We start from the raw sequence: 144,179 nt of genomic DNA on the forward strand, positions 1-144,179 counted from the left end.
ATTGAACTCCAAAAAACCAGCCTACAATAGAAACAATTTTGTTTTGCTGTGTTTTGTTTCATCAAATTCAGGTCTTAAAAGAACTAGAGTTTTGATGCCCTCTTTGCCCAAGGGCAAAATTTATTATCTAAGTGAGAACGTACCATATGGCATTCAGAGAATTTCCCTCAAATATAGATATTTGCAACTAGGTTTTTGATAAGAATTGACTAAAAGATAGTTAAAAATTATGTTCTCAAACTAGGATCCAGGGTGCAGATGTGCAGCGCAATAGAATACGGCAGAGAAGATTGAAAAACTACCAAAGGCAAACACCAAAAAACCTTTAGAAAGAACTTATATCTTGCTTTCCATAAATTTCTGAATTCATTTCCAGACATGAATAAATGTGAAATTAAGGTACTAGACCACACTAATTTTTCATGGGAATTTTTTCAAAATAGATATTATTAGTCATTCACTGTGGCTCAAAAAAAATCAACAACTCAGTGAAATACCAAATAGACACTTAATTTCAGTAATATTGCTTTCTAGTGAATCCTTCAAGGTAAATTGGTTTCAATATTTTCCTAAGGGGCTGGAGTTGTGGCTCAACAATAGAGTGCTCGCCTTGCACGTGTGAGGCCCTGGGTTCAATCCTCAGCACCATATAAAAATAAATAAACAAAATAAAGATATTGTGCCCGTGTATAACTAAAAAAAGTTTTTAAAAATATTTTCCTAAGATAACTTGCTGAATGGAAACGTTGAACACAAAATAAACAGATCTTGGAACCCTCTTGCCAAAAAGTATGAGTGGGGTTTTAGAGTAGGTGTGGTGAATTGGCTGTTTTATTGCCCTCAGTTTTCGTATTGATGATGCTGTCATCCATCGTGGACTCCGGGCTTTGTCATGTGACATATTCTAGCCAATGAGATGGAAGTAAATTTGACAAAATATCTGCAGTTGCTGCTTGTTTTGTTTCTTTGAGAATAAGCCCAGGCAGCCTGCTGGAGGATGAAACCATGTGAAACAAAGCTGAATTGTCCCTTGCCACAGATCCCTCATCTCTGCTGTCAGCTGCAGTCATTAATTCAGAAACCAGACAAGGAGTGATAAGGGTAAAGAAAAAACAAACAGATACACATAGAGAGAAGAAGGTAGGGCCAGGTGGCAGCCAAACTCTGATGGAGTTTGACTGACCCAGAGCTAGCTTAGCACATTTATTATATAGGTTTGATCAAAAGGTTATTTGTGGGAAAGTTTCAGCAAAGCCGGCAACCTGAAGGACATAGGACTGGTGAGACATTAGTGTCATCTTGTTATGCTCAGAATCCTCTATCCCTGGGAGTTGGTGTCTGAACTCAAGGTCCAGACTGATAACAGCTAGGTGCCTTTGCATAGTAGCCTTCTCTAGCCAGCATCACCATAGCAACTGGGCTACCTTGACCTGCACCTTTGCACAGGAAGTTCCTAGGGCAATGCAGGCATGAGGGAGTCAAACCATGATTCAAATCATCACTCTCCACAGTCCCAGACAAGATCTCCTGACCTGCCAACTCCCACCCTAGCCTACCCCCTAGCTTGGTGAAGATCCCTGCCCTACTCAGCAAAGCCTAGCAGATCAATCAAAGTATCTCACCAGACTTAGGCATATGAAAGTACAAAGTGGCTGTTGTTTTAAGTCACTGAGTTTTACAGTGATTTGTTGCATAGTAGTAGCTAGCTAATACAGTGCCTGAATTTTAGCCATTCTTTATGTCATATTAGAAAACAGGATAAAGAGCTTCTAAAGTCATTTTTAGAATTTGACAATATTAACAGATAATAAATATCACTTTTACTCTTCATGTGAGGAGGGTGGTATTCAATTAATTTATCCAAAAGTAATGTTAAATATTGCAAAACAAGTTAAAACAAACAGTGTGGTCAAACATCTCTGTTCACTGATTTTTAAACAATCATTCAATTAACTAGGAGACTTTCATAGAAAATTCAGATGGAAATTCTACATAAGAACCAGGACTTCGGTTCAATATTACATATATATGGTCTAACCTACACCTGGTTCCTGTGCACAGAGTAGATCACTGAGTAAAGATAAATAAAAGCTGCAGTCTTATCTTGTTTTAGAAATATTCCTGCATAAAATATATAAAGGAAAAGTAATTTTCTTGCCAAAAGGCTGCTCTTTACACAGAATATTGGCCTGAGAAACATAGACTGCAATTTGTCATGAGAAACTGGCTCAAATATAATAGAGAAAAACTAATAAACTGATACATTTATAATTGAAACAAAGAGTTGAATATTTATCTTTTTTTAAAAAAGGGGAGGGGTGGGTAGTGGGAATATACTTTATGTTGATTCATACCAAACAAAGTTGGAAAGGCCAGTTAACAACAAATCATAAACAATTAATAATATAAAATATTCACCAGGTAAGGTATTTAATTTGGTCTTTTTAATCTGCAAGACTATAAATTGAAATGTTTCTTGCATTAGTACAGCATGCAATTTATTTCAAAGTATACATCTGAGAAAAGGGGCCCCCTTGTATTGCTTAATATTGGGATTTCTCTAAATTTTTAACAAGTTTATTTAAAAATATTTCCTGACACTCAGTTCTCACTGCTAAATATATGCCAAGAATCAATATTTAAAATTAAAAAAAAATCAGAAGTAAAAATTATATTTGGTAAGATCCTGAATGGCTTCTGGATCTCATTTCAGATTAAATTAAATTTAAAGTTAAATTTAAATCAAGACTTGCCATGGTGTTTTAGCTTCTTAACAATCACAAACACAGGAATTTTGTCAATCAGTAACCCATGTAAAAACAAAAATCCTTCCAGATCTGATAAGCAAAAGAGTTTAAATACAGGAATCGGATGCTTCAAAAATCCATGATGCTAACATGATCCTCCAGGAATCAATCCCAGATGTTATAGAACTGACCATCTTTGTGAATAATCAGAAAGCCGGGGAATCAGGAAATGACTCAGGGCTGACTGAGATCGAGAGCATAACCACGACACCTGTGGCCCAGAGAAGGCAAGATGAAGAAGCTGTCACCATCCCCATGGCTGCTCCTCCACACCTGAAAGACTGGAGAGCAAATACCAGGATAGTGATATCAAAACACAACATCTCAGGACTCTGTTTGCTAGGAGAAAAGCCCAGGTAGCATAGAAATAGACTGTTTCCCTACCACCTTCCAATCCTCACTCACTTGTATTCAGAACCATGACTATAAGGGGTTCTGGTAGATACAGCCTCAGCTTTCACACAGTGTAGGATCTCACACTTGTGACAATCTAGTATGTCCACCCAGGAACAGCAACTCCTAATTTTACTAAAAGAGGAAATGAGAAGCCCCGTTTTAGTTTACCAACAGTCCATTCAGAAAACCTCAAGGAAAACTTCTCTCTAAAGTCACTTGACATAGAGATTCCATCCATCTCCAGATATCTAAGATGTCACCAATAGAATTTCAATGTGTCTTACTCTATTTCACCCCTCTCATCCACACAGGGTAGCCAGCTTAATCACAGATCGTCATAAATAGGCACCAGAGCAACCAAGCCAACATTTAAAGTAAGCGAAAAAAAATCAAAGCTTTCATCCAATCCAAGATCTTGGAAAGATAATACACAGGAAGTGATTAACTATGATACATTTCATTTCTTTTCACCTAGCCTGATCCAGAAAGACTTTAGGGAGTTTACTCTAGCACAGCCTAGGATAGACTGACTAAACTGTTCTTAAACTCTGAATGTGCGCTATACACAAAGTACTCTTTGAAACAAAGCAACCACAGAATGACACTCACGCTAAGGTTACAGTCACCTAGCCCCTGGTCACCAGTGAGTACACCTGGAATTCTTGGTTAAGCCAAATTATCCATGAAGGCTTGTAGTGTCCCCTGAGGTAGTTGGACACAAGAATTCAGAAGAACCTGGGGCTTTTTGTTGGAGACTGAATCATTCATATCCTCTCTCTTGGATATTGGAACACACAATACACAGAGACCCACCTACAGAGGCAAGTGGAGGGTGGGGAAGTTGAAAGGCCCCAGAGAAAAGCAAGCAAGCTGAAGCTAAGAAGCAGAGAAGAGAACAGGAGGTCAGCAGTTTCTCAAAGTGAAGAGAAGCAGATGTCACTGTAGTAGAAGCCATTGAGGTAGCGACAAGCTAGGTATAAGAATGGTAAGTCAAAGACACTTCACCAATGGTAGCATATTTGAAAGTTACCTGACTTCTAGGAGAGTTTTTTTTTCTTAATGTTTTTGTAATTATTCATAAACTCCACCTAAAGTTATGATCTCGGCATATAGTTTACCTGTCCTCGAAACCTTGAAGAGCCTAACTCATATACCACTGCCCCCAGGATGGAGGGGAAATTACTTCTCCAAGTTTATCCCATTTGGTATCCATCAGCGTGAACAAACTATATGCAAATGAAGTAGGTGAGAAATTTACCATCCAACTTTTCCCTATGGTCCCCATAGAAGTAACTAATGGCAAATCTCTCTCTCTCTCTCTCTCTCTCTCTCTCTCTCTCTCTCTGGGTTCAGAAAGGTCTTCACCAGTTTTTGATAAACTGAGTATTTAAATGGCTCTTTCTTTTATGGAGTGAGTCCATAGAATAAAGGAAAGTCCTAAGATTCCAGAAACATGGCCCAACATCCAAGCAGTTTGTGGGTAGTCTGATATCAGCAATATATGCATCAGGGCAAATCTCATCAGATATAACAGAGAAATTAATCAGGACCAAAAACAACAATTCCTATGAGATTTGAGCATAATACTCTATGTTATAGCTTGAATTGTGTTTCTCCAATGTGATTATACATGGAGGTGGGGCTATAAATGGGCAATTAAGGTTAAATGAAGTCATAAGGGTGGGATCCTGGTACCATGGGATCAGTGTCTTTGTAAGAACCAACACCAGAGAGATTGCTCTATTTCTGTTCTCATACACACTCAGAGAGAGGAGGTCATGTGAGCACACAGAAAGGTGGTGGTCACCTATAAGCCAAAAGAAAACTCAGGCAGACACCTTGACATCCATAGCATAAGGGAGGTAATAGTTGGGTAGGACCTGTAACAATTCCCCCTCCTACCCCAATAAAACCGAACTCACAAAGAAGTGAGTTGTGCTCTCCTCTTTGCGTCCACCTGTCTTCTCCTTTGGGGGTGACTTTTTCCTAATAAACTTTGCTATAGTTTGTGTCTTGCTCAAAATCTTCTCTTGCAAGAACACAAGAACTGTGAACTCAACACAAATCTCCATGAATATTGATCATCTTGTGTTCCAGGAAACAAAGCATTCTGCTAAGACTAAGATTAGTTGGGCACAAGGCGTGGACTTCCCAGCCTCCAGAACTATAAGAAAATAAGCTCTTGTTTAAGCGACTCAGCCTATGGTCTTGTGTTTTGGCACCCCGAGTTGATGAAGACAGAGTCAAGTAGGCATCACCTCCCTGCTCCCTACAAATTGTGGGTAAAAATTGAGCATAACTAGCTCATCCTTATCCCTGTGAAAGATTCGTCTCCCGTGCCCCTATGATAACTAGGAAAGTAATCTAAAGCCTTGGATTTAAGGGTTCCTGCAGCCAAAGGATTACTACAGCCAGAATAGACTTAGTAACTTTGTTTCTTAAATAAGATAGCGTGTGAACCTTATCTTAGGGTCCCAAATATGCTGTATTCCAGAAGAGGAATCTTATTTGTTGGAAGAGAAACAACCCTCAGCTAAATAACAAGAAATAAGAGAGAATAAACATTGGTCACAGCACAGGGATCGATATCAGCAAATGGTGAATCTGTCTCTATGTACCAACCATCTCTCTCTTCTGAACCCAAACATGCTCCCTACCACCAGCATTTGAAGCAAAGGAAATGTACAAGCTATCTAAACCAAGATGCCAGCCCTGACGCTGAGCTCACAGGAGATTCAATCACCTGGAAAAGATCCTCTTTCATTGTCACCACAGAAAATATCTGGTGTGGCAACTGAAACCATCTACACCCACACAGCTTGTCATCCTCATTAGCATGATTTTGCTCTTCCAATGCCTTTATCAACATGAAGACAGAAATTTCTTTATTTCCAAAAACATTGGCCCAGGAAGATTAAAGCTGAAAATAATTTTATTATTAACTCTAGAAACTTCCTGAAAGATCTACCACCTCTGCAATAGAAAGCATCAAATGATGGTTTACACACCAAAAACTCTTCAAAACTCTATCCTCAAAATCCTTACCTCACAGTACCCATCATTCTTGTATCATGTTCCATATTCAAACCTACCCAAGCCCCTTTATTGAAAGACCTGTCTTAACTAGAGTTTAAAAATTCATAAATGTCCCAACTTTGCTGCCTGCCACCACTGAGATGCTCCTAAGATTCTGTCAAGGTGCTAATCCTGACTGCAGTAAGAATAAACTTAGGGGCTGGAGTTGTAGCTCAGTGACAGAGCGCTTGCCTAGCACATGTGAGGTACTGGGTTTGATCCTCAGCACCACATAAAAAAATAAATAAAGGCACTATGTCCATATACAACTTTAAAAATATTTTTTTAAAAAGAATAAACTGGGCTGGGGTTATGGCTCAGCAGTAGAGCACTTGCCTAGCACGTGCGAAGCACTGGGCTCGATCCTCAGCACCACATAAAAATAAATAAATAAAATAAGTTAAAAGAATAAACTTAGTTTTGTATCCTCAATATATTGACTCCATGATGTTTTAGGGAGTCAGCATTTTAGAGATGTCAGGAAATAACTGAGAGTGCCGAAAATGTTTAAGATGTTTGCAGGATGAAGCAAGAGAAGTGTTACTTCAGACGAATGGACAGGAAGTGTAAGCATCCAAGCAGTGATATGGCAAGATGGGCCTCACTGAGGCCAAAAGTCATCACTATGACTGGAGGGAATGTCTCTGCTATGGAGCCAGAATGTCTTTGTGTGAATGCAAAGGCCATGCAGACAAAGCCTTGTGCCAAACTAATCTTAGTCTTAGCAGAATGCTTTGTTTCCTGGAACACAAGATGATTCACGTATTCACGGAGATTTGTGTTGTGTTCACAGTTCTTGTGTTCTTGCAAGAGAAGATTTTAAGCAAGACACAAACTATAACAAAGTCTATTAGGAAAAAAATCACCCCCAAAGGAGAAGACAGGTGAACTCAAAAAGGAGAGCAACAACTCACTTCTTTGTGAGTTCGGTTTTATTGGGGTAGGAGGGGGAGTTGTTACAGGTCCCACCCAACTATCACCTCCCTCATGGTTATGGATTGACAGACTACATTAACTAACAGCATAAGGGCAACTCTCAGTCATCTTGGCCCAGCTCACAGGTTCTTTTTTTTATTATTTTTTATTTGTTTTAATTAATTACACATGACAGTACAATGACCTTGACATATCATACATTTGAATCCGATGGGATATAATTTCTCATTTTTCTGAGTGTACAGGTTGCAGAATCACATTGGTCATGCAGTCACATATATACACAGAGCAATAATAATGTCTATTTCATTCTACTATCCTTCCTTTCCCCCCATCCCCTCCTCTCCCCTCCCATCACTTCTCTACCCAATCTAAGGTAACACTATTCTCTCTCTTTTTTTTTTTGTTTCTCACATCTTCATACATGTATTTTGTATAACGATGAGGGCCTCTTTCCATCTTCCATACGATTCCCCTTCTCCCTCCCTTTCCCTCCCACCTTGGAAAGCTGGGAATGGAACCACCATTTGACCCAGCTATCCCTCTTCTCGGTCTATACCCAAAGGACCTAAAAACAGCATACTACAGGGACACAGCCACATTATAGCAGCACAATTCACAATAGCTAGACTGTGAAGCCAACCTAGATGCCCTTCAATGGATGAATGGATAAAAAAAGTGGCATTTATACCCAATGGAATATTACTCAGCACACACACAAAAAAAAAGATCACAGGTTCTAATTGGAACTTGTCTTACAGGATTTATTATTAGTGGGCTCTGGTCTTAATCATCCTGCTTTGATGGTCTGGGAATCTCTGGTCTGTGTTGTTTGTTCAGGGTCTTGCTTATGATGTTTTAGTAACAGAGCCCTTGTGAGTAACCACACCTTAACCTTTTGGTTTATACCTCCTGAGTTTATCTATCTCCCTTCTATTGTAAAAAGGAATAAATTATAGAGCTCAGACAAAACCGAGGTCCTGAACTAGTTGTCTTGTCAGATCTTGTGACACCATTAAGGCAAGGCTGTTGATTAACTGATTTATTCTACCCTAAATATTTTCTGAAACCTCTGATCCACTGCTCAGAGTAACCACTACCTAACAATGGGATGTCTGCAAAGAACTTTTCTGAGGCCATCTCCCTCTCACCTCCCTATCTCCCCTGGGGCTCTGTCAAGAGGCAATTGCTCATCACCTTCAACCTTACTGATGCAGTATGGGTCTTCTTACACAACCCCTTCACACCATAATAGCAGAACACAAAACCCCTTAGCTGCAGTCTAGAGTTAGATCCTCAGCAACCCTGTAACATGCATTACAACTTCCTGATCCCTTTGGTTACAGAATCATTCTTTATGATGGGTTAGACCTTGACCTCAACAAGCTGCCATCTTTGGTTAATCTTCGCTATCTATCTTATTATATCTATATTATTATATCTTTAACCAACAATCAGGACTTGACCTTGGCCTTGCCTTGTCTCATGTGGTGCTGGACAGAAACTGTAAGATGGACATGCTTGTCCGAAGCCCAGCATCCTCTGAACTTCAGCCCACCCCATAGAGATAAGGTAAGGAGGGGGAGGTTTACAGGCAGATTAAGATGTAAAAATAACAATTATATTGGGAGCAGAGCACTTAGTATTGTTCCTCCCAACTGCCTTAGCCTCGTTTTTCCCCACATTTTTTATTGGCATATTATGGTTGTATGTAATGGTGGGATCTGCCGTTACATATTCACACATGCACACAACATAAGGATAGAACTTGGCCAGTATCATTCCCCAATGTTTCCCCTTTCTCTCCCTTACTCCCTCCTCCCCCTGGTCCCTTTCCTCTACTCTACTAATCTCCCTTTGATTTTCATGAGATTCCACCCACTTTTCTTTACCTTTTTTTTTCTCTCTGGTTTCCATATATAAGAGAAAATGTACAACTCTTGACCTCCTGAATTTGGCTTATTTCACTTCACATAATGTTTTCAAGTTCTATCCATTTTCCTGAAAATGACATAATTTCATTTTTCTTTATGGTTGCATAAAACTCCATTGTGTATGTGTACCATATTTATCTATTCATCCATGGATGGACACACCTAGGCTGATTCCATAGTTTGGCTACTGTGAACTATAAACATGGGTATGCATGTGATGCAGCAGTATGATAACTTTAATTCTTTAGGATTAATACTTTAGAATGGCATAGCTGGGTCACATGGGGTTCCATTCCTAGTCTTTTCAGGAATCTCCATACTGATTTCCATAGTGGTTGTACTAATATGCAATTACATCAACCATGTAAAGATGTTCCCTTTTCTTCACATCCTCTCCAATATTTATTCTTGTTTGTACTCGTGAAGGCTGCCATTCTGACTGGTGTGAGATGAACTCTCAGTGTAGTTTTTATGTGTAGGTTCCTAACTGCTAACCAAATTGAACATTTTTTTCATGTGTTTGTTGGTGGCTTCCTTATTTACTCCTTTTCCTCATCATTGGAAATAGTTGGTACATTACTGAAATGGAGCCAAAGATAATCCATCAAAAAGAATACCATTCTTTTTTCTGCTTTTCCACTCCAATTCAGTGCCAGCAGTGACATAAATAAGTCTGTGTTTTCACATTAAGCCATATTCTCAATAGTCCTAGGATACTCTGAGTTCTAGATGCCTGACTCCCACCTCTATTTTCTTGATTGTTTCCAAACTGGGAAAAGGAACAGGGATATAAATTATTGGGCCCCCATTAAACTCAGAGAAATGTGATTAAAACAGAAAAAAAATGTAAATTTATAAAGGAACATTAAGAGCGTTTTAAAAAAAGAAACTGAAGTAAAATAACAAGTCAACATAAAACAAGTCATAAAATCAAAAGCCAAAGAGAATGAATTAAAGTTTAATGGAAAACAAGATAATCTAGTAAAGTGAAATAAATAATACAAAAGGAGAACAAGAAAAGCCAAACAGCTGAAGATTTTTTGGAGTTGATAAAAATAAATATGAAAGCCAAAAAAAATTAAACCATGTAGATAATGCAAAAACATTACAATACTAGAGATTAAAATTTTAAGGCAAATAGTCAGGTACAGTAGCAGACACCTGTAGTCTCGTTGCTTGGGAGATTGAGACAGGAGAATCACTTGAGCTCAGGGGTTCAAGTCAGCCTGAGCAACATAAAGAAAGAAAGAGGCAAACAAAAGAAAGATGAAAACAAATGATGAACTCAGTCCTTATTAGAGCTGAGTCAGATTAGACATCCCCAAGCCCCAGGTGGAGCTGCTCCTAAATGGGGTGTTAGGAGGAGTCAGCTCTCTCTCAGGGGCTGAAAGCCATATTTTCAGTTGGCACCTAACGTGATGGTTCCAGGCTCTTAGATGAAAATATCAGAAACCTAGAATTTCTTTGACCTTTTTACAAACTCCCAGACAAATCTTGATTGTCTTGTTTGTTCTTGGGTTTGTCTGCACACATGCCTACATGGGAAGAATAGAGACCACCCCTATTGTGTCTTAGTCTGTTTGGGATGCTATATCAAAACAACACAGACTGGGTAGCTTATAAACAACAAAAATTAATTTCTAACAGTTCTGAAGGCTGGAAAGTCCAAGTTTAAGGTGTAGACTCACAGATGATGCTTTCCAGCTGTGTCTTCACATGGTGGGAGGGCAAACATACTCCTTGGTCTCTCTCTCTCATAAAGCCACTAATCCCAGTAATCACCTTCTTAAAGACTATAGAGGGGATTATTATTCTAACATTTGGAATTTGGGGGGGACACAAACATTAGCCTTCTAATTCTTTGGTCTTTTCCTCTGGACACCCATTTGTTTGTCCATTAGCTCATTTGACAACCATTTATTGAGACCATATTCCATACAATATCTAGTTGTTAGTACTGGTGATACAATCTACCTATGGTTGAGAAACATTATAAATAATGTTTGTCATTACAAGTGAGGTAAATACTCTGAAGGAGAAGCACAGAACCCATCACAATGACAAGCAGGGCATGTCTGGGAGTCATCAAAATTTTTCTAAGGAAAGTGTTTGCTTAGAACCAACTAAGCCAAAGGGAGAGGAAGAACATTGTAGCTAAAGAGAACAGCAGGACTGAAGACTCCAGGGCAGAAGGGACAAGCTGAACAATTGTGACCAGAAGACCTGCAGAAAGGCCAAGAAGAAGAAGAAGAAGATGCGGATGAAATAAGCAGAAGCCAGAAGCTAGATCCTAAAACCACAATAAAGATTTGCATTTTCTTTTTTCTATTTTCTTTTCAAGTGAGGAATATTTGACCCACTATTTGAATCTAGTGGATATGTTGCCCTCGATGTTTTGATTCTGTAGTTATTAATATAGTTCAACCTAAAATTAACAAGTTTTTTAATATAGTTAATATAGTTAAACCAAAAATTAACAAGTTTTCATTCAAAAAACATGCTTCTTGAAATTAAATAATTTTAATTCCTTGATAAATTACCATACATATTTACCTCGATTTCAATTTTCCCCATTTCCTGTTAATAACGTTAATGTAAGATAAATTTTTATTGTAAACTTTCAAAGAAAATGTGTTTCATCAATTGTTTTGCCCTCAAGTTTAATTTTCAAGGATCTGGTTATAAATTTTCTAAAGGTTTGATTTCTCATAGTGATTTTTTTAATTAATCAGATTTTATTAGATATCATTTAGCCCCTTTCAGTATTATTTTGTGTCAGTTATGTTTGTAAGTAATATTTTGAGTTAGAGAAATGTGTTTTTATTTACTTTTTAGCTAATCCATGATATAATCTTGAATTATTCTATTGTTTCTGGCTGATCTATTTAAAGTAGTTCTCACACTTGGCAGTCTCAGAATTCCTCTAGCCTCTTACAAATGTTGAGATTCTCAAAAACCTTTTGTTTTTGTGGGTTATAGCTATCAATCGTTGCTGAATTACGAATTAATCTGGTGCCTTTAAGCATTCTTTTTTAAAATTACAATAAAATCACATATTCACACATGTGTTTATTAAATAGAACTATTTTTCAAAACAAAAGAAAATGAGAAGAGTGGCATTGTTTTACATTTCTGCAAATCTTTTATATGTGGCTTAATATAGGACAACTGGTTTCTCTTTCAAATTGTTGTAGTATCACACATCACGTGGGACTCTAGAAAATTCCGTACCAGAAGAATAAGAGAGAAAGTACCTCACTGTTAGGATGAAAATATTTTTGTACTAATGGATCCTGAAAAGGTCTTGAAGAACCTCGAAGTCTTTAGACCACACTTCTGAGATCTGCTGATCTCTGGCAACGTTTCCCAATGTATTTGAGGGACAAGGAAACATTCTTTTCATAATTATATATTTTAAATGCTTATTAGAAAAAAAATGTAACTCATGATACACTTGACACATGCGATTATTTTTTAAGGCGCACTAAGTGTGTTCCAGTTTAATTTATACGCATCCAAGTCAAGAAACCCACCGAAAACGTTTTTGTTTTCTACAGGAAGAATGGATTGCTTCCACTGGGAAACTATTTTCTTTGAAATCAGCTGTGTGTTGATGTAGAAAGACACAGCAGTCAGCTTTGGAAAAGGTTTTGGGACAGTAAAAGGGTTTATATTTCCAGGAAGTAAAAAAGAGGAGCATAGATAATGGTTACGAATGTGCACGTTGCAATCCGGGTGATCTAGGTAGAAATCATCTGCTCTGTGGTCTTCAGTATGATATTTACTATTTGTGAGTTTCCGTTTCTCTTCTATAAAATGGAGATGATAATATTTTTAATTTGTAAGCTGGATCATTAGCAAAGATACTGCAGGTAAAGCAAAGCACACGGAACCTGGCACCTGTGAGCACTCGACAGGCAGCACACCTTATTAGTGATTTTGATTGGCACCTTCACATTCCCAGTGCCTCCTTCAGTTCCCAGCACAGAACTGACACCCATCGATAGTTTTGGGAGGGATGAAGACAGGGGCACCATTTCAGGACTAAGGGCACACCGTCCTGACACGCTGATGTCAGGGTCTGGAAAATTACAAGTTTGGGAAGTGTGGTTTACTGGTCAGAAACCGCAAACACGCTGCGAATCTGCCCTGGATCTCCATGCGCATGCGTCAGCCCAAAAGCCCGACCGCGCTCAAGGCGCTCGGCAGGATCGTTCGACCTGATCGAGGATCGTCAGGTCGGCTCTAGCTGCTGGAGCTACTCTAGTTCTCGCGAGGCTTCAAGACAGGCGGTCGGCTGGGGAGAAAGGAGGGACGGGAGGCGGTAGCACGCAGCGTCCCCAGAAGGCTGTGCGTGCCTCCCGCTTCCTCCCCTTCTTCCGATCGAGCGCGTGAACGGCTCTGTGCAGGCTGGCCATGGCGCTCCACGTCCCCAAGGCCCCGGGCTTTGCCCAGATGCTCAAGGAGGGAGCGAAAGTAAGGGGTGGAACTAGAGGGTGAGGTGGGAGAGCCCGCATGGGGTTGCGGTGGCTGTAGAGAAGGAGAAGGGCCTAGTAACGGGCCGGGCATGCTACCTCTAGCACAGCGACCGGGGGAGAAGATTCCAGAAAGGGAGGAGTACTCGAGAGACTCGGCCGCCAAACCCCGAGTCTTTTTTATTCTCTCTCTGCTGTCGAGATCTGAGGCAGCGGTATTGACGATCCACACAGTCTAGCTGGGCGAGCGTCCTGCTGCTCCTGCGTTTTCCCCTCCAGTACAGCGGGACTCATTAGACTCTCCTCCTCAAAGGGATTTGTAAGAGTGGAGTTGAGGAGATGAAATTGCTTTGGGAACTGTGAGGCCGATTAGCACACAATTCATGGATTACAGGCTGGGGAGGGAGAAGGAGCAGGCGATCTAGACCTGAGGGCATAGGAACAAGAGCCAGCCAGTTCTTGGTTGTCTCTTTCCGAGTGAGAAATTGTGTGGTTAGTAGGACAGTCCAAATGGATTCTGGTCCCAGCTCATTGTAGCCAAGTTGACATAAAACGTGCCTCTCAGCGTCCTGTTTTCCTCATCTCTTTTTTAAATTGAGGAAATTGGAGCAAAATGTGGTATCTCTGAGTTCCGAGTGCCTTATTTACCTGTGTAGCCCACAGGATAAATGACACTTTGGTCCAAATACTACTTAGTATTATGATCTTGAATGTGATTTCTGGAGCATAGTTTTTAAAAAATGTATCTTAACTGCACACTGAAAATGTTGTCTTTTGGATTGTCCAAGTTGTCAAATAGTGGTGTTCTTTTTTTTTTTTTTTTTTTTATCTCCCACGTTTATGTGCTTCATTGAAGAAATAGATTAGTGTGGTTGAATATAAGGTTTTATGGGAGGTGGAAGGAGCTAGGTTCTTGGTTATAGGATGCACTTTGGAGGTAATTTGTATACCAAATAGATGTCAGGGTATGATGTATGTGTTGGGTTTTCTTTTTGAAAATAGTTTTGATTGCTCTAAAAATGTCAGGCTGAAATCTTAGCTTTGAATTTGGTATTGATAACTCTTGAAAAGATAATTTACTTGAAATAGTTTATCTCCTTTCTCTAATTGGACTTAGTTTTCCTCCTGTCCTCTTCACTACACAAAAAAAATTAAAAGCCTATGTTTTCATGTGTAAGTAGATCTCTGTAGTCCCTAAAAAGCATACTGCTTTATTCATTTCAACTAATGAGGAAATTGTGTGGAGAATTTTATAAATATCAAGCAACACCATTTACATGTGTAAATCTTGAATGATTAACTCAACAATCCTGTGAGGTGGATACTATTATTATTGCCCAGATTTGCAAGTGAAAAAATTGCCCAAGGTCTTGTAAATTAGCCAGAAAGCTGAGATTGGTGACCATGGTTGGTTTTATGGGAGGTGGTGTTCAGACTCTGAACACCAAGTATGGAATACTTACACAATACTTGATTTTTATTAAAAGAAAAGCAAAGATATCTTGTGCTGGGAAATTCTTGTTTATTGTCTTATTTTATTTTACAGCATTTTTCAGGATTAGAAGAGGCTGTGTTTAGAAACATACAAGCTTGCAAAGAACTTGCGCAAACTACACGTACAGCATATGGACCAAATGGTAATTTCCAAATTCATGTTTTAAAAATAGAGTAATGGAATCCTTTTTATTTTTCTTTCAAACTTGTTCTGAGGATTATATTTACAGTATTGCTTTGAAAGTTTATTTCATTATTCAGTAATACCAGTACATTCTTATTTGTTTATTTATTCATTTATTTATTGGTACCAGGAATTGAACTCAGGGGCACTCCACTGCTGAGCCACATCCCCAGTCCTATTTTTTATTTTATTTAGAGACAGGGTCTCACTGAGTTGCTTAGCTCCTCACCTTTCCATTGCTGAGCCTGGCTTTGAACTCGAGATTCTCCTGTCTCAGCCTCCCAAGCCACTAGGGTTACAGGCGTAAGCCACTGCACCTGGCATATTTCTGATTTTTAATCAGCAACTTAGAGCTCCAGAAAAATAGCGATCAAAATGTTACTTTTAACATATTGAAAGGATGTAAAAATTACAGCACATCCACTTCCCACCCCTCCCTCCCTTTTTTGAGACAGTATCTCCCTTAGTTGCCCAGGCTGCCCTTGAACTTGTGATCTTCTTGCCTCAACCTCCTGAGTTACAGGCCTGTGCCCCTGTGCCTGGCTCTTGAACCAATACTTTATAAAAAGTGACATTATGCTATGTGCACACCTGTAATCCCACCAACTCAGGAGGCTGAGACAAGAAGATTGCAAGTTCAGAGCCAGCCTCAGCAACTTAGCAAGTCCCTAGGCAACTTGAGGAGACTCTGTCTCAAAATTTTAAAAAGGGCTAGGAAGGTGGCTCAGTGGTTAAGCACCCCTGGGTTCAGTTCCCAGTACCAAAATTAAAATTTAAAAAAAAAATGGAAAGGGGACATAAGATTTTTCTACTCTTGCCTTCACCAGTTGAAATAAAGATGCAGATCTGTGAAATAAGAATTAAAATAAATATAAGTAGATTATTTTGGTTTTTATACATGTTAACATAATTTACATTTATGGAACACTTTTTGCATGCCAAACATGTTGTAAACAACATGGAAGTCCCGTGTAAGATTTGGCATACTTGGTAAATATAGGAAATTAGGGGGGAAAATATGGGCCCATGGGTTCTGAGATAGAATGGAATATAGATTTTTTTATAACATTGTTTTAAGAAGTAAATACAAATTTTGTTTCTTGACTATGTTTTTCTGGGTATTTGGGAAAATATTTGAGTAATAATGGATTTTTTTCTTTTTTTAACTATTATTTTTGAGGAATGAACAAAATGGTCATCAACCACATGGAGAAGTTGTTTGTGACAAATGATGCAGCCACTATTTTAAGAGAGTTAGAAGTAAGTTATTTCTTTTTCAAACAACCAAGAAATGTTTTGATGAAATCAAAAATATATTTTATCATAGAAGGAAATTTCTTCAGATTAAATAATAAAGGGCTACTTTTTTCCAACTTGAAATTTTATTATGCAGGTGTATAAACAGCTCTAGGTTTAATGTTTTAAAGTCTTATTTTAAAAATCTATTATGTTATTAATGTTTGGAGGAATTAATTATGATAAGGTACATTTGCTAATAATGTCAAATTGATTTTAGAGTGACAATGAAATGAATTATTCTATAATATAGAAACAGCTAATGAGCAAAACATTTTTAGTCAAACAATTTGGTTTTATGAAAATAAAAGTAATCCAGACACTAAACACAAATTGGAATTTTGCTTTATTCAGCAGCAGTTTTGATGTTATAGCCTATAGAACAAATACTTCTTGCAGGGTTATAAGAAAAGTCTGGCACCTAAATGCATATAGCCATTTCTCTGTAGCTGCCTTGTAATTGAAGGATATGTTCGACTTCAGGAAATTTTCCTGATGGTTAGCCTGTAAAGAACTCAATCTTGTGTTTTAAATGAAACTGCAGATAATTCAACATCTTAACAGTATTTTCAAGGACATATTTAACTCCACAGATTATTTGTGGAAGAACCCATTGTAAGTGTTGATTTTTATACACTGTGATGTTCTCAGAAGTTATTAAAGTATAATAAGGATATTATTAGGGTAATACCACAATATTAAGTATATTTTTTATGGTTGTCAATAGTTATTACTTGTTTCTATACAAATATCTAAAATTGACTCCTAAGAACAAAATTATGTAAATTTTTTGTAGCCTTTTAAGAAAATTTTTACCTTTCTTTTTATAAACCAGAAGTGATAGCCCTTATGGCGGGAACATACAATGAAATTAATATTGAGGTTCTTAACCAAGTCAAGTGATGTCTGGTTTTGTTCCTCTGAAGATATTTTAATGTCTAGATCTAGTGGTTGGAGTTGCTTTATTTTTTAATTTAGCACATAATAATGTGCTGAACCTTATGAGTTGTATGTAATGGATGATGCCCATCAAAAGAAGATGTATTGTGAAATTGTTTTCATTTATAGTTACATATTTGTGTTGATAGACCTAGAGGGACTTGGATTTTCTTGTGACCACACTTTTTATAGCATTTAATGATCAAATGGAATTACCTGGCATATAGGGAAATTAAAGTCTATTTAAGAAATGGAAATTGATGATTTTATGTTACTCTAAGGATCAAAAATTTTCGCTTGATATTTCTTATACCAGGTACAGCATCCTGCTGCAAAAATGATTGTAATGGCTTCCCATATGCAAGAGCAAGAGGTTGGAGATGGCACAAACTTTGTTCTGGTATTTGCTGGAGCTCTTCTGGAATTAGCTGAAGAACTTCTGAGGATTGGCCTGTCAGTTTCAGAGGCAAGTGCTCATTTTATAACTTATCCCTATTTAATTTTTGTCTGTATATACACTACTGTTTAAATTTAAGATTGTTATTAAAGGAATAGCTAACATTGAGCTCTTTACTCTGTGCCAGGAAATATAGTACATGTGCTTCACATGCAGTGCCATTTTATCATGAGAAGAATCCTGTTAGTCCAGTTAAACCCATTTTATTTTAAATGAGGACAGTGAGACTTAGTTAGAAAAATATTGCATAAGATTCTATACCTTGTAAGTGGAGGAGTTGAAATTCAAATCTGGGTTGTCTCCAAAACCTATTCTCTCTCATAACTAGTAGGCTCTGCCATATATTAGTCTGTAAGTATAATAATTTTATATCAAAAATACCATATTCTTGGGGTTACAAAAAAGAATTACTTTAAGTCATGTGAAAATTATGTGTTTGAAAGAAGTACTTTTGTTCTTTACTTTTTAGGTCATAGAAGGTTATGAAATAGCCTGCAGAAAAGCCCATGAAATTCTTCCTGAATTGGTATGTTGTTCTGCAAAAAACCTTAGAGATGTTGATGAAGTGTCATCTCTACTTCGTACCTCCATAATGAGTAAACAGTATGGAAATGAAGCATTTCTAGCCAAGCTTATTGCTCAGGCATGTGGTAAGTACTAGTAAATGAAAGGATTCAAAATTAAAATATCTAATATGACTATAATGTTTTCTGTTATCTCAAAAAAAATTTTTTTTTCTTTTTGTCTTATTTTCCTAACAGTGTCCATTTTTCCTGATTCTGGCCATTTCAATGTTGATAACATCAGGGTTTGTAAAATTCTGGTAAGTTTAGAAAATTTATCGACATTCTCTAAAAAAAATTTTTTTTTTTTTTTTTTACAAAAAAAATTGATCCAAACTTATATTTAATCTCATGTTTTAGACAATTAGTACTTAATTATCTTTTGGGGCATTATTTTACAACATTTAGTATTAATAGGTTATAATGTTATCACCGATTAAGTTTAAGTGTATTGACGTGTTGTTTCCTGTTGTCAATCTTCCTTGCCATTCTTTTGGATTAAGAATAGTGTACAAAACAAAATACTAATTTCTTTGCCTTCTTTGTATATGCTGAATTATAACAGTAAATTTGGACAATTTTGAGTGGGGTGAAATCTGATTTTTGCTCTACATTAATAAAATTCACAATGTAAAGATAACATCAAAACATTGAAATATGTTTTTGATAAAATTTTTTTATGTACTTTATAGTAGAAATGGTTTAGCACATTGGCATACTGATTATGTGGTTGAATTTAGCTTATGTGGTATGTATGCTCTGTGTGTATTTGTACACGTGCTATGTATTTTCTGTCTGGGGTGCACCTTGCTCATTAAATTGCGAGACTATTAGAGCATAATCTTTAGCCTCGCACATTCCTGTAATATCAGCTACTCAGGAATCTGAGGTAGGAGGATCACAAGTTCAACACAAACCTGGATAACTTAGTGAAAATATCTCAACACTCTCATAATAAAAAAGGCTGAGGATATAATTCAGTGCTGGAGCACTTAGCAAAAGTTCCTGGCTTCAGTTCCCAATACCACCACTAAGAAGAAGAGCAGATTTTTGTTCTCTATTCAATCTATAGTACTAATAGCTGTTCCTGGTTTATTGGCAACAAATACTTTGGTGAATGGATGAATAAATGGTTAGAGCAGTTTTCTACCTTTGGTTCTTAGTACACTGAAGGACAACCTCCCCTTCATAAGTGGCTCATTCCTGTGGTGATTCCCACCTTGAGCAGAATGATCTGCTTTATGCCTACCATCCCCTTTTATAGCCTTGGGTCTCTGTCTTGGTGTATTGCTTCATTTTAGAAAAGGCTGTATTTGATAACATACAGAATCAACAATTTGGCATTAATGATGATCTTGGTATTCAATTTCTTAGGGCTCTGGTATCTATTCTTCTTCAGTATTGCATGGTATGGTTTTTAAGAAGGAAACTGAAGGTGACGTAACATCTGTAAAAGATGCAAAAATAGCAGTATACTCTTGCCCTTTTGATGGCATGATAACAGAAACTAAGGTATGTAAACTTCAAACCTTCTTGAAATTAAAGTGAAAATTTGGGTTACCTTTTCATGTTACCATTTTAAGTTTTGATATAGAATTTGCTTTTAAATTAATAAATACCTCATAATTACTGAAAATTGCAGGATCACATTTATTTTTTAAGCCAGATTTTATATTCTTTGATATAAAATTCAGTTACTAAAAATTCTAAATTTGAAACATTAGATGGCACCAGGTTGGTTCATAGTCTATCATACAGCTGTTGGCATTTCAGCAAGTAAAATAAGGTGAGCACTCTGTGTGTTCTTTGAAAATAGTTTAAATGTCAACATTTGGTAAAATCTGAAAAAAAAAAAATGCTAATATAATTTGAAATTTTTAATTGTTTTTAAAAATATATGTAAACTTTTAAAGTTTGTATTTAGCTGGACTCATCCCTGCTATTCTTGAAATTTAAAGTATTGCTTTTGAAGGGTTTAGCTGGATTAGGGGAGAGGAGTGTCCATTTAGGAATGATCACAAAATTTAGGAAGAATTTGAGAATCATATCCTTTCTAGTTTTTGTTAAACTGTTTGATTTTCATAAAAGACAAAAAAGGACACCTGCCCAGCATAGCTAAAATTAAAGTATTTCTCCAATTTTTCCACTGAAGTACCTGTTGAGGACCATACACATCTATTTTGGGAGTGAAGAGGAACAAGCTGAGTGTTTATTAATATCATGTATTCTGCTTCATAGTACATGCATGTTTATTTTCATGTTTTCTCCCAAATTCTTAGGTTATTTCTTAAGTTAAATCTCATCCTATACATTTGAACACCAAAGTAGTGAAGTGGTTTTAAAGAGAATACTTAACTTGTTTTGCCAGGGAACAGTATTGATAAAGACTGCTGAAGAATTGATGAATTTTAGTAAGGGAGAAGAAAATCTCATGGATGCACAAGTCAAGGCTATTGCTGATACTGGTGCCAATGTCATAGTAACAGGTGGCAAAGTGGCAGACATGGCTCTTCATTATGCAAACAAATACAATATCATGTTGGTGAGGTAAGAGCTGGATTCTGTTAACCAAATTATAAATGATTTTTAGGTGTTGAAACACTGAATAAGTTCAGCAATTCTATGAAGGTAGTTAATAAAGGGAAATAACTTACAAGATCAGATAAATTATTAGATCAAATAGCAAAAGAATTTAGAGGGATATCAATAAGTAGAAGAGGAAACGGAAAAGGCATTCTGGGTAAAAGGAATAGCTTGAGACAATACACAAGCCTAGAACTTTGTAAGCCAGAGTGTGGAATAAGGAGTGTGCCTTGTAGTCAATGAACACATCTATAGAGAACACTATAAAACTTATCCATTCCCATCTACTACCATTCTTAACACCTAATCAAACGTGCAGAGTGAATCACTGTACTCTTCCTTATATGTGCGGTAGAACACAGCAAAGCAAAAGTTTTATGTGTACATACATACCAGGTCCCTGGTGTTTTAGAACTATAAACCTCTGATTTCCTAAAGTGCTGATGGGAATAGGAAAGGTAGTAGAATGAATTGGACATAATTTTCCCTTGTTCATATATGAATAGACAATCAGTGAAATTCCACATCATGTACAATCACAAGAATGGGATCCTAATTAGAATTAAGTTATACTCCATTTATATATGTCAAAATACTCTACTGTCATATATATCTAATAAATAAATAAAAATATCAGCAGAACTGGGTAAGCCAAATATGCAGGAAAGTAGGATTTAATTGTGCTCAAAACACTCAGAGGTAAATAATAGTTTCATGCTAGTTTATACATGACAACTCACATATCCAAGACTTGGTGTCTCTTTATATCTTTAAGTACTATATAGTTGGAATTAAATGTTGTATTAAGGTCTTTTTTTTTTTTTTTTAAGGCTGAACTCAAAATGGGATCTCAGAAGACTGTGTAAAACAGTTGGTGCTACAGCTCTTCCTAGATTGGTACGTATTTTGAGAAACAATCAAAGATAGTTGCATCTATTTGAATTTTATTATAACAATCTCTTTTTTACAGACTCCACCTGTCCTTGAAGAAATGGGACATTGTGACAATGTTTACCTCTCAGAAGTTGGAGACACACAGGTGGTTGTTTTTAAGCATGGTATGTAGTAATGGCAAACTATGTTTGTGCAAATGTAAGTTGTTTGTTTTCTTTTACTTAATCCCTGAATATGTTTATTGACAGAAAAAGAAGATGGTGCCATTTCTACCATAGTACTTCGCGGTTCTACAGACAATCTGATGGATGATGTAGAAAGGGCAGTAGATGATGGTGTCAATACTTTCAAAGTTCTCACAAGGGTCAGTATTAACAAGAAGCTTCTTTAGTAATCTCTAATGTCTTAAAAACGTAGTTGGTGCTTCTTCAAAATGAGTGGTTTAGCCAGGCATGGTGGTACTTGCCTATAATCTCAGCTACTGTGGAGGCTGAGACAGGTGGATTTTTACCAACGATTTACCTTTCAATTGCTGAAGAATACGATAGTTTCTCAAAATGATCATATGAAGGACTTAATAGCAAAGCAAGGCTATTTCTTCACCGTTAAATAGTTTGTGGTTTTTTGTTTTAATGTACTAACTTCAGTTGCTAAAGCATTGTTGTCAGTGCCTAGAATGCAGATAAAAAAGAGCTGTCCCCTTTCTTCACTTTGGTCTTCCTTTTTCATGTACTAGATACTGCAGAAAGAAAATTTGTCTGATCGTTCATTTTTACCAAGTTTATAAGTAGATTTTGAATAACAATGACTGGTTGAAAACTAGTCTGATGGAGTATTGGAATCTGAAAAGATTAGTGAAACTACCTTTTTAATGTTTTTGTTTTTTGTTTTTTTGGCTTTTTGGACAACTTACAGGATAAACGTCTTGTACCTGGAGGTGGAGCAACAGAAATTGAATTAGCCAAACAAATCACATCATATGGAGAGGTATGGCTTTTACTGTATAACTTTCTTCCCATTGCTTGAATAAAAAGCAATAATAAACACATTTTGTTTTAGACATGTCCTGGACTTGAGCAGTATGCTATTAAGAAGTTTGCCGAGGCATTTGAAGCTATTCCCCGGGCACTGGCAGAGAACTCTGGAGTTAAGGCCAATGAAGTTATCTCTAAACTTTATGCAGTTCACCAAGAAGGAAATAAAAATGTTGGACTAGACATTGAGGTATTTGATTAAAAAACATGAACTTAAATTGCTTTGTGAATGCACAACCTAAAAATAGAAACAGTACATATAAGGGGAAAATCAGAAATAGTGAACTGATTTATGAACAATTTGCTTTCTTAAAAATTAGTTTTCAGGGGAAGGAAAATAGCATGGATGGTGAAAGGAGACCCTCATCATTATATAAAATACATGTATGAAGATGTGAATTTGGTGTCAACATACCTTATATATAGTCAGAAATATGATAAATTATTGTATAATGGTGTATTAAGAATTGTAATTTAAAATTTTTAAAAATTAGTTTTCATTTTATCTGATAGAAGAAATTTTTAGTTTTCCTTTTATTGATACTCTTATAGTGTGTATGGAATAGTATTTACACATGGTTACTTGTCTGGTACTTAGGAGTCACACATGCAGGTTTTTGGTTTTGAATATAAGCACTTTCACTGAAAAGAATTTAAAATGAAAGGATGGAAACTGTTTTGTGTTGACAGGCTGAAGTTCCTGCTGTAAAGGACATGTTGGAAGCTGGTATTCTAGATACATATCTGGGAAAATATTGGGCTATAAAATTGGCTACTAATGCTGCGGTTACTGTACTTAGAGTGGATCAGGTAAGCAAAAGTGAAACTTTGGTATCTAAAAATGGTAGTTTCAATATGGTTCAACAAGTATGTTTTCACAGAACTAGAATATAGCATAGTTCTTTGTTTTCGAAGGAGTGTTTCCTTCCCCTCATACCTTAGATGTTCAAATCCCATCCCCCATTTTAAAAATTTTTTCTTCTCCTGTAGTTTTAAATTATACTGAAAAATAGAGTAATCTTAAATCCATTTGCCACAAAATTCTCAAAGTAATTATTAACCACTGAACTATTTATAAATACTTTATAGTTGTACTATATAAAGTTGTATTTGTTAGGGACACAGAATATATACAGTAAGTAAAAAATCATGTGAAATTAAACTTAGAAGAAATCCTAGGTGAATATTAATAGACAACTAGACTTATTTCTAAGCACAGTATGGACAGTTAATAATTATAACAAAATTTAAAATATATATATATATTTAAATAAGGACTCTTTCATAACTGGAGGATGAGCAAAAATGGAACTGGGTATCCACTTTCACCTTATTAGAAATAAGTAGAAGGGCTAGGAATATAGCCCAGCAGTAAAACACTTGTCTAACAGTCCCCAGTACCAAGCAAAAACTGTTTTGTTGTGCCAGATTTGTTAATAAGAGGATTCTGAATCTGCTTATCAGGGAGGTAGTTTTCAGTAAAGAATATGATTGGTTTTTCAGTCAAGTTGAGGGAAGCCTAAGGAATTGTTTATTCTAGAAATGATGTGTTAAAAGGAGAACCCAAAGTAGAAGGGGACAGGAACAGATTAAGTAGACTAAGATATGTGGTGAAAAGAAATCCTGATAGTGGAAGTTCCTTAACTGAGGAACTTTTCTGAATGCCAGGTAAGACTATAAACTTTTATCACAAAGTAATTTCCTAAATTTTGATAGTAGGGATGTTATTGGTATGTGCCCTTGGTTTTTGCACTCTGCACATAAAGATATATGAAGAACCCATCCACCTGTGTTAGCCAAGCTGGGATTAGAATAATTACCATCTTTAAAAGTCAGTTGTGCTTGATTTTATGCAGTATATATTCTCGAAAGAGACTTTATTATGAGCAGTAGTTGATGTAATAGGAGCTGGATTGATCTTTTTTCAAATATCTCTTTCAACTTATGTTCAAAGGAAGTATAGTACCCAAATAGATAACATCAACATCACCTAAGGTCTTGCTAATAATTCTCAGACCTTACTCCAGACCCACTGAATCAGAAACTCTGAAGGAGGTCTAACATGCAGCTTTAATAAGTTCTTCATGTAATGGTGATGCCTAATAAAATTTTGGGAACTACTGTTATTTTTATGTTGTTGGGGTTCAAACCAAGAGCCACTTGGTAGGCAAGCACCCTCCACACTTAGCCACATCCCCAGCTCCCTTAGGTTTAGACTTCTCATAGAGGCTTCTGAAAACAGGTGTGAAATCTACTGGAGTTGTGGTAAAGATGTTTCATGTTCATGTTGCTTAAAATAGAAGTCAAACCCCTTAATGTTGTACAGGATGATTTCTTCATATAAATTGGGAAAGCAATGAATATTAGTTCAGCTTAATAGTTTATTTTAGCTTCCCCCAAACTTATTTGAGCCCACAGCCACTGCCACCATTTTTGTTTTTAAATAAAATCTTTAGATATGAAATCATTATACTGTACTTGGGTAAAATGTTGGTTTAGCACATTTTTTTTTAGATAAGCTGAAGAAAGGCTTGTGGCTTATTTTTTTTAGTTACCAGCGAACTGGTGCTTGGATTTGTTTATGAACAGACACTTGTTACTATTTGGTTCTCATTAGGAGAAAGTTTCATTGTTAAACTTTTATCTATCAACTACTTCAGATTATAATGGCAAAACTGGCAGGTGGACCTAAAGCTCCTAAACCACAAGGAGATTGGGATAAAGATGGTTGGCAAGACGAACCTCATATATAAATAACAAATCAGGTGCCACACTGACTGGTTTATTCCAGGGATGCATGCAAAAACTTTCACGTTTGCTTAAGTTATCAAAGTGCTTGTTTTGGAATGTCCTTTACTAATCTGTGTGAGGTTTTTTTTTTGCTGTTTTTACCCACAAAAGTAGGAAGCTTTCTCACTGCCGAAAGTTCACTATAATTTTTAACAAGGAAGCTAGAAAACTTTGTGCTGTGGTGTTTCATATGCAATATAGATAATTGATTGCTTATATTAAGAGGATTGCTCCATCTTATAATTGGCCAATAGAAAAATATTCTTAATTTGTGAAGTTTGAATTTATAAGCACTTTTGTGTTTTACAGATCATCATGGCAAAACCAGCTGGTGGGCCCAAGCCTCCAAGTGGAAAGAAAGACTGGGATGATGACCAAAATGACTGAATAGCCTAATTTTTACTATAGGTGAAGGTTGTATTTGAAGTAGTTCACTAGGAATTGCCTAATGGTTTTCTTATTCTCCTTAAATTAAGAAGTGTTTTGTGTTTGTATCCTTGGCTGAATGATAAAATAAATGTGTTTTACTGTAAAAGCCTGTCTGGTGACCAGCTACTGAATTTTTTTCAATCTTGTAAACCCCAGCAATTCTACAATGAAATTGATTGACACAGGTGCATTAAAATAGATTGGAGATCATAATCTAGAACTTATGTGTTTCTTGTATTTTTATAAACTGAGAAATACATATTCAAACCCTTTCATCATTTGCCTATTTTCTCAAAAGAAATATAAAACAGTATTTTCAAACATTACCATTATATTTGTTACTCAACTTAATGGAGTTATCACATTAGCTGTGGGACTTAAGTCACTTAATGTGTGTAGTGACCAACTGCCCTTGCATGGCCTGCTGCCTGGTTTTTTAAATTTCAGTACAGCCACGCCTATGCAGTCACATGTTGTCAGATGCCACTTTCCACAAAGGAATGGCAGAGTTGAGTACTTGTGAGAGACCAAATGAGCCCCAAAATCATAGAGTTTAACTATCAGGCCCTTGATGGGAAAAGTCCGCCAATTCCATAGTAAGCAAGTGGATTTTCTTAAAGCAGGTCCTCTAAGATCAGTAAGGAATGTTGAAAAAACAAAGACCATGTACAAAAAGATTTCATTTATTTTTATAGGATATGTGCTATTACATGTATTGGTGACATCAGCCCTTGATTAATAGTTCAGAATTATATTGTTTTTGGTATTTCAAAGGATTTTTGCTTTTTTTGGTACTGGGAATTGAACCCAGTGGTGCTTTACCACTTAGCCTCGTCCCCAGCCCTTTTTATATTTTGAGACAGGGTCTCCCTAAGTTGCTGAGGCTAGCCTTGAATTTGTGGTCCTCCTGCCTCAGCTTCGAGTTACTGGAATTACAGACCTAAGCCACTGCACCCAGCTCAAAGGTATTTATTTTAGAAAACAGTTTGGTTGACTGGTTTTTACATAAACTCATCAGAGTTAGGAATGATGCAAAGTTTTCTTATTCATAAAATTCTAAAATGTTGAACTATACAAGAAGTTCTGGCAGGCTTGATGTTCTAAACCTGGTTGTAACTAACCTGGTATTGGCTAACTTGGGTAAAAAAGGAATTTTTTTTTTTTTTCACGTCAGACGGGTAATGTGCCAATGTCGTAACAAGGTTTAGAGGGAGGCACATCTCACACAAGAGCGTGAATACCCAATCATCACGCTTATGAACCGAAGGATCAAAAAAGGAATTTTTTAGAAGGACAATTTGTAGACTTTCTCTGACATGCTGGCATAAAAGAGGATTTGGTACCAAACTACAGTCTAAGTTTGTCCTATGTTATACTTTGATAACAGCAAATATTTAATGTTATCTAGTGCAGTCAATGTAACTTAAAAATCTAAGTAATAAAACAAGTTTTGGAGGAAGTCAGTTTATTAATGGGTCATGATCCACCACCCAAACATTAAGCACAGAGGAATTAAATAATTCAAATTTACTTTTCAGAAATGAAGCAAAAAAAAACCACTATGACAATACAAAAAAAAAAAATTCACTGAATTTTTAAGTGCTTTCCCTTTGATACTTAAATAAACATGATTTCTTCTGTCAGGTATTTAGTATTAAGTGAACATGATTTGTAGTCTTTAATTTTTTATCGTTACTAATAACAGCCATTAAAAAAAAGCCACAAATGCATTTCCAAAGAAAGCACTTTTTTGTTGTTACAATATTCTCTCATAGAATAAGAGGTATGCTTGTGAGTTTAGAACTTTAGCTGTAGGCACAGCTTGCACATGTGTGTCGCTGATGTGAAACCACTGCCCTTTGGTTGTTTCCATTTCAAAATCTGTCAAGAAGAAAATATAAAGTTAAATATAAATGGGAAAATTCAAATTGATTATTTTCTGATTTTGCCATAATCTGCTTAATGCCTACATTTTCCAGGACAACTTACCTTGTGGAATATCTCCATGAAGAATGAGATTAGAGAGATGACTATTTGCAGTTCTTGCCTTGGCATAGGCAGTGTAATGCCCCGACCTCATGGTACCACTGTGTTCAACAACTCCATATAATGAATATAGTACTCTTGTGTTTTCTTCTGCAACATTCTTTAAAAATGAACAGAATCCAAAAGTTAGTTCTAGTTCCATTTGTATAGGTGTCATTGGCAAGGTAAGTTTACACTAGTCATCCTTTCAGAGTGTAGAAATTATTCATGAGTCTGAATTATTTTCTCCCTTACTTCTTCTTAGCCTACAGATACTTCTGGGATTTTTTTTGTTTGCTTTGTTGTTGTGCGTTCCCACCCACCACCCACCCCCCCAGAAAGTTGGCACTTCTGTTTCCCTCCTGTAGAAACCATAAGCCATGAGCTGCAAGTCCTTAACAAAACAGCAATGTCATTTGTGTACCAAAAACCAACTCACATTTTTAGATGCCCTCTAGGGACAGAAGCACAAACTCTCAAGTACTCACTTTCCTTTTTCTTTAAAGAACACATATGCTATAGGGCTAACAATAAGGACAAGCATTCTTCAAGACAAGGGCCAATTACAGGTTACTCTCAAAAATCCTTAGAGTATCACAATCACTACATTCATCTTTATGCCTCCATATTCACCGAAGAACTTTTTACTTCATTCTAAATCCTGTCAGCTTTCTAGATATTTCTGTGTTCACTGGAACCCTCACAGAATTTTCATTACCATTCCATTTTAGCTACTCATCATGGTCAGAACTAGATTCTGGGCTTTGGTCGTCACTCAAAACTGTTCAACTTCAGAATCTTACTAATCTAGTCTCAGTCCATAATTCTATTCAACTCTCACCTCAGGTACTCTGTACTATTTAATCTAACAAGATCATCTAGTCCTCCTCTTATTCTGGCCTGTGAGACTTCTTTTGTCATCATTGTCATCATCACCATTTGCAGTATACACTTTGCTATTCAAGATGTGTGTGAAACAGCAAAAGCGGGCACCACCTGAGAATTTATTAGAAATACCATCTGGAGATGGTATTTCTCCACTCCAGCCGTACAAAATCACTTTGTAGGTCGGATTCCCAGGTGATTTCCTATGCACATTTAAAGTGTGAGAACTCTGACCATGTGTGAGCTACCTGATTCTTCCATGGATGCCCTCTACAGCTATGGTCCCAACTATTCACTTCCTTATCTCTAATCTTTTATTCTCTTACTATCCTCACCTCCCACTTCAGAAAAACTGAGACACAGCATACCCAACTCCAAGTTGTCCATTCTCAGGAAACAATCCTCTCCCTTACGTTCAAAGACCAAACTCCAACCCTCAGCCCTCCTAGCTTCCTCTGATATCTTCAACTTCTAGATTTTCCTCTAGGCTTACAAACCTACTTAAGTCTTAGAGATTTTTAGAAATAATCTTCAATGGTCCACCACTTTTCCTTTTCAATAAAGCTTCCAATAATATATACATACTTGATCTCCATAACCCACGGAAGTTCCAATGCTATTCTTAAAAATTCATAGCATGACCTCTATGCTGTCTAGTTGTTAGTTTTTAGTCCCTTTCTCTGATATTCTTGACACTGAGTTCACACTTAGTCTTTCCTTGAAACCTGAGCACATGGCAATGGTATTTTCGGCAAAAGATGGATTCCTGGTGACCTTGTATTCAAAAGTAATGAGAGGTATTTCCACTTACCAGCTAAAGTAACCTAGCCTTGTGGTGATAACAATAATAATTACAATTTACTCACCCACTCTGAAATCACACCTTAAAGAATTTTAATTGGGAGGGAGGAAAGTAAATTCTCATCATTTTAAAATTCACACAGAAAGTATCCTCTCCTACCTTTGTCCTGTTCACTCAGATGTTCAGAAGCTCTGCCCTTGGCTACCTGATCTTTTTCTTGAGGCTCTATATAGTACACAAGTGATCCCATCTTACTACTATTTTTTTTTAATGTTTTAAATTTGTTCTAATTAGTTACACATGACAATAGAATGCATTTTGGCACATCATACATAAATGGAGTATATAACTTCTCATTCTTCTGGTTGTCCATGATGTAGAGTTACACAGGTCGTGTAATCATACACACACACATAGGGTAATAGTGTCCATTTCATTCTACTATCATTCCTAACCCCATACTCTCTCCCTTTCCTTCAGTCCCACTGTCTAATCCGAAGTATCTCTATTCCCCCTTTCCTTACTGTGAATTAGCATCCACATATCAGAGAATCCATCTCACTTCTAATCACTGCCTACATGATTTCCAAACCTATATCTCCAGCCCTAAACTCTCTGCCCTTGGGCTTCAGATATGTTTCCTAGACATTAACCTCATGAATATTTCAAAGATATCTGATACTCACTGTATCCAAAACTGAACTCATTGTCCTTTCTCCACTTTCTAACCTGTTGTTCTTGTATTTCCTAACTCAATTTATAGCATTCTGTCTGCCTGTTCATACAGGCTACAGTAGTCACCGTCAACTGCTTCTGTGCCACACCAGCATCCAGGTAAAGGCCTCTGTCTCACCTTGCAGCACCAAGCAATTCTCAGTGGTTAATGTTGCTGTATCCTGAAATATTCACCTTCTCCTTCCCCTGCTCTACTTTATAAGCCTCATTACTTACTAACTCAATAATCCAACTTACTACCTCTAGAATTTCTCTCCTAAAACCCAGTCTTCATATATCAGCACATAACCTATGTTTTATGTATATATATATATATATATAAAACCTCATCACCCCATTGCTTTAAACTCCTCAGGGTCTCCTTGCATTACTAAGAAGTTCCTCATCATGAAACTCTTCATTACTATCTCACCTCTCAGGCTTCATTTCCCTACTTCCCTATACCTTCTATAAGCTAGTCTAGAACTGCTAACATTGCCAGTCCCTGCACACTATTCTACACTGTTATGCATTTGTTCCTGTTGTTCTTTGTGCCTGAAGTACTCATGTCATTTTGACTCATCTTACTAACTTTTACTTTAAATATTAGTTGATGCGTGGTCTACTTTGCAGGGCTTTCCGAGAATCACTAACATGTTGGATTAAGTTCACATCTATTCTATGTATAATAATCTGAACACTCGACCATATTTATCTGATTTCTCTTTAAAGAATTTGCTTTAAAATAAGACCACTCTCACCTACCTTACATTTAAGGGTACAAAAAGGAGCCAAATCTAAGATTTCCGGAAACTTTATGTGTTTGTTAACTTTGCGTAGGTTAAAACCAGCCTAAAAGAGAAGGACAAACAAATTCAATTCTTACCCTAGAAAGGTGTACATGTTAAGTAGTACCCGCCTCCAATATCCAAACATGAGCATCTAGTCCTGGTTCAGTCTTGGAGATTTGTTTTTGATCCACTTTGCTAATTGCATGTATCTCTCCCTTTCATTCTCACACCACACCCCAGAACATTAAGAAAGCTGGGCCAGGCATAATGGCTGCAAGCCTGAAATCTTAGCAACCAGGGAAGCTGTGGCAGGATCATTACAACTTCCAGGTTGAATGTTTCTACCTCAGTCACCCAGAAAAATCAGATTAGAAGTTTAGAACAGAATTTGAAAGTCACACTGCTATTGCAAGAAAAGACTGGGTCACCAAAATGATGCAAGTCCAAAGCATCAATATCTTTTTATCAAGAGTCAGTAAAAATAAAATGTCATACACAAAACAGAAAAATAACTATAAATTCCTGAGTGTGAGATTTAAGTATTACACTGCCTTTTTTAAGTCTGGAATTAAGGTTAAAATAAGGTACTATAAAAAGAGCAGCATGAGTTCTAAGAAAAGTGAGGAAGAACTATACCTAAATGCCGCCTCTTCCTCTCTGACAAGCACTTGCTCATATATATGTGTGTGTGTGTGTGTGTGTGTGTATACACACACACACACACACTTATTTTTTTGAAGACAGAATTAAAGAAAACCAAAGAAACATATTAATATATTAAAACAATAACACAGTAAATATTATATACTTAAAACAAATCTGGGATAACAAATGGTACCTGCTGAAATCTCTTTAAATGAAGAGTGAGAACAGGAGGAGCAAGAGAAATTAGCATCTGCTTTTTGGCATTGGTATAAACATGTTTTCTTTCACCTAGAGAAAAGGAGAAATTTTAGCAAATGAAAGATTATTTTTGACTTCTGAAGTATTCAGTTTGCTATAAAATCAGATATCTAAAGCAAGGATCAGCAAACTGTAAAGGAAAAGATATTAAATATTTTACGCTTTTGGATCAAGGGGCAAATATCCAAGGATGTTTTCTAGATATTTTATATAGAAAACAAATTTCCCATAAATTTTTATGGATGAAATGAAAATTTAATAAATTAAGTCTTGAATGCACTCTACTAAAGAGAAGAACAAAACTACTTTAGATGACATATAACATTTTGGTTTGTTAGGGTTTGAAATGGCTGTTCCCTTTCATCAAAAAATTTACAAATATTCGCTTATAAAAAACATTTTTGAGGGCTACAGGTATAGCTTAATGGTGGGGGGGCCTGCGTAGCATACATGAGACCCTGGGTTCAATCCCAGCAAATGCTTGTTCTCACAAATTTTTTTTTAAGTGGAACATCATCAAATTGGTTGACTAGAAGTGCCTCATGCATTTCCCTCCACAAAAAAAAAAAGCCAAATTAAAAAAAAAAACAAACTATGTTTTAGCTCAGATACCACAAAAACACAGGTAGATGCTAAAATTTGGCCTATGGACCTTAGTTTGCCACTGCCTTCTCCAAATCAAATAATTCTATATGGAAAAAAAAATTTCCCACAAAAGCAATATGTTTCCTTTTTATATCTACATGTCAATAAATTAAAAACTAGGATTTTAAAACACTTCAACCACTTTTAGTAAAAGTCCTCAGGAATTTGTAGCCCTTTCCTATCTCACTTACCCAACTTAAAAAAATAAAAAAGGGAAAGGGAGGAAAAGAAGAGGAACTGTCAATGTCTGTTTCTTATTTGATGGAAACTGTACAAAAGGATGGTCACTCTAGTCCTTTGCAATAGACACATCCCATAAGTACGCTAAAAAGTTCAAGCATGACTTCCTGGATGCAAGGGAAACAAAAGATGATCACAAATGCCGACAGGGAGCTATGGATGCAAGGAAACACTATCTGTCAGGAAGCTGTGGTGACTGCATTCCAGTGAGATAATCTACCTTTGAGAAAGGTGATGGACAGTACACTGTCCCACTTAACCTACTGCTGCTGTGATGTCACAGAATATTAGTCACCTCAATAAAATTCTTCTTTCATTCTTCCATTGAAACATTTACCTACAAGAAGGCACTTATTCATGCTATCCAAATCCTGATAAGATCACAACAGAAGACTACTCCATCTCTACAGTGCAAAATGTACCCCTTCATATTAATTTTATTTACAGTAAGAAAATCTAAATACCTTTTGTATTTGCCTTTGGTCCATTATATTGCCTCCGTGTGCATACTTCACAAAGCAGTTTATTTGCATCTCGAAGTTTCTCATTACGGGTGAACTGATATAAACAATGTTGAACTGAACACTCATCAGTGTTCAAAGTGTCTCTATTTGCAAGAGTACAGAAAGCAGTTTCTGGATCTTCATTTACAACCTCATATACTTTTGTCCCAGAAGTATGACTGTCATTCAGAATCTCTATATCTATTTCATCAGGTTGAAGAACAGCATTTAAGTTAAGGTTTTTGAAACCACTGGAAATGTCCACCTCTCCATTACTCCCTTCTTTCAGAAAGGTACCATTTAAATTCCTAATACATTCAGAGGGAGATGATGCCAATTCCTCCAGGTCATTATCCATATCGATATTTTTAATATCTATTTCCTCTATGGACTTTTGATTGTCAGTTATATTTTCTATCATTTTTTCTTGTCCATTCAAATCTTTCTGATTAACACAAAATTCTTTATGTGTAACTTCCTCTTGTGAAATATGGTTGGATTTAATTTCTACTTCTTCCTGAAGTGACATTTCAGCCTCACATTCATTGTCTTCAGGATGGTCAATGGTACAGATATCATTCAAATGAAGAACTTTTCCTTGAATTTTTTGTTGCCTTCGTTGGTTCTGTGTAAAAGGAATATAAAACATTACAAAGGCGGGGATGGGGTGGAAGGGGACAAAAAAATGGAGACACAGGAATAGAGCACATGTACCACATCAAATTTTGCTATTTACTGATCAAAAATAATTTCATAAGGAGGAGTTCACTATCAGAATCTCATTATAAAAGTTCCTTGGCTATCAGGGTTCAAATAAATTATGAAGAAAAAGTCTTAATATGAAATCAGAAACAATCAAAAAATTGTTGCACTGGGGAAATAGAAATATGCAAGGCAGGCATAAACCCTTTTTTTAAGAGAAGTGATCTAGACAGAGTACTTCAACTATTAAACCCAAGCAGCCAAGAATTACACAATGTGGTAGATTTTATTGTATTCTCAACAAAAGATGTATCCATATAACTTATGATTATGATTATTTGGTCAATGTTTCACTAAGATAAAGAATAAACTGGGCTGGGGATGTGGCTCAAGCAGTAGTGCGTTCACCTGGCATGTGCGGGGCGCTGGGTTCGCTCCTCAGCACCACATAAAAATAAAATAAAGATGTTGTGTCCACCGAAAACTAAAAAAATATATTAAAAAATTCTCTCTGTCTCTCTCTCTCTCTTTAAAAAAAAAAAGAATAAACTGAAAAGACGCGTAAGTACAGGACTGCTCTGGACAGAAGGATGGATGACAAAGTTAATAAAAAAGCACAGAGGTCACCTGGACACATGTACAGAGGACAATCAAGGATTTTCCCCCTAAAAATCATCCTTTTCTCTCTTTTTTTTGCCTCTGTAGCCTATTTCCTCTTGAGGAAAAGCAAAGCTATTTTATCAAAATTCCTGTTTTCTGAGTACCTAAAGACCCAAAGGTGTTGGCATTTTTGGCTGTAATTCAAAGGATAGTCTCTGTGAGGCTAATCTATAATACCAAAAAGATGAAGAATAACACAAGATGACACCAAAAACTCTAACATGTGACAGTAAAAATAGAGGAACAAATAAAAAATGGAAGAATAATTCAAAAAAAGGAAAGTTAAATAAAATGGCTCTGAAACATGAAAATATGCTTAACCTCATTTATACTAAAACAAATGCAAAATAAAATTGCATTGAGATAGTATTTTCCACCTACTAGACTAGAAGAAAAGATTGCTATCACCCTGCTATCAAGATCAGAAGAAACAAGTGGTGGTGTGAATATAAACTGGTACCTTTGTGGAAGACAACTAGAAAATATCTATTGAAACTACAAATGTAATCCTTCTTCTCAAAATTTACCCTAAAGGTGATATAAGTACAGGGTTATTCACTACAGCAATGACCAAAATAGCAAATACTAAAAACAACCAAAATCAACAGAGAAACAGCTAAATGAATTATAGTACATCCATGAAACAACTATAATGCAGCAGGGAAAAAAAATGAAGACACTTTCTATCCTGAAATGAAATGGCATCCAAAAATCTAAGTAGGTATATAAGCAAACAAAAAACAGGATCAGAACAGTGTTTTTAGTAAAAAAAAAAAAATAAAGTTTCTAATATATTTGTATTTCCTTATATTTTCCAAAACAAATTCCAGAAGAGTACATGGAAAACTAAATACAGTAGTTATCTATGTCATAAAATGATAGTAGGTGACTTAAGTTACTGTATATCTTTATATATTTTTAAATTTGTAAATGTCAAGTGTTAACAACTCAAAAAACTAAGTTGAAAATGAACTAAGTTTATTAAAAACAGTTATCACACATGATGCCAGATTAAAAAAAGAAACGCAACTTTTCTTCACATACACTCAAAGCAATTTCCCTGCAGATAATACTAAATGAGCTAATTCTATAATTGTCAAATTCAGACAACTCAATAGTTCAGAATGTAAAATAAGAAAAGCATGCTTTTTCCAGTTACACACCTTGGCTTGCTTTTTGGCTTGCTTCTTTGCTTTTTTCTGTAAGTGCTTACTTGTTCCAGAAGGAATATCATGCCTCTCTTTTATGTAACTGTCATTATCTTTTTCTTCCTCGCTGTCTTTATCTTCATCCTCCATTGTCTTTTTCAGATTTTTATCATTTATACTTTTCTTACCACTCTTAAAATACGGAGAAAATATTGGTTAATACCAAAACTTTATATCCACCTGGTGGTTGAAAGAAAATTCATATTACCCAAAATTTTTTTACTTCTATTTTATATTAGTTTTACTTCCACAATATTTGAAAACATGCCTAGGACAAAATGCATTCATCTTACTTACTAGAAAGCAATCTTCACATACTGAGAAAGAAAGCAAATAAAACAGCAAAAAAGGAACTTCACATCTAAGTGTAATAGAAAGGAATACAATGGATGTTACTAACTACATGCTGTATCACATTGTAAATGAGTCCATTTCTAAATGTCTTTTCTATTCATAAATGATTTATGTATCAAACTGCAGGTACTTCTTTTAATTCTTTTCTTTCCTTGTATGTAAATGATAGTTTTACAGAAAAAGAGAATAAAGTAAGTGTGGTGTGACTTTAACCACTAAGTAATGAGGCAAGGGATCCCTACTTCACAGGAAGTTGAACGATTTATCCCACATTCATGAAATGTGTCCTTTTCCCTACAACCACTTAAAGGAAGCCAAACTAATAAGGCTTAAAATTGAGATAATATCATCTATTTAATATTTATGTACATAAGACTGCAATGGATCTGTGGTTAGCCTTAAATAATAAATAATAATTTTAATGGGAGGAAAATACTTCTCTATGGGTAAAGCAATCAAGTTAATTACCTATGAAGAATTATATACATATCACCCTTTCTTTCTTAAAAGAAAAATATATCCCATTCTTGATTCAAATCTGAAAATTTATTCTATTGCAAGTAAATTTAAGAAAAACTTCTTCATGGACTAGTAATAATAAATTTGAAAAAGGTGACAAGGTTTTTTTCCCCATAAAAAATCTAACAGAAACAAAAAAAAAATCTACTTCAACAAAATAAATTTCATAGTCTTACCTGATCATCTAAAACTGGGAGAGACAAATCAAGGAAAGATTCATGAACCAAAGAAACCTTAACCAAACAAAAAAGAAAATGTAAAAGGAAGGAAGAAATTCACATTAAACATTACATATTAAGATCCTCCCCATTTGGGTGAAGAGGAAGTAGGTTTTAATAAAGGGTTATGAAAATTTGAAATGAAAAAAATACACAATTTTGAGGACTTCAGATTAGGGTAAATAAATTGAAAGATTAAAGCAACTTCAAATTTTAGAAGTGCTAAAATTTTCCAGCAAAAAACCATACACATATGGATAGTTCAACAAAGAATATTCTATGAAGTTAGATATTTCCTTTTTTGAAGGGAACAATAAACTGTTTTCAGGAAACATTAATGAATACATGCAGCCCACACTATATCCACTTACAGTGCTGCACTCATCACACATGATTGTACTAGTCAGTTCACCACCAAAGATACGGTCCACAAAACTTGGTATTGATTTTTTCTTTTCATAATCTGTAGGAAAAAAGTTTATAATTACTTTATGTAATTACTTGAATAAGAAAAGGTAAAACTATTTACTTACCTAACTCTAAAATTTTTCATTTCTTATCCAATAATTTTTCTCCATTCATAATTAGCATTATTTATCTTTATACTACAGAAGTCAGCAGCTACATATACTCTGCCTCTAGACATAACACAACTGAACACAATCACCTTTTATGAATTAAGAAAAGAAATGTTCTTATCGATGATCTCTTAGTGTGAACCAAATAGTGCAAGTCGTGAGACTTTCTATATACTAATACCTCCTCCAATAGTAAAATGAGCAGATCAGAGGAGGATGAATGTCTAGCTCTAACATTCACTGATTTTCTAATAAAGACACTGGTACCAAACTTGGAGACAAAATGCATGTAACTTACTCTGTAAACTCTAAAACTACTTTTATAATTAAAAATAAAAAACTCAGGAAAATATTTCAGATGAAATCTTCCTTTTGATTTTTCTAAGTTCCCAGAAAGAATCTTGACACGCTTAATGTAAGGTGACATAATTTTATTACCTAATCACTCATTTTCCAAATATATAAAATTTATATGTATTATTCAAATGATAAGTTTCCACTGATATAAAAACATCCTTTTATAATAAATGGACACAGGAGCCACAATTCTCTACTACTGGCCAGGCTCTCTAGGGTACCAAAAAGGTAGAATTATCAACAGTTGATTGGAACCACAACTTTATAATACGGTACCCCTTAGTCACTTTTGGCCATTTAAATTTAATTAAAACTAAATATCAATTCAGTTCTTCAGTTTCACCATTCAGATTTCAAGAGCTCCAGAGCCACACGTGGCTAGCAGCATCTACACAGGACAGCATGTGGAAGAGTTCCATCACCACAGTAAGATCTACTGGACATATCTGTCCTAAATCTTTATATGTCACCCAACAATAAAATCTAAGTTGGCTCTATGATTAATAATCAGCTACTGACAACTCATATTAGTGTGATTCATTATTTACTGTTAATTATATTTCTAAGTTTTTTAAAAACAAGACTGTGACATCATCTTAGTTCAATCTTTATAAATTTCACTATAATAATGCATACAGAATAAACCAGAAGTTAATTTTTTTAAATATTCACCTATGGAGTACTAAATAATTTTTAAAAATCAACAGTGATGTAGAGAAATTATACGTTAATAATTGAGGATTTGAAATACAAGTGCTGGCAATCTTGTCCTAAGGTACAGAGGAATTCAACTAAAGTGTTTTAGTTCAAAAAATTAGACATTACCTTTAACTTTATTTTTTAGTTCTTCATCCAATTTTTCAGTAGAATTACCAAATGCTTTAAGAATTCCTTTACTCACTCTCTAAAAGTAATAAAATGGATATATATATACTATTAAATTTTAAAGTTCATTTCCTTAGAAAATATGTAATCAAGAAAGGATCAAGATGTAGCTCCCCAGATTTACTGAAATAAAAATTAATACTTCCAAAATCACATTTTCAAAATTAATTCAAGGAGCTAAAAAGAATTATGACTCTAACACAATCAATAACCAGAAAAAAGGTACTATCTTATCATTTCAAGATCTTAAATCTATGTAAACCAAAGCTTTTCAAAGCATGCCCACTTCCTTAGGAAACACATTGAAATGTCTTATCCTCGAAAAAGAGTGTTTGCATGAGAGCTATAGGAACTGACTCCAGAACTAGATGTTCAGCTCTGCCATTACAGGCTGAGACCTTGAACTAAGTACCAAACTTCTCTATACACTAGATTCAGTATTATGGAATGAGAAAATAGTAAGAGGACCTACTCCACCGATTGGTTGTGAGAACTACAGACAACAGTGCTCCACTAAGTGTAGCTCTAGTATTAGTTGCTATTATGGTTACTATCACCATTGTGATATTTTATTAATTATATTCACATCACCAAATACATTATTTTACATCCTGGAAACAGACAAAATTTTCTAAATGCAACAAATGTTCCTTAAGTTTTATAAAATGAAAATGCTTCTTACATTCAAAAAACTGCTCTAAATCACACTCGGAAAAAGAAGAAAGATATGCTGCAACTGGGAACTGGTTGGGAAAAATATCAGTTGGTAGAGGCTAGTAAAATAGGACCCTTAAAGAACAATGTTGCTGTAAACCAAATCAGGTAAACTAAAGCATTATGAAAAGGAGAATCATTTCTAATTCTCTTGATCTATTGTAATGAAGAAAACATTAGTTGAAAAAGGCCAGTACAGAAAAAAAATTTAAAAGTACAATAGCTTCAATGACTAGCTTCCACTGCTTAATAACATTTAAATAGCAAATAGCAGACAAGCTCATGAGATGGGATTATAAAATATGGTGGTAATAATATGCTAACTTGGTGTTCTTCTGCTCGCATCCCATCCAGTAAATAGCGAAGTAGCTCCTGGCTGTCTTGCTGCTGGTAGCCCTTAAACCGCACTGCTCTACAGAAAAAGAAAAAAGAAGAAAGAAAAAGAAAAGCAACAATGAGTCAATTAAAACATGAAGCTATTTTTAAGAGACCTTAGGATCCTATCTTAATATTAGGGTGTCCCAGTTTTCTCAAAATTCCTGTTTAGTCTAATAATGCCCTTGGCAGATGTAATTATCACATTAAGTACAATTCTTTAAATACAAATGAAATAAATTATACTTAGTATATATATTTACTGAGTTGACTCTAACACCATTAACTTTTTAAATTATTTCTCAGCATTTTACTGATGCATTAAAGGCACAATCAAGTGGATACTCACTTTTTACAGACCTGAGCAAAGAGTTCTTTAGGTGTCACAATTCCCTTTTTGGTCTCTTGCATCTCATTAAGAAACTGGCTCATGGCTAAAGTTAGAGGACCTGGAGGCTCAAGGTTTACTTCTAAGGGTTCCTAAATATGGAAATAAAAATTACATTTTTCAGTCAAATTTTGGAATCACTTACTTTACCCAAATGTAACTAGTTAACATATATTACCAATGTTCCTGATAGAGCTGCCCTATTTAAGTTTGAAAATTATATAAAAAGATACAGAAACATGCCAGGTACAGTGGTACATGCCTGTAATTCGAGAGACTCAGAAAACTAAGGCAGAAAGACTGCAAGTTTGAGGCCAACCTAGGCGACTTAAGGAGACCCTGACTCAAAATGAAAAATAAAAGGGATGGGGATTTCACTCAATGATAGAGTGCTCCGAGGTTCAATCCCCACTAACTAACACACACACACACACATACACACACACACACACACACACACACACACACCCCACACACAAAGATAAAATAAACTCTATGGTAAAAGACTATCTTATGAAGAATTCAGCTCTATTTTAGTTTTAGACTATCAGGAAGTTACTACCAAGGAACTGAAAAAGCTAAAGCAAAATGTAAATAATAAAAATGAATTCATTTGGCTACAAGTCACTTTAAAAGATGTTAAAAACAAGGGCTGGAGGTATAGTTCAGTGGAAAAAAATCTGTCTAGCATGTGTGAGGCTCTGGGTTTGAGTCCTAGTACCAAGAGGGGGTAGGATAAAAAAAGACATTAAGAACAAAAATGCAGGCCTAGAGTTTCACAAATATCAACATTGCCAAAAGTGAAGCAGAGCACTAGCTCACAAAGCAAACAAATGTAAAGGCTCCTCATAAATTCCATTAGCCTGTTCATGTTTAATTTAGTAGTATAAAATAAAAACAAAAGGGCTGGGGATGTTGCTCAGTGGCAGCATGTGCAAGGCCCTAGGTTCAATTCCCAGTACCATGGAAAAAAAAAAAAAAAGTACAAAATTTTAAAAAAGCAAAAACAAAGAAGTAATGTAGAAAACTGTTTTCTTTGAAAACAGTTCAGAATATAGATATTCACAGAGGAAATTTATATAAAAGTTTTTTTAAAGTACATACTGTTAGTGCTAAATCAGGTGGTTCAATTTTTACAATTGTTCCAGACATTTTCACTTCTTTCAGTAACTCTCTAAGCACTGGTGTTTGTGACAAATTCTAGAATGAAGGATGGAAAAGGGAAATTACATAAAGGCAAATTAATTCATTCAAAATTTCTTAAGTGTGCATTCTACCAAAACATGAAATCAAAACCAATACTGAAATAAAAAGTCATGACCTGTTCTTTCCCCGACTCTGGCTAAAACCCAATTCTGAGCTTCTTCATCACTTCAGAGGGACATTCTCCTTCATCACCTGGTTAGAAGTACCTATCCTACACTACCATCACAATTTTCTCACCACCACTTTTAATTACATTTTTGTTTTTGTAGAAATTATCCTGGGCTTCCCTGACCAAATGCAAGCTCCAATAGGCAGAAGCCATAATTGCTTTAAAACCCCATCACTCCCAGTGCTCACTACTATGGTTTACTCACATGCAATAAACAATTACTTGAGTTATGTTGAATGCATAGAAATAAATTTCATGGGGAAAAAGTTGATACTATAAGTAACAGACCCTATATTTCAAAAGGGCAGGGTGGGGGGGTATGACACTGTCACCTGCATAACTGCATTGAAGAAACATGTATTTCCCAAATTACTGAGTCCTTTCACGGTTATTTGGGAAGAATTCATGGGTGGATTTTCTTTAGTCATGTTTTCCTTCTTTTCTCTTTCTTGTTCATTTTTACTCTCTTTTTCTAATTTTTTGTTTTCAAGTTCAATGTTTCCATTATCCCTGTCTGCTTAAAAAAAAAAAAAAAAAGAAGCAAAAAAATAAGGCAAAATATGTAATATCCATATCACATTCAAAGTTATACTTGAAACAGAGCATTAGAATTGGTGACTTTTACCTAATGCCATTGTCACCAATTTTAAAATTTTATTTTATGTCTACATTCTTTACTTGTTTGTTTTTTATTGTAATTTCACAGGTAAGAAATGTTCATTTGTAGAGAATTCTTATGTAATAAAAAGGAGAAAGTTTATATGAAAATGTATATTGTTTGGTTTCATTTATCAAACAAATGCTTATATCTCTTCTGAAATTTGTTTATTCATTCTTCTTTTTAGGGTAATTTACCTAGATTTATTAGTTAATGCTTAAAATCAAACAATTCCGGGGGCCAAAAATCAATTTTCAAAAACAATTCTCTATCCTTGTCTAGATCTGACAAAAAAATTTGTGACCACAACTATCAAAAACATAAGCCTAAAGTAAATGCTGTATATCAAATCATTTAATTATCATGAAGAACTGAGAAGTATATGACCATTAGAAGGAGTTACAAGTCTTTATTTCAGGACCCACTATAACTTTGTTAAAAGTATACCACCTAAATACAGATCAATAGTAACCCCACAGTCAAAGTCTCCATCTAGACTGTCATCACATATAACTACTCATTTCTCACAACACTATAATGCTTCTCATTCTAATACCTCATAATGGCATAATTTTTCAACATTTTACATTCTATATCAAAAATAGTTTCAGAGTTTTAAAGTCAATCACAACCAACCATTATTCAGCTGCATGTAATACCAGGTAGCATAATAAATAAGTCTAAATATCAGCAGATATATAAATCAACATTATAGTATCTATTAAGAAACAAATTATTTTACCTGGCTTGGGAGTTACAGTACCAGCTTGTTTTCTAACATAATCAACCACTTGGCCCAATCGGTTTGAACTACTATACTGGACTTCATTATCACAGAGGTAACACCTGTGTCCAAAAAGATTACAGAAGAAAAATGATAAATTGACAAGCAAAAAAAGGAGAGCCAGATGACAATTCCTGAAACCCAAAATATGTAATGTCAAATTATTCTATTAAAACAACTGAAAACAAAAATTCTGTTTTCTAAGCTGGGTTTGGTGGCACAAGGGACTTGGGAGGCAGACGCAAGAGGATCCCCAAGTTCAAGGGCATCTAGTGAGACCCTATCTCAAAATAAAATTTAAGAAAAAGTGGCTGAGAATGGAGGTCAGTGATAGAGTACCCACGGTTTGCTCTCTAGTACTACATACACATAAATGCATAAAATCTTTTCCTGAAGACTATAAAGACCATGCATGTGTCTGTGTGGCGCTGAGAATTGAACTTAGGGTGCTCTACCACTATGCCACACCTCCAGCCCTATTTTGAGACAGGGTTTCACTAAATTCTGAGGCTGGCCTTGAGCTCGTAATCCTCTTGCCTCAGTCTCCCAAACTGTTGGGATTACAGACCTGTGCCATTGTGCCCAATGAAAACTATGCATATTATATATGTAGCATAGTTCTAGCTAACTAGTAATAAGATTTCTTTTAATAGTTAGCTAAAACTATGCTACATATACATACTGTTAAAAACTCCAGACATTTTACTGGACTGGTTATCATATTAAAGTCAAGTCATTTCTACACATAATGTAAATACACATTATTTATTTTTTTTAATATTGTTTAGTTGTAGTTGGACACAATGCCTTTGTTTTATTTATGTATTTATTTATGTATTTATGTGTTTATTTATAGTTTTGATTGTAGATGGACACGATATTTATCTATTTATTTATTTATTTAATTTGGTGCTGGGATCAAACCCAGTGCCTCACATTTGCGAGGCAAGTTGATCTATCACTGAGCCACAATCCCAGCCCTATTTTAGTTATTTTTATGTGGTGCGGAAGATAGAATCCAGTGCCTTACACGTGTTAGGTGAGCACTCTACAACTGAACCACAACCCTAGCCCCACATAATTTAATTGATACACATAATTTAAACTACAGACCTACACCAACAAAATAAATTTTACAACTGACAAATGATGCTCACTGAACACTGTTGTGAAAATAGTTTTAAGTAAAAATCTGTTTTAATGATGTAAAAACACAGAAAAATACATGCCAGTCTGACATTTATTTTCATACAACTCATGGTCAAACTTTTACTTTATTCTCATTTATCTGAAATTTGTTCTTAGCACTGTAACCTTTAAACTAAAGACAACCCACCATATATTTTATAATCTCATGAGCAAGAAATCAAAAGAACAAAGATCTCTATATTTTCTATATGCTGCAATTTTATGTGTATACAAAAGTAGCAAAAGCGTCTCATAACATCACATCACCTTCTCTAGCCTTCTGTGATGGTAAATACTGCAAGAAGTTTACCTTTCATGCTCCTTAAACATCTTCAAACAATTTCATTTTCCAGTATTTCACATACTAGGCATAGGAACTAACACTCACCACACACTCCAGTTGTCCAAACTGAGAACCAGACAGTGTGGCTCTGATCTTGGTATCATATAGTGCTTCAAAGCATGCTGTTCCTGAGAATTTCTGCCACAGCCCTAGAGAAACAAAATCATAAACCTCAAAGTTACAAAAATTCATGAAAAGAGAAGAATTCATAATTGATCATGAATACAGAAGTGTCTCAAGAACTTATATCATTTTTACAATTTTGAAAATAAAATGTTAAGCTCTAGAAATCTGAATTTTGTTAAAAATTAAATATCCATAAGCAACTTAGGACATTTACGGAAATGGTATCTAGAAAACCATGCATTAAAAGTACTCTTCCTCTCTAATTTGTCTTTCCTGTTGCAAATAAACCACACTAACACAAATCGTCATATCTGGTTTAGACCCTTAAGAGTCTCCCAAATATTCTCTTCACTTTAGTATCCCTCATAACATACTTAATTTTTTCAGTTCAATGTTCCTAAAACAAAGCTCCATTCATAAACAATTCAATGATTACAAATTGCTCTCTTAATCTCCTAAGGAACTGATAACCCTCTGACCCCAACCTATTTTTCCAATGTTAATTCCCACAATCTCCTGTTTACATATCAGCTATCAGCTAAAATCACAGTAGTTTTATAAAATTTATCTGTGGGAGAAATTGGCAAAATGCTTAATAATATCTATTATTTCTTATGATTATATGTGAATCAGTAAATATTTCAATGGGAAATTTTCAACTTATAAAATATGGAAAAGCAAATTGGCTCTCTGCCCCATCTTTACCTTCCTGACAAGTCTGCCTAGTAGTCCAAATTCCTATACACATAACCTGCCATCACTAAGGACTGACTGGTAGCCAGATGTTTAGTACCACGACAACAGATGTGAGCAGGTGTAACAGACAGTCATGCACCAGGCAGTCACATACACACCTTCAAGACCAAAGTATTCATTCCCCCAGCTGCCTGGAATGTGGCCTGATGAGAACTCACAGCAAAGTCCATCTAACCCAAGGATTATCCTCAACAAAAGGGAGTGAACCTGCCCATGATACTCTCTAGGGACAAGCCACCAGTAATGAAGGTCTCTGTATGGGTATAAAGGCTCCTTGCCTTAATTTAGGATATTGCTCAAAGGCCAGAGTTCACTATATAATCAGCGGAGGACCTGTTGCAACAGTTTAATTTAACTTTTCCCTCTGCTTATTCCTGCTTCCTAACTCTTTTAATAGTGTGATACTTGAGAATACTAACCAGTAAACTGCCAACATACAAATCTTACTCTCAAAATCATTTCCCTGAGAGTATGCGTCTATCCTAGTTAGCCATAACAGTACTTTTAGATGATACCTTCTAAAACAAGTTTGAAGAGTTTTCTAAAATCCCAAATTGATAAAATCTAAGCATTACCTGATGGCCACATTTAAGACATAGCCAAACTGACGGATTTTCTTCTGTTTCTTCTTCAGATTTATCTTTTACTTTGTTGTCTGTCTTACAGTCTTGACAAATATTCCATTCCACATTGACTAAAGCCTTTTTCAAATTACCTTGTTCCAATCCTTTTCTAATGTGTCTACATATAGGTTCTATTAAAACAAATAATTAAAAAATGAGGCCAAAAATAGATTTTTATTAATGTCAAAACTTAATTTTTCATTCAAACTTCAAAACTGAATTAACCCTATAAACAATCAAATACCCTAAAATCTTGCTTGATATTTGGCTATTATGATAATTACATGACTTTTTCTTTTTTTTCCTTTTTTCTTTTTGGTGGTCATGCTGGGAAGCGAACTTAGGGTCTCGTGCCTAGACAAGTGTTCTACCCCCAAGCATCCAAGAAAGAGATCTTATTCAAATTTGAAATTTTCATTTTTAAAGTTCTAAATATAATCACTACCATCCCCAAAAATTCACTTCAATTTATCTATTTTCTTTAAAGGAAGGTCCTTTAAATATTTGTTTTCTTTATATTAAAGAAGTTGGAGAGAAAGTCCCTCATTCAGTCAACACTACACCTACTTCAGGCCAGGCACTACACTAGATACTAGGCAACCTAAAAGCAAGCAAGCCACACCTCTTCTCTTTTGAATAGGTCACACTCTGGTAGGAGCAGAAGCTAAATAAATTAATCTGTAAGAATTTCTAAAACATCCTATAGCATCACAAGAGGAGGCAGCTAAAGACTCCAAATTTTTCACAAGGGAGATAACATATACATTCCTGGACTATATTAATAGTAATAAAAAAATCTCCAATATTGATTAACACATCCTATAAGCTGTGTTAATAATATATGCTAAGTGTTTTACATATAATACTTCCTTAATCCTCACAATCACCCAGAAAGAGCACATTAGTATTTCCAATGACAAATGAAAAACTAATATTTAGAATCCAAGGTCATATAACTACTGACAGGCTATGCCAGAACTTGGAAGAAAGTTTCTGACTTCACAGTTCACACTTCAAACTATGACCTCAGGGAGTAAAGGGCAATCTGAGAACAATCCTATGAATAAGAACCTGCAAATGTTCATGCTGTCTCCCTGAATGGCAGGGTCTCAGAAGGTACAAAAATAAGCAACTGGACCCTGAAACTAAAAACTATATTGGGGTCAAGTGAATAAAGGGCTTTACAAGCCATTCTAAAGGGTTTTCATTGTTTCAGGAACACTGAAGTTTTAGAAATTACTTAAGTAGCACAACTGGCTTTATGCTCAATGAATGTGCACCAAGAGAAAAGTAAAAACAAATGAGATCATGCAAGACAACTGCTGAATCCCAATAGTCAAATTAAAAAAAAAAAAAAAAAAAAAAAAAAAAAGCTACCCTTTTGAACTATCAAATTAGCAAAGATTTTTACAAATAATCATAACCAACACTGGTGAAGGTTCAAGTAAATGGGCACTTGATTATGCTGCTAGGGGGCCTATAAATTAGTAAAACATTTCTGAATAGCAATTTAGCAACCCAATCAAAAGAGCCTTGAAAATCATTATACCCTTTGATTCAAAACAGTTCTACTTAAGAAAATAATTGGATGTGCACAGATATTTAACAACAAAGATGTTCATTATTATCCCATTCTTAACACTAAAAAGTGAAAATTTACCTAAGTCTGTAACAGTAGAGAATTAGCTAAGTTAATGAAATACGCACTTGTGACCCTTTACATCAATGGAATTATACACTACTAAAATGCCATAGAAGACTAGTAAATTACATACAAATGTAAACATTAAAATGCAGATTACATAACAATAATATACATTTGATCCTACTTTTATATGTTAAAATCCTTTTAGGAAAACAAATATCCTTTTAGGAATATAAATGTTAAAGATTCAATTAGTGCAATATACCTGAAGATTCAGAGGAATCATCAGTTGGAACAGTTTTTCCCTTTGTCCGTTTCTTTCCCATGCTGGCACTTTACGGATTATTTACTGACACAAAATAACAATCTAGAAAACAAGATACAGTTAGATTGACCAAGAAAAAAAATGTTTTATATTGCTCTAGGAAAAGGAAATACAGCTAAGCCATATATAATTTCTTGCATGTCTATCACATTTTATAATTTACAAAGACTATTGACATATATCATCTAATTTTTTTTAATTGCTTTTTTTTAATCATCTAATTTTTAATAAGAACTTGAGGTAGATGGGATAGTACTTCCCTGTCTTCATACCTTGGGAAAATGATTCTTAGCAAAGAAAGGTAAGAGGCTTTCAATAAATCTAAATATCAGGGGAGAGCCTCAGTCTTCATACACAGATCTTGAAAAGTCTCAACACTTGACACTAAGAGAAATCAAACTCCTTACCACATCAATTAAAAACTCTGAACTGGGCATGACAGTGCACACCTGTAATCCCAACCACTCAGGAGGCTTAGACAAGAGGATCACAAGTTCAAGGGCAGCCTGCTAAGTGAGACCATATCTCAGAAATAAAAAGGGTTTGGGATGGAGCTCAGTGGTAGAACACTTGCCTAGCATGCAGGAGGTCCTCGGTTCAATCCTTGGTACAGCAAAAATATAAAAATTTCCTTAAAAAGTAATTCTGAAAGCAACTTCCTAAATAGTTAGAAATTTTACAAAATAATTTCAAACCTACATATAAAAAGTGATGCATTTTTCTTCACCAGAATTTCCAATAGTATCAGCTAACAAAAAATTGATTACAACTTCGTTATCAACTATTTATATTACTATAGTATTGCCAAAATCACTTTGGAATACAAATATGACTGTACATCAAATCTTCACTATTTTAATCAACAATTCAAAATTAGAAAACAGGAAAAATGCTGAAAAAATACATATCTAACTTTAAAACTATTAATAATTTTGAAAAGCCATTTTTTGTGCATTAGAATAATTTGTCAGTGACAAATCCTTAAATGATTATAAGGTATTGTACCTGAAATGTTCATTAAAATTCTGATTGTGTAAGTGGAGATTAGGGCAAATTAGGGCCTAGAGAAAACACTGTTACTGTGTGTGTGTGTGTGTGTGTGTGTGTGCGCGCGCGCGCAAAAACCCAGAGTCTAATACATGCAAAGCAGGTGCTCTAACTGTCTTAGTGTCTTAGAAATATTCCCCTTTTTGGCTTTGGTGCCTTAGTGTAACTGGAGGTAATTCAAAGAGATTTATATAAAAACTGAAAGTACAATTGATAATTATCTTTTCCAAGTATAACTTAAAATGCTTAGAAAATAAATAAATGAACAAAGGAACACAAAAGTATACGAAGATCATACAAAGGAGGAATATTTTATGTACTTTTCCTTACCTTAAAGATAAACATTTAATTGTAGATCTTAGAAAAAAATAGTACCCAAGTTCTGGCCTCCAATCCAACTCCCTCTAATCTGTGCTACATTCCAGTACCAGATTCGTTTTCCAATAATGCCATTTTTAATCACATCACTCTCTTCACTGAAAGCCTTTAATAATTTCCAAGTCCATATTCCTCAACTTTACCATCACAGTCCTTCATAGTTTGGCCCAAATGCTTTGGCAATACTGACTCTCATTACTCTTTCACCAAAAAAAAAAATAAAATAAAAAACTACTTGAAGTAATAATTACATGGTGCCTTTGATTTTCCAAGTCTCAAAGTACTTCATAAATATTTTTACATATGATTTCACAACCCTTTAAATGGGTTTCACTAAAGGAAGAAACTCAGAAACAAAATAGTGAAAGAACACAGGGTTACAGAAATGTAACTAAAACACAGATGTTTGGGTTCTAAGATCACCATTCTTTCCCTTCCAATCAAATCCAACTCTTCAGTAGCCTCTACTCCAAATACCTTGTCCCGGCCTCTGTGCCTTTGATTTCTGAGTTTTCTCCATCCATCCAAAATCTCCAAGCTTTCCTTTTCAATAAAGTCTTAGTCAACACTTCCACTTTAAATAAACCTCTCCACTAAACTTCCCCACTATTTTAGTGTGCACTATTCATCTTGTCCCTTTATCAGATACTTATCGTGGGCTGTTTCTTAAATCTTTAACCTGAACATGTCATTTTTCTCTCAGCAATAAGAAATTGTAGGAAAAAACGGTTCTAGGCATTATTTCTGAGTTGCCTGTAGCATCTACCACCAGTGCTAGTATACAGCAGTTCCTCGTAAAATACTTCTTTTTGTTAAAATGGAAAAACAAGAGTACCTGAGGCATAAAGGATGATTACAATGTGCAAAAGGTAGGTACAAAAGAATGGAGCAAACAAGTTCTGGTGAAAAAGAAAAGGAAGAAGAACGAAGAAGTCAGAAGTCTGCAGTAGTGAAGACAGCACTAGTAAATCTGGTTGCAGTAGCTCACACTCCAAAGGAACACTTGAAAGGCGAATCCTAATTGCTGCAGGTAAAGAACATAGGAGGTCACTAAAGAGGTCCAGTAAAGTTTTGACACTTACAAAGGCAACTAAAGAGACATGAAAAGTAAGTACTGTATCATCAGCTATAAAACAACAATAAAGCTACTAGATGTTTTCAGTTGAGTCTCAGGATAAGAATTAGCATCTTAGTCAACTTACTCTTTACAGAACCGCATGAAAATTTTAAATCAGCACTAGCTCTACCACATCTCATATTGATCCAATTCCCTTCTTCTGCCCTCCCAGTCTTCCCCTGCCTACTCGCTTCCATTACAAATGTGTGTGGAAACCCCTGTCAGCAGATCTTTCTTAAACGTGGCTTTCAAGTTTTGCCTAAACTAGTCCTGCCCTGGGAATACGCATCTGGTTTGGAGACAGATCCTATTCTTACTAAGCACAAGGACGCAGCTACAAACCCAACCCCACTCATCGGGCGCTCCCGGTAGCTAGCCAGCCGCCCACCGACATTCCCAGAGGCCGCCACGCCTCCTTCCCTTCCCATCCCACCCTTTCCAACAGTTCCGCACCCACCGGGAATCTTGGGGTCCGGGGTCGAGAAGGACGCCAACACCGAGAATTCATTGGCCAGCTCCTGGGACTGACAGGACATCAAGCCAATGAGAACGTGGCACCGGAAAGGTTAGAGTAACACGCTTAGAAGGGGCCCTTCCAGGGAGAACACGGTTGGGGCGGAAAAATTCGTGCTCTACGAGCGCAGGAGCTCAGAAGAGTGGTGATCGCAAGTCTGTGAAAGCAGAACTTACCCACGGTGACAGCTCCCATAACTGCATCCCCTAATGGGCCTTTGGGCTAGGCGGCCGGCTCCGTCTTCCTCCCGGTGACGAATAGAGAGCAACAGAGCCGAATCCACCGTGCCCCTTAGAAAGCCGGAATTTCCGGGACGCGGCATTATGGGAAGCCACTCGGCCCAGGGTCGGCCCCGCAGACGCTGATTGACGCGCGCCTCTGTGTAATCCACGCCGGAAGCTGGCGCACAGTAGTGCGGAGATGTCGCGAATGAAGTCTTTCCTGGGTGGGTTATCTATGAAGTAAATTAAATCTTTCTGAAAGCGTGGGTAACTGGTGGTGGTCTGTGATTGGGAGCCTTCTGAACGGTAAAAACGAAATTTATGTCGTTGGATCAACGTGTTGCACAGCCCAGGTTGTGGGTTTCTGGGCCGAGTCACAGGTCTGGGCATGAAGGTAGTTGATTAGATTCCATTCTCCAGCCTGAGGAAAGTCAGAAGCTCTGTTTCAACTGGACCACTTGCATCTCGGAGGTTTCTGGAAAACCCATGTGTTTGTACCTGGAAAACTAAACAACCACAACCAAAAGAAACTACCTATACACACAAGAACATGGATGTATCTTTATGATACTTAAAGTATACACAAAATTACCTACTGTATGATTGAACTAGCTTAAGTTCTAGACCAGACAAAACTAATTATGGTAGGGGAATATGAGCGTGGCCTTTGGCTTGATCCTAAGCCACTCCATTTTAAGAACTCCTGTTTGAAACCTGCAGTCTCACCAGGCATGCCTACTGGAGCGTCCTGTATAGCCCTCAGGCACAAACAAGTCATTTCTCACCACCCTGATTAGCTCAGAGTGAAGCCTCAGGCAAGCTGTCCTCCACCTTTTAGAGGAAAAGGTGCCCAATAAGAGGGAAAGGCGAAAAGATTAGGGTGGGGACCACCAGACCAGCTGTTTGAACCCCACAGTAAATGTCATTGAGAAATCCAGTGGCAGCTGTTAAGGACTGAAAGGGGGCGGGGGTCAAAAGCCTCAAAATTTAGTATAAAAGAGCAAATGAATAGACATTCAGCCAGCCAAAACTGATGCCATTACGCTGAGAGTCTGATGAGGACTTGCACTGACATCCCAACACTTCTCATCGTTTGCTGATCCTCTGCATCTTCCTCACTGCTCTCAAATTCTACAGCCACATCTTGACCCTGGTGAGAGCCTCAACTTCTCCTTAGGGCCATCTCCTCAACTGGCGGTCAGCTTCACCTAAGGAGAAGCCTGTCTTGGTTCCTGACCTGATCAACACTGAGTGAGTGTGCATCTGCTGGACTTAAAACCTAAGGCTTGAGACTTTTGATCTAACACTTGAACTTAGCACGCAGAGGAAATGTCTGTCATAAGCCTGTCATGATTAAGTGTGTTTTCAGTGCTTAGAATTAATTAATCTAGAATTGTTCGCTGTGAATTTATCTAGAATTGTTTGCTATGAATTGATTTTGTCTATTGCAGTGCCTAGCATTAAGGATTGTCATTTTTCTTGACTAAGAATCTATAGAGTGAAATTGTATTGAATGATTTGAGTGAAAAAAGCATTGAAAATGGCAGAGCCATGTGGACATTCTTTATTTCTCCTTGACTTAGCACCTTTTGCCCATCGAGACTGGGACAAAACATCACAACAGTGGTTGCCTTTGTGGGAAGTTGAGCATGAACTGACTAGGAAAAAGCTTGAAGGAACTTTTCTGAAGTGGTAGTAATGTGCTATATCTTAGTAGGAGTTGAGTTACATAAGTATGCTGAGGCTGGCTTTGAACTCAGGATCCTCCTATCTCAGCCTCCCCAGCAGCTGGGATTACAGGTGTGTGCCACTGCGCCTGGCAACCTTATCAACCTTATCTTTGCTTTAAAAGAATATCATCTGAATGGCAAGAAGTTGATTAACTTTCATTGTCTTTACATAGGAGATTCCAGTAGCATCTTTCCAGCTGTGATAACCCAAAATGTCTTCAGAATTGCTAAGTGAACAAGGGGAATCCTTTCTTGAGAATTGCACTGCAAAATTTTCACTGTAAAATTCTCTTTGTTTATGCTTAGAATTTTACATAATAAAAGTTAGAAGTAGATTATATAATGGCATGAAAAATGCCCAATCAAAACACCAAGTAAAAAAAAAGATATAATTATGAATACCTGTGTATTATCATTTTTTTAAAAAAAGTTGTTAAAGTTAGCAGTTATATCTAAATTGAATGTTCTCAAATCTTCACATTCATAAAATTATAAAACATCATAAAAGTGTAGTGCACGTAGTTGGACAGGGAAGACAAAAACGTTTCTAACTATTCTCGTGTTGGGAGTCTCCTTCAAACGGTCCTTCCATTAACAGGGACAAATCTGTGGATGGATATGGTTCCTCCTACCTTGATTACGGGACAAGAACACTTAAGGTTGCCACGCCAACATCTATCCCCTCTCCAATCTCCCTATTGTCTTGCTACTCTGGTTCAGGATCAAGGGAATAGATTAGAAACGCACAATCTGGGATTCCTCTCCCAATATCACCTACCTAATCCCGACCTGACGTTGTTCGCGTTTGAGGAGCTTTACTTTAAAGGACCAATCCTGGCCCTACTAAATGCTGCCCGGGTCACTCCGACAGTGACAGCAACTGGGAAATGACAATGAGGTTAAATGAGGAGAAATACAAGACTGAAAACTGCGACACAGAAGCACCTGCGGGGTCAAAGAACTATGCAGTTCCAAGCGCAGAGGAGAAAACACGCGGCCGCATTCCGGACCAAAAGGTCAGGACAGTTATGACTTCCGGGACTCGAAGCCTCGCGCGCGTTGGCGTTAGTCCGGAGAGCGCTGTCCCATTTTTCCCAGGCCGCCCCGCAGGACCGGCTGAAGCTTCAGTCGCCCAGTCCTGGAACTTTGTCTCCCGAGGGGATATGTAAGCCAGGAAATCCGGGCTTACAGCAGCGATGGAGCCACGGTTCCAGGTGAGTGTCTCGGCGGGAGCACTGGTAAAGGGGACTGAGAGTCTTCCCAGCGGAGAGGTCACACCAACTTCCTGGAACTTAGTACGTGATAAGACCGCCTTCCCTCGCTCTGCGAGTCCACTCATTGGTCCAAACCCACATCGCCGTTTCCTAGTCCCGCCTATAGCCTCTCAGAAGACCCAATCAGGAGCGACGGCGTCTGCCAGCTGCGCAGTTACTGGGAAACGTCTCGACTTGATCAATCAGAGCCCTGTCTATGCTTTGAAAAGCTAAGCTGCTAGGAGAGCTGGTTCCACTCCGGAGGTTCGTGTTTCGTTATACATTTTAACAGCAATTACTGAAATCTTGGGTAAGAGAGTTCTTTGGGGGGTTTTCTCGTCAAAGAAAATAAGTTGTCAACTAAGTGTCTTAACCTGTGACCTCAGTCCCCTGCTTGACCCACGGGTGGTTGTGTGCTTCTTTGCTAATTTCAGTTTGTCTTCCCCAAACTCATGAGATCCTCTCCAAACTTCACTCCCTCCTGGCTGACTTTAAACAAATACATAGCTTGAAATAAGTGTAGGTAGCTGGATGTGGTTGGTGCACTCCTGTAATTCCAGCGACTCAGGAGGCTGAGGCAGGAGGGTTGCAAGTTCGAAGCCAGTCTCTGCAATTTAGCGAGCCCCTATCTTTAAAAAAATAAAAAGGGCTGAGGATTTAGCTCACCAGAGGATTGAGCACCCCAGAGTTAAATCCTCAGTACCAAAAAAAAAGATTTTTTAAAAAATTAGCCTTGACTTCCAAAATTACACCTCAGCTAAATCTCTAATAAACTCCAAAATCATATATCTACCTGCCTGTTGGACATCTCTATTTAAAGGTATCTTAATAGACTTATTACTTGATTTGTTGAAAACCAAGCTTCAGTTTCCATAATCTTCCCCATCCAAGTAAATAGAAAATCTTACCATCCATTAGCTTAAATCACAGAGTCATTTTTATGTAGCTCATGTAATTCATCAGTAAATCCTGTTGGCACTCTCGCAATGCCCTGTACATTGCTCACCTCCCTGAGCACCTCCCCTAATTCAAACCACCGTCATCTCTCCCCAGGTTATTTCAGAGCTTATCTGCTCTTCCTGCTTACCTCTTCCTACCTTGTAGCGCGTGTGAGCCTCTTCATAAGTTAAGCCCCTCTGGTGGTCTTCTGTACCAGGGAGGATAAAATCCAAAGTCCTGGATGGCCCTGTAAGTCCCAACATAAACTTCCCAGTTTATCTCCACTAACCTCCTCTTCTTTCCCTCTGGTCCCAGTTCACTCTACTTTAGCAAGCTAGTCTAGCACCCTCCTGCCTTCTAACTTTTGAATATGCTCCTTCTCGTTGGTAGGTGCATGGCTTTCTTTTTCAATTCCTTTGTCTTGCCTGCCATCACTTTTCCTGACAACCCTGTGTACAAACACTTTTGTCTCCCTGTTGTTCTGTGTCCTTGTTGTCATTTTCAATCTTTATAACAGTTATCCCTTGGGCATACATATTTGTTTTTTCATGTCATGGTCTCTCACTAGATTTAATCTCTATGACAATTGAGATGTTTGTTCCTTTTATTCGTTGTTATAGTGCCAATGACAATGTTTGACACATAAAAACTACTTGAGAAACATTTGTTGAAAGAATGACAAATAATCATTATAGCAAGAAGTCATATAACTCTACTCTGTTACCAGTCATTCCTTTAAGCACTTTTCACACACTTGCTTAATCTTCACAGCACCATTATCATTCCTATTTTGGAGATGGGGAAACTGAGACTCAGGTACATCAAACGACTTGCCCAAAGTCACACAGTTAGTGGCAAAGCTGGGAGTTGTACCTTGTACAACTGAAATCTGATAAAGAGTCCATACTTTAGCCAGTTGTGGTGGTTTACACCTGTAATCCCAGCTGCTCGGGAAGCTAAGACAGGAGGATTAAGAGTTCAAACCCAGCCTCAGCAAAAAGCAAGGCACTACGCAACTCAGTGAGACTCTGTCTCTAAATAAAATTCAAAATAGGGCTTGGGATGTGGCTTAGTGGCTGAGTGCCCCTGAGTTCAATCTCTGGTACCCACCTCCCAAAAAAGAGTCTGTACTATAAACTATCACAATTTTTTTTAAAAAAAGGTGAATTCGGGGCTGGGGTTGTGGCTCGGGTAGAGTGCTCGCCTAGCACATGTGAGGCACTAGATTGGATCCTCAGAACCACATAAAAATGAAATAAAGATTAAAAAAAAGGTAAATTCATTTTCTCTAATAATTATCAAGTGAATTGTTTTCTAGCATTATTCAATTTCAAAAAAGACTAGAGAAGATGTTTATGGAATTACAATAAATCTGGGAATTTTAAATAGTTATGAGAAAATTTTAAATAATAGCAAATGCTTAAACTATGTTAAGTGAAAATAGTAGGATATAAAATTATATGAAGTTTGGTTACTAAAGAAAGCATTGTGATTGAAGGATGGAAGAACACATTGTTCTATTTATTTTTATACTAGGAATTGAACCCAGGGGCACTGTACACTGGGCTACATCTCCAGCCCTTTTTATTTTTTATTTTAAGACAGGGTCTCGCTAGGTGCAGAAGTTTGCCTAGAACTTGCAATCCTCCTGCCTCAGCCTCTGAGTTGCTGGGATTACAGTTGCATGTGCTACTGTACCCAGCCTCTAATGGTTAGTTGAAAAAGACTCAAAGGTGGTGAGTAATCATGATAATATTTAAACTACAGAAGTCTGGATGACTAGGTGGCATCTTCTGCTCTTCTGTGGTAAAAAGAGCTAAATCAATTAGCCAGGAAAAGAATGTCCTAAAGTAAGATAGGTTTGGGGTAGACAGCATACTAAATTGACCTCTTAAAAAGTCATTGCACTGTTGGAATCTACCAATAAGGATTCTGAAAAAGCACATATAAAATGTGTACAGGCTAATCAGTACCCAAGGTCACCCTAAAACACCCTGTTGAACTTTGTTTTGTTCACTCTATCTCAAGAGCTTCTCCTAGCACCAAATGCCTTCTGTGATTCCTCTCCCCCCACCCCCAGCATGGCATTGACACTGTAGTAATCAGTGTCTTAAGGAAATCAGTTGAAGATTCACTGGGATTGGGAATTATATGGTGTTGACATTGATTTATACTCTAATCTGTGGAGACAGTCCAATGTGTTCAAGAGTGCTTCGTATTTTCTTGATTTATGTCGAGTTAACTCTAATGAATGCAGCACCCTGCCAACTTTCACTTTTAGTCATTCCCATAATGCTTAATGGGTTTTTGGCAGGACATACCTATAATTTTATTTTTTTTAAGTAGAACTTTTTTTACTCTTCAGAAGTACTATATAATAAGTTAGCTAAATCATTGAAAAAAATACCATTTCCTGGTATTGAAGAATAAAACTAGGGGTTGAGGCTGTAGCTCAGTGGTAGAGTTCCTGCCTCACACACGTGAGGCACTGAGTTTGATCCTCAGCACCACATACAAATAAATAAATAAATATATTGTGGCCATCTACAACTAGAAAATATTTTTCAAAAAAGAATATAACTATATTGGATGAAATAAAGTAGACTTGAACAAAGAGAAAGACATGTTCCTAAAGAACTTGATAATACTTTATCCAAGGCAGCCTTTGTGAATTGGATCCATTTTCAGTGAGCTAGCATTTTGTGCTACCAGATCTATAAAACAGTCTTATCATGAACAGTGGATAAGTTCACTGCACAAGGTAACTTTTTAAGAGTGTTCAGCTGGCCTTCCATGGCCTCTAAGCTGCCCCACCCCTTGTTCTCAGTACTGGTGCCCAGCCAACCACTATGTGAATCTCTTCCTAAAAGTCCATGCTTTCTTGCCTGCCTCCTTGGAGCCCTGCCTAGAAACTGCATATGATCATCATCATCATAATAACAGTGTGCAGTGTGAGTTGATAGACATTAGAGGCAACGTGCAAGATTCTCCCCGGAAATAGACACTTTGAAGAGACTCTTTAATAAAGGGGCCTTTTCCAAAGGTGTGGCCAAGTTCAAAGGAACAATTACACTCCCCAAGTGCAAAAGCCTGCTGGAGCCAGGGACAAAAGGAATGCCTGAAGAAACTGTGGTCTTCAAGAGCTTCAACCATGGTCAGAATCCTACCAAAGCAAAGAAGGAAGAATGAAAAAATACCCTGGCCTCTTTCTCGTCCCATTCTCCCATGTCCTGTGAGCACATAGACTGAACCCAACCACAAAAGGCAGAGGGATAAGATGCTTTCAGGCTATGGAGGTCAGCTGTCTAGAGTTCAGGGCAGAGATAAGGACTAAGAATGGATTTAGAGGACAAGCAAAAAGAAAATAATCATAACAATGAGCCCCTGAATTAGATCTTGGTAGTTGGGATTGTGAGGAAGGCATAAGTTCAGGTGTGTACAGTCATCCCTCCATATCTGTGGGTTCCATGTCCATGGAACCAGTTATAGATTGAAACCAATTATAGATTAAAAATATCCAGGAAAAAAAGTTATGCCTGTATGAACAGATTCTTTTAGACTTTTTTGTCATTATTCCCTAAACAACAGCTATTCACACGGCCTTTGCATTGTATGGAGTGTTATAAATGATCTAGAGATGATTTAGAGCATATAGGAGGATTGTGTAGGTTATATGGAAGTGCCATACCATTTTATACTTTGCTGAGAGTCGGAATTGTCCCTGGCATTTTACCAGAAGTATGGTTGAGAGGCGAGCCATTAAGATGATGTTGGATTGAAACAGGTTGTGTATTCAATTGTATATTAGACCTTTACTGTCGGATAATAGGATGGCTCTTGCTGCCTCGGGCGCCCGCTACTTTGGAGTTCCCTTTGAGTTCTCGCCGGTTCCAAGAGTGGGTCCGCTTGGTGTGTGGTGTGTTCCTGGAGGAGCGTGGGTGGCGTTCGGGAGAGTTCCCGGGGAGTGTGTGCGTGGAATGCTGTGGGAGTTCGGAAATAAAGTTTGTTCCTGCTTGAGTGGCTCGTGATTTGGTGCCCAGCCAGACTGCAGCAATACTTGAGAATCCCTGGAATGTAATATTTAAACATCAATGCCTACATTATAATTAGTGGCTTTTAAATATATTTTGAATATATCTGAGTGAAGCTATTAGACAAAGGAATTATTGATAAACAGGAATAAATGAAAAGTAAATAGATATTTAAAAGGAAAACAAAAATAGTTATATAAAATATCAAAAGCTTAGTGAACAAAATTGGGAATTTTTAGGTAATTTTTTTGTTAAGTAAATAAATATAAATTAAAAAAAAAAAAGAATCCCTGGAGTATAGAGTATAGTATCTGCAGGGCATCCTGGAACCAACCCCCCATGAGTACCAAGATAACTGTACTGTTTTACTTGTGCTTGGGGAGGCTACAACCTTCATCACTTAGCTGTGCTGCTTTCCCACCTCAAAGACTAGCCTTGAACCTATGATCCTAACTTTAAAAATGTTAACAGGGATTACTTGATTACTTACTTCCAGAAGCTCTCCTCCATATGCCTTCTTCACCTATCTGTGTCTTACACTTTCATGAAGGTTCAGCTCAGATCCTGCCTTCTTCCTCAAATCTTACCCTTTTTTTGGCCCATTTCATTGATTATGTGCTCATGTTATTCCTATGATAATACCTATGTCATTTAATGCAACCTTTTTGTTGTTACTTTTGTATCCTATTAGATGTGTATCCTGATCTTCAAACTAAGTAATGCCAGGAAGACATGAAGGTCAAAGCTTTACATATAATAGCTGCTTGATAAACTTTTACCAAAGATGAACAAGAATGATGTGAAGACACCACTGATTTAAATAATGATGTTTGATTTCACAAAATAAAATCTTTTAAAGAAGGTAAGCCAAGTTTTCCTGTGTAGCAATGAGGTGTTTTTTCAAAAGAGTAATCATTCTTTTTCTCTGCTCAATTTAGAGGTAGTACATGCTAATGACAAAATTTCCTTCTTCCTTCAACCCCTTTCAACCAACACTAATTGGTGAATTCATTTCTAACTCTTTTCCATGCATATACAATTATGAAATAATAATATAGCATGAGGCCCTGGGTTGGATCCCTAGCAATGAAAGGAAAAAAATATATATGTGTATGTGTGTGTGTGTGTGTGTGTGTATACACACACACACACACACAATATGTGACTATAATAATATATATAAAATATATATGTGAATACTGTGGGATATATATAGATATAGATATATGTACACACATTGTTCTAGCTACTGTTTTTTAAGGTAACCGTATGTCATGAACATCAATGACAATAGACATTTTTAATGACCTCATAATATTTTCTTGTTTGCATGTATATTTATTAAATTAGTGTCCTATTGTTGAACATTTGAGTCATTTCTGATTATTTTTCTTATTCTATGCAATGATTTAATTAACATCTTTAGTTTTCTGATATGAAACATCAAAACTCTGCTTTGGTGTAGACTTAGGGAAAGATAGAGGCCACCTGCAGAAGGCTTTATCTTCGTGTTTTAATTTTCTTCTGTCATTTGAATTTGTACTTTGTACTTTGTGTTGGTGGAGATACTGGGGGTTTAACCCAGGAGCACTTTACCACTGAGCTATATCCCAACCCTGGTTTTTTGTTGTGTTTTTGTTTTTTTGGTTGGGGAGAGATACCTGGGATTGAACTCAGGGGCACTTACCCACTGAGCCACATCTCCAACCCTATTTTATATTTTATTTAGAGACAAGGTCTTACTGAGTTGGTTAGCGCCTCACCATTGCTGAGGATGGCTTTGAACTCATGATCCTCCTGCCTCAGCCTCTCAAGCCACTAAGATTATAGGCATGTACCACTGTGCCAGGCATGCTTTTGATTTTTTTACTCTGAGACAGGGTCTCACTGCTAAGTTGCTGAACCTTCTATCCTAACTTTAAAAATGTTAACAGGGATTACTTGAGCTGTGGGATGATTAGCCATTACTTGCTCTTCTTTATTTTCTAAAAAGAAGTTAACCATACACATAACTAAATTCTCTTACTCATTTATTCATCCTAGGTTTCCTCTCTTCTGGATATATAATTGGTATAGCTTTTTGACTGTAATTTGTTTACTTCAATGAAGTTGGTCATTGTGGTAGCTGAAAATATCAGATGTACTATATAGATAATAGGAAGAACAAAGGAATTTAGTTATTATTAGAATAGTATGTCTCTCACTGGATTGCCCCCACATTTTTGGTCTTGAGCATAGTACATCTGAAAGTAGAATAAGGAGGGGAAAGATTGATTAAATTTCATATTTTATGAAAAATCAAGTACCTTTTGGTAAGTACCCATGTTAATCTATTGAGTTCTCTCAAGATTGTTTATGTAAATTGTCTCTCTTATTCTTACCTCCTTAGAAACTTACAGATGTCCAAAAATGATTGAGATAGAGCAAGCAGAGGCCCAGCTCTCTGAGTTAGACCTGCTGGCCAGTATGTTTCCTGGGGAGAATGAGCTCATAGTGAATGACCAACTGGCTTTAGCAGAACTGAAAGATTGTATTGAAAAGAAGACTATGGAGGAGCGATCTTCAAAAGTTTACTATACCATCAATATGAACCTAGACATATCTGAGAAATCAATGGTAATTCAACTTTGTTTTGGTAAGAATTAGAACATGCCAAGACTTACAGTAACACTTACGGCATTCTTTTCCCTCTTTTCCTTTGTCTTTCTTCTTGCTCTTCTCAGGAGATATTTTCTCTGGCCTGCATTCTTCCCTTTAAGTACCCTGAAGTTCTGCCTGAAATTACTGTCAGGTATGTTACACTAATTTTAGAAGTCAAAAGTCATCAGAATAAAAGCAGTTCTTGAGTTTTCTCTTCCAAGAAAATTGATTTAATTTTTCCCCCTTCTTTTCCATCAGATCAGTATTATTAAGTAGATCCCAGCAGACCCAGCTGAACACAGATCTGACTGCATACCTACAGGAGAATTGTCAAGGAGATGTCTGTATATTGAATGCCACTGAATGGGTTAGAGAACACGCCTCAGGCTATGTCAGCAAAGATGTCCCATCTTTCCCCACCACAGAAAGTGCAGTCCAGCCAGTTGATCCCATTCTTACAAGACTTTGGATCTACAGCCATCACATCTACAACAAATGTAAAAGAAAGAATATTCTAGAGTGGGCCAAGGAGCTTTCCCTGTCTGGATTTAGTATGCCTGGAAAACCTGGTGTTGTTTGTGTGGAAGGTCCACAAAGTGCCTGTGAAGAATTCTGGTCAAGGTTTGCTTTCACATAGTTTATATATCACGTCAATAACAGCAGTAAATGAGGTTTTGGTTAGGATCACAACCAGAATCATAGCTGATTAAAATAAACACCAATGAGATAAAAGTAAACTTAAGTAAGAAAAAAAAAAGATATCTTTGCTTATAAGATAGGACATTTGCTAAACTGTTTTATAACTTCTGTTTTTAATGCTATAGAATATTCAACACAATTTTGAAAATTTCCACTTTGAAAATTTCTTTTCAGACTCAGAAAATTAAACTGGAAGAGAATCTTAATTCGCCATAGAGAAGACATTCCTTTTGATGGTACAAATGATGAAATGGAAAGACAAAGGAGATTTTCCATTTTTGAAGAAAAAGTATTCAGTGTTAATGGAGCCAGAGGAAACCACATGGATTTTGGTCAGCTGTATCAGTTCTTAAATGCCAAAGGATGTGGGGATGTTTTCCAGATGTTTTTTGGTGTAGAAGGACAGTAACTAAGGAGAAGAGTATTTTGTATTTTGTCACTGTTGACTTTTTGTTTTTTCCCACTCTTTTTTGAGAGATGAAGTAGTTTTATGTTGAGTGCAGTGGCACACACCTATATTCCCAGTGACTAAGGAAGCTGAGGCAGGAGGATCACAAGTTCCAAGCTATAAACTAAAAAGGGGCTGGGGGTGTAGCTTTCTGTTGGAGCACTTGCATGTTAGGGTCAAAATAAAGCAAGAAAAGGAAGTGTAGTTGATGAAAATGTCATGATTTAAAGAACTGCATTTCAATTTTTAATCTTTAAATTATCAACAGAAATTTCTTGACATAAAAACTACTGATTTTGAAAAAGAAATAATTTATATAATGACAAGTTATTACAAGTTGGTAGCCCAACTTGTCAGCCATTCCCAACATCCCCTTTTCCTTTATCTGCTATCAATAAAGAAGTTTGGAAAGCTTAACTGCTCACCTTCGCAGCCTCTGTTGCAGCTACAGGTAGCTTTGGGACACATTTGCAGGATTTCTGAGAAAGATTTGCTTCTCAAATAGAAGTGATAAAAGTGGCTAAGCCATCTTTTTCCCTATTTTTGAAACAAATACTGAAGTTATGGAAGAAGCTGGAATGGTCCTTTCAAATGAGAAAGGAAAGATCATGGGAACCAAAGAGATACCAGTGCTCATCATGTCGGTCTGCTGATCCAGTACCATCCTCTGACTATCTGTAGATATCTTATTATGAAATAAAACCAGTTTTATTTAAATTTCTATTAATTTTGTTTCTTGTTACTAGCAGCTGAAAGCTAGTTTGCGAATAGATTTTGATTTCTTCAAAGCTTTAGATCAGTGTCTACCCCTACCACTTGACATACTGATTGTGAAGTTTTTCTTAGTTGTTTTGCAGTTCGTCTTCAGTTTAGTATACTTATGGTCTGCCCCTGCTCCTGGGCTTGCCTCACAGAAGGCTGAGGTGTAAATAGAGCTTGTACTTTTCAACTGATCGTATCAAATTGGTAATTTAGAGAATTTTGGCAATTTGAATTTTGACAAATATTTTTATTCTAGAAGTGACTTTCTGGAAATTAATTTTTGGCAAATTGACCTAGAGTCAAATAAACACACTGCCTGATGTTTGAGTCCTCTGTAAATCAGTTCCAGAAGTATTTATTAAATACTTGTTAATTGCTAATTGGTAACCATATGTTGAATATTCCTTGAAGAGTCAGACTTGGTTAGGGTTGGAGTAAGATATAAAGCATTGTTTACCTTTGTTGGAGGCAGTATATGTGTCCATCACTGAGTGAATCAGTAGATAAAATATATATAAAATATATATAATATGTTAATATGTAAAAGTTAGAATGAATAAGAGATCAAGGCAATGTGGACATATCTTAAATGTAAAGATGGCTAAACACAGATGGGAATCAGAATGGCATTAAAACACAGTGCTGCTGGGCGCGGTAGTGCAACCTGTAATCCCGGTAGCTTGGGAGGCTGAGACAGGAGGATTGTGAGTTCAAAGCCAGCTTCAGCAAAATTGAGGCGCTGAGCAACTCAGTAAGACCCTGTCTCTAAATAAAATACAAAATAGGGCTAGGGATATGGTTCAGTGGGTAAGCGCCCCTGAGTTCAACACCTAGTACCCCCCCACCAAAAAAAAAAATAGTGCCCATTTTCATGTCTTCTGTACCTCCTTATTGTCTCCTTGCTCCACACCTCCTGATAACCCTGTCATTCACCCTAGAAATACCATTTCTTACAGCCATACCAACCATCTGTGTGTCTAGAGTTTTGACTCTTCTAGCCACTACCAAATTTGGATAAAATTTGATATCCCTAGAGACCACCAAAGGGGCCAAATTATGTATGTATTACTTTTAACAGAATTAGTCACTGCATATTATCTTTAAAAATACAATGTTATGTACAAATAAACATCAAAAGTAATAAAAACAGGCTGGGATTGTGGCTCAGTGGCAGAGCACTTGCCTAGCATGTGTGAGGCAAGGAGTTCAATCCTCAGCACCACATAAAAAATAAATAAAGGTATTATGTTCATCTATAACTAAAAATATTTTTAAAGAAAATAACAAAAACATAGACTACAAGAAAAAGATTTGTAAATTCTCTTCCCCAATACAGACCGCCTGTCAAATTTACATATTATGATATAAACAACAAGAGAAGTACAGATTTTCCAATCTCATGAATAACAAATTCCTTTGAAAATAGAAAAAAAAGTATTGCAATCATCAAAAGAAAAAAAGCAAGTTAGGTGATCCTGCCTATCTTATACATTGTAAGAGACACAAAAAAAGCTATAAGAGGGCTGGGGATGTGGCTCAAGCGGTAGCGTGTGTGGCACGTGTGCGGCCCGGGTTCAATCTTCAGCACCACATACAAACAGAGATGTTGTGTCCCCCGAAAGCTAAAAAATAAATATTAAAAAATTCTCTGTCTCTTTAAAAAATAAATAAATAAATAAATAAAAGCTATAAGAATCTGAAATTAAATGTTAAAGGCAATAGCTCTTATGTCCTCTGAAACAAAAACAGAAATCTAAGATTAGTTCCACAAATCTAAATTAATTGAGAAACAAAGCCACACTGATTCCAACTGCATAATTTTAAGCACATTTGCTTCTGTTCAGGACTACAGCTTTTCAGCACTTAAAAACTATTACACACTCAACTATTATGCAACTTTTTTTTTAAATAAAGATGTTTATCAGGGAAACCCAACAAAAATCATCGGGGAAATTCCATAAAAACTGCAAGGCAGCTGACAAGTCCACAGCCCAATTGTGCCAGGGCAGTGTGGGTAGATTGCAGGAAAAGCCACAGCAAATGCCTGGAGATAGCATGGAAGACATGATTTACTGGAGAAAACTTCCCTGTGTATATGTGATTGCTCCAAGAAAAGTATAGTGGCGAAGTGCTGAACCAGTAGCACCTCTAGCCCTCGAGGTGCATAGCCAAACAGCACCCTCCTCCCCCTCATGGTGTTTGGTCGGTCCATTGGCCAAGGGCTGGAACCCTGACAGGCATCCTTTCCACAGTGCTTTCAGCTCCGAGCCAGTCTCCTTTCAGATAGCGGTTTTTTATCTTATGCTGCAGAAGCAGTGACATCAACAGCGTTCTCTTGTTTATACGCGGAGCACTGGACAGAGCAACTGTCCTGGCGTACCTGCAAGAGAGTAGCTTTCTACTAATAACACTAACCTTTACTAGTTCCCAAAGTGCACAAGGGTCCTTAAAGATAATATCTAGCTGGACTTCCCAGTTCGATCTGCTCCCATTTCCCTTAGCTGGGCTAGGTTTGGGGAAACAGAAAGGAAGCTTTCAGGGACATGATAATCTGTCCCCCTTTGCTTTAGGGATGATACGCCAATCTGATGTCACTAAATTTGGGGAAGGGTTGTAGGCTTTAATGTTCTTCATTATCTCTAAAACGTGAGCGGCGGGGCCTGGCGAGCGAAGAGCCAGGTCCTTCGGGCTCCTTGTATTCTGGGGCGGTAGCTCACAGCAGCTGTCTCTGAGCCCCTACCGGCCACCACCGCGCGCCCAGGCGCAGCTTCAGCGCTCTGGGAGGATGCGCTACACCCTTCACGCGTGCGGCCATCCTGTGAGGCGTGTCCCTGAAGCACTAGCTGGTGGGCTGCCAGTCACCTGAGCGCGGGGACTTCTGGAGAAGTTGCGTCACCTGCCGCAGGCGCTGCGGCTTGTGACCTAAGCTGAGTCCTAAGGGGCAGACTTATCCTTTCGCCCTGGGTACTGGCATAGCGCAGCCACCCAGGTGCTGCTCTGGTACTGAGATGGCTGGCTGTTTGCTTGTTGGTGCTTACTATCTTTTGGAAAAAGAAGCCTCCATCCGGGTTCCACGTTCTTGGGAAATTTCCTACACGTTACTGCAACAGAGAGAATTTGAGGAATGATGTGCCTTGGGACCCGGGTGACACCTTCAAGGTCTACGGAATCCCCGATTTTACCCATAGCATTTCTGAAATAGAGGTTCAGTTTTTCCCCGGTGGGACTTTTCGGATTTTGTAAACCTACTCCTGCCACTTCCAAAACTATCTTTCTCTATCTATACATCTATAAATCTATCATCTATCTATATATAGGTGTGTGTGTGTGTGTATATATAACCTTTTTGCATACACGTATGTTTTCTTTTTCAAATACTGTACATGCTGCCTTGTTTTGCCTTCTATGATTAAACAAATTATAAACGTTTCATGACATTCAATATTTTTCAAAAACATGTTAAAATACTTGTCTGAGTGTTTTGCAGTTGGTTTGAGCAGTTCACTGTTTTGATTATGAAGTCATAACATTTTCCAGGGTTTGGTTGTTTTTTTTTTTTCCCATCAGCAAAGTAACTGTGAGCATTCATTATTGTCTCTCCAGATTGCATTTGTAGAAGTGGAAATTCACAGTGAAGTCTGTATTTTAATCTCCAAGTTCCCCTTGTGAAAATTTGAGAAATTAAAATTAAAATGCTTCTGAAATTTTCTTTTTCCCAGATTATTATCAAATTGGGTTGTTATTTTGCTAATATAACAGATGAAAAAGTACATATTGTCCCTATGTTCTCTTCATTTAACTTTTAAAGTGGTTTTAATTTTTTCATATGTATAATGGTCAATTACATTTTTTTTTGCCATGAATTGTCTGTTTATGCCTTATTTTTATTGTAGAAGTATCCTTAAAATATTAGTAGTTTAATACTAATATTAAAATAGTAAGCACACCTGTAATCTGAGTGGCTCGGGAGTCTGAGACAGGAGGATCGCGAGTTAAAATACATATATTTATGGTTTTCTGCCTTTGAAGCGTTGGCTGGGAAAAAATTCCCTGCCCCAGAACAATTTGAATAAGTACCTATACAATCTTTTTTTTTTTTTTAAAGAGAGAGTGAGAATTTTTAATATTTATTTTTTTTTTAGTTATCGGCGGACACAACATCTTTGTTTGTATGTGGTGCTGAGGATCGAACCCGGGCCGCACGCATGCCAGGTGAGCGCGCTACCGCTTGAGCCACATCGCCAGCCCCCTATACAATCTTATAATACTTTAATTTTTGTTTTAAAATAACTTATCGTGGGGCTGGGGATGTGGCTCAAGAGGTAGCGTGCTTGCCTGGCATGTGCGGGGCACTGGGTTCTATCCTCAACACCACATAAAAATAAAAAATAAAGATATTGTGTCCATCTAAAAAAAAACCTAAAAAATAAATATTTTAAAATATTTTAAATATCTTATTGTGAAATAGATATGTAACATTCATCCTATTTACTTTACTATGATATATTCACCTTGCACAAAAAGGTTAAAAAAAAAATTAAAAAGCAAAACAATGAGTAACAACATTCTTACCATCCATTTAAAAAATGAAACTTCACATTGTAGTTGAAGTCCATTTGTGTACTTTTGTTGTTTGCAATCCTGTTTCTTGGTGGTCCTAACCCGTAACATAAATGTGTAACATTCCCATAAATATCTGTGTATACTTTTATGACATGTATCTCTGCACAGCATTTGTGGCTTCACTTTTTTTTTTTTTTTAGAGAGAGAGAGAGAGAGAGAGAGAGAGAATTTTAATATTTATTTTTTAGTTTTCGGCAGACACAACATCTTTCTTTGTATGTGGTACTGAGGATTGAAGGCGGGCCACAGGCATGCCAAGTGAGCGCGCTACCGCTTGAGCCACATCCCCAGCCCCTGTGGCTTCACTTTTAATAGTCATTTTAGAGTATGACATGAAATAGGTATTTAAATTATTTTCTCAAAAGGAAACCGTTGTTTCAGTGAAGTTTACTGGATAATCCTAGTTCTTCAGAGATTTAAGATACCTCTTTTTTCAGAAGCTGGATATGATTTCTGGATTTGTCACATGATTTCATTCCTTATTCCTTGACAAACTTTTAGGACAGTTATGGCATTGTTTCACATTTTAAATCTTGGTGGGATGAATCATTGTTACCCTTGCTATTCAAAGTATTTTACTTATTCTTTCATGCATATTTATTTAGATGACTTTTCAGAATAGATTTGTGGTATCTAAAAACCAAAATTTACTGAGAATTCAGTTGGAAGTACATACCTTTTATCTCTATTGTGACCTTTTTTTTTTCTTTTTTTTTTTTGGGGGGGGGGGACCTTTAACCACAAGCCTTGCCACTTTAGTCAAAGTTAGAATAAATGTTTGTAGGCTTCTTCTTGTAGGTACCTTCTATGTTGTTATAATTTTTAGGTTCTTTGTATTTAATAATTATCTTTAGATCTTTTATTTTAGACCTGTTTTATTAACCTCAAATATAGAGTTTTCCAATTGGACAAATTTAGTGTCTTTTACAAAAATATTCATTTGATCCTCCCTTTTTTTAGTCATTTATTTTTTATGTGGAGCCAGGGATTGAACCCAATGCCTCACATGTGCTAGGCAAATGCTCTACCAGTAAACCACAACCACAGCCCCCTCCCTTATTTTTATTCTTGCAGATAAACTTTTAAATCATCTTTTCAAAGCTCATTAAGACTTTGTTTTACATTAAAGTTATGGGTATTTTGATTTGAACTGACATAATACTAACAGCTAATATCCGTTAAATGCTTTCTATCCTTATACAAAATTCTTTTAAGGGACTCTCATTTATCTTTACCATGGTTTTGGTTTGTTTGTTTGTTTGGTGGTGCTGGGATGGTTCTACAATTGATCTACAACCCAGCATCTTTATTTTTCTTATAAGACACAGTGTTTCACTAAATGATCTCTTATTTTAAAATGGTATTTAGAGAACAATCTGTGTATTGTGGGTGCTCATTACCACTGTGTTTTTCATTATTTCTAGGTCAATTCAAAAAACAGATTTTGGAAGTACTATTTTTAAAGATCTATATGTGTCCACGTACACAATGAGTTCATGCTGAAACTTCCACTTAAAATGTATACATTAATTTTTAAACCCCTTTGATTTTATATTTGTATTTCCTTTCCTTTATACCTCAAAATATTAACATAATTACAAACTAGTGACTTCTGCTATAGTTTTGATGAGCATCCCCAAAGGTAGACATGTGAAGGCCTGATTCCCAGGTTGGTCCTCTTACAATGGGTATGGAACCTCGAGAGGCAGAGTCTAGTGGGTGGGCCTTAGGTCATTCGGGGGTGTTTGCTCAAAGGGGATTTTGGGACCTCAGTTTCTCATTCTCTCCTTCCCCCCCCCCCCGTGTGTGTGTGTGTGTGTGTGTGTGTGTGTGTGTTGCTGGGGATTGAACCCAGGGCCTTGTGCATGCAAAACAAGCGTTCCACCAGCTGAGCTATATCCCCAACCCCTCAGTCTCTCATTCTCTATCTGCTTTCTGGCTCTGAATAAGTGGAGTTTTCTCCAACAGGTACTTCCTGACATTATCATCCAAGACCCCCACCAGAGGCCCAAAGCAAATGAGGCTTCTCAGTCTTGAACTGGAACCTACTATGAACTGTGAACTAAATAGACTTGATCTCTTTAAAAGTGATTACCTCAGGGTTTTGTGATCATAACACAAACCTGACTAAATCAGCCTCCAAATCCATGCATTCAACTATTTTAACACAACAAAAATATTTACAATATGATTGTATCTACAACTAAACATGTACAAGCTTTTTGGGTCATTATTCCATAAAAGATGCAGTATGGCAACTATTTATATAACATTTACATTGGATTAGGTATTATAAGCAATCTTAACTCTCTCCAGGAATCTTAACTCTACCCAAGAATGATATGGCATCCTCAAAACACTAAACACAGAACTATCATATGCTCCAGCAATCCCACTATTTGCTAAGAGCCATAGCCAAGTAGTATGATGCATGGCATTTTTTGTTGAATGGTGACTCCAGCAAGCCATTGAGATGATATGATTATGTTAAGATCTGCATTCTTATGGATATTAGACCCCTGCTGTCCACCTTGGCCTGCTAAGGGACTCCTGGAGAGTTCCCATTGGTTGGGGAAGTGTGGTAGGAGGGAATTCCAGAGGAGGGACTTCCTGTTGGGGTCCAGGAGAACTCCATGTGTGTGTGTGTGTGTGTGTGTGTGTGTGTGTGTCAGTCAGCAGTTTTTTTCCCCAGGAGCATACGGGGCATTGGTGGCAGTTTCAAAAATAAAGTTTGTTCCTGCTTGAGTGGCTCGTGATTTTGTGCCCAGCCAGACTGTGGCAATTGGTGGCCCCTGCGGGGGACGCCTGAAGCTTCGAGGTAAGCAAAATTGCTTGCCCCTGAGGGAAGGCGAGAGAATGGGTGACCATTTCAAAAAACAATGTGTTCTTGTTTTGACTTATTTTGTTTTTGTTTCAAGCTGCCTATCCCTAGAACTTTCTCAGGCAAACTGGGAAAAATGGTTGGCTCAAGGTTTGAAGTTGTTCGGCCCTGAGAAAGAGAAAATTGATACAACGATTTTTTGTTCCGTTTTTGTTTCATTCTGTTTCGGTTTTGTTTTATGTTATCTTATTGGGTTGCGTTACCTTTATAGATTAGAAATTAGTAAAAAACAAACCGAAAGACTGTTAAGTAAATTGTTAGAGGTCCAGACTATGGTAGAAAACATGTTAGGTCAAGCAAAAGAGAAGGTCTCTCGAGCTAGTCAGACAGAGGGAAAATTTAAAGGAAGAAAGCTTAGAGAAAAACAACCATCAGGGGGGGAGCTACAACAGGAGGCTGCTACTAACTCCGTTCTATCACCAGAGGGTATAATTCAACCAACAGCTCCATCTACAGCTGAGTGGCCCTCAACCCCCCGTAGTTGATAGACGGAATCCTGAGGCAGGACCTCAAAGATTAGCATGCCCTGTACTTGAGCAGGCAGGAGGGCAACGAATTCACCATGCTTTAGATTTCAAAACAGTGAAGCAATTAAAGGAGGCTGTAACAACCTATGGTCCTCAAGCACCCTTCACCATAAGCATGGTCGAATCCATTACCAACTTGGACATGACGCCAGCAGATTGGGCTAACATGTGTAAATCTGTGCTAAATGGAGGACAATATTTGTTATGGAAGGTTGCCAGTGAGGAATTTTGCACGGAGACAGCTAGGCGAAATGCAGCAGCCGGTTACCCTCAAAGAAATCTAGATATGTTGTTAGGAAAAGGACCTTATGAGGGTCAACGGCAACAAATTGAATATGATCCTAGCGTATATGCACAAATTGCTGTAGATGCGTTTAGGGCATGGAAAACTTTACAGGGGCATGGAGATTTACAAGGACAATTATCTAAGGTAATACAAGGAACTAATGAACCTTACACTGAATTTGTAGATAGGCTTATTCAAACAGCTTCCAGAATTTTTGGAGATACAGAACAAGTAATGCCATTCATAAAACAACTGGCTATGACCAAGCAAATCATTACTGCAGAGAGGTCATTAGACCATGGAGACATGAAGATTTAAACACATATATTAAATTATGTAGAGACATTAATGAACAAGGGCAAGTCTTGACAGCTGCAGTACAACAGGCTTTAGATGCCAGGCCAAAAACATGCTACAATTGTGAACAAACAGGACATTTTAAAAGGAGTTGCCCCATAGGAGGAGGGTTTAACAAAGCTAGGTATCAAAGGAATAGAATACCGGGTATTTGCCCATGATGCCGTAGAGGGAGACATTGGGCTAATGAATGCCATTCTCAAACCACCATAGAGGGTATTCCGTTATCAAAAAATGGACAAGGACCAAGTGTTTACCCACGATATCGTGGAGAAAGGCATCAGGCTCCATTGCCAAAAAACGGATGGGGGGCCCAATGCTCCGGGTCCCACAACCACAAATATACGGGGCAATGGAGGAACCCAGCAACACCATCAGGGTAGTGCCCAGGACACATTATCCATTAAATCCCTCATCAGACAAACCCGAGGGAGCGCAGGGTTGGACATCTGCGCCTCCGCCAGAGCAGTACTAACTCCAGAGATGGGAATTCAAATCATTCCCACAGGAGTAAAAGGACCTCTTCCCCAAGGAACAGTAGGATTATTATTGGGACGCAGTTCTTCTACACTAAAAGAACTTATGATAAGTCCTGGGGTAATTGATCCCGATTATGAAGGTGAAATAAAAATTATAGCTAGTTCTCCAACAGGTATATCAGTAATTTCATCAGGAGATAGAATAGCACAATTATTAATAATACCCAGCCTGCATGATAAATTTTCCAGTCAACTGTAGAAAGAGGTTCCAGGGGATTAGGCTCCACAGGTGTAGATTGGGCTATGCTTTCTTTAAATTTAGAATCTCGCCCAACGCTAAAACTAAATATTCAAGGACATGAATTTAATGGACTACTGGATACAGGTGCAGACCTTAGCATCATATCTCGTCAAGAATGGCCAAAACATTGGCCATTACAACAAGCCACTCAAACGCTTCGAGGCCTAGGAGTGGCAACTAATCCCCATAGAAGTGCAATGGTATTAGATTGGAAGGATCCTGAAGGATGTGAAGGAACTATACAGCCATATGTACTAGATCATCTTCCTATAAATTTATGGGGACGAGATGTCCTAGATCAATTAGGTTTGACTTTAACAAATAACATCAATCCTAATGCACCCAGTACTAGGGCTAGACAAGGCTTTAGGAAAAAAAAAGATTAAGAGAACAAGAACAAGGTATAACAGCACCAATTCAAATAGATCAAGAAATAAATAGACATGGATTGGGTTTTCAGAAAGGGCCACTGTGACAATCAAAATTACTTGGAAATCAAAAAGACCAGTGTGAGTTCCTCAGTGGCCCCTGACTAAAGAAAAGATACAAGTATCCCATGACCTGGTCAAACAACAATTAGCGGAGGGACATATACAACCTTCCATATCTCCCCATAATACTCCCATTTTTGTCATTAAAAAGAAATCTGGTAGATGGAGATTATTGCAAGATTTAAGAGCCATTAATAATGAGATGGTTATTATGGGACCTGCTCAATCAGGGATTCCCCAATTGTCTGCTTTGCCAAAAACCTGGTATGTTTTAGCTATAGATATTAAAGATTGTTTTTTTTTTCAATTCCAATTCATCCTGAGGATAGTCCACGTTTTGCATTTACTATCCCTGCACTGAATCATGAAGGTCCTGATCAGAGATATGAATGGAAAGTACTCCCTCAAGGGATGGCTAATAGTCCAACTATGTGTCAAATTTATGTTAACAAAGCAATCCAGTCATTTAGAAATCAAAATCCTGAACTACAAATATTTCACTATATGGATGATGTATTATTGGCACATAAAGATAAAAACACATTGCTAGAATGTTATGCCACACTTACAAATTTATTAAAAAATTATAATCTAGAGATAGCAATAGATAAAGTACAATTAAATCTTCCAATTAATTATTTAGGAGTTCTACTATCCTCAACCACGATCTGTCTACCAAAAATTCAAATACGAGTAGATCAACTCAAATCACTTAACAACTTTCAAAAGTTATTGGGAGACATAAATTGGATAAGGCCTTATCTAGGCATACCAACAGGAGAGTTGGGACCTTTATTTGATATCCTAAAAGGTCCATCAGATCCAAATTCGCCCCGCATGTTAACGCCTGAAGCAAGAAAGGCATTAAAAATCATTGAAACATATATGTAAAATATGCATTTGGATAGAATTGATATAAGTTTGCCTTTATTATTTATTGTACTACCAACAAAAAATATTCCTACAGGAGTATATTGGCAAGAAGGTCCATTATTGTGGATACATTTATCTTATTCTCCTAAAACTATTCTTACTCGGTATCCTGAGGCTGTAGGACAATTAATACTCAAAGGAATAAGAGCAGCAAAGGGAGTGTTGGGGATTTCTCCCAATAAAATTATTACTCCATATACTATGGATCAAATTGATGAGTTAGCTAATGAGTTAAATACTTGGGCAATAATCATGTGTAAATCTAATGTTTCATTTGATAATCACTTACCATCTAATCCTTTATTGTCTTTTTGGTCTTCGCATCCTGTAGTTTTTCCAAAAATGACAAAAAAAAAAAAAAACCCTATCATGAATGCTCCAAATATATTCACTGATGGGTCAAATAATGGTACAGCAGCAGTAGTTACCCCTGATCAAACTTTTACATTTTTAGTACCCAAACAATCAGCTCAAAAGGTAGAGCTTAATGCAGTATTACAAGCTTTTGTGATGTTTAAAGATTCTGTGTTTAATTTATTTTCTGATAGTCAGTATGTAGTTAATGCTATAGTATCTCTTGAAGATGCTGGTAGGATTTCCCCTTCCTCTACTGTTTTCTCTGTTTTCCACTATACAAAGTCTAATCTGGGACAGAAAAGACCCATTCTTTATAGGACATATCAGGGCACATACAGGATTGCCTGGAGCCCTTAGTTTGGGCAATGAATTAGCAGATAAAACTACACATGACATACATATTTTCTCCACAATAGAAGAAGCTATAAATTTTCATAAAAGGTTCCATGTCAATGCTAATACTTTACAAAAGTGTTTTAAAATAACTAAGGAACAAGCCAGACATATAATAAAACAATGTCAAAATTGTGTGACCTTTTTACCACAAGTTAATCTTGGAGTCAATCCTAGAGGATTGATACCTAACCATATTTGGCAGATGGACGTCACACACTTGCCAGAATTTGGAAAATTAAAATATTTGCATGTTACAGTTGATACTTCTTCTGGATTTTTGATGGGCTCCCTTCATGCTGGAGAAAAAACTAAAGATATTATAGCTCATTGCTTACAAAATTTTGCCACTGTGGGCATTCCAAAAACAGTTAAAAACAGATAATGGTCCTGGCTATACCTCTAACTCTTTTAAACAATTTTGCTCATCATTTGGCATTACTCATATAACAGGAATTCCATACAATCCACAGGGACAAGGCATAGTTGAAAGAGCTCATCAAACTATTAAAATGTACTTATTAAAGCAAAAAGAGGGAATTGGAAAGGGGTGTATATCCCCCAAAGATAAAGTTAAAATAACACTTTTTACTGTAAACTTTTAAAATTTGGATTCATTAGGACTTAGTGCTCTGGAAAGACATATGTATCCAAAAATATACATAAGCCTAAGATACTTTGGAAGGATATTCTAACAGGACAATGGAAAGGTCCTTACCCGGTGATTGTCTGGAGTCGGGGTTCTGTTTGTGTGTTTCCACAGGGAGAACAACAGCCGATTTGGATTCCAGAGAGACTAACCAAAACAATTTCTATAGACCAAAAAGAAGATGATTTGACTCAAATCCATAACAGCTGATATCCAGAGCTCCAGCTTGGCTATTCTTACATCTGCGACAGCGATTGACCAGGATGCTTTTTTCAATATCTATTTTATTATTGCCTTTTCCCACATCATAAAGTTCTATTTTATTTTTGAGCTCATACAGACCTAGGTTAATGTTTTTCTGATCAGTTTTATTTTTTGACTGTGGAGTTTTCAAACATTGCAATGGAGATTTCATCTATGTAAAGCTACAAGGCCTTTACTATTGTCTTATGTGTTGTATGCTATGTGTGCACACTTCTGTTTTGTGTTGTATGTCTTTATGTGCTTATGTCCATATATCATATATGAGGAGTGCTCATGAATAAATGGATCCAAATTTTTTTATTATTCACATGATTTTAATGGTTTAATTTGAATTGGGTAAATAGCTGTTGAGGATTGTTTTAATATGTGAACAAATAAGGAGGTTAACAGATCTGTTTGTTTACTTTCACCTTTCCTTTTCATTATATTTAATAATTCTGTTCAGGATAATGTAAATTGTTCAGAAAATTGTTTTCTTAGTATCTGTGGAAATGTAACATAATTTTTTTTTTTAGCATCATTGTCAGAATTCCTATTTTCATCCCAGTGCCTGCAAAGACAAAGATGTAACCAAACTACAGCTTCTTCAATAGTTATCACAACAAACTGTATAAACTGATGCATCAATGAATAATAACTCAACAAGTAATGCTAAATCAAGGAGTCGATTTATTTTGGGAGGAAATGGACATATTGATAGATTCCTCCGCTTTGAACTGCTTGCAGAACTTGCCTGGACTATGTATCACTCGTATGCATTGTGAACTATCTGTTCATGCAGCGAATTATGGTAGTGCTGGTGTATCTTTGCTGATGTGTCACCAGTGATGCAATTTTTCCAAAGGAGCCGTCAATTGGCTTGGTGTCGTGGTATTTGTGTATCCTCCTCCCTTCTACTAGTGATGGTCTAAATTTGGGGGCCAACAGAGGTGAGGCAAAGAACCTCACCCCCCGACTGGTGCATAGGCCTATCCACAAGTATGGCTATATGCTGGACCGGTAGTCAGTGACGGGTATGATCCAATTGCCGTGGTATCAACCTAAGACAGGAGGCTGACGCCTAGAGGTCAGTTCATCTGATGACGGGTAAGAACCATATGTTGAATTGGACAACCTAACAGGCACGGTCCCCTACCCACATTGTTTGTTGCTTAATTAAACAGAAGGGGGGAGATGCTAAGAGCCATAGCCAAGTAGTATGATGCATGGCATTTTTTTTGTTGAAAGGTGACTCCAGCAAGCCATTGAGATGATATGATTATATTAAGATCTGCATTCTTATGGATATTAGACCACTGCTGTCCACCTCGGCCTGCTAAGGGACTCCTGGAGAGTTCCCATTGGTTGGGGAAGTGCGGTAGGAGGGAATTCCGGAGGAGGGACTTCCTGTTGGGGTCCGGGAGAACTCCGAGTGTGTCGGTCGGCAGTTTTTTTCCCAGGAGCGTGTGGGGCATTGGTGGCAGTTTCAAAAATAAAGTTTGTTCCTGCTTGAGTGGCTCATGATTTTGTGCCCAGCCAGACTGCAGCAACTATTGAGTATTTACCCAAAGGAAATGAAATCAACATGTAAAAAAGACACCTGCACTCCCATGTTTTCTGAAGCACTAAGCACAATAGCCATGATAAGAAAATCAAACTGAATGTCCAGCACTGGACAAATGGATAAAGAAAATGTGATATGCATACACAATGTAGTAGTAGTATTCAGCCATAGAAAGCATGAAGTCTTGTCATTTTCAACAACATGGATGGACCTGGGAAATAAGTCAGGCACAGAAAGGCAAACATTGCACGATCTCACCCTTTGATAAGTGTAATCAGAAGTAGATCTCTTAGAATTTAAGAATATAATAGTGGTTACCAGAGACTGGGGATTGTCAGGTGGAGAGGAGTGGGAGAGGCCAGACAATGTGTACAATGTCATTGTTTGACAAAAGAAATGATTTCTGATGCTTGAAGGCACAACAGGATGAACATAGTTAATAATATTGCATTATATATCTCAAAATAGTTAGAACAGAGGAAAAGAAGTGATAAAAGTTTAATATGTTGAATACGCTAATTACTCTGGGATCATCATTACCTAAGGTATACCTAAATGATAACATTACATTTTGTCTGGTGTCATAGCTCTGTGGTAGAAGGCTTATCTAACATATGTGAGGTTCTGGGTACAATCCCAAGCATCACAAATAACAATCGCATTGTATCCCATAAACATGCACCATTATTATATGTAAAAATTTTTAAAAGTTATGTGGATTTCTGTCTGTGCAGTGGGAAGTGATTCTAATCCCTACCTCATTTAACAGTAAAGGGTATCTTTACCTCATTTAAGGGTAAATAGATAAAAACAGACATGCTGTGTTGTGCATGGCTGTTTATTCAGGTTGCTGAGCCAGGTGGTGAGGGGATTGGGAAAAGACAAACAGACAAACAAATAGAGAAAAAGCTGGGACCTGATGGTTCAGCCAACCCATGATGGGGTAAGATGACCATGAGCAAGCTCACCTTGTTTATTATATAGGTTTAAACATCAAAAGTATTTATTGTGAGAAATTTTCTTCAAAGCAAGCAGAATCAAGGTCATGAGTACGAACAGCCCGATAATGATTATCAGCTTGGGCCCATAAATTTCTATCCCAGAATAGCTGAACTTGGAGTCTGAACTTCAAGGACAATAACTGAATAGCTCCATAGCTGGCACAAAACCTCCTATTGAATAGAACATCACCATAGCAACTGGGCTATGTTGATCAGCACCTTCATTGAGCATTCTCCAGAGGGGTATTACCTCTGTCACAGAACAGTTCAGGACTCATAATTCAGGTTATACACACACACACACACATTCAAGTGTACAATTTATGAATATATTTCCCTTTTTATTCTTTCTTAAATAAAAGAATTTTATACACATTGTTCTCTATTTTCACTTAATAATATGAGGATCACTCCATAGCAGTATGTGGACATATTCCTCTCTTCCTTTCCTTGCAAGCCAATTAACAAATATTATATATTATGTTATATGTATAAATACATGAAAAAAACTTCATATTCACATATTTCATTACATGAGATATCATATTTTCTCAGATGGTATTTAATTAATAGATATTTGTGTTGTTTCAGGCGGGTATGTATTAATGACACAAGTGCTTACTTACCATGTGTGAGGTCCTGAATTCAATCCCCAGTACAACCAAAAGATTTATGTTGTTCTAGTATTTTTACCTAGAAACAGTGCTGCAATAACTAAGCTTGGATGTTCATTTTTCCCACATTTTTGTCCAAGTATCTTTAATATTTCCTTTTTAGCAAAATTGTATAAGAATTACGATTGAAGATGGAAGAAAGTTTTGTGGATGCAGATGATATTTAGCAAATTTGACAATCACTATGACATGATAACCATCCATTGGAATAGACACATTGAAATAGTCACATGATTTTAGAAGCCCCCTGATGAGCTAGCAATTGATTTTAGTGATAAATCACAGGGGAGGTCACAGAAGTCATAGGAAAGTGGTAAGGGCAGTGGAGGAAAACTTTAGAGGGATTAGGGATGCCATTGGATATTAACTTATATAGGAGTATCTTTCTATTCTAACTGCAAAGTAGCTGAACAGTGCATAGTGATTGAATATCAGGTCTATTTATGTTCACTGTTGGAAATACATGGAACATCATCTCATAGTTTCCTTACACTGTATAACCGGAGTGAAGGTCGTCTGCTAAAGTCTAGGAAGTAGATAGGAAAGTCAGAATTTTGAGGAAGTGGTAAAATAATTGTTAGAAGTCCTAAAAATTAGAGCAATAGAGTACAATTTTTGATGTGTATTGAAGACACAAATGAATCTTGGGATCTGAATTCAAAACTTCTATTGACTAGGGGCTGGGGATGTGGCTCAAGTGGTAGCGCTCTGGCCTGGCATGTGTGCGGTCCGGGTTCGATCCTCAGTTCCACATACAAACAAAGATGTTGTGTCAGCTGATAACTGAAAAATAAATATTTAAAAAAAAAACTTCTATTGACTAAATTGCTTTTTTAGCTAGTGTTCAACTTCATTGATAAAGAACCTGATAAAAGATAATTGGCTTTGTGTAGTGTTTGTTTTCCCAAATGAACAGGCTACAAGAACAGGTGAACTCTCTTATTCATGGTATTGTTAAGAGTAATTGATTTGAAGGATCACAAAATCTAATTTAATCAATTTTGTTAGCTTTCTATCACTGTGAAAAAATGCCTGAGATAATCAACCAAAAAGAAGAAAATATTTATTTTGGCTCATAGTTTTAAAGGCTTCAGTCCATGGTTGCCTGGCTCCCTTGCTTTGGGCCCACAGTTAGGCAGACCATCATGGTGGAGAGGACATGATGGAGCAAACTTGCTTACTTCATGAAGCCAAAAGAGGAAAGAGTGAGCCCAGTATGCCCACCAAGAGCATACTTCCAATGACCTAACTTCCCTCCATTGGGCTCCCACCTTCTAAAGATTCTACCACTTCCCCATAGTGCCATCTTGGGACCAGTCTTAAACACATGAGCTTTCCAGGGAGGTTTAAGATCCAAACCATAACAAGGTAAGAAAAGAAGGAAATAAATAGAGTCTTTAGAGTTATAGGAAAATTGTAAGAACTAATGCAAGGTCAAGGTTGGTTTGAATAATGTCTATATGGAAATAGTTAAATAAGGAATTTGAAAAGAAGAAATTATAGTCCAAGAGCAGGGTGAAACTGGGGCTAGAGAAATTTATGTATTAATATAAGGATAAACTTTGGAATGGGAAAAAGGAAGGATGTAGAGGGGAGGGGTCACGGGGGCAGGATAGGTGGTGGAATGAGATGGACATCATTACTCTAGGTACGTGTATGATTGTATGATAGTGAGACTCTACATTGTGTATAACCAGAAAATTGAAATATTGTTCTCCATTTATGTACATTGATTTGAAATGCATTCTTCTGTCATGTACAACTAAGTTGAACAAATAAAAAAAATAAGGATAAAACCATGGTGGTTGATGAAGAAGAATGGAAAAAAAGATACGAAAGATGAAGATTTAAATCACTAAGAGGTAAGGAAAGTGACCTCTATTCCACATACTTATTTAGGACTTAAAAAAGACCAACAAGGATATTTGGAATTAGTTTGGAAAGACCACATACCAAATCTTTTTTCTTTAATGCTATTCAAGTCTTCTTCTTTTTTTAGTTGTTAATGGACTTTAATTTAATTTATTTATTTATATGTGGTGCTGAGAATTGAACCCAGTGCCTCACACTTGCTAGGCATGTGCTCTACCACTGAGCCACAAGGAGAATATATTCATGTATTAATTGTGTGATTGTAAACAAATTCAAGCCAGGTATGGTGATGCAGGCCTGTAATCTCAGCAACTCTGGAGATTGTGTCAGGATAGAAAATTCAAGGCCTTTCTAGGCAGTTTAGTGAGTGGAGGATATGGAGAATAAGTCCAAGGACATATCCCCTATCTGAAGCTCGTCTTCCACCCACCTTGTAGGGGTAAAATTAAAGCTTTTGTCATTTAAAACACCAGGCCTCAGCCAGAGTGGAGGAACACAAAAGGAATTTATATCTGACTGGCAGCTGACACCGAAATCTAGTGGATGAGCTGACTTCAATACAATGGACCCCAGGAACTACCCTCCTATCCCACTGTCTCCATGGGCAAAAGTGCAATTCATGCAATCAAGAAGGAGAAATAGTGTCCAAGCTCTTCTACTTTTTTCAATGCTTTATTCACTCAAATAAAACCGTATGGTCTTGGGCTTTGAAGACCCAAGAAGGGGGCACTATTGGCTCTTTTGAGTTTAGGAGAGGGGCTCTATGGAGTAGTACTAAGACCTTTGAAGACAGTGCTACCGGATTGCTCACTGGTCCCTTTGAGGAGGGCAATAAAGTCCATTCTGAGATTGTTGGAGAAATCTACTGCTGGCTAAAGCAAATGCTGCTCCTAGGGTAAAGGGCTGTTACTGGAATTGTAATGCCAGATTCGTGGGACCCAATAGACCTCCAGGAGCCGAATCCAATGCAATCACACAAGAGTCTTTATTGCAAGCTCCAGCCTTGACTCACAACCGTTTCTGACGCAGTGGTCCCAAGGAGTGAGTCCCGGCCCTTAGTTCAGTGAGGATTTCTAGGTTTTTTTGGGTACTCGATGCTCACAACATCACACAGCAAATCATTTCATACAACAGGGAAATCAAACAACAACTCTCAACATTGATTAGCATATTCATTGGCGGGAACAAGTGGGTAAGGGAACAAGTGGTGGATTCCTTTTAACTGATTGGTTTAGGCTGCGAGGGGTTGCAAGAGTATATATGCTAAACTTGCAGGTTTGCTTAATCATGTTATCAATCATAAAACTCTGGGAGGGTCACCTGACTTTTCAGATATTTTTCCTGGTCCGAATTAGGCCTCGAGCATTCTTTTGGTCTTTTCAGGAACTTGTATTTGCTGAGTCAAGGACATCTGGAGTCTGGTACCAAAATTACTCAGCAGGATAGCTATGTGCCTAAAAAACGGGTTTTCCAAGGACAAGGTCACCACTCCCCCCTTTGGACAGGCCCTGCTCTGAGACAGAGGCTGGTTTCTCAAAAATAGAGTCACATCAGTTTCTCAGAATGATGCTAACAATGGAGCAAGGTCTTCTCCTTCCTCTTGTCTTCCTGTCTTTCTCCAGTGACCCTCTTGAGGGATTCTAACGGGAAGATAGATGAATAAAAAGAGAAACAGTTTGCAGAGCCCTGTCATCATTAAGTAGAAAGGTGAGTGTGTGGACAAGACAGGCAACATCTACCACACAAGTGTTTATGATTTTCTAATGTGATTCTGAGAAGCAAAGCAGTACGTCACAGGACCTGTACATATCATACATTAGTGGAGACTGCGGTACTACCTTCTTTTCTAAAAACTGCACATAACATTTTCAATATGGAAAAAAGGAAGAATATCGTCTAGAGCAGTACTCAAATTTTTACAAGAATGGGAAACTTGTTAAAATTCAAATCTGGTTCACTAGTGAAGCCAGATTTAAAGTTAGGTAGTCAGTGTAGTTAGATAAATAGGGTCTAATGCCAAGTGAAATCTAAAATGGAGGCCATGCTGGCAATGATTCCGGGAAACGCAGGACAACTCATGGAAAGTCCACTTCAAAGAAATGTTAATGAACAGCCCCCAGCAAAAAGGTGCTGACTCAGAAGTCCTTCCTGAGCAGATTACTTCTTTGGCCCACCTGTGTCCCACCCCTCCGGCCTTCCAACCTACATTCCATCACCAAAACTATAAAAAGGGGAAACAACCTCACTTCCACGGATTCCACCTCTTGGGTCCCCTTCTTCCTCCGGGAGAAGTCTTTTCTGCTCTCCTTTAATAAACTTCTAATTTCTACTCTGACCTTGCCTCGGTGCTTCTTTGGTGTTATTCTTCAACACTGGGGAAGCAAGGACTCGTCACCGGTCAACAGCGGTAACACTAGATCCAAGGTGGGCTTGAGCGTGAAACGCACAGGTGTTGCCAATGATTGCATCACTTCAAAAACCTAGCACCTTCCTAGCTTTGCACAGCCACTACAATATCATTTCTTCCATATTTTTAAATCGGTGCCTTACAGTTGTACTACTATATTATTTTATTGATACCCTTATGTGAAACTCACGCTCTACAGTTCAGAACAACATCCTAGCGAACAACTCTGGCCCCTGAAAGCACGGAAGACAGGATTTGGCGCCACGGGTCCAAACCTTGGCTTCCTATTGGTCAGTAGTGACGAAACGCAGGCAGGCGTGACTTTAATTGTGGCGACCCCGGCAACCGACGGTCAGAAACTCAGCTGGAGTCAGGAGCGGAAGTGGGGCGGCAGGAGGGCGGGGTGGGAGGCGGAAGGGGAGGGTCGGGGGAAGTTGTTACTGTAGGTCCCCTTCCGGCACAAGAGACCGGAAGTTGTGGCCCGGCCGTGTCAACCTCGGGGCTGCAGATTGAGAGTGCGGCTGCTACAGCGATCATGGGCGGGAAGAACAAGCAGCGGACCAAGGGGAACCTGAGGGTGAGTGCAGGTTGGCCTGGCCGACTGGGGAGGCTGCGCCTCGCCGCCTGTGGCTCCGCCGGGCGAGCAGCCTGAGGGTGTCTGGAGCGTGGCTGTGGGGAGGCGTGTGTTTCCGTGTCGAGTGTGACCTCTCTGTTGTGAGTCCCTGAGGGCGGGATGGGCTGTCTTTGAGCAGATTGGGCAATCGTGAGAGAAAAGATGTTCGATGCTAGAGCGTGCACGGTTTTCACTAAGAAATGGTTCAGTGTCAGCTTCAACTGGAAGGTTACCTGGCCGAGGTATCGGGCTGCGGGGCTGGGGGCTGGGAGGTAGAGTTGGTGGGAGGAAATTACCTTGAGCTTGGCGTGCGAGATACCTCGGACCATGTCCTTCCTTTGCTCAGAAGCCTGTCGTGGCTCCCCTCGTGCCTCCGGATAAAGGTGAGTGGCCTTAGGTGATATACATGGTTTATGGGCGACTTTCTCCGCTTTCTGTTGCTTCTTTCCCATCCAGCCTCATCCCCAACTCCCTCCTCTTAGCTCACTTCATCTGGCTGCGCTGACCTCACTGTGCCTTGGCCTTGCCTGGCAGGTTCCCAGTGCTCTTCTGTTAGGTGGCTCCAGATTTTCCTCTAGACAGTTCAGTGATGTCAATGAAATCTCCCGTGGTCGACCTATTTTAAATCTAAATACTGTCCCCTAGTCCCTGTTTTTCTTTCCTACGTTTACTCTGGATGTATGACTTTTAACATACTACGTAATTTACCGACTTACTTCACTGGAATGTAAAAATAGTTCTTTTTACTTGTTGGTGGACTTTTACTTTATTCACTTATTTCCCTATGGGGTGCTGAGATTCTAACCCAGTGCCTCACACACGTGAGGCAAGCACTCTACCACTGAGCCACAACCCCACCCCACTAGATGTAAATATTTTGAAGGCAAGTGTTTTTATATGATACTTCTGTTGCTCTTATCCTTAGGGATGTAACAATGTTACAATTTATGATGCACAATGTGTTATGTCCAGTTTTATGGAAAGGCCCTTCTTCTGTTTGGATTCAGTTAATTTTGATGTTGAAGTTGTATTTATTTAGATCTGTCACTTAAGTCTGTTTTGGAAGGTAATATCAACAATTGTAGTAACTTACTTTAAGTACTGTGCTAAGTACTTTACTTGGATTTTCACTTAATGATTTATCTTGTAAAACATTTTTCAATATTTTTGAAAAGTTCTTAATATGAGCAAAGGTTGCAAGAATATTAGAACAACAATCTGTATGTGTTTTACCTGGATTCACCAATTGTTAGCATTTGGTCACATTTGCTTTTAGTCTCAATTTATGTATTTTGCTGAACCTTAGGAGAGTTAGTTGCAGAAATTGGTTCCTTTTTTATTGATTTATATATGACAGTGGAATGTATTACAATTCTTATTACACATATAGAGCACAATTTTTCATATCTCTGGTTGTATACAAAGTATAGTCACACCAATTCGTGTCTTCATACATGTACTTTGGATAATAATGATCATCCCATTCCACCATCATTTCAAAATTGGGTTCTTTAACTCCTAAGTACTTTAGGATGTATTTTCTAAAAACAATGCCTTTCTTCTCCATAATTGAGAGCAATTATAACATGCAGAAATTTTAATTTTGGTATAACACACTAAGAATTGGCCATGTATTCACATTCTGTACTCATCTCAGTAGTGTTCTCTATAATCTTTTTATTTTCTTGTTTAAAAGATAAGTCATTTGAAAACCGTGTTCCCTTGATCTAGAGAGTTTTACCAGTGGTTCCCTGCCTTCCCCTGCTACTGGGGGAGCATTCAGAACTTGGAAGAGTCTGGGTGAATGTTTTTGTTTAATTTAGATTTTCTAATGGTTTCCATATGATTTGAAACAGTTTTTGACAGAAATGCTTCAAAGTTGATGCATCTTTTTCAGTGCATCTCACTAGGGCACGTGACTTTTGTTTGTCCCATTATTAATGGTACTTGTTTAATCACTAGGTTAAGGTGTATCCTCCACTATAAAGTTATCTTTTTCCGGGGCTGGGGTTGTGGCTCTGGTATAGCACTAGCCTAGCACGTTCGAGGCCCTGGGTTTGATCCTCAGCACCACGTAAACATAAATATATCAAATAAAGGTAAAAAATTTAAAAAAAATGCTGATTGATCACTCCATTAAAAAATAAAGTTATCTTTTTCCATTGGCTAAAAACAAATATGAATAGTGGTAATCTGAGACTGAATGTACTATTCTCCCACAAGCTTTCATTAATGATTTTAGCATCCTTTGACATTACTTGCTGAAATCTCTTATTATTGGATAATAATAATAAGTTTAAATAAGATAATAAGTTTAAGTAATAAGTTTAAAAAACTTAAGTTTGGGGCTGGGGCTAGGGCTATGGCTCCGTGGTACAGCACTCACCTGGCACGCATGAGGCATTGGGTTTGATCCTCAGCACTACTTAAAAATAAAATAAAGGTATTGTGTCCATCTACAACTAAAATCATAGTATTATCTATCTATATTAAAAAATACATAAAAATAAAAAAAGTATTGTGTCCATCTACAACTAAAATAAATCTATCTATATTAAAAAAGTTTGATGTTGACAGGGACTCAAGGAATGGGTTAATTACTCTTATCTCTAAACTGAGGTTTAGAGACATTAACTTGCCTAAGCTCATGAAGCCAGGAAATGTCAGAGTTTAGAATTGAACTTTAGAGTGACATTCATTTAACAGAAAATTGAGTATTGCATGCCCTTTATGCAAAGATGATAGAGAAATGTCTGCTGTTCTTGAACTATTGGTTTGAAGATAGCGACAGATCATAACCAATGTCATAATGTATTAAATAATTATAATACAGTATAAGCAGAAAGCGTGGGAGAACAGAAAAGTATGGTGACTGATCTGAGGGAGATAAATGTTATAAATATGAGTGTTTTGAAGGATGAGTAGAAGTTTGACAGGCATTGAAAAGGAAGAATTTTCAGTTGGAGAAAGGATTTTATATAAAGATTGAATTTTGAAAGGGCAAAGGGCATGTGACATATTCAGGGAACCTTGAATTCAATTTGGAACTGGAACATGGACAAGGGCAGCAAAATTAAGAGAAAGTAGGTTTGGATAGAGAGGAGATAAGATTTGGAAAAGTTGACATATGAACAGATGATGAAAGACTTTTTTTTCCTATTGGGGTTTGAACCCAGGGTGCTTAATCACTGAGCCACATTCCTTTAAAATTTTTTATTTAAAGACAGGGTCAAACTAAGTTGCTTAGGCCTTTGCTAAGTCGCTGAGGCTGGCTTTAAATTTACAATCCTTGTGCCTCAGTCTCCCCAGATGCTGGGATCACAGGCATGTGACATTGCCACCAGTGTGAAAGATCTTGTAAGACTTCTTTAGTTTGGTCTTTAAACCTAGACTAAGGGTTGCTACCTCAAATACCTGCAGAAGCCAGGTACAAAAGAATGTAGACAGAAGTAGAGACAGGATAAGAAAAATTAATTGCCAAAAATAGAATCAAGGTTCTTAATTTTGATTAAAGTATGTGTATAAGCATCTAACCCATAAAGATTATCATTGCAATTGTATTTTAAATTCAAAGTAGAGGGGCTGGGGATGTGGCTCAAGCGGTAGCGCGCTCGCCTGGCATGCGTGCGGCCCGGGTTCTATCCTCAGCACCACATACAAACAAATATGTTGTGTCCGCCGAAAACTAAAAAAAAAAATAAAAAATAAAAGAAATAAATATTAAAATTCTCTCTTACTCCTCTCTCTCTCTCTTAAAAGAAATTCAAAGTAGACATGAGTAAAACATACAATTAATACATTAAAAAATAATGTTACTTTTAAATTGGAAATTGAAAATATGATACTGTTTATTCTACCCTAGTAATTGTTGTCAGCTTTGGTATTTCAAGTTAGTTTGGAATGTAGCCTTCACTCCTTCAGTGGCAATTAGTCTTATTGTTTTATAATGAAAAACTGTTTACAAATGAAATTATAAGTGACATTCTAATAGCCTGTTGTCATTGTATTTAGTTTTCAGCATTTTATTATAATTCATTAATTACCTTTGTACTCTTTATTCATGTACCAATATTGAGAAAACTGAAGTGAATAATATTAGTTCATTTTAATAAAGCTTCAAATATAGAGATTTTTTTTTGTTGAATTAGTCTTAAATGCTGCAGTTTGGAAAAAAAATGTTATTCAGGCCATGATTTTTATTTCTGATTACTCAGTTTAGATTAGAAAGTAGGCCAGATTATTCCTTGTCAAGTAAGTTTTCCAAACATGATTTTGCTAGATACGAGTTGTTTGTATCACACATTTGGATATCCCTTTGCAAATATCCCTATAGAGAAGTAAGAAATATAGAAATATAGATGTCGTAATTCCAGTGTAACATCATCATGGTGGTTGAACTGAGGCATTTTCCGCTGAAATGATAATGAATAAGTTACTTTCTTTTAAATAGTTCAAATATTTTCTTTCTCTGTAACAACTGTTTAACTTTTAGTACTAAGGGAATACTATATTGTTTATCAGTCAAACCCCTGACTATGGTTCAAACAGAAGAGTATATTTTATATTTTGACCATTGCATTGATCTTTGTATCCATAACAATGTAATATTATCCCAAAGAGGTTAGGTGTCGAGTGTGTGGAAATAAATGTATCTACTCTTGAGGGACTCTATCTAGAAGCAGCTGTCATTAGATCTAGCCCATGGTGATTGCTTAATAAATCTCTGTTGGGCTGGACACAGTGGCACATGCCTGTACTCCCAGTAGCACATGCCTGTACTCCCAGTAGCATGCCAGGCTGAGGCAGGAAGATCTCAAGTTTAAGGCCATCCTTAGCAGTTTAGTGAGGACCTAAGCAATTTAATGAGACTTTGTCTCAAAATAAATAAAAAGAGAGCTGGGGATGTGGTTCAAGGGGTATCACGCTCGCCTGGCATGCGCGGGGCGCTGGGTTCAATCCTCAGCACCACATAAAAAAATAAAAAAATAAAGATGTTGTGTCCACCGAAAACTAAAAAATAAATAAATAAATAAATAAAGGGTTGGGGATGTGGTTCAGTGGCTAAGCACCCCTGGGTTCTATCCCCAGTACTGAAATTAAATAAATAATTACATACCTTTTGAATGAATGGATAAATGAAAAAAATCAGACCCATTTATCATTTAATTTTATATCATTATAAAATGCACATATATGTGAATAAGGGCTATTTATGTGAAAATCTGACAAAAAAACTTGACAAAATAACATTTATGAAAATTTTACCACATGCGATGCATTCTGGTTTTTGAAATTTTATTCTATTCTTTAAAATTCTCAAATGACCCATTATGTTGATACCATAAGCCACTAATGGATTGTATCCACGGTTTCAAAAACATTGTTCAATGTTCAAAAACATTGAAACCAGGAAATAGTGGGTAGCTTGTAGGATCATTATTGATAAGTTCTTGGTGACAGAAATAGTCATCTTTGGGAAACTTTGCAATAGATGAAATCTTAGACTAGGAAAAAAATTATTCACGAAAATTTGTTCTTATGAGAGTTGTCAAGGAATTATGTAATTAAAATTAAAATTTGAATTCTTCTTGGAATCTGACTTCTTTTCTTCCTATTTTCTTATCAGCCTTCAAACAGTGGCCGAGCTGCAGAACTCCTTGCCAAAGAACAGGGAACGGTGCCTGGATTTATTGGTTTTGGAACATCTCATAGTGACCTAGGCTATGTTCCTGCTATTCAAGGAGCTGAAGAAATAGACAGTCTTGTAGATTCTGATTTCCGAATGGTGCTTCGGAAACTTTCTAAGAAAGACGTCACAACAAAATTAAAAGCAAGTTTTCTTGTTTTCATAAAATAAACAAAAAACACCTTTTTTTAAAAACAAAAACAAAAAACAAATGTTATGGGCATATCCAGTGCAAAGAAAAATAAATTGTTATTAATTCTTTTACAGTCATATACTTTTTTCTGACATGTTGTTGTAAGTTTAGTTAACACTTTCTGGCTTATAAATTAGTTTGTTGCTCTGAAACATTTTAAATTTTTAGAATTTTGACTATATGTTTTTTACTATTAAGGAATGTAATTTTATCTTTTATTTAAAAATGGAGTCTTACTATATTGTCTAGACTAATCTAGAGCTTCTGGTCTGAAATGATCCTTCTGCCTCAACCCTTTTGAGTAGCTGGGATATAGACAGAGGTATCATTGTGTCCAGCTCAGCACTGTGATTTAAAAATTTTTTTTGTTTGTACATTAATTTCTTTAAAAAGCAGCTGAATAGTTTCTACTTTTATAGACTGAAACAACTGTGTATATTAATCCCTATGACATACACAGAAATAATATCTTCTCTCATTACATAAAATAGACTGAGCTTCCAGAACAGAATAATCAGTAGCCAATATTACAGTTGTTAATACTTAATGATGTTAATAAATTACTTTTAGGCCATGCAGGAATTTGGAACCATGTGTACAGAGAGAGAGACAGAAATTGTAAAAGGAGTTCTTCCATATTGGCCAAGAATTTTCTGTAAAATTTCACTTGTAAGTATTAGGAATTTACTAGTTTATTTTTGTTGTGTATGTTTGTGTGTACACACACACACACACACACACACACATATTTAGGTGAAATCATGGTGACTGTCATTTAAGTGATCCATTATTGGTGAGAGTTATGAAATCTTATGTCAGGATTGTTATGCAGTTTAAATCATGTTGGTTTGAAAGAGTGTTTAGAGTCTGTATTTTCAGAAATTAGATCATTACTAGAGAATGACACAGATACTTTGCAGTTGTAATAAATTTTGGCAGTTATTTTATTTCCTTGTATATTTGCAGCCAAAGAAGGAGAATGAATTACATGATCAGTGCCCAGCTTTGAATCTGTCTTGAATACAATCTTAATCTTACTGGGGAAGGGGAAAAAGGAAACATTAATTATTTTACATAATTTCTGATATAATAAATCCCAAGTTCTCAACATTTCAAAATCATTTCTCTGTTGTTATTCTGGGTATCAAACCTAGGGCTGTATGTATACAAAACGTATTTTTCCACTGAGCTATACCCTCAAAAAATTGATTTTTAGTTTGGCTCTGTACACAGGTGAATTCTTAATAATGGGTCATTGTAGCTTAAATAGAAATGTCTGTATTTGTATTTATTTTAAAATGACATGTTTTTTCAACAGGATCATGACCGCCGGGTTCGAGAAGCCACACAACAAGCTTTTGAAAAACTTATCCTAAAAGTAAAGAAACACTTGGCTCCCTACTTAAAAAGTGTAATGGGATATTGGTTAATGGCGCAGTGTGATACATACACACCAGCGGCATGTGCAGCAAAAGACGCATTTGAAGCAGCTTTCCCTCCAAGCAAGCAGCCTGAAGCCATAGCATTTTGTAAGGATGAAATTACCATTGTAAGTTTTTTGAAACTTTTTCTATTTTTTTCTTAAGCATTTAAGGTATTTGTTACAATGACAGTTCTCTTACCTGCCATCGTAGGTGTGTCAGGAAAAAAGGTTTTTTGTTGTTTTTTGGTACCAGAGATTGAACCCAAGTGCCCTTAACCACTGAGCCACATCCCCTGCTCTTTTTGTATTTTAGTTTGAGACAGAGTCTTGCTAAATTGCTTAGGACCTTGCTAAATTTCTGAGGCTGGCTTTGAACTCACAATCCTCCTGCCTCAGCCTCCTGAGCCCTGGGATTATAGGCGTGTGCGCGCCTGGCCAGGATAAAAGTTTTATCCTCTACTTTGATCATAGTCAGCACAGAAGACTTTCATGACCTCAAAGGGTATGGGGATTTCTTTCCACCTGCTGGATGTCCTCGGACTTAATTCTGTTCTGATACTGTTTTCTTGGACATAGCTTTAATTGAGGGCTTTTTTTTTTTTTTTCCCCCTAGGGTGAGGATTTGTATCTTCAACCATATTTTCAAAAGGAGTCCTAATCCTTCCATTGCTTCATTTAAAATACCAAATGATCAATGTTATGAGCGTGAGGTGTCATGGATTTAGACTCTAAGAATTTCAGGAAAAAAATTTGTGTTTTGGTTTGGTGCTGGGGATGCTTCACAACTGAGCTATATCCCAGGTCTTTTTTATTTTGAACCTTAGGCTGGCCTCCAACTTGGAATCCTCCTGCTTCAGCCTTCTGAGTAGCTAGAATTATATGTGTATACCACTGTGTCTGGAGAAAATGTTTTTTTTTTTTTTTGGGGGGGGTGGGGAGACCAGGGAGTGAACTCAGGGATACTCGACCACTGAGCCACATCCCCACCCCTATTTTGTATTTTATTTAGAGACAGGGTCTGAGTTGCTTAGTGTCTCTCCGTTGCTGAGGCTGGCTTTGAACTTGTGATTCTTCTGTCTCAGCATCCCAAGCTGCTGGGATTACAGGCGTGTGCCACTATGCCCAGCAAAAATGGTTTTAAAGACAACTGATTTGTCTGTTCATAGGCCTTTCTAAAAATTTTTGATTTTGGCTTTGTTGTGGGTAGATACTTGATCACATGTGGGTTATTTTCTCCATTTTATTTTCCTGTTATTTGTCTCTGCCATAGTTCTTTATAACTATTGGGTTATAACTTTCCCAAGTTCAAAGCCAATTTATTATAGAGGTATTAGGAAAACGAAGATCAAAGTGTCAGCATTATAGTTGGATGTGATGTTGAAAGCCTGTAATTGTAGGGATCCAGGAAGACAAGGCAGGAGGATCACTAGCTCTAGACCAGCTTCAGCAATTTAGCAAGGCTCTCAGGAACTTAGCAAGTTGCTAAAAAGAAAAAAAAACAAAACCAAAACCAAATTGGGGCTGGGAATGTAGCTCAGTGTTAAAATGCTCCTGAGTTCAATCCCTAGTACCAAAAAAAAAAAATTTGGAGCGGGGGGCATTATAAAAAATATAACACACTATCTACTACTGACCCTGTGTCATACCATTGGGTTTTGCCATTTTGCCATTATTTAGGCGTGTGACCTTGGGCAAGTTCTGTGCTTACCTATCCTCATCTGTAAAACAGGAATTGTATTTCATGGAGTTGTTATGAGGGGTGATTTTGTTTATGCACAAAATATACCTAAAGCAATACCTGGCATGTGGAAAAGCTCAATAAATGTTAGCTGTTGATACTTGAACAGTGGATTCCCTGGTACTGCACACTAGAAGTAGGCAGACTTACTCAACATTTGAAAATTTTAGACCTTCCTATTAGATAAAGCAGAGCACAATGTGTGTTCTCTCTGGGCCAGGAGATTCCTGGAAGGAAGAGGAAAGTAGAGCCTAATTTCTTTCTAAGATTTACTAATTCATTATTACATTGCATTGCTGTGTGCAAGAGAAATAAAGGAACAAGTGACCAAAAATATTTAGTGGAAAATTTCTCTTGATGGGAACTGGAAGTGTAGAAAAGGAGTACCTTGTCCTTCTTACCCCAGCAGCTGTCAGCCTTGGAAATTGATAGGAAAAGGGCAGTGAGTAAAATTCAGACCTTTTAGTTTTACTACTTGATTTTGCTTAGGTAAGATGAGGTTTATGGGATTTAAAAAAATAAACTTATCTATATTCTCTCTGTTCATCCTTGACGGTTTAATAAAATCTTAAAGACTCTGGTATTTTTCTTCCATCTTTAGGTGCTGCAAGACCATCTTCTAAAAGAAACACCTGATACACTCAGTGACCCACAGTAAGTTGTATTGTTTGTAAGTAACTCATGTTAATGATTTGTTTTACTCATAGATAACCAGATATAATTTCAATATACTATTTTCTAAAAATAAGGAATTCTAAATGCAGAGATGAGAACTTAATATATTGCAACATACCAGATGCTTTTACTTGCAAGTTGTCTTGCTATTTAATGAGAACTATCTGGGAGCTGCAGATTTAGTTCTATTAGAAAGAGATATTTATATATTTTTACCGTGTTAATCTTATGACAGTCATACTAGGAACTGTTTTCTCATTGAAAATAGTTGAAGAAACTAAGTAGTTCTAAAGTAGTTTTATTGAAAGAGTAGTAGAATGTTTTATTTCTTTTTTTTCTTTTGGTGGTACTGGGGATTGAACCCAGAGCCTATGCATGCAAGAAGGCAGATACTCTATCACTGAGCTACATCACCAGCCCTTTTTATTTTCTGAGACTTGCTAAGTTGCCAAGCATAGCCTTGAACTTGTGATCATTCTGCCTCAGCCTCTCAGGTGGCTAGAATTATAGACAGGCCGAATTGTGCTTGATTGTTTTATTTACTTTTATGTTCTAATTAAACTTAAGACTGAATAAAGGAATGTAATCAGAGATGCTTTGATATCCTTACTAGAATCCCCCCAGTACATGCTACAGAGAGCAGCATACTTGTTCAGTCATTTCAAGCAATAATTTTTCATCTTCTTTCACTTAGTACTAGTAGTAAAACTGCATTTTGAAGAGAATTGGCAAAGGGAAGAGCAGAAGATAGAAATAAAGCAACTTTGGTAGATATTTAATGATAAAACATTTAAAATAGAGATGCAAATTATGTAGTTTAACTTATTCTCAATTCTTATGTATATTTATTTTCTTTTTAAATAAAGAACTGTTCCAGAGGAAGAAAGAGAAGCTAAATTCTATCGAGTTGTAACTTGTTCTTTATTGGCATTAAAGAAATTGCTTTGCCTCTTACCTGATAATGAGCTTGATTCTCTGGAGGAAAAATTTAAGTCTCTTTTATCACAGAATAAATTTTGGAAATATGGAAAACACAATGTACCACAGGTATCTTTAAGTTTATTTTTTTTAAATTTCAAGACATTTCTTATTAAATGATTATGCTTATATTTTATGTTTATTGTTTATATTTAAAATTCTGCAAGCACATCCTGTGGTGGGTCATTTAGGTCTGAAGTACCTCTCTTTTAGAATGGTGTTCTTTTTTTTTTCGTTCTTTTGTGTGTGTGTGTGTTTGTGTATGTGTGTGTATGTGCGTGCACACAAACATGCCTGGGGATTGAATCCAGGGAACTCTTGCCTGCTGAGTACCTGCTTTACGACCAAGCTCCACCTCAACTGTCTATTTTCACGTTTTTAATTTAGTTTGAGCCTCAGGTTCAACCTTGAATTATCATTTCTTTGTTCATGATCCCTTAAAATTGTTCATGTGTGTAGCACTCTTCTCATTTAATATATTATCTTTTCTCTTTTGTCCCTATCTCTCTCCCCTTTTCCATCTCCACTGGCTGATCCTTCTGACGTTTTTAATGTATGTATTTTGTTTGTATAGTCCATTCTCATTATTCATAGTAGTTTATATTCTGTGACAGTATGACTACTGAATTAGTGAATACTAAAGCTTTGCTTCTAAGGAAAATACAGAGTTAGGTTTCTATGAGCTTCTGGTTGCATTTTTTTTTTTTTAAACTGATCAATACAGCCTTTTCTTATGGGTTTCTAGTTAAAACACTGTGTGTATCTGATTCATTAACAGTAAACTCACAAATGGCAGCACTGAACTCATGCCTGAATGAAGCTTATCTGCTACATTTTCTCTGTAAGGCACATCACTGTTTTCTTGCCCTTAGACACAGTAGTCAGCACTTCAGCACTGTACTTGGAGGTCATTTAAAATGTGAAAATCATCAACCAAAAGCACAGAGTTTTAAAAGATACGGTAAAGCCTGAAAAGAATACGGTAAAGCCTGAAAAGAATACTTTCTATAGTTTAAGAACTAAAATAAGAAGGCAGAACATCACTTTGTTTGACCACAGCTGGGAAAGTACATTTTGCTATTTAGGTCCTTTGCATCTAAGAATGCTTTAGTATTCTTTACAGTGAATATGTCTTTGTGGCTTTTATTGTTATTATGAAATGGGCTTTCTTATTTCATTTTCTACTTTGTTTCTACTGTTATGTAGGGAGGCTGTGCTTTTATATGCTAATTTTGTATCCAGTTAACTCTTTCACTCTTCTAGACTCCAGTTAGTTCTCAAAATTGTTTGTGTAGATTTTATTGTTTTCTCTATCTTGTTATAATCCTGCAATTATAGTTATTTGGGTTTTATAGTTATTTGGGTTCTTTTTCAAATCTTTTTTTCCCTCTTATTTATTTGTATTGACTTATTTTGTATTGTTTATTTGTCCTCTTACCATGTTAAGAAGTGGTGATAGCATATTTTTCATGTTTCCAACTTCAGTGGAAATAGTTCTAGACTTTCAATGTTAAGTATGGTGTTTCCTGTAGATTTTATAAGGTTTGAGAATTTCCTTTTTTTTTTTTTTTTCTTTTTTGTTATTTTGGTACTAGGATTGAACCCAGGGGCACCTAACCACTGAGCCACATCCCTTACTCTTTTTATTTTTTGAGAAGGGTCTTAACTAAGTTGCTTAAGGCCTCACTAAGTTGCTGAGGCTGACCTCAAACTTGCAATCAGGCATGGACACTCCACTTGGCTTATTTTTTGTTCATTTGGCTGTTTTATAGGCCCCAAATGAGGATTCTGCTAAGAAAAAGGAATTGTGTTTACTTTAGTCATTGAAAATGTTTTTTTTTTTTTTTATAAAGAGAGTGAGAGTGAGAGAGAGAGAGAGAGAGAGAGAGAATTTTTTTTAATATTTATTTTTTAGTTATCGGAGGATACAACATCTTTGTTTGTATGTGGTGCTGAGGATTGAACCCGGGCCTCAGGCATGCCAGGCGAGCGCGCTACCACTTGAGCCACATCCCCAGCCCCCATTGAAAATGTTAAATTAAATCTTTCTGCCTTTACTTTGCCTTTATAATTCCTGATGTCTTTTTAGCCATTTGATATTCTTAAGTAGATTTTAAAAAGTATTTTTATAGCTATTTAGTTTTATCAGTGGCAGTGTTTATGTGAATATTCTTATCTGCTACTACCATAAATAAATCTTATCAAACTTTACTAGGTTTTAATTTAATTCACCTTTCTATTGCTTCTTTTAGATCCGCTCAGCATATTTTGAGTTAGTGTCTGCTTTGTGCCAACGCATTCCACATTTAATGAAAGATGAAGCTTCCAAAGTGAGCCCATCTGTTCTACTTAGCATTGATGACAGTGACCCAGTTGTTTGTCCAGCACTCTGGGAGGCTGTACTCTATACACTTACAACTGTTGAGGTATGTAAGAGAGGCACATTTATGCTTTGGGGGAACACTTTTCTTTCTAGTTGTATTTTAGAAATCTTAGATACAATATGAGAGAGATACCATCAGATAATAATATCTAAGACTTACTGGAAAAATGCCTCTTGGAAATAAATACTTAATCTAAATTTAGTACAAATATTCAAGTGACTATAAAAATGGTGTAGAGATTTTTATTTTACTTTGTGTTTGGCCAATATTAATTATTTTTTGAATCTATGTTTCAGTATAGTCAGCATGCCTGAATCTTATATAAGATAAAATATAATTTGTCTCTTTAAGAGACCAGCTTTTATGAAAATACTTTAAATTAAATAATTATTCCTGATTAATATTGTCCTGTAAGCATACGGAATATGTGATTTTATATGTAGTATATTTATAATTTTAGATTTTTGTTTTAATGATGGTGAGATTTTAGTCTTTTTTAGGTAAAATATTTGATTTTTATTTTTGAGAGTCTATATGTCTATGTCTCAATTGAAAAGTGTTTATGATCTCTCATTATTATTATAATCTTTTCTTTGGTTAGGACTGTTGGCTTCATGTAAATGCAAAAAAAAGTGTGTTTCCAAAGTTGTCGACTGTGGTTCGTGATGGTGGTCGGGGCCTAGCTACAGTCATATATCCGTATCTTCTGCCATTTATCAGCAAATTGCCTCAGTCCATTACAGATCCAAAGTTGGATTTCTTCAAAAATTTCCTCACCTCTCTAGTAGCAGGGTAAAGAATTTAAATTCTATGTTTTTAAAAGCAAAGGACATTTTCTTGTTTATATTCTTATTTGAATTTCTCCAAATTGTTTTGCTGTTCATTAAATACTGTTAAACTTTTTGGAAAAATACAATTGGAGTTATTGTTATTATTATTATTTTTTACTGAAATGAGGGTTTCATTGTGAGTAGTAGTCCAGGCTGGGCTTGAACTCCTGAACTCAAGGGTCCCTTCTGCCTCAGCCTCCTAAGTGGCTGGGATTAAAACACCTGAGAGTATACTCAGCTCAGTATTGTTCCTCCACACCCCACCATACTACTAAACCCATGGTGTCATGCATGCTAGGCAACCACGCTGTCATTGAGCTATACCTCCAGCCCAGACTTCTTTTTTGGGGTACTCTCAAGGCTTCTTATTAGTACCTAGCAAAAAGCTAGGTAAATATGGTGAAATTCCTAGAAGAAATAGTCCATTTTTCAAATGTTATATTATTCTAATATTGATAACAAATGCCTTAATGCAGAAAATGAACCAGTTTTTCACTGATAAATTTTATAGTTGTTTATTAATACTTGAAAAATCTTTTCACTTAGTAAAAGATATACAGTTATGGTTCAAATTTCTATTTCTTCTTATGTTCTTATTCATGAAAGAGTAATCTATAGTTATTTATTATTTCTTAGGCTGGCAACAGAGAGAATTAGAACCAGCTTTTCAGAGTGTTCAGCAGTAGTGTCTGCTTTTTTTGAATGCTTACGTTTTATAATGCAACAAAACTTAGGCGAGGAAGAGATTGAACAGATGCTCGTCAATGATCAGGTACTTAACATGAAAATCATCAATGCTTTGTACAAATATAATAAAGACATAAGCTCATTGTGTCTTGTTGCCATTTTCAGTAGTTAGCCTTCCATATATAGATTTTATTTAAATAATGTGTATGTTCGACCAAGTAAGTAAAAATTCTATTTTGTTAGTTTCTAGTGTAATATAATATCAAATGACTATGCATTAGGCTGATTAAATACTCCAAGTTCTGGATTTAAAATCCTGTTTGAGATATATACAGTGCAAAATTTTCTGAATTTGAAAGATGCTGTTTGTTATCTTTTGTTATTAAGTTTAAATTGTATAATATCATCTTGTTACTTTTAAAATACTCAAATACATTTATACTTTTGTGAGCAGTTGGGCTTGGCTTTTAAATCTAGTGATGAAAGCAGGTTCCACAGTATGGTCCCTACAATAAGAAATTAATGAAATTACAGAAGACTAGATCTTAGTTGTTGTTGTCTTAGATAGGTAACTTCTCTTACCTTTGAAATTTATTAAGAAGAAGTTATGAATTCTTTAGGCCTCATCTTTTACTTGTAGTCTCATATCTAGATGTTCCTGTAAAAGAAAGAAAAGCAAAAATTACCTGAAAAAGTCATGAAGATGCAAAGAAAACTGGATTATAAATCATGGTTAATCATAGCACAAAAATAAATAATTTCAGGTGGAATATGGTAGAATCATTAAGCTTTTTGTATGATAGAAAAATGATCTTTTTTTCACAGTTCTGAGGAAAAATTGTTTTTTGGTTATTAAATATGAAATTTTATAGTCATAAATTTGTTTAAAATTTATTTTTCTTGAAAACTGAATGTTTATATATTTTACTTTCTCTTTCAGTTGATCCCTTTTATTGATACAGTTCTCAAAGATCCAGGATTGCAACATGGTCAATTATTTAACCATTTAGCAGAAACTTTAAGTTCCTGGGAAGCTAAAGCAGACATAGAAAAAGATGATAAAATGGTGCAAAACTTGGAGAATGTACTGTTCAATTTCTGGGAAAAACTATCAGAGATCTGTGTCGAGAAAATCAATGAGCCAGAGGCTGATGTTAAATCTGTTTTGGGTGTATCTAACCTGTTAGAGGTCCTTCAGAAGCCAAAGAGCTCCTTGAAATCAAATAAAAAAAAAAATGGTAAGGTTAGATTTGCTGATCAGACATCTGAAGGTAATAAAGAGATTGAAAAATATGTATCTTCAGAAGGAGAGAACAGTGAAGCCTCTGAATTACCAACTGAATCTGAATCTTTTCTCACTAATAATTCTTCAGACATTATGTCTCCTCTAAGGAAAAAACCTTTGGAAGACTTGGTCTGTAAACTTGCAGAGATGAGTATTAATTATGTTAATGAACAAAAGTCAGAGCAACATTTAAGGTTTCTGTCTACTCTTCTTGACTCCTTCTCTTCAAGCCAAGTATTTAAAATGCTCCTTGGTGATGAAAAAGAGAGTATTGTCAAAGGCAAACCTCTTGAAATAACCAAACTTGCACAAAAAAATCCTGCAGTGCAATTTTTATATCGTAAACTAATAGGTTGGCTAAATGAAGATCAAAGGAAAGATGCTGGTTTCCTGGTGGACATTTTGTATAGTGCCCTCTGTTGCTGTGACAGTGACGTAGAAAGAAAAGATGTCTTGGATGATCTAACCAAGGTATTACTTTTGTATATCTTTCTAAGTTATTGTAATAATAAATGAGAGTAAGAAGTTTTCTTGGGATTGTTTTTGCTTTATTTCTTGCCTATGAATGTCAGTGTAAAAACAAGCAATATGGGCTGGGGATATAGCTCAGTTGGTAGAGTGCTTGCCTCTCATGCACAAAGCCCTGGATTCAATTTCCAGCACCTCATACACCCCAAAACAAAAGAAAACAAAATAACCCAATGTATTTTTGATTGGGAAGTATCTGAGGCTTCTGGGCAGGTTCAGCAAAACAAAATGACAAAAAGTTAGGAATAAAAGGGTGAGTTCTTTCAGTCCATAATTTTTAAAATCGGACGAAATGTTTTAGTTTTGGATTGGTTACACGGAGATTTCATTACTTTAAAAAGTTTTGCTGTTCATTTTAGCATATTGTTTCTAACTCCTTTTCTTCTTTCAGGAGGACCTGGAATGGAATTCTCTTCATCAGGTTATTCAAAAGGTATCTTGGGCTTTTTTCTTTCTTTTTTGTATTTGTAGGTATAGAAAAGTCAAAGCCACAGTTATATTCACACACTGAATATGGCCAGGTAATCGGGTATCTGTGTTAGAGAACTTCCTTACTATTGTAACTTCCTTACCTTAATTTGAGAAGACATTTAGTTTTGCCTTTTTGTACAGTTATTCTTCTGGTTAGGCATATCAGGGAAAAACAAACAATTTCTGGGAAAGCCAGTGTTTCTTTCCTAACAAGCAATGCAGGGAGAATTAAACATTTTATTATCTTTTAATTAAGTATGCAAGTTGCTACTCTTATCCTAGGTACTTTATCTTTTGTAGAAGTGAATTGAGTGGTTGTACCTTTGCTAGAACAGTTCAGAAAATTAAATTTTCCCTACTCTGGAATACTGTGAAGGCAAATTAAAATATTCCAGCTTTTGTGTGACATGTAACTTGACTTAATAGGAATATTAATGGTGAAAATAAAGAACACACAACTTAGAATTTTAAAAAATGGCTTAAGTATTCCTTTCTAATGAAGATATGTTATAATGTTTTTCCAACTAGAATGACTAGCCATCTAAAATTCTTCCTCCTTTTAAAGCATTTGTTGCTTTTTTGTTTTACAAGTTTTTTTTTTTTCTATTTTTAAAGTTAATATAAAGTTTATCGTCCTTTCTTCCTTCCTTCCTTCCTTCCTGGGAAGGAAGGGAATTGACTCAGGGCCTTATGCATGCTAACATTGATTTATATATATCCTAACTCTGTTCCAACCATTTCTTAATATACGGTTCAGTGGTGATAAGTATATTCACATTGTTGTGCAACCAGTCCTTAGAACTTTTTTGTATTGTAAGACCCATACTTGGTGTATATTAAACAATAAGTTCCCATTTTCCCCAGTAGTTTACTTTTACAAAACATACAAAATTTTACATTTCTTATTATTCAATGAACGTATAACTTACCAGGCACACTATTAATTTACTCAGTGCCTCCTTTCCCATAGCCAAGCTACATGAAATGCCAAATTATCACACGGCTGCTTGATAAGCCTAGAATTTCAGCTGAGGGAGTCAATAATTAGAATGATGAGTACTGTTTTGGCAGTACTGGGTATTGGACCCAAGGCCTCAGGCTTGCTAGGTAAGCACTCTACCACTGAGCTACATCCTCAGCAGGGGTCAATAATTAGATAAACATAGACTGATAACTCCTACCAGGTAGTCCTAGTATTCAGACCTTTTTAGAAGAATATCTGCTTCCAGCATACTGTTTGGAAGTTCCTAGCTAGTATTTGCCTCCTGTGTTTCTATGACTCATTAGCCTTGCATCTCCTTACAGCTGCCTGGATTTTTACATTAAACATGTCAGTGCATAAGATGTTGAACTTTATGACTTGCTAACTTGAGAGACATTTTACTCAGAAGTTTTTTTTTTTTTTTTTTACTACAAGAATTCTATAGAATAGGTTGGATTATTTGGTAAATTAATTTAGGAAAGCCAGTATTATAGCCATTTAAATGCTAAATATTTTTAAATGATTTATAGAACCTGTTTCTTTAGGTAGAGTTATAAAATCAGTTTATTTAAAAATGAACAAAAAAAAAAACAAAACTGAAATTTGGAATCATAAAAGGACCTTTGGGTTTCTGTAGGTTAATCTTTCTAGTTTTCAAATTAGTAGATAGGCCCAGGATGGTTAAGAGATTTGTCCAAGGTCATAAGGCTAGTTTAATGGTAAAGCTTGGACTAAAATATAAGCTCTGATTACTTATAATTTTTAAATAAAAGGATAAGCAGTTTATCAGGCACTACCCAATCCGCACTTGGATTTTTTTTTTCCAGATTGCTTTGAAATGAACCAAGTTGCAAATTCCTTTCTTCTCAGCCCATAAAGCAAAAGAAGCTCTGGGAACATGGATCAGCATGCTTTTGGGGGTGGATTTACAAGTTTTTTTCCTTACTTCTCCACCCAATGCAAATAAATAAGTTGCTGTCAGATACCTATCCCCAGTAATTCTGTTTCATAGAATTTGGGGAAATAAGTCCATTTGTTCATATTGAAGTAATTTACCATTATAATACATTAATTGTTCTTTAATTTTAGCAAAATTAATGAACAAAATGTCATATCTATAGAACATTTATAAATCTTATCTTCAAAGTTCATCCATTCATTATTCGTTGAACATAACTGCAGTGTTGATAGCAGGTATCAAAGAAGTTTAAGACAGTCTCTGCTCTCAAGGAACTTACAATCTCATTGGAAAGACAAGACATACACAGATGAAACATTTAAGTAATAATACAATCCAGTAAGTGCTTTAGAAATTCAGAGAAAAGCAGTGATCTTTGTGGGCTAGAGTGGATGGGGGAAGATGTCATAAAGCAGGTGGGATTTAAACTGATTTTCAAAGAGTGGATGGGGTTTTGATAAAGAAGAGGGGTAATATTTATGGTTGGGAGGATAAACATTGTAACACATGGAAGTGTACATGAACCAGAGGTAGTGGGGAACAGGGTATATACCAATCTTTCTTGAACACTAGGATGAGGAGGAGTGGGGGATAAAGTTACGGCCATCATGATGAAGGGTGGTGATAATGGTACAGATAATAATTTAGAAATTTGTACTTTTTGATCTTGCTTCTAATCTTTGCTTTAATTTTATGGTTTTAGGCATGTTCTAGTTCAGATAAACATGCTTTAGTAACTTCTTGGCTAAAAGGCAATATCCTTGGAGAGAAACTGGTTGCCTTGGCAGATGGTCTTTGTAATAAGAACTTGGAACCCACCTTGTCTTCAGATTCTCACTTCTCGGAAGAATGGACTCTTCTAAGCTTGGTATTATCCCAACATGTTAAAAATGGTAGGGAAAATATGTTTTTTGTTCTCTAGCAGGAGATAATAATTTTTTTCACCTTTTGAGGGGATTCCTTGCTCAGATTGCAAATTATTGGTTCAGATTAATGAGACTTATTCAAATATCTTGATTTTTTTTTTTTTTAAAGTACACTAAATGTTTATTCATCTTCATAGTGTGACTCCAAAGGTATTTAGTATTTTCTATTCAAAATGTTTTGGATATGGCAAAGCTACTCTTAATTTTGTAAACTATTGCAATTTTTTTAACTTAATTTAAAACTGCTTTATCTTTGGACTTTTATGTGTCAGGACAGATTGATTTGTTAATGTAATCTTTTATGTAATACATGAGCACCTTAAAAGACCCACATAAAGGGCTGGGGTTGTGGCTCAGTTTTTAGAGCACTTGCTTAGCATGTATGAGGCACTGGGTTCGATTCTCAGCACCACATAAAAAATAAACAAAATAAAGGATTGTGTCCATCTATAACTAATAAAAATATTTTTTAAAAATTCACATAAAAAAGCTAATTCAAGGTAAGATATTTTAAAATACACTGTTAATATTTTTTATTTTTTGTTTGGACTTTTTTTTTTTTCTAGATTACTTGATTGGAGAAGTATATGTTGGAAGAATTATTGATAAACTTCATGAAACTCTATACAAAACAAAGACATTGTCAGAAGCTGAAAATAGTGATTCATCAGTGTCTTTTATCTGTGATGTGGCGTATAACTATTTCAGCTCAGCAAAAGGATGCTTGCTAATGCCATCATCTGAAGATTTATTATTAACTCTCTTTCAGTTATGTGCTGAGAGCAAAGAAAAAACACATTTGCCAGGTAATAGCCTACTGCTCAAATATTTTGTTGGGAATCTCCGGCTCTGACCTTCATAGTGAGTGTAAGTGCCCAGGCTTTATTAATTGAATCATAACGTGTTTGAAAGTTTAAAGCATTATAAGTAAATATCTACAATCTTGTATAAATCAGTTTTAGAAACCAAATTAAAGATTAGGTGTTACTTGATCAAAGAAATAGTTTTGGAAGGGGGTATAATAGATAATTTAGAATCTTAGCCTCTCTACTTAGTAGCTCTGGCAGTTTGCTTAATTTCTTGATGCCTCAGTTTCCTCATTCATAAGAAGAGGGAAATACTATTTCTTTGTTATTGTAAGAAACATTCTGTCTTGGTGCATATCAAAATGAAGTTGAGATTATGTGAGATCATTGCAAAACTTTTTCTTGCCCTATGTGTCAACTCCCATTTATTTATCAAAGGGATATAAAAAATGATATGATAGAGAACCCTTCTTCCCCAGCCCCTACTTTAATACTAACTTGTCTGTTTGGAAATAGTGATCTCCTTATTGTATCTCCAAAAGGAAAACTTCTTTAGTAAAGAAGTTCAGAGCAGTAAATGACTTAACTTATAAAATCTTACCATTTTACATTTATATGATACAGGCTAGCTTGTAGTGTTGCATGTGTACAGCACAGTTAATTTTTAGCAATTGAATTTTTATTTTATTTTTAAAATGATATCTTAAATATCACAGATCTGCAATGAGTTCTTTAAGACATTTTGTATTGATGAGATTTAATTCAGTGAGATTATAAATTCCTATTAACATCTTAATTTTAGATTTTCTAATCTGTAAACTGAAAAATACTTGGCTCTCTGGTGTAAATTTATTGGTTCATCAAACTGGCAGTACACATAAACAGAGTACCTTCCTACATTCGTCTGCTCTGTGGCTGAAGACACAAGCTCAGTCTTCATCTTTGGATAACACAAGGTAAATTTTTTGTAGACAATTGCACAGTGTCTCTTTTATACCAAACCATTGTCCTTAAATAAGATTCCATGATTAGTGTGAGTGCCTATGAAAAATAACTTATAGGACTCTAAGAGATGATGCAAATATACACATTTTTTTCCAAAACAATTTTTTTAAATGATCTTCCATTAAACTTTCAATTAATTGAAGAATGATTTGTTTTATCTGCTGGACTGCTAATTTGTGGTCAGTGATATGGTGTTATTACTATCCTGTGTTGAAGGCTGGTGTAGATTTTTTAAGTGTAATCTCTCATGACATGTGTATTCATTGTTCTTGGTTGTTTTATTGAATTACAAATATATTTCACATATCATACCTAAATACATATAATAAGAATGGAAACAGTGCCTATAGAGGTTTTTGGGGTTGGATCAAAGAATTGTGCTCTTTTCATGAAATAAGGTAGTTGTATTTCAGAAATATCGGATCTGAAATTGGTCTAGTCCCCTTCATTATGAAATAGAAGCAGCTCTCTATTTTGTTTGACTGTATGTCTACAGGGAAGAGGGCGTCATTTACTGCTATTTCTATTTTTGTCTTTTTTCTTTCAAGTATGCTATTATCTATTAGAGTATTAAAGCTGGTCATAGCATAATTACAACAGTTAAATTCTTTACATTATTTTCAGTCTGCAGGTCCTCTTGTCTGCTGTTGATGATTTGTTAAATACACTTCTAGAGAGTGAAGGTACTTATCTTTTGGGAGTTTATATTGGAAGTGTAATGCCAAACAACAGTGAGTGGGAAGAGATGAGACAGTCTCTTCCTATTCAGGTATGTTTGAGATTGGAGAGTGCATATCACATTCTTAAGTTTGGATTTCATACAGACTTGAATATTTTATTTTGTTCTGGGGAAAGAAAAAAATGAGTATCTTGTTTTGCCTTTGACATTGTCAGAGCTGGGTGTAAAGGTGAATGAGACTTGGTTTTGTCCTTAGAAATCTTGAAGAAATATACATGTTGATAATTTCCCGTAATAAAAACCAAACTTCCATGTTTTTGAGGTTTTATTAATAAACTATACATTCTAATAACCTCAGCTGTTTCCTGCATGAATTACATAGATAGTAAATAATTTAGAATGTTAATGATTTTTGTATATAATTGTATGTATTTTTTTTTTCACAGTGGTTATACAGACCGCTTTTAGAGGGAAGACTGAGTTTAAATTATGAGTGTTTTAAAACAGATTTTAAGGAACAAGATACAAAAACACTTCCCAGCCATTTGTGTACTTCAGCATTATTAAGCAAGATGATCTTTGTTGCACTAAAGAAGAAAATAGTCCTAGAAAATAATGTGCTTGAGAAAATAAGTAAGTAATATGAGAATTCAGATATAATGCACAAATAAATATAATTTTAAAATAATATTTACATAGTAACTTAAATATATAAGAATCTTTAGCTTTCTATTAATTATTTTAGTGATAGGAAGCTTGCAGTTACTTAAGTGATGTTAAATTGCAAATTGGATTCATATATACTGAAATCTTGCTATAATTTGTTAGCTGTACATCAAAATTTGGTATAAAATCAGTTATCAAGTTGGTATGACATAGGGAGAAGGAGAACCTGGGGCACATGCCCTAAGGAGAGTGGTTGTGAAACTTTGGTATGTTTTTATCAAACATTCTGAATTTTCCCTTGATTTTTGAACTTCTGTATTTTTTTTTTTTTTTTTTTTTTGCACTGGGTACTTGAACTAGGGGCATTTAACCACTGTGCTATACCACAGCCCTTTTAATTTTTTTATTTGGGATAGGGTAGTATTTCATTAAGTTGTTGAGGTTGGCCTCAAACTAGTGATATTCCTGCTTCAGCTTCCCAAGCAGCTAGGATTATAGGTGTGTGCCACAGCATCCAGCTGAACTTCTCTGTAACTTTAAATTTGAGCCCTAATTATTTTTCTGACAAGTGGAGGTTGAAATGTTGAATTTCAAAAGGACTTAGAACCTCAGGAAATTTCCTCATTCGGAGACCTGGATTAGATGGAAGATAGCCTGCTTTCTCCTTAAGACTGTATTCTTTGCTTACCCCATGGGCATCTGTCTTTTGAGATTACTCCCTGACTTTGTTCTCCCTTGAATGTCTATCTGCTTTCCTAAATAAACCTGTTTATGTGTTTTGGCGGGGAGGGGAAGAACAACTGTGATTAATGGTGTGGCTTATACAGATGGTACTAAAGGTAGAGGATTTGCACTGTGTCAGTCTTCTTGTAATCTCTCAGCTCTAACACAGTTACTAATAGAAGAGAATATATGCTCTGTGGAAGTTAGCCAGCTGCACATTTCATTGAGGACAGGGGGAGGCAAATCCACAGTTTACAGTTTTGCTCAGAATTAATCTGTCCAAACAAAAGTGGAAATTAGAGGAATAATTCATTTTTATTAATTGTGCTGCTAATTCTTTTTTAAAAATTTTTTTTATTTGTTGCTGGACCTTTATTTTTATTTATGAGGTGTTAAGAATCAAATCCAGGGCTGGGGATGTGGCTCAAGCGGTAACGTGCTCGCCTGGCATGTCCAAGGCCCTGGGTTCGATCCTCAGCACCACATACAAATAAAGATGTTGTGTCCACTGAAAACTAAAAAATAAACATTAAATTCTCTCTCTCTCTCTCTTAAAAAAAAAAGGAATCAAACCCAGTACCTCACACATGCAAGGCAAGTGCTGTACCACTGAGCCACAACCGCAGCCCCCATGCTACTAATTCTTATCAACCCTATCACTTGATTTCTAAAATTTTTGTTATTTTTATTTTTTTTAACTTTTTTTAGTCATACATGACAAGAGAATGTATTTTGATATATAATACATACATGGAATGTACATACATATTTTGACTTGATAAGAGTTACATAGCTTGTGAAGGTCTTTTCTGAACTAGGTCTCAAGGCTTCTGATTCCACAATCTGTATGTGGTTTTAGAAAAGGGAGCTGTGATTTTTATGTATTATAAACCTATGAATGCCAGGTTTTGTGATAGACACTTGATCATTTAATTCTCACAACAGTCCTGTGAGATAAGTTGTAGTGTCCTCAGGGTTAACTATGTATATACAGTTGAGGTGGACATAGAATTGAATCCAGACCAGACTACTCTGTTACTTGGGCTCATGGTGGTGTTTTTTTAACCCGCTTCTCCTGTCATATTTTTAACCAATCCAAAAAAGCATCAAGAAAGATTTGAAGAGGAATGGCCTTTTGTTTTGAGACTGAGTTTCCTAGTTTTTTTTTCCAAGTTTCCTAATCTCAATCCTCTTCTAAGCCTCTTAAGTGGCTCAGACTAGGGCACAGGCTGCCCCATACCTGGCAAGGGTGATACTTTGTCAGACAACTCTTCTCAGTTTTCATTATCCTTGTACATCTCAAATCAGATTTGAAACTCATTTTATAGATGTTTTGAGGTAAGTGGGCATAGCAGTGTTAGAAAATGAGGCATCGAAGTGAAAATGATTGAAGAGTTTAGTCACATGTACACTTGATAATTCAGTCCTGTCCATTCTGTTAGTTGCAGAACTGCTCTATTCACTTCAGTGGTGTGAAGAGCTAGACAATCCACCTATTTTTGTGACTGGATTTTGTGAAATGCTTCAAAAAATGGATATTACATTTGATAACTTTCGTGTGCTTGGTAATACTGCTGGCCTTCTACAGCTTCTGTTTAATAGGTAAGAATCCTTTTCAATTTCTATTTTTTAAATGACTGTTTTAGTTGTGTATGATTTTGTCTTCTCTAAGGGATAAGCCCATTTCATGCTAATGTTTTGGAGGTTTGATTGAAATAATCCATATTCATGATAAATACTTAATGGATATTATTGAATATTTTGGGGGGGGATATTTGGTCTTGGCTTGTATATTCAGGGAGCAGATGTTGATGAAAGAAATAGAGCCCTATAGAAAATTTTAATTTGTTATGTGTGATCCGTCCTGCCTCTACTTTCAGATTCAATCTTTATTACATGTTCTGGGTATGTTTTAATGTTGCAATCACAACATGAAGTTAAGGAAAGTACATAATGAAAACAGTCATTGTGGATCTTATGGTAGTTAGGTATTTGATTTTTTGAAAAGAGTTTTTGTTTAAGAGGTTATCAGTTGTTTATAATAGTCTGAGCATGTTTTATAGTGGCAGAGGACCCTGACTTCCTCTCCAACCCCAACCCACAAATTTGACACTCACAACTTTCCTCAGTGGGTATTAGTGCTTGTTGGGTTTTCACCCTAATCCAGACTAACTATCCTCTGGGAGATATCCTTTTCTCAGCTATAGTCTCTGGTTTTCAAGCTCATCACCTTTGTTGGGATTTGAGGGACTTTGGAATTGACTTGGAATGAGAGCTCAGTCTCAGTTGTGGAAGGAGTATTAAAAGCCTAAATTCCCAGTCCTTTGGGTAATTATGATACTTGCTTGGATGTGAAGTTTTGGGTGAATCGATGCCTTCACAAAGTGATTTATTTTAATTCTGTAAAAGTAGTCTAGATAGCCAATGTTTAAAACTCTTTTAAGAATACTTCCCAAATGCAATGTAATTTTTTTTCTTCCTTGTTTAGATCCAGGGAAAATGGCACACTCTGGTCTCTCATTATTGCTAAGTTGATCCTTTCCCGAAGTATTTCATCTGATGAAGTAAAGCCACATTATAAAAGAAAAGAAAGGTATTCTTATTTAAAAGTTTTTACTTTGTAATTTGTTATAATTGCTTACCTGGCAATCTCCAATTGATGAATAATGTTTAATGAATCTGAAAAACAAGGTTTAGGAAATGAGGAAATTAAAGAATGAAAAGTAAAACTTTAAAGCAACTCATGTTCTATATTCCCCCCAAATCTTTTTCTGTTCCCAACACACTTCTTTCATCATTTTATTCACTATGTGAAAATGGTTTATTTCTCTTCTCTTAAATAAAGATTATCCTATGAAATATGTTCTAGAAATGCAATAAATTTGTTACAGAAGTAGATTGTGGGGTTGGATATACTAGTGTAGCACTCAGCATTCACATTATTACTTCAACTTTATCATCAGCTGAGATTCACAAACATTTTGAATTGAGTGATTCACCAAGAAGAATTTTTAAATGATATGTATATATTCTGGCATAGTAAAAGTCTGAACTAAATTTTGATTTTTATAGATCTTACCTAAAATTTGTTTTAGAACTTTTTATTTGGGATAAGTAGATGTGCTAACATTGTAAAAATAACTCAAAGAATAAAAATGACACAAAGAATAAGAAATTACATTGAGGGCTGGGGATGTGGCTCAAATGATAGCGCGCTTGCCTAGCATGCGTGAGGCACTGGCTTCAATTCTTGGCACCACATAAAAATAAAATAAAGATATTGTGTCCACCTAAAACTAAAAAATAAATATTAAAAAAAGAAATAATATTGATAGTGTATTCATATATATGTATATGTAGTATATATATCTGTATATATACATATTTATAATTATGTGTGAATGTTTGTACATTTTTATTTTTATTTTTTGCAGTGCTAGAAATTGACTTAGGGCCTCATTCTTACTAGGCAAGGGTACTGAACCATTGCGCTATACCCCAGACCGTTGGTATATTTTTTAAAAAGTCATACATAGGGGACAAATTATGTTCATCTAAAAAAATTAAGACTATATAGAAAAGAGGAGCAGTAAAACAAAACAAAACAAAACCAAGTACAATTTCATCATCTAGAATCAGCAGTTGTCAGTCTCATTATAGTCAAGTATTTATATAGTGGAATTATTAGTTCTTTGGAATAGTTTGAATAAGAATTTTATGAAATAACTGTACATGTAGAATAAATGTGATTCATATTTTTTCTTTAAACAGTTTCTTTCCACTAACAGAAGGCAATTTGCATACCATTCAAAGTCTCTGTCCATTTTTGTCAAAAGAAGAAAAGAAAGAATTCAGTGCTCAATGTATACCTGCTCTTTTGGGTTGGACTAAGGAGGACCTTTGCAGTACTGATGGTTAGTTGCCTGACAGTTAATATTTCATTATCTTAATAATTACTTGAGATGAAAGAAGTATTTTTTTTAATATGTAAAAGTAAATGTAGCAAAGCGATAAATTGAATTACCGATGTTTTGTTCCTATTTTATGCTTCTGTTATATAACAAGTTGATAAGACATTAGGATGACCGTGCCTGAAGACTGGATTTTATCATGTTGTAGTTAAGGAATACTATGTCCTTAAGGAAAGATTTACCCTCAAAAAAATAGTCATGTGATCATTTCTTTTGCATCTATAGCTTTTTAAAGCCATGCCTCATTTTTCCTGGTTCAGCCAGTGATTGAACATGTAAAGGCTTTTGCAGTATTTGAAACTTTTTTTGAATTCTCTGCACTCTTAGTTTATTAGTTTATTTATTTGTTAACTTAATAAATGCAAAAATCTTCTGTATTGAAGTCTATTGTAGAGAAGACAGACATAAGTAAAGTTCCATCATGTTATAAATGATGTAGCAAAACAACAGTATGGAAATGGTAGAAAGGAAAGAGTTTCCATTTTGCTTTGAGGGTATCAATGGAGATTTACAAACACAAGTATTTCAACTAGGTGTTGGAGGATAAAGCACCTTTACATAGTGGGACATAGTTGGGAAAGAGCATTCCTGATACACAAAATCATACAAGGGTACAGATAGTTCTGTTCAGCTGGTATGTAAGGTAGAAGGTTGGGAATAGAGGGTGTTAGGATGCATGAGAAGATGGATTTTGAGAATTGTAGGGATTCTAAAGTTTCAGACTCTGTAAGAGCTGATCAGATTTAGAATAGTTTTTGTTTTGTACTAGGTGCTGTTATGGAGATAGGATCTCTGGCCTGTATTAATATGCTCATTTGTTAACTCTTTCATATAAGCCTTTCTAAAGAGTTTTTGATTTGGGCACTTCTCAAGAAAGAGTTTAGCTTTTCAAAGTAGACTTTCTTTTTTAGAGTAGCAATATAATTCAAAAATTTTAAACTTTTCTTTTGATTTTTTTATTCTAGGAGGTTTTGGACATCTTGCCATTTTTAATTCTTGTCTGCAAACCAGAAGCATAGATGATGGAGAGCTGTTACATGGTATATTAAAAATTATAATATCTTGGAAGAAAGAACATGAAGATATTTTTCTTTTTAGTTGGTAGGTGATTTTATATTTTTTTCTTCCCATATACAAGGTGGACCTAGGTTATGTATAGTTATAATTTTGTATAGTAATAGGATGGTAGATATTTAAGTCAGTCATTTACAAGTATATGATTTAAAATGAAGTATTTTCTAATTGAATATAATTCTTTAATATGTTTTGATTGTTTTGTTTTTATCTTCACCACAGTAATTTATCAGAAGCAAGTCCAGAGGTACTGGGTGTAAATATAGAAATAATCCGGTTCCTTTCCTTATTTCTGAAGTATTGCTCATCTCCTTTGGCACAGAGTGAATGGGACTTCATCATGTGTTCCATGTTGGCTTGGTTGGAGGTAAATTAACTTGATATATCTTTCCTTCTGTTTGGTCTTTGTGCTTACCTGTGTTGTATCAGAACTATTTACTCATTGGTGGTACTGGGATTGAAACCAGGGGCACTATACCACTGAGCCATGTCCTTAGCCTTTTTTATTTTTTATATGAGATAGAGTTTTGCTAAGTTGCTAATGCTGACTTTGAACTTGCTATCCTCCTGCCTCACTCTCCCGAGTAGCTGGGATTACAAATGTGTGCTACCGTGCCTGGCTACTCATCACATTCTTTAGGTGATTTTAATTAGTTCTTTTTTGTAGATATTATACTCACTAGGTACTATTAGGCAGACTAGGAAAATGACTGATGATGACTATCATCATAATTCAGTGTTGAGATCCTTGAGCTGATATTAAAATGTATTTAAAGAGGATATTGGTATTCTTTTTATGACCCAAAGCAACCAGAGTTTGCTTGTGGCCTTCAGGATGGCAAGTCAGTCAGGACTGAATTGTTTTTTGAGTCTCTGCTTTACCTGATTATTAGCTGTGTGACTTGGGATTTTAAACTTAAGCTATATGATTTAAGTTTCTTTATTGTAAAATAATTTAGTGTGCAACTTGTAACAGGGCTATTGAGGTGATTGGAAATGCACATTTAATGCATAATTGTAACTGGGAAGTGGTAGATGTTAATATTTTCTTCCAGAGTTTATAAATAAAAAAGGGCATCTCAGAATAAGTTGTTGCTAGTATCTTACTTTGAAAAAAGTTGTTGTGATGTAACATACATAAACTTCTTCAGACTATACACTTCAACTGCTTTTTATTTTTTAATACAGAGAAGTATAAGAAGAATTTCCCTTTTTTGTTCATAGTATTCTGGTAGAAGTCGGCTTACTGATTTCATTTCTGTTGTTTCTTCAGACAACAAATGAGAATCAGGCATTGTGTTCTGTTCCACTCATACAACTGTTTGCCTGTGTCAGCTGTGATTTGGCCTGTGATCTCAGTGCTTTTTTTGATTCAACAACTCTGGATACCATTGGCAATCTTCCTGTAAATCTAATCAGTGAATGGAAAGAATTTTTTTCCCAAGGCATCCACAGTTTGCTTTTGCCTCTTTTGGTGACTGTTACAGGCAAGTAAAAAAGGGAATAATAATGAGAATGATAGAAAATAACATGTTGAAAGTTTAAAACAACAGCTTTAGATGTTTGAATTGAATAGTACTATACAGTAAAAGAAAAGAGAAGAAAAAGCTTGTATATGATGCTGCATTGCAGTATGGACACAAATAGAAAAATGGCCAGTGTATCCAAAGACCATTATACATGAAAATAATAGTAATTCAGGTAATGTGAGTAGAACATCTTTATTGAATATTTGTTTGCTTTCTTAAAGAATGTAGTAAAAGTCATTAAAACAGTTGATTAACTGAAATAAGTATTCACTTCTTATTTCTAGTTAGGAATTCTGTAATGTCTATGTCTAATTTTCATTTTCTTAAATGATGTCGATCATGAATCAAGCAACTTCTATTACTAACTCTCTCTTGGTATGTGTGTGTTTTTTAATTTGTTTTGTCAGGAGAAAACAAAGATCTGTCTGAAACATCCTTTAAGAATGCAATGCTGAAGCCCATGTGTGAAACATTAACATACATCTCGAAGGATCAGCTGTTGAGTCAGAAACTTCCTGCAAAATTGGTTGCTGGCCAAAAAACAAATTTGCCAGAACATCTCCAGACTTTGTTAAATACATTGGCCCCATTACTCCTCTTCAGAGCTAGGCCTGTGCAAATTGCTGTTTATCATATGCTCTTCAAGTAAGCAATTAAGTGAATATTACCGTGGTCTAACAAATAGAATATATACATTTTTTAACTTTTAATCATTGAAAAAAAGCCAAATTAAAAATAAAAAGGAGACCTGACTGTTTCAGGAACAGGAATGCCAACTTGTTTTTTTGATCTTTTTGGTCATTTTTTTCTTTACCCAATTTATGTTGAAATAGTTCTGGCCATAGATAGTTATTTTATAAAGAACTCACTAAAAGGTATCTTCATTATAAGCCATGCATGGTGGTGCATGCCTGTAATTCCAGCAACTTGGGAAGCTGAGTCAGGAGGATTGCAAGTGTGAGGCCAGCCTCGGAATCTTAGCAAGACCCTGTCTCAAAATAAAAAGTAAAAATGGCTGGGGATAAGGCTCAGTGGTTAAGCATTGCTGGGCTTAATCCCTGGTACCCAAAACAACACAAAAGGTATCCTCATTCAAAATAAGTATTAGTCTTTGTGCTCTGAAATATGGTATAATAATTGATAATCTAATTTAAACTATTTAAAATAATCTATTTCCAGATTAATGCCTGAATTACCACAGTATGATCAGGATAATCTAAAGTCATATGGAGATGAAGAAGAAGAACCAGCCTTGTGAGTGGCTTTTTGTTTTATTTTGTCCTTTTTTGTTGTTGTTGTTTGTTTGTTTGTTTTTATAACTTGGTTTATTAGGTTGTCATAATCTACCTTATGTCTTTTTAAGACTAAACAACACAGAAACTCTCAATTTAGAGTACATATTCATTCTGTGGATAGACTATTTTAAAGTTACCTTGAAATGTAAAATTTACCCAAAAGGGTTTTCTCTTTTAATTGTTTCTAAATCACATTTTGGCTTGCCTATTATTCTGTAAAACTTTGTTTGGCCACATAGTAGCTTTGGAAAAGGGTATGAGTTCAATATCTATTGAGCTCCCACTTTGTGAAAAGTATTTAAAATGCTGCGGAAAGAATACAATAATGAAATATCAATGGTACTATCTTGTAATAAAAGGTATAGTGTATGATAAGTGCTAAGAAGAAGGAAGGATAGCATATTATGGGTACATAGTTATTGTACACCAGGAAGATAAGCCTTTCTCTTAAGGAAGAGACGTTTAAACTGGACCTTTAAAGTTGGTTAACATGTATAACTAATTAGAACAAATTTTAAAAAAATTAAAAACTAAAGTTGTTTAACATTTCAACAGGACAAAAAAATAGAATATAGGTTAAGAAAATGTCATGTGCAAAGCCACTGAGGCATGAATGTTCTGGATGCCCTTGGGGAATGTTGCCACTTAACATTTTTTTACTGTCAATATCTTCTTTTGCTAAAGTGTAAGCCCTGTGAGGGCAGGAATTTTTGTCTTATTCTTTACTATATCCACAGCATTCAGAATGGTTCTACTGTTACTTGTTGAATGAAAGAAAAAATAAACCACTAGATACAGAGTAGGCAGAGTCTGGTGGAAGATTAAGCTAGAAGAGTAGTCAAGGGATCAGGATAAGTGAATAGGTGATGTCCTTAAAAATGGCTCTGTGTGTGTTTGTGTGTAACTGGGGATCGAACCCAGGGTGCTCTGCCACCAAGGTACATCTGTTTATTTTTTATTTTGAGATAAAAATCTCACTGTGAGACTGGCTATGAACTTGTGATCTTTCTGCCTTAGCCTCCCAAGTAGCTGGGATTAGAGGTGTGTGCCACCACATGTGGCAAAAATGGCATTCTAAATTAAGATTTGAGACTTTATTTGGTAGGAGTTGAGATACAACCAGCTGATTCTAGCAATAGTGTGAGGCATGAATTATACTTAAGAAGCAAGCAGAGGAGGAGGCCATTACAGAAGTTAAAAAGCAGCATGTAGAGGGCATTGTGAGAAGTAAAAAGATTTCAGACCTGGTATTTGTAAGGTGTGGCAACTATTGTTAAGGAATAGAGAAGTCCTGGTACTTGAAGATAGAGATGTTGAAGATGTAAAGGCAGAAAAGCCTGAATTTGTGGTCTGAAAGAAGGAAGTCACAGAGAAAAAAGATCACAGAGGCAAAAGGAGAAAATTGAGGGTGGGGCACATGATTATAAAACAGTTTCTTTGGAGAGGCAGGACAATTACAAGTTTGAGACCAGCCTGGGCAATTTAGTGAGACTCTGTCAAAATTAAATAAAAAGGACTAGGAATGTAGCTCAGTTGTAGAGCAGTTGGTTAGCATGTGCAAGGCCCTGGGTCAAAAAAAAAAAAAAAAAGAAGATGTAAATAATCTCTTAAATTCTCCTGGAAGTGTTAATTAGTTCAGTAAAGGAGAAAATCAACTTACATTGTTGTGAATTAATGTGAATGTTAAATTTCCTGAGAATGCTATATCCATAGCCCTTTATTTTCTGAGACAAAAGTCTCATTACATTGTCCAGCCTAGTCTTATGATTATAAAAGCACATAATTATTTTCTGTTTATTCTTTTGATAAATCGTGATGATTGTGACATTATTTATACTGCTAAGTAGAACGTATGCAGCAAAATAGAAAGTAAGATGTAGTGACAGAGTTCCAAGTCTGAATCCTCCCTCTGCCCTTTAGAGAATGATAAAGGATTTGGTAAAACTTGTAAGACTTACAGTTCTCCTGACTAGCTGTTGTACTAATCATTTGACTTCCTGAATGTGTGACTTTTATCTATAAAGCAGAAAGTTGAAATAGATGTTTTTCAAGTGTCGTAAAGTGCTAACATCTAGGGTCCATTTTTTAAAAAACCTGTTTATATTGTTTTAATCCATGTCAAATGTAATTTAAAAGGAAAAGGACAAGTACCTTTGTATAGAATGTACAGTCATAGCATCACACCACAGGGCCCACAGGATGGGCGGGGAGACAACTTTTCCCTGGGAACAGCATCTCTATTCCCAGGAATGGTTCTCAGCAGAAGGCTGGGCAGCCGGGGGCACCTTCAGTCAGCCCCAACCTCATCTTCTGCTTCAGCTCTGGACCTACTTCCTGCCCTACTCTCAACTTGTTATGAAGAACCTCATGAGCTAAGACTAAAGAGGGTCATGTCTCTCAGGGCATGTACCTGATATCTGGGAGGAAAAATATACACCACTGAACACCAAGCACATGAGAGAGGGAAGGGATGACTGGAGTGGGAGAGGCAGATAGGTGCCCTAAGAGGGGATGGGCCAAGCCCTCAGCCAGCCCTGAGGGAGGCACTGCTTCCAGAGGTTCTTAAAAAAAGAAGAAAATCATACAACTAAAGCTAGGGGTGTAGAGGGCAAAGGAGTTGTCCTATTTATAACAACATTGTAAATATACATGGTCTATATTACATGCACTTCAGTCTGGTGTTTGTATGTCTGTCCCTCTGGGAGCTGTATTTCAAGAGCCTTGCCTCTCTACTCCCCACCCCATCTCCCTACCCTACCCTGGGAACAGAGGCCCAATGGGTATGGTCCCCAGGCTTGGTGGGAGCTAGCAGGCAGGGCCTGGGCCTCAGCCTCCACTCTGGCTCCAGAGTCCTGTGTGTGTATATCTGTGTGCATGCATGTGAATGTATGTACATGGGGACCCTGTGTGCATTATGTACAAGGGGAGAGGGTCACTGTCACAGAGGATGGGGGCAGGTGAGGCTGCTTGGGGCGAGGCCCGCCTGGGTGGCTAGCTCACAAGTAGATCCTCTGAAGGTCTCTAGGTACTGTGATGGTGTTGCACTGAGGGCAGAGCTTCTTGGAACACAGAGTCCACAGCCAGTGTTCCTGTAGTGTACAGGCCAACACTGGATTGACATTAGGGGCAATGAGTATGAATCAATGCAGATGAGGCATTTGTATCGCTCAGAGCCTTCAGGGCCTCAAACATGGTCACAGCTGAATCAGAGATTTTCTCCATGTCCCTGTTCTTGCTCATCTTCTGCATGACCTCCTGCTTGCTACTTTTTATCTTTGCTGGTGAACGGCATGTCATCACTGGCCCATTTAGAGAACTCAGGTGTGGCGCAGGTCCTGGGAGGGCCACCATTTAGGACTGCTTCCCTGGAATGCCTCTTTCTCCTTGGCTTCACCAGGCTTCGCGCTGACACAAGAGATGACAACGTCTGCCTCCGTGTATTGTGGCTTCCCAAACTGTCATCCCCATCCACATCCAAGTCAGATCACTGTCCTGGTTCTCGCGGCTGTACATGAGGAAGCCACAGCCTTGGAAGCTACCTTCTGGGAGAGCAGTGACCCATATCTGTCTGCCCACAGCACTCATACTTTTCAAAGCGGTTGCTGTTTTCTTTTTCTATGTTCACAGCATCATCCTCAGCCATGCAGGAACCTTCCTTCTGGGCCTCATCTTGCTTTTTCCATTTCATTTCCCCAATCTACACATTTAGTCAGGTGTGCTGGTTGGCTCCCACTCTCAGGAAGTTGTACTTCCTCCCTCCGGTCCCCTGCTTCCCCGGCTCCCCCAGGGGGCTTTTCTAATGGGACCCCATAGCTGCCACGTGGTGCAGCCCCAGCTCCGGCCTCCGTTGCTCTGGGCCCCAGGTGGCGACAATGCTGGCAGATTCTAGGGTCCAAATTTTATAGCATATCTTTTAGATTTGTCATTTGTCGTTATGTGAAATTAGGAGTTAAAATTGGATGTATAAAGGAGAACATTTTTAAAAGGGTTTTTGGAAAATAGCGATTTAAAAAAAAATGCTTGAAGTTTATAAACACTGTCAGTATGTTAACTTTTGAAGAAAATGTTGCTATTTAAACATTGATTTCTAGGTCACCACCGGCAGTATTGATGTCTCTTCTCAGTACTCAAGAAGACTTGCTGGAAAACGTTCTGGGGTGTGTTCCTGTTGGGCAAATAGTTACTATTAAGCCACTAAGCGAAGACTTCTGTTATGTTCTGGGGTACCTCCTCACTTGGAAATTAATACTAACTTTCTTCAAAGCTGCTTCATCTCAGGTAAATAAATGTATGGCAACTTTTTATTTTCCTTCATGTTGGTGATCAAATCCAGATGACAACTTTTCTAAACACCATCCTTTTTAGAACAAAAGGGGACATGCCTTACGTTTTAATCTAATTTTATCTGACCAAGTTTAGATAACTCTGCTATTACTTACTTTTCTTACTACTTCCTTACTCTTCCAGATATAATTTTTTTTTTTGGCAAAATAATTAAGCTCTCAAATGCAACTTCATCAGTTTTTATTCTAACTGAATATAGTAGTCACATACCTATTTATTATAAGGAACAATATTTCATATAGTTTTTAACTTTGTACTGTCATAGTAATTTCAAAAGAACCGGCATGGAATCTTGGTTTTTTTTTTTTTTTTTGGTGGTGCTGGGGGATACCGGGGATTGAACTAGGGGCACTCGGTCATTGAGCCACATCCCCAGCCCTATTTTGTATTTTATTTAGAGACAGGGTCTCATTGAGTTGCTTAGTGCCTCGCTATTGCTGAGGCTGGCTTTGAACTCTTGATCCTCCTGTCTCAGCCTCCCGAGCCTCTGGGATTACAGGCATGCACCACCATGCTGGCAGGAATCTTGCTTTTTAAAAGTGGTTACGTAAATGGAAATTTACCTATTAGAAAAATCAGTATTCAGGGAAAGATCTATGAGACATTACCTGTGTAATTCAAAATGTAATCTAAATGGAGAAAATATCCTATTGTAATTATTATGCCTGGAGTATTCCAGCAGCCACTAGATGTCTCTGTTGTCTCATGTTTGGGAAGAAAGCTCTCTCATTATCCAGGAAGAAATTGGGAAGATCTACTCTAGTTTTTCTTTCTTTCTTTCTTTTTTTTTTAATATTTATTTCTTAGTTTTAGGTGAACACAATACCTTTATTTTATTTTTTTATAAGATTGAACCCAGTGTCTCACGCATGCCAGATGAGCGCTGTACCTCTATGCTCAGCCCAAGCTTTTATTTCTTTTAGAAAAAAATCTCAAATCTCAATTGAATAAGCCTAATAAGTGCCACCTTTGACAGGTCAATACAAAAAGCATAGTTTATTACTTCATATTTAAAATGTGATTAAATATTGTGGTATTCCTTTCCACTGTGATTTTTTCAGAATTATTAAAGTTATTGTTTGTGTTGTTGCTCACATCCATATTGCGGCAGAAATACATCAGTTTATATGTCTTTACATTTGTATATGTAAGGAGAAGATCAAATCAACGTTGATCTAGTTGTTACATAGATTAGTTTTATTTGTCTTCAGGCCTGTCACAGTTTGTGACTTATACTGGTTTTATTTGCTTATGTTTTTCAAGAAGTGCTTGTTAAGCTTTTACATTTGTTTCTTAAAATATTGTTGATCTTTAAAAGATTGCAGCAGATTGAACCTCTGATATAGAAGAATTTTTTTTATTATCTTATATTCAAAAATCAGGAAAATCGCCATCTAGCATGTTTTTATTGTCAGGATGTGGGCAGGAGTGCAGATAATTATACAGCAACATTTATTATTGAGCCTGAAACCTGAACCGAGCTGTGAAGATAATGTCAGAATAACCCAGTAAATAAAGCAAATTAGATAAATCCTGAAATAAACAGAATTTAATTGGTCCTAAATTATGGGTTGTCTTAACGTTCTTAAAAAAAAACTTCTAGCAAATCAAATTGAACTGGAAACAAAGCTCTGTGTTTTTTAGGTTTATTGAAATATATTTCACATCCTATAAAGTTTATGCATTTCAAGTGTACAGTTTGGCTGTTTTAGTATATTTTTAAAGTTGTGCAACCATCACCACTAATTTTATAATATTTTTAAGATCCCCCAAACAAACTCATATCTTAATATGAAAACGTTTTGGGTGGGGTGTGTTCCTGTTCGGCAGATAGTTACTATTAAGCCACTAAGCGAAGACTTCTGTTATGTTCTGGGGTACCTCTTCACTTGGAAATTAATACTAACTTTCTTCACTTCCCATTCCCTCTTAAACCCCATAGTTCTCAGCAACCATTAATTATGTTCTGTCTCTATGGATTTGCCTATTCTGGATATTTTATGATAACTTGATAAATTGTATCTGCCTTATTTCACTTAGCACAATAGTTTTTAGACTTAATCAATTTTGTAGTAAACAATTCCATCTCTGAAAGATCTTCCATTGTCAGGATAATACCACATTTTGTGCATCCATGGGTGCACATTTGTTTACACTTTTGGCTGCTGTGAACATTTCTATACAAGTTTTTGAGCATGGGGTGTCCGGGTCATGTTCATAGTCTAGGTTTTTTTTTTCTTTGTTTCTTTTTATTAATTTTAAAAAACCCACTGATCTAATTTTAAAAAATTTTCTTTCTCCTCCAATTTTTTTAAAAAAAATTTATTTATTTTTTTAGTTTTCAGCAGATACAACATCTTTGTTTGTATGTAGTGCTGAGGATTAAACCTGGGCCGCACGCATGCCAGGCGAATGCGCTACTGCTTGAGCCACATCCCCAGCCCCAATTTTTTGTTTTGAAAAAAAAAAAAATATAGAGAATTTGGAAAATAATTTGAATGAAAAAATCACACACCCTTCTAGATCCACAAGTTTTTTTAAACATGTTGCTAAATTTGCTTATGTTTTCTCTATATATTTACTTAAAGTCTTTTTATTGACACATTGTAAGTATACATATTAGTAAGATTAATTATTATATATTCATACATGCACACAACATAATTTAGTTCTATATTTTTTTTCTGCTGATCCTCCTTTGAGATTTAAGTTGCAGATGTCAGGATGCTTTGCCAAAAGTATTTAAGTATATAATTACCTAAGAATAAGGGCATGATATAAGTAAGCATAAACATTCTACAAGAGCAAAATGTAATCATTATATTTAAGAAATATAATTTTGGTACATGAATATAGTCTAATTTATATTCAGATTTCTATAGTTGCCTCATATTATCCTTAGTTTTATTTCCTTCTCTATTGGGGATTCAGTCAAGGATCATGTTTGCATTTGTTTGCTTTATTTCTTTAGTTTCTTTAACCTATAATTCCCATACTTTTCATGTTTTTCTTGTTGTTTTGGATAGCTGTTTGTAGCCTATCATGTAATTTTTGATTTTTGGATGTTTCTGATTGTTTCTGTTTTTTTAGATGTTTGGATATTTCTGGTAGATTCTGGTTAATAACTTAGCAATAGTACTTACTGTCCAAGTTGTGTGATGTGTCCTCAGGGTGTTAGTTCAGGAGGCATATGTCAGTGATTTTATTGGTGATGTTAAATTTTGATTGCTCAATAAAGGTAGTATCCACAGATTTCTTTATTGTAAAGGTACTTTGATCAACATGTTTTCAGAATCAGTCCCAAATCCTATAGCTTGATCATTGTATTTGAGTAGTCATAACATTCACAAAATGGTGTTTTTGTACTAAGAGATAGATATATGGTATAGTAGAAGAATTAATGTTAAAACAAATGAAAATACCAAAGAACTACAAAGTAAATGTGACACAAGTATCACACAGATACCTTTGGTGCTTCCAGTCGTACCAGATTTTCCTGTTTTTAAAAGAGAAACCAGAAATCCATATTTGTATATGAAATTTCCTAATTGATAAACAAGTGAGGAGACCCCAAGACATAATGGACTACTAACTAGTTTGTGCTTTCTATACTAAAAGGATGATGTAGTTTTGATAATAGGTTATTCTTGAAAATGGGATGAGTTTTGTTTTACTCAGGAATTTACAAGATTAAGGACTATGGTGTAGAAGGAATGTGGGGAAGACTTGGGAGGACAGTGAGCAAGTCAAAGTCATCTGTGGAAAATGGTGAAAAGATTTTCTTGGCTTAGTGACTCCAAGCCATCCATACTGAGCATATTAATGGACACAATTTGAGAAAAAGTTAGAAGCATATGTGTAATAATGAGGGAGGGGTTAATGAGAAGTTCTGCCAGTCTGAAGAAAGGAGGCAGGGTCACATCATACGATACATTTGGAAAGTGAGAATATGGCATATATTTTGTATGACTCTTGCATGTAGTTGAGTGTTCAGATTAATGCATTTTTTTTTATTGTGTTTTTACAATTTGTTACAGTTTGTTTTGTTCTTTTCTGCTGATGGTCTTGCTTTAATTGGATTTGCTAACAAATTCTTTGCCTTTCTATCAGCTTCGGGCTCTGTATTCAATGTACCTTCGGAAAACAAAGAGTTTGAATAAATTACTCTATCACCTCTTCAGGCTTATGCCAGAAAATCCAACCTATGGAGAGACAGCTATTGAGGTTTCAAATAAGGACCCTAAAACTTTCTTTACTGAGGAGCTCCAGCTGAGTATTAGAGGTCAGTAAGATACAGATTTGTGTCCTTTCCTAGAGACTAGGCTCAGACTAGGTTGTAATAAACTTTACCCTGGGGCGTAATGACAAATGTGAGTCCTAGCTAAAGAATGTTAAAATGCAAGATTTTCTGAACTTCTTTAAGTAGGACAAATAAATCTTGTGGATAAGGTTGTAGAGAATTTAATAATTTTTAAAGTGTAGAGGTTTTTATCTTTTACTCTATAAGCAAGTATTGGTTATATGATAATATTTTGTAGCCATGTTAATAATAAGTAGTCTTCAGTTAGGAAAACAAGATGAGTAAAATTTGTTTCCTTCACTCTAGTAGCTCAAATATTAGCCAGAATGGTAGACATAAAGTCATTTAGCTATACTACAGCATTATAAATACTTTACTAAGAATAAAAAGTTTTTAAATGTCTTAAGAGAGCTGAACTGTGTCTTGTGAATATTAAAGTGATTATTCTAGGACTTTTGCACAGCAGCTCAGTGAGCTCAGGAGAAAGAAGAGGAGGCCAAACTCCCTTTCATAATTTATGACAAAGAATATGTGGGCTCCATTTTATTTGTGGTCTTTTATGTGAAATACAGAGTATTATTTCTAGGCAGATTTTAATTGTCAGGTGGGATTTTTTTACTCTTACTTCCTTTGTCATTCTTTTGTAGTTTTTTTTTTTAGTTGTAGTTGGACACAATATCTTTATTTTATTTATTTTTATGTGGTGCTGAGGATCAAACCCAGGGCCTTGCACATGCTAGGCAAGCACTCTACCGCTGAGCCACAATCCCATCCCCTCCTTTGTCATTTTTTTTTTCTGTTTTACAGAAGATTTTTTTATATTTGTTTTAATTGTACATGATAGTAGAATGTATTTTGACATATTATATGTATATACCATATTCTCTATATGTATGGAGAATAACTTCTCATTCTTCTGGCTGTATGTGTTATAGAATTATAATGGTCATGTAATCATATATGCACATAGGATAGTAGTGTCTGATTCGATTCTTGCGGTTCATTTTGAATGTGTGGCAGGATGCTAATGCTCTAGGGTTCTGGTTTCTCTGGTGTGTTTGTTTTATGAGCTAGACACTGTTGTTGATTAAGGATGACTTTCTAAGGAAAATACTAATACACGGCTGTTGTTATTTGTAAGTGCATATAACTAACTAAGAATTCTATTTTTTCTTCAGAAACTACAACTCTTCCGTACCATATTCCACACTTGGCTTGTTCAGTCTATCATATGACTTTAAAAGATTTGCCTGCCATGGTTAGGCTGTGGTGGAATAGCAGTGAGAAGCGTGTTTTTAATATTGTAGATAGATTTACAAGCAAGTACGTCAGCAATGTTCTTTCTTTTCAAGAAATATCTTCTGTGCAAACAAGTACACAGCTATTTAATGGCATGACGGTTAGTATTGTCTTTTTCCAGAAAAGTTTACGAATTGGTTATATCTATCATTATAAATATCACAGAGTTGTAGCTCTTGATTCAGAATTTACAGAAATCTGTCTACCTTATTTTCTGATTGTTGTGTTTTGAGAAAGATATGGTAGATATAGAAGTAATATACTTAGGGCATCTTTTGTCTATTAAAAATGATATATGACAAACTTAATAATATGCAGTTTTATGAATAGCATATTTTCTTTTAACACAAACTGTGTCAGAAAATCACTGTGAAACATGCTAAGTACTACTTATTAAATGGCTTGTGTCAGATAAATGAATGTTTACCTGTTTTTTCCTTATGAAGACATTAGCTGCTAAATCAACCTAACAAAATGTGTTTTGAATGGAAGAAAGGAATTTGGCAAAAATATTACCTTTTGTGTTTTAGGTTAAAGCTCGAGCTACTACTCGAGAAGTAATGGCTACTTACACTATTGAGGACATAGTCATTGAACTTATAATACAACTGCCTTCAAATTATCCATTGGGTTCAATAACAGTGGAAAGTGGGAAACGAGTTGGAGTGGCTGTTCAGCAGTGGCGGAACTGGATGCTGCAGCTAAGCACTTATCTCACCCATCAGGTAAGGTTTTGCTCATACACTTGGATTCCCAAACTAGAGAGAGAGAGAGATTATGTCTTTGAAGGGTAGTTAAATACCAACTGTTGTTTCTTCTGCTTAAGATATGTGCTTAAATATGCCATCTCTGCTTTAGTTCTTAAGGCTTTATAATTTATTTTCTGGTGTATGAGAGGGATTGATTTTATTTCATTGGCAGTATAGAAGATGTAGAATAATATATGGTATTAAGGAAATGGAAATTGAGACTTTTTTGAAGGATAATGGACTAGTGAATGCTTTCTTTCTGGGCTACTTTTTTTTTTTTTTTGATATCGGGGTTTGAACTCAGGGGTGCTTGACCACTGAGCCATATCCCCAGCCTATTTTGTATTTTATTTAGAGATAGGGTCTCACTGAGTTGCTTAGCGTCTCACCATTGGTGAGGCTGGCTTTGAACTCATGATCCTCCTGCCTCAGCCTCCGAGCTGCTGGGAGTATAGGCATATACCACCGCGCTTGGCCCTGGGCTACTTTTATGTTTCAACTCTTCTTTGGTTAGAGAAATCCCACTTTGAAAGACCTTTGAACTATAAACACATTGTAAGTCTCCTCTAGTTTTCTTTGAACATTGTGATATATCTGAGACATTCTGCATTAAAGAAAAATTAAAACATTTTCACCAATATTGTGGAGCTGGAACAAATCATTTGAGAAGGTAAAGTAATCTGATCATTTTTGTTAATAGTTGGGAGATCTTTAGGTCATTTATGATTTAATTATTAAGAGTTTCATCAAAAAAAATCAAAACCATAGTTCAGAAGCCCTTGAAGTTTAACTTTAATGGAGAAAAATTATATCTGTTCCTAAAACTTTGGAGATTATTAAAAAAAACAAAACAAAACAAAACAAAAAAAAAACCCCAGCACTTATAAAACTTAGAAGATGTGAATGTAGTCAGGCAGATTGTCTTCTTCCAGAATTATAATTCAGCTTTGAAATTTGTGAAATTGAGAGTAAAAATAACATGGTCTTCAGTATATACTGATTATTTTTCTCTTTGTTAACAGAATGGAAGTATTATGGAAGGCTTAGCATTATGGAAAAATAACGTAGATAAACGTTTTGAGGGTGTTGAAGATTGCATGATCTGTTTCTCAGTCATTCATGGTTTCAACTATTCTCTTCCCAAAAAAGCCTGTAGAACATGCAAGAAAAAGTTCCATTCAGCCTGTTTGGTAAGTCTGAGGCAAAATTAAGTTTCGTATGTTTTATGTATTCTTGATGCTTAACTTTGGGAAAGAACACAATTAGTAATTATTATAGAGACTTATAGCATCTAAGTACTTTAATAAAAGGATATTTTTTCCTTTTTTATAATATAATTATACATAATATGGGAATTATTATGCCATATTTATACAAGCATATAACATAATTTAATCAGCCTAACTCCCCAATACCTTTTCTTTTTTCTTCCCCCTAATTAGCTTGCTGTACTCTACTGATCTCTCTTATATTATTATTTTGATTAGTGCATTATAATGATATATATATATATATATATATATATATATATATATATGAGATTCATTGTGGTATATTCATACATGATCATAGCACAGTTTGGTAGATTTCATCTCCACTACTTCCGGTGCCCTTCTCTCCTTCTCCTTCTGAATTCCCTTCCTCTACTCTATTGGTCTTTCTTCTATAGTGGATATTTCTAATGGAGCTCTTAGCACTCAAGAAATGGATAATCAAGTGAGATCTAGACCATGAGGAAAGATACAAGAGTTGAGCTGGGGCCCTCTGGCATCAGAGCCCTTTACACTTTTAAACATCATGTCAAAAAGGCAATTCCCTATGTTAACTTGCTTCACTGGTCTTTCTTATGATTTTATGGTTTTGAGCACGAGCCTAGAAAGAAAGAATCTAGGGTAGCCTTTGGAAGTTATATACAATTGGAAGTAATATTCACTTGTGCTGATTTTGTGTTCAGACATGGGGAGAGAAAAATTTTAATATTATCCCTTTTATATCTTATGAATTTGAAGGTTACTTTGATGTATTTTTATGAGATGATAGCTTTAAAAAATTCTCCTAACATTTAAAACCTTTTCTTTTTCAGTACAAATGGTTTACATCTAGCAACAAGTCCACCTGTCCACTCTGTCGTGAGACCTTTTTCTGAGATTTTTTTTCATTGGAAGTGATCCCTGAAGTAAATTAAGCAAAGGCATTGGATTTGGATCCAACTTAAGGTGTTGATGTGAGAAAGCCAGTCAGCATTACTTTTAAATAGGACCTTCTCTGGAAAGTTATTTTGGTTAATGTGATAATCTTAAAATCAGGTTTACCTATCTTTAGATTGCTTTGTAAATGTTTGGAAACTTTTTCTTTTACAAAAGAATATTACATATTTGAGAGAAAATATTTATATTAATGGTTAATCTCTTTGTATATTTAAAAATGAATACAAAAGCCCTAAATTATAGAATTAAAATTTGTGAAAACATTGTACAACTATATTATAACTTATAAACCCATTCGGTTTATTGGTCTGTGTTCTAGAATAGTCCAAGAGTCAGCCAAAATGAATTGAGAGAGTTGATTTAAGACTTATTTATTAGTTATGACAGCAAATTTAGTAGTGTTTTAATTTTTTAGATTATTTTAATGATAAAAATAACTGTAAGCTATTAATATGGCTTATCTTAAGCTATTTGAAGCATGCTATGAAATCCTATATAAAAGAATGTAAACTGAACTTTAAGGTGCCTCCGTTTATCAAGGGTTACGAAATTCAGAAAATTAAATTCATGACACTGACCTTTTGCTTGTGGAAGAATTATTTCCATGTATTAAGTGAAATTTGAATAGTAAATTTGTCAGTGAATTTATTACTCATTTTGAGTGTATCTTCAGAGGGTGGGAATTAGAGAGAAAAGGTAATTTGATTATTTCATTTGTGAAGCAAAATGGAAGTTATCCCTCTATTGAGAGGGAAGAAATACATATAATTGGAACTTTAGGATTGATGGAAAAACCAACATTTAAAAATGTTGTAGGAGGCTTTCAATTTTGTAAGCAAATTTTGCTATTCTAACTAGCCAAAGTTACACTAAATAAGGGATTTAGGGAAGCTATTTTTTTTTTTTTTTTATTTTCAGCATCCAGAAATGAAAATTACGGATTTTAGTACTAAGTAAAATTAAGTATAATAGGCTGAAGTATATGTGTAGGTAAAAACCTGCCTTTTGCCACAGCACTATTACTCTTAAAAATTGTGCCCAAAGTATAAAAGTGTGGAAGTTTGGAACTTAGAATAATTTTATTACAGTCTTCCATTTCATGGAAAATAGCATATCTAATAGTTAGGCTATTTAAGAGATCAGCTAATCATTTGTGTTGCAAATGTTTAATTGGCAAAAGCAACTCATGTTAAATAAAATTATTGCTTACCATCAACTGGGTAAAATGACTATTATTGAAATAGTATGAATGTGGTCAGAGGATTATAGTTGAGAGTGAAATATAATGTGTGAGTTGCACATCTCTTGAGTTGTATTTGTAGGTGTAGTGTCCTACACAGTTTTGTTCTTGAAAGTTTTCTTTGTAATATCTTATTATTTTCTAGCCTTGAGACTCAGAGTCAGTAAATGCAGTACAGATAGCAAAAATTCTACTACCTCTTCTTGACCCCTCTCTTAAAATATTCTCTATGTCTGTCTTTGACATAGTAATCCCAAAGGATTGTGTTACTCTCCTGTGAAAGTTACACACGTTTCCTTTAAAAATGGTTTTATAATAAAACTTTGTTTATAACCTCTCCAGTATTGGTATTTCTTGGCTTCTCACTCAACCCCAAGTAGGGGGGAAAAAGAAGGAACAATAGAGCATTGTTTTTCTACAGAAGTATTAAGGCAACAGATTTTTGTTGAAACAGTGTAATTAAGTAGTTATAATTAAATAACTACTCTTCATACTTTTAGGACTCTTAATATATGTCCTTAAGACCTGTAAGTATAATTGTAAAGCTTGTTACTGTTTATATTTAGAAAAGACTTTCCAAAATAATACTGAAATTTAGAATATTAAATTAATTTTATTTATAATAGTTTTAACAATTATAAAAAAGGATAGTAGCCTTTAAAATATTAGCATAAGGACATTATAAAATTGCATGAGATTCAGACCTCATTACAGAATTATTAATTTAAAACCCCCAATTGCAGATTTTAAAATTTATTTTTGATTATTATTTATCTCATGCTCTAATGTATGTGCATATGTTTTGTGGTTTACATAATGTTATTGATTCATTTTTGTGGTGTGAATAATGTTACTTGATTGATATACCATATGTGCCCATTAAAATTCTTTTTAATTACAAAATATTTCAAATATACAAAAAAAATTAATATAAATGCCCTTGTACTCCTTACCTTCTATTTTGCCATATTTGCCTCTGATTTTTAAAGAAATAAAATGTTACTCTTTTGTACTGCTCCCGGCGCCATTTTCCTCCTTCCCCCCACAGAGCTAGCCTCCTATTCTGAAGTTGGTATGACTCCTTTCTATTTAAGATTTTATACTTTATCATGTATTTGAATCCATAAATAATATGTAGTGGTTTTTTAAAAAAAATTAGTCATAATATCCTACTATAGGTAATCTTTTGTAACTTGCTTTTTTACTTACTATAATTGCTGTTTAGTATTTATTTACCAGTCTTTCCACTGATGGTCATTTCAGTTATTTTTTGCCATTTTGAACAGTGCTACAAGTGTACATTCTTTGTCATTCTTCCTTATTTAAATGATATATGCCTCAAGGTGGAATTCCAGGTAGTAGGATATGTGTACTCTGACTTTAGATCATTGCTCTCCAAAGTGGTGTGTTAGTTTGCACTCCCAGCAGCCATGTGAGAGGATTCTGGTTTTTTTTTCTACCTTGTCACCAACACTTAGTCTTAATCAGAATTTTTAAGTTTTCTAGTTGGAGGGCTATGAGATAAGTAGCTCTTTAATTTATATTTTCCTATTTGCCAAGAAACAGTTTCTTTTATATTTATTGTTCATTGTTTTATAAATTTGTTGTCCGTAATCTATGCCTGTTTTTCTACTAGATTACTTGCAGTCTTCCTGATTACCTGTTATAGAACTTCTAGTATGTGGCTTGTCTTTAACATGGTCTTGTGAATCTTTGATTTTGCAGAAATTTTTCAGTTAGTTTAATCAAATTAATGATTCTTTTCCTTGATGAGTGAACCTTTTTTTTGTGTTAGGTTTTAAAAATTTATTCCTCCCCTGAGATTAAAAAAAGAAGAAAGAAAATTTGATTATATTTTGTCATAAAAGTTTTAAATTTCAAAATGTGCATAATTAAACAGCAATATATACATATATATATTAAATGTATATGTATATATTGCTGGTTAATATGTGTATTTATATATATATATTTATTTACTGTTGTTACATAGAATTCTTCCTCCATATTGATAGCAGTTCTTTATTTTATTTTGTTTTATTTATTTGAGGTACTGGGGCTTGAACCAAGTGCCTCATTCCTGCTAGGCAAGCACTCTGCCACTGAACTCCCCAGCCCTCCATATTGATAGATATTTCTTATAGCATCATGTAGTAAATATAAATAGTACACTCATTTCCCATTAACTTTATAGTGCCTCCTGTTTTATATTACTATATCCTTTTGTATGTGTGAGTTGGTTTCTGGGCTTTATTTTGTCCCCTTGATCTATTTATCTATCTGTTACTAATTCTACATTTAAAAAAAAATAGCTTTATAATTAGTTATGAGAAGTTCTTCAGTCTTGTTCTTTTTCTGTGCTTCTTGACTTCTTTGGAGCTATCCATGACTTCTGCTACCTAAAAATCTTGTCTCTTTCATTTGTTTAATATCATGATCAATCAGTTCTTACTAGAATAGGTCATCTTGGGGAAGAATTGGACAGTGAATGTCCAACTTAAGTTTTTCTGGTATACCTAGGTGGCTCTTCTGGGTTTGCCAGATACTCTACTCAGGGGTCCTGCAACCAGTTATTATTCTTTCCTTCCTTCTTTTTTTTTTTTTTTTTTAATAAATGTACTTTGCAAAAGGACTTGTTAGAATAGGGTATTTATTATGGGAGTCTTCTATTTTCTGCAGCTTTGATGATGTCTTTTCATTGTGGATTTCTCTTTTAAGAATAACAAAAATTTCTGTTAGCAGCACCAACACATCAAATAATTTTTATGTTTGTGTCCAGATTTACTGAGGTACTTGAATAGATTAAGAATCTAGATTGTCTCCAAATTCATCACTATTTCAGAAACAAATCTACATCAGTTCTTCTCAATTTGACATACCCAGTAGTGAACCACAGATTTGACCGCTTGAGCATATTTGGGTTCTGGTAAAGTACTGGCTTCTAAAAGAGTTTGGTTTAATTATTATGTAACCAGTTGGCATTGTTTGTTTTCACTGTTTAAAACCCACTAACAAGCAATATCTGTGAGAATTTGGGAAGGAATTGTTCAAACTGACTTCTGAGCATGGATATTTGTCAAACTGTAGAACCATAATCATGGGTTTCTTCTTCATCACCTAAGGGTAAAAAAGTTTTTCGATTTCAGAGGGTTATACCAGTAGATGGGGAAACAAGAGAAATTGATAATATTATCCTTTTTATGGCATTATTATAATTATTTTTGCATATTAATTTTATACCCTGAAACCTCCTTTGTTAATTCTAGTATGTCCTTTTTTCTTTTCTTCTCTCTTTTTTTTAATGAATTCCTTGCTTTTTCTCCTTAAACAGAGCATGTCACCTGCAAATAGAAATAGATTTTCATCTTTTAAAGTCTGGTTGTCTTTTAATTCTTTGTTTTTCCTAAGTACCCTGGTAAGAGCAGACATCCTTATGTTTTTCCTGAACTTAGCTGATGGGGATGGGGGGTCTGTTGGGGGGCTGCTTTTAATCAGTCACCACTGTGATGTTAGCTTTGAGTGATATAATCAGCTTTAAAAGTGAATTTCGTACAGGATCTGAAGATCCTTCAACTAATTAGGATGCAGTTTCTCTAATATAAGGGGTCAATTGTTGGGTCAAATGATAAGCGTAACAGGTAATTAATATTTTTTCCTTAATACTGAGGATTGAACATAGGAGTGCTTTACCTCTGAGCTCTACCCCAGCCCTTTTTATTTTTTATTTTGAGACAAGGTCTTGCTAAATTACCAAAGTTGGCCTCTACCTTGGGATCCTCCTGCCCCAGCCTCTCAAGTAGTTAGTATTACAGGTGTGTGTGTGCCACTATGCCCAGTAAGGCAATGAATTTTTTATTTTGAGGCAATGGAGTTTTGATGTGTGCCATGTTATTGAGAAATGGTTATTCTCTAACACTTTTGACATTTTCAGCTGTATAATTCTTTGTTTGGGGATCTGTCCTGTGTATTGTAGTGTGTTTAGCAGCATCCTGGTTCTGTCCTTGTGACAACAAAAAGTGTCCAGACATTGCCAAGTATCCCTTGGATGGCAGAATTGCCTCTGGTAGAGAACAATTGCCTTAGAACACAGATTAATTATCATTCAATAGAAATATAATGTGAGCCACATGTTATTTTAAATTTTACTAGCAGGTATATTAAATATGTAAGACAAAATAGATGAAATTATTTTTAACACATTGTGTTTAATTCAGTATATCCAAAATATTATTTTAAAATGTAATCTGTATAAAAATCAACTACATATTTTACATTTTTTCATATTAAGTTTTTGGAATCCAGTGTATATTTTGAATTTATAACACATTTCAATTTGGATATGAAGTTTTCATTACAGATACTTGATGTGTATTTAGATTTCAGAAAATTTACAACTGAAAAGTGAATTCACATACCCAAGTTCCAAATATACTTAAAATTTCCAATAACTGGATCAAGCAATGACCATTTTAAAATTTAAGTTAATTTAGTTCCTCAGTTATACTTCCACATTTTAAGTCTCAGTAGGCACATGTAGCTAGTGGCTATTGTGGTTTTTTTTTTTTTTTTTTTGTAGGTGGGATCGAATCCAGGGGCTTTTTACCACTAAGCCAAGTTCCAATCCCCCTGCTCCCTTGTTTTTGGACTGGTTCTTGCTAAGTTGCTGAGGTTGGTCTTTAACTTGCAATCCTCCTGCCTCAGCCTCCCAAGTTGCTGGATTACAGGTGTGCACCACCATGCCCAGCAAGGTTGCTGTATTGGATAGTATACACCTAATCTTATATGTATATACAAAAAGAAAGGTTTATGATAATTTAGAAAGAGTCAGTCTGAACTCTTAAGCTCAGCTCCTGATACTTTACCTATGATTACAGTCTTGTTCATTAGAGTTCTGTGATGTAGCTCATTTGTTGTTTTTAAAATCATACATAGTATAGCTATATGTCCAGATTAGCTATACTTTAATTCTATGCAGAATTTTCTAGAACTTAAAAAAATAATTCTGCAATTAATTTTACCTGAAGTTCCATTTGTTAAGTCAATCCCTAATTATTAGCAATGGCTATGCCATGAAAAAGAAAGTACTATATCTTGATAATGTTCCCCAAATTATGTAATAAGTTCTTAGAAATTTCTACTTATTTCGTAGCTTTAGTACTCTGAGGGATTTGATGTTCTATGTTAGGAGAATTAGGTAACATGACATATCTGTATTTCACTGTCCAATATTTGTAGACCATTCTCTGAAGGAGTTTAGAAGAATATTAGGGAATTGTTAAGTACTGATGTTTCCTGGAGTGCTGTTGCTATAGGAATTTTGGGTAGTTTGTTTCTTAGGATGTTAATTCTTCCCATGGCCCCTCTGCTTACACGTGTCATTAATCATAGCTTCCCATTTTTATGTAGTTTGTTTCCTATATGCTTATGTTTTCAAGATAAGTTCTTTAATTATGAAGAGCTGGGCTATTTAAACCATTTCTTAGGTTTGTTGTTTTATTTGCTACATTTAACCATTTTTCTCCCATAGAAGGGGATAATGATTATTAAATTGATTGATACATACTTGGTAGTTTGGGAGAATAAGTAAGTAATAGTAATCTGAATTCTGCAGCAAATCACTTCAAGGTTAAGAAGAGATTAATTAATAGCCTCAACTTGATTCTAGACCAAGGTTCAAAATCATTTTCTGTAGATCTATGTGCTAGTTTAATAGTTTTGAAGGAATATGATGTGATGTAATTGTTCTTTCCTAAGAAAAACTTTGAGAAAAGGATTACTTGTTTAGGAGGTAAAGGAATGTTTAGAAGGATTGAAGGTTTAAGTTTATGGTAAAAATAAATCCAGATAAGGAGCTGGAGATTTGGCTCAGTGGTTGAGCACTTGAGGCATGTGTGAGGCTGGAGGTTCCATGCCCAGCATCTCAAAAAGAGCTGTACAAGGAGAGAGGGTTTCAGAATGGCTTGAATGAGAACTAACTAGTGTCTCTTTAAGAGAGGGTCTTTTTAAGCAATTTTTCCTTATCTACCAATCATATGAGTTAGGATTATAGTGAAAATTCTGCCAGGAGGAGGTTATGACTTTGACATAAGGTCAATAGGGATAGACGATTACATTAGTCAGATTTGTGCTTGTTAAATGATCAGAAGATAAGAAAGAGCCTTGTGATCAAGGATCCCAACAACTGATAACATCTGAAATATGGACTAAAAAAGTGAACTTTCATGAATTGGCAGGACACAATGTCATACATTCAATAGACACAAGACAATAAGGGACAAAATAAGAACACATAAGACAAGAATCTGTACAAATAGGTGAACAAATAAAGAGAAAGCAAACCAAGCAGTGGGAGAGAGAATAGTTTTGAGTAATGGCAAGAATATTTACTTATGGGAGATGCTCTTCTGAACACAGGATTAGGTTTGATTCATAATGAAAAAACAATAAAGATAAAATGGTTTAAACTAAGAAATTTACTTGCCTCTGTAAATGAAGTCTAGATATAAGCAGTTCAGGCCTGTAATAGCTTTATTATCATCAAGGACCTGGGTTTGTACTATCTGGTTGCTGGACAATATTCTCAACATGATTTCCACTTTATGGTCCAAGATGAGTCCTCAAGATTCAGACATTTTTTTGCACTTTAATCAGTACAAAGGAAGGAAAAACAAGACTGTGTTCCCTTTTTAAAGAACATTCCTTAGAAGTCACATAGATAATTTTACTTACAGCCTATTAGAAAGGATTTATTCTTGTGTCCATGCAAACTGCAAGAGAAGCTGGCAAAAATCAGAAATTCTATTGCTGGGGAAGATGAGGAAAATATAGTCTAGAAACAAGTAACAGTGTATCTTATAACTTCTTATCTAGTATTTTTATCTAGTTTTTGTGAAAGCACCTTTGTCTTTCCTTATACTAGTTAATATGTCAATATTTGAAAACTTGGAAGGGCCATAATTTTCTAGAGGTTATTATGCTTTTTTAAAAAAATATTTTTTTAATTGTCAATGAACCTTTATTTTATTTATTGATACATGGTGCTGAGAATTGAACCCAGTACCTCACACATGCTAGGCAAGCACTTTGCCACTGAGCTACAACCTCAGCCCGAGTATGCTTTTAAAATGTACATTTTTTGTATTTTAATTGTAATATTTAGTTAGTTTATATAATTATTGATGCATTATAGTTAGTTTTCTAATAATTTCTTGTGTCTGTCTCTGCCTTTTTTATTAATTGGGAACTTTTTATTATTTCCATTTCTGTCTTGTTTTATATTATAAATAAAATATTTATATTTTATTATTAAAATTTGAGATTATAGCCTTAATATTTATCAACATATCTCAAAAAAACTTATTTATTCTGATTTGTTATACATGATGGCAGAATGCAATTTGCTTCGTATTACACATATATAGCACAATTTTTTTCAAGACACTGGTTGTACACAAAGTATTTTCACACCATTCATGTCTTATACATGTATTTAGGGTAATGATGTCTAACTCATTCTACCATCATTCATATCCCCTTGCCCCTCCTTTCCCCTTCCTCTGTTTTTCCCTATCTAAAGTTCTTCCATTCCTTTCCCCCATCCCCAGTCGCTATTACGCATCTACATCCTCATTTCAAAAAAATATTTGAGCTTGTGGTTTGTTGGGATTGGCTTGCTTCACTTAGCATATTCTCCAACCTCATTCATTTACTGCAAAAGCCATGATTTTATTCTCTTTTAATGCTGAGTAATGTTCCATTGTATATATATACCTAAGTTTCCCTATGCATTCATCTACTGAAGGGCATCTTGTTTGGTTCCACAGTTTAGCTATTGTGAATTGTGCTGTTACAAACATTGATATGGCTGTGCCCAGTAGTATGCTATTTTTAAGTCCTTTGGGTATAAACTGAGGAGTGAGATACCTGGGTGGTTGCATTCCCAGTTTTCCAAGGGTTCTCCATACTGCTTTCCATATTAGCTGCACCAATTTACAGTCCCACCAGAAATGTATGAGTATGCCTTTTCCCCCACATCCTTGCCAACATTTATTGTTGTTTGTATTCTTAATAGATGCCATTCTGACTGGAGTAAGATGAAATCTTAGAGTAGTTTTGATTTGCATTTCTCTGATTGCTAGAGATGTTGAACATTTTTTCATGTTTGTTAGTTGATTGTATATCCTCTTCTGAGAAGTGTCTGTTTAGTTCCTTTGCCCATTTATTGATGGGTTATTTGTTTTTTGGTGTTAAGGTTTTTGAGTGCTTTATATATCCTAGAGATTAGTGCCCTATCTGATGTGCTTGTGGTGAAGATTTGCTCCCATTCTGTAGGCTCTCTGTTCACCTCACTGAGTGTTTCTTTTGCTGAGAAGAAGCTTTTGAGTTTGACTCCATCCCATTAATTGATTCTTGGTTTTAATTCTTGTGCTACAGGAGTTTTATTAAGAAAGTTGGGGCCTAAGCCGACATGATGAGATTTGGGCCTGTTTTTTTCTTCATTAGGCGCAAGGTCTGTGGTTCAATTTCTAGGTCCTTGATTCACTTTGAGTTGAGTTTTGTTCATGATGAGAGATAGAAGTTTAATTTCATTTTGCTACATGTGGATTTCCAGTTTTCCCAGCACCATTTGTTGAAGAGGCGATCTTTTCTCCAACGTAGTTTTTGGTGCCTTTGTCTAATATAAGATAACTGAAGTTATGTGGGTTAGACTCTGTGTCTTATGTTCTGTACTATTGGCCTACAGGTCTATTTTGGTGCCAATACCATGCTGTTTTAGTTATTATGCTCTGTAATATAGTTTTAAATATGGAATAGTAATGCCAACAACTTCGTTCTTCTTGTTAAGGATTGCTTTGGCTATTCTGGGTCTCTTATTTTTCCAGATGAATTTCATGATTGCTTTTTCTATCTATAAGGAATGCCATTGGAATTTTGATTGGGATTGCATTGAATCTGTATAATCCTTTTGGTAGTATGATCATTTTGACCATATTTATTCTGCCTATCCAAGAACAAGGTAGAGGGGCTGGGGATGTGACTCAAGCTGTAGCGCGCTCGCCTGGCATGCGTGTGGCCCGGGTTCGATCCTCAGCACCACATACAAACAAAGATGTTGTGTCCGCCGAAAAACTAAAATATAAATATTAAAAATTCTCTTTCTCTCTCTCTCTCTAAAAAAAAAAAAAAGCAAGGTAGATATTTCCATCTTCTAAGGTCTTTTTTTAATGTCTTTCTTTAGAGTGTTGTAGTTTTCGTTGGAGAGGTCTTTCATCTCTTTTGTTAAATTTATTCACAAGTATTTTTTTTTTGAGACTATTGTAAATGGGGTAGTTTTCCTAGTTTCACTTTTAGTGGATTTGTCACTGATGTACAGAAATGCCTTTGATTTATGGGTGTTGATTTTATATCCAGCTACTTTGCTGAATTCATTTACTAGTTCTAGGAGATATCTGGTGGAATGTTTTGGGTCTTCTAGGTATAGAATCATATCATCTGCAAATAGTAATAACTTGAGTTCTTCTTTTCCTATCTGTATTCCTTTAATTTCTTTCATCTGTCTGATTGCTTTGGCTAGAGTTTCAAGAACTATATAAAATAGAAGTGGTGACAAAGGGCATTCCTGTCTTGTTCCAGTTTTTAGAGGGAATGCTTTCAATTTTTCTCCATTTAGAATGATTTTGGCCTGGGTCTTAGCATACATAGCCTTTACGGTGTTGAGGTATGTTTCTGTATCCCTAGTTTTTCAAGTGTTTTGAACATGAAGCAATGCTGTAATTTATCAAGTGCTTTCTCAGAATCTATTGAGATGATCATATGATTTTTATCTTAAGAGATTGTTGATGTGATGGATTACATTTATTGATTTTCATATGTTGAACAACCTTGCATTCCTGGGATGAATCTGACTTGATGGTGATACATTATCTTTTTGATATATTTTTTTATTCGATTTGCCAGAGTTTTATTGAGAATTTTTACATCTATATACATTCGAGATATTGGTCTGAAATTTTCTTTCTTTGATGTGTTTTGTCTGGTTTTGGAATCAGGGTGATATTGTCTCATAGAATGTGTTTGGAAGTGTTCCCTCTTTTTCTATTTCATGAAATAGTTTGACGAGTATTGGTGTTAGTTCTTCTTTAAAGGTCTTGTAGAACTCAGTTGTGTATCCATTCGGTCCTGGGCTTTTCTTGGTCTGTAGACTTCTGATGGTGTCCTCTGTTTCCTTGCTTGAAATTTATCTGTTTAAATTGTGTATATCATCCTGATTTAGTTTAGGCGTATCATGTGCCTTTAGAAATTTGTCAGTGTCTTCGATATTTTCTATTTTATTGGAGTACAAATTTTCAAAATAATTTCTAATTATCTTCTGTATTTCTATAGTGTCCATCATAATATTTCCTTTTTCTTTTTTTAATTAGTTTTTTTATTAGTTGCTCAAGACAATACAATGATCTTAACATATCATACATTTGATTCAAATAGGGTATGAATTCTCATTTTTCCACGTGTACAAATAGCACATGAGTTAAAATCAAGAATCAACAAATGGGACATATTCAAACTAAAAACTTTTTTTCTCAGCAAGAGAAATAATAAGTGAGGTAAATAGGGAGCCTACATCCTGGGAACAAAGTTTTATCCCTCACACTTCAGATTGAGTGCTAATCTCCAGAGTATACAAAGAACTCAAAAAGTTAAACAACAACAACAAAAAAACAAATAACCCAATCAACAAATGGGCCAAAGATCTAAACAGACACTTCACAGAGGAGGATATACAATCAATCAACAAGTACACAAAAAAATGCTCACCATCTCTAGCAATCAGAGAAATGCAAATTAAAAGCACTCTAAGATATCATCTCACTCCAGTAAGAAAGGCAGCCATTATAAAGTCAAACAATAACAAGTACTGGCGAGGATGTGGGGGAAAAGGTACACTTGTACATTGCTGGTGGGACTGCAAATTGGTGCAGCCAATTTGGAGGGCAGTGTGGAAATTCCTTGGAAAGCTGGGAATGGAACCACCATTTGACCCAGCAATTCCCCTTCTTGGACTATACCCAAAAGACCTAAAAAGAGCATACTACAGGGAAACAGCTACATCAATGTTCATAGCAGCACAATTCACAATAGCTAGATTGTGGAACCAACCTAGATGCCCTTCAACAGATGAATAGATTTAAAAAATGTGGCATTTATACACAATGGAATATTACTCAGCACTAAAAAATAACAAAATTTGCAGGAAAATGGATGGCACTACAGCAGATTATGCTAAGCGAAGTTAGCCAATCCCTAAAAACAAATTCTGAATGTCTTCTCTGATATAAGGGAGGTGACTCAAAACAGAGTAGGAAAGAAGAGCATGAGAAGAAGATTACCACGAAACAAGGAAAAGAGGTGAGAGGGAAAGGGAGGGAGAAGGGGAATTGCACGGAAGACGAAGGAGACCCTCATGGATTCACAACATACATATACGATGGTATGAGGGGGAAGGGAAGAAAAATTAGAGAAGTTTCACTATAGAATGGGTAGAGAATAGTGATGGGAGGGGAGGGGAGGGATAGGGAGGGCAGCAGAATACAACCAATGTGATCCTGCAATATTTCCTTTTTCATCATGGATGTTGTAATTTGAGTTTTCTTTCTCCTTCTCATTAGCATGGCTAATGGTTTATCAATTTTCTTTATTTTTTCAAAGAACCAACTTTTTGTTTTGTCAGTTTTTTCAGTTGTTTCTTTTGTTTCAATTTCATTGCTTTCAGCTCTGATTTTAATTATTTCCTGTCTCCTGCTGCTTTTGCAGTTGATTTATTCTTCTCCTTGTAGGGCTTTGAGATTTAATGTTAGGTCATTTATTTGTTGACTTTTTCTTCTTTGAAGGAATGAACTCCATGCAATGAACTTTTCTCTTAGCACTGCCTTCATCGTGTTCCAGAGATTTCATATGTTGTATCGGTGTTCTCATTTATTTCTATGAATTTTTTAATCTCCTCCTTGATATCTTTTGCAACCCATTGTTCATTCAATAGTGAATTATTTAGTCTTCAGGTGTTGGAGTAACTTTTATTTTTTATTTTATCATTGATTTCTAATTTCATTCCATTGTGGTAAGATAGAATGCAGGGTAATATCTCTACTTTTCTGTATTTACTAAGATTTGCTTTGTGACATAACATTGTCTGTTTTAGAGAAGGATCCCTATGCTGCTGAGAAGAAAGTGTATTTGATCGTTGATCGTTGATGGATAATATACTCTATAGTCAGTTAAGTCTAAGTTATTGATTGTATTATTGAGTTGTGTAGTTTCTTTGTTTAGCTTTTGTTTGGTAGATTCATCTGTTGGTGAAAGAGGTGTGTTAAAATCACCCAGAATTATTGTATTGTGATCTGTTTGATTCTTGAACTTGAGAAGAGTTTGATTGATGAACGTAGATGCTTCATTGTTTGGGGCATATATATTTATAACTGTTATGTCTTGTTGATGTATGGTTCTGTTAAGCAGTATGAAATGTCCATCTTTATTCCTTTTGATTAACTTTGGCTTGAAGTCTACTTTATTTGATATGAAGATGGAGACCCCTGCTTGCTTATGTAGGCCATGTGAATGGTATATTTTATACCAACCTTTCTCTTCAGTCTGTGGATGTCTTTTCCTGTGAGATGAGTCTCTTAAAAGCAGCATATTCTTGGGTCTTTTTTTTTTTTTAATCCAACCTACCATCATATGTCTTTTGATTGGTGAGTTTAAGCCATTAACATTTAGGGTTATAATTGAGATATGATTTGTATTCCCAGTCAGTTTTGTTTGATATTTAGCTTGACTTGGTTTCTCCTTTGGTTGGCTTTTCTTTTATTGTAGTTCTTCCCTTTGCAGACTTTCACTGTTGTTTTTCATTTCCTCCTCGTGGAATATTTTGCTAAGAATGTTCTGTAGTGCAGGCTTTCATGCTGTAAATTCTTTTAGCTTTTGTTTATCATAGAATATTTTTTATTTTATTGTCAAATTTGAAGCTTAATTTTGCTGGATATAAGATTCTTGGTTGGCATCCATTATCTTTTAGAGCTTGGTATATGTTTTCCAGGATCACCTGGCTTTGAGAGTCTGAGTTGAAAATCTACTGGGATCTGAGTTGGTCTTCCCTTATAGGTAATCTGATTTTTCTCTCTTATGGCCTTTAAAATTCTATCCTTATTCTGCACTTGATCTTAGCCAAAAGGCCGAGAAGCGATCTATCCTTATTCTGTATGCTAGGCATTTTCATTATAATGTGTCTTGGTGTTGATCTGTTGTAATTTTGTACATTTGGTATCTTATAGGCCTCTTGTATTTGATTTTCCAATTCATTCTTCATACTTGGGAAATTTTCTGATATTATTTCATTGAAGAGATTATATATTCCTTTGGTTTGAATCTCTGAACCTTCCTCTATCCCAATAAATCTTAAATTTGGTCTTTTGATGATATCACATAATTCTTGGATGTTCTGTTTGTGGTTTCTTACTATCTTTACTGTGAGGTCAACTTTATTTTCAAG

At 35.9% G+C, this 144,179-nt stretch overlaps 4 protein-coding genes, 1 non-coding gene and 1 pseudogene across 16 annotated transcripts; 3 read left to right on the top strand and 3 right to left on the bottom strand.

The window, feature by feature from the left end:
* The first annotated feature begins 13,466 nt into the window (after positions 1-13,466).
* On the top strand, positions 13,467-26,506 carry Cct8 (chaperonin containing TCP1 subunit 8). Of its 2 annotated transcripts, XM_046430504.2 has the most exons (16): positions 13,467-13,624; positions 15,170-15,260; positions 16,482-16,561; positions 17,853-18,002; positions 18,463-18,643; positions 18,755-18,816; positions 19,931-20,068; positions 20,925-21,103; positions 21,970-22,036; positions 22,110-22,197; positions 22,282-22,397; positions 22,949-23,020; positions 23,093-23,257; positions 23,758-23,877; positions 25,728-25,832; positions 26,167-26,506. In XM_046430504.2, exons 1-15 carry the CDS (start codon positions 13,565-13,567, stop codon positions 25,818-25,820), a joined length of 1,662 nt encoding a protein of 553 aa, XP_046286460.1. In that variant the 5' UTR covers positions 13,467-13,564; the 3' UTR covers positions 25,821-25,832; positions 26,167-26,506. The 2 variants fall into 2 exon arrangements, with proteins under 2 accessions (XP_046286460.1, XP_046286462.1); XM_046430506.2 differs by lacking the exon at positions 25,728-25,832.
* A 447-nt stretch (positions 26,507-26,953) lies between these two features.
* Positions 26,954-51,986, bottom strand: Usp16 (ubiquitin specific peptidase 16). Of its 5 annotated transcripts, XM_058574569.1 has the most exons (20): positions 51,808-51,986; positions 51,575-51,641; positions 50,836-51,024; positions 48,516-48,617; positions 46,558-46,736; positions 45,146-45,249; positions 43,528-43,631; positions 42,460-42,641; positions 41,857-41,952; positions 40,714-40,844; positions 40,314-40,401; positions 39,216-39,294; positions 37,827-37,918; positions 37,414-37,470; positions 36,320-36,496; positions 33,756-34,419; positions 32,342-32,436; positions 31,478-31,564; positions 28,276-28,432; positions 26,954-28,167 (listed from the first exon to the last, which is right to left on the bottom strand). In XM_058574569.1, exons 4-20 carry the CDS (start codon positions 48,574-48,576, stop codon positions 28,043-28,045), a joined length of 2,478 nt encoding a protein of 825 aa, XP_058430552.1. In that variant the 5' UTR covers positions 48,577-48,617; positions 50,836-51,024; positions 51,575-51,641; positions 51,808-51,986; the 3' UTR covers positions 26,954-28,042. The 5 variants fall into 5 exon arrangements, with proteins under 5 accessions (XP_058430552.1, XP_046286466.1, XP_046286465.1 ...); XM_046430510.2 differs by lacking the exon at positions 51,575-51,641; XM_046430509.2 differs by lacking the exon at positions 50,836-51,024.
* On the bottom strand, positions 27,455-27,556 carry LOC124083828 (small nucleolar RNA U13). The gene has a single exon (XR_006848931.1). It is a non-coding gene; the product is annotated as a small nucleolar RNA U13 (small nucleolar RNA).
* Positions 51,960-64,313, top strand: Rwdd2b (RWD domain containing 2B). Of its 7 annotated transcripts, none has more exons than XM_046430520.2 (7): positions 51,961-52,076; positions 52,990-53,107; positions 60,497-60,667; positions 62,195-62,421; positions 62,529-62,596; positions 62,704-63,066; positions 63,319-64,313. In XM_046430520.2, exons 4-7 carry the CDS (start codon positions 62,215-62,217, stop codon positions 63,551-63,553), a joined length of 873 nt encoding a protein of 290 aa, XP_046286476.1. In that variant the 5' UTR covers positions 51,961-52,076; positions 52,990-53,107; positions 60,497-60,667; positions 62,195-62,214; the 3' UTR covers positions 63,554-64,313. The 7 variants fall into 7 exon arrangements, with proteins under 7 accessions (XP_046286477.1, XP_046286476.1, XP_046286475.1 ...); XM_046430519.2 differs by having other exon boundaries at positions 52,990-53,103; XM_046430521.2 differs by lacking the exon at positions 52,990-53,107 and having other exon boundaries at positions 51,960-52,076.
* A 20,542-nt stretch (positions 64,314-84,855) lies between these two features.
* On the top strand, positions 84,856-130,973 carry Ltn1 (listerin E3 ubiquitin protein ligase 1). The gene is made up of 30 exons (XM_046430523.2): positions 84,856-84,969; positions 90,632-90,835; positions 91,455-91,553; positions 92,203-92,433; positions 94,647-94,699; positions 95,587-95,767; positions 97,951-98,124; positions 98,684-98,874; positions 99,549-99,684; positions 100,540-101,355; positions 101,804-101,845; positions 104,527-104,716; positions 105,316-105,555; positions 106,358-106,511; positions 107,185-107,329; positions 107,686-107,872; positions 110,071-110,230; positions 111,117-111,221; positions 112,400-112,542; positions 113,565-113,700; positions 113,896-114,040; positions 114,947-115,160; positions 115,610-115,847; positions 116,382-116,456; positions 120,589-120,775; positions 124,952-125,123; positions 126,320-126,540; positions 126,971-127,165; positions 128,212-128,379; positions 129,273-130,973. The coding sequence occupies exons 1-30, from the start codon at positions 84,928-84,930 to the stop codon at positions 129,333-129,335; spliced, it is 5,307 nt and encodes a 1,768-aa protein (XP_046286479.1). The 5' UTR covers positions 84,856-84,927; the 3' UTR covers positions 129,336-130,973.
* Positions 119,494-120,260, bottom strand: LOC124083768 (E3 ubiquitin-protein ligase RNF220-like; annotated as a pseudogene).
* Positions 130,974-144,179: the final 13,206 nt, after the last annotated feature.

The sequence above is a fragment of the Marmota monax genome, unplaced genomic scaffold (assembly GCF_021218885.2).
Source record: "Marmota monax isolate L192 unplaced genomic scaffold, Marmota_monax_Labrador192_F-V1.1 WCK01_AAM20220418_F8-fsc00016, whole genome shotgun sequence".
NCBI lineage: Eukaryota > Metazoa > Chordata > Mammalia > Rodentia > Sciuridae > Marmota > Marmota monax.

Excerpts from the sequence above, each read along its gene's own strand:
- Rwdd2b (XM_046430521.2), top strand. The coding sequence starts at position 62,215 with ATGATTGAGATAGAGCAAGCAGAGGCCCAGCTCTCTGAGTTAGACCTG. Across the intron at positions 62,597-62,703 it reads CTGCCTGAAATTACTGTCAG|ATCAGTATTATTAAGTAGAT; the intron begins GTATGTTACACT and ends CTTTTCCATCAG. Across the intron at positions 63,067-63,318 it reads TGTGAAGAATTCTGGTCAAG|ACTCAGAAAATTAAACTGGA; the intron begins GTTTGCTTTCAC and ends ATTTCTTTTCAG.
- Ltn1 (XM_046430523.2), top strand. The coding sequence starts at position 84,928 with ATGGGCGGGAAGAACAAGCAGCGGACCAAGGGGAACCTGAGG. Across the intron at positions 111,222-112,399 it reads CATTATAAAAGAAAAGAAAG|TTTCTTTCCACTAACAGAAG; the intron begins GTATTCTTATTT and ends TTCTTTAAACAG. Across the intron at positions 116,457-120,588 it reads GAAGAAGAAGAACCAGCCTT|GTCACCACCGGCAGTATTGA; the intron begins GTGAGTGGCTTT and ends ATTGATTTCTAG.
- Usp16 (XM_046430508.2), bottom strand. The coding sequence starts at position 48,576 with ATGGGAAAGAAACGGACAAAGGGAAAAACTGTTCCAACTGATGATTCC. Across the intron at positions 39,295-40,313 it reads TGCGAGCAGAAGAACACCAA|AGAGTGAGTAAAGGAATTCT; the intron begins GTTAGCATATTA and ends TATTACTTTTAG. Across the intron at positions 28,168-28,275 it reads TCATGGAGATATTCCACAAG|ATTTTGAAATGGAAACAACC; the intron begins GTAAGTTGTCCT and ends TCTTCTTGACAG.
- Cct8 (XM_046430504.2), top strand. The coding sequence starts at position 13,565 with ATGGCGCTCCACGTCCCCAAGGCCCCGGGCTTTGCCCAGATGCTCAAG. Across the intron at positions 18,817-19,930 it reads TCAGGGTTTGTAAAATTCTG|GGCTCTGGTATCTATTCTTC; the intron begins GTAAGTTTAGAA and ends TCAATTTCTTAG. Across the intron at positions 22,198-22,281 it reads GGTGGTTGTTTTTAAGCATG|AAAAAGAAGATGGTGCCATT; the intron begins GTATGTAGTAAT and ends GTTTATTGACAG.